The sequence below is a fragment of the Salminus brasiliensis genome, chromosome 14 (assembly GCF_030463535.1).
Source record: "Salminus brasiliensis chromosome 14, fSalBra1.hap2, whole genome shotgun sequence".
Taxonomy (NCBI): domain Eukaryota; kingdom Metazoa; phylum Chordata; class Actinopteri; order Characiformes; family Bryconidae; genus Salminus; species Salminus brasiliensis.
This window is the reverse complement of record NC_132891.1, coordinates 30977413-31121591: the sequence shown is the minus strand read 5'-3', so window position 1 is coordinate 31121591 and position 144179 is coordinate 30977413. Positions and strand designations below refer to the sequence as shown.

General features: G+C 42.3%; 2 protein-coding genes across 3 annotated transcripts; one reads left to right on the top strand and one right to left on the bottom strand.

Moving 5' to 3' along the window:
• The first annotated feature begins 46506 nt into the window (after positions 1–46506).
• Positions 46507–70701, top strand: calcoco1a (calcium binding and coiled-coil domain 1a). The gene is made up of 15 exons (XM_072696524.1): positions 46507–46683; positions 49860–50027; positions 50113–50215; positions 52988–53190; positions 54347–54559; positions 55449–55597; positions 56470–56539; positions 56942–57097; positions 58112–58366; positions 59406–59531; positions 60143–60238; positions 61377–61464; positions 61897–62147; positions 63727–63818; positions 68343–70701. Exons 2-15 carry the CDS (start codon positions 49896–49898, stop codon positions 68368–68370), a joined length of 1962 nt encoding a protein of 653 aa, XP_072552625.1. The 5' UTR covers positions 46507–46683; positions 49860–49895; the 3' UTR covers positions 68371–70701.
• Positions 70702–82141: 11440 nt separating this feature from the next.
• rarga (retinoic acid receptor gamma a) lies at positions 82142–125824 on the bottom strand. Of its 2 annotated transcripts, none has more exons than XM_072696612.1 (8): positions 125587–125824; positions 92184–92332; positions 90296–90437; positions 86997–87160; positions 86448–86624; positions 85416–85620; positions 85019–85177; positions 82142–84845 (listed from the first exon to the last, which is right to left on the bottom strand). In XM_072696612.1, the coding sequence occupies exons 1-8, from the start codon at positions 125741–125743 to the stop codon at positions 84493–84495; spliced, it is 1506 nt and encodes a 501-aa protein (XP_072552713.1). In that variant the 5' UTR covers positions 125744–125824; the 3' UTR covers positions 82142–84492. The 2 variants fall into 2 exon arrangements, with proteins under 2 accessions (XP_072552713.1, XP_072552716.1); XM_072696615.1 differs by lacking the exon at positions 125587–125824 and adding an exon at positions 105890–106422.
• Between the last annotated feature and the right edge of the window lie 18355 nt (positions 125825–144179).

Here is a 144179-nt window from a genome sequence, read left to right as displayed (position 1 = left end):
CTAATAAGATTAGACCCTTCCAGTTTAGAATTTCAACAATTTATATCCTACGAAAGACAGGAAGAAAAAACAACGTTAATATTTCCGTCGATTGTTTAAAAGGACTAGGTATTACCTTCAATTTACCAGTGTAAGTGCGAATAGCCCAATCTTTATGAATAATTAATACACTGTGGTATAAACTGCGGTATATAGGTCAGCTATAACTATAGCTATATTGTCATTATTATCCAGAGACAGTACATTATTTGTTTTAGTGTTGACAAAATGAGAAAAAAAGAGACTGCTGACAGACCCTTTGACTGGCCCTTTTTTGTTTGGGATGCTTGCGCTCACTCATGCCCAGAGCTTCCAGACTTTCGAATTTCCCATATCTCCAAAGTCAACTCTTAAAGCATTAGCGTACACATAAGTAAAATAGCAAATGCTATTTTTTAATACTACACCAAAGGAGACAAAAGCGCACATTCACATGGGATCCAGCAAAACAGTAAAGCGGTTTTTACTCAGCTGATCAGTTTAGCTTTTGCTCAGAAAGCTTTATCTTGCAATTTCATGGAAAAAGAACCATCTAGAGTGAAAGTCTCAGTCATGTAGTTGCAAGACAAGGATGAGTGCTAGAGTTCAAGTTCAAAGTCCTCTCCCCCAGACAAGCGGAATGAACACGCCAAAGAACCCTTTAACCTTTTAAATAGAAAATTCGCTGCCCTCAGATCTGTCACACGTGTAAAGAAAATATTTCGTCCTGAATAGCTCTGTCTGGCTCAATATATCTACACATCCTTACTGTCACACACAAAAAACTTGTTCCTTTTTGGCGTTTTGACTCTTAAATAATTTGAATCTGACTGACCTGTTGTTCTTTACATTGTTATCAAATTCCTGTCAAATCACTGACCTTCTCCTTCTCCTGTAAAGTTGTCAATTTGGAAATACAAAGTTTTTGCATGACAGCGACGATGTTGATCATCAAGTCCAGATATTTTAAATTCAAATTGTAGTTAAACCACAATCACGAGATCGAGCAATATTGGAAAATGAATATAAAAATAACTCTTCAAAATAGGTAAACAAACAAGCATATCTAATTACGACGGAGAACACAGTATAGCAATAAAGGCCTACCATCGTGAAATCCGTACAGATCCTATTCAAACATTGTTATAATCATATTTTTATCCCAGTTACAGCGTGATCTCGTCTCACTTTCTCCGCCGTGTATTTTGGAACAATATTACAATAAGCCTAACGCTACCGCCAATTTCCTCAAACCAACCTTAAAATAGTGTGCGATACTCTTTGCATTTTCATTTTTACAACATTTGTAGTATTCATACTTTTGCATTTAAGTGTTCCCTTTTTGCTCATTTTATGACCAGTATTTTCAAATGATACAGACCTGTAAAACCATATCTCAATAAACTGGACGTGTTTTCCTTTTGTATCCGCAGGTTACACCGAGCTTCAGAGTGTATGGGCTAGTTGGAGATTAATGAAGTAGCAGGAAACCAGAGTACAATCTGATATCTGAGGTGAAAAAAAAACATCTAGAAAAAATATCAGTAGCCTTTTAAAACAGCTTGAAATCGGTATAGTTGAAATCTTAATCATAAGTCACAAGATCCTTTCAATTTAATTCAAATCCGCAAAAACCAAAAAGGGAAATTTGTAAACACTTTAAAATGCCAACATAGGTGCCAAAAATCTCCAACATAGGTGCCGTTAAGAATTGAGATTTTTGAACGCAAGGAACCTTCGTGAAGATTTATATATCGTTGCATGCAAACACATTATTTCAAATCCTTTATCTGTCCGATGATAGTATTTTCCTTCACACCAGAACATATGTACATTAACATAAAAATACATTAAAAATATATAATGAACGCCCCAGTCAGCGCGTGAATTTGTTCAATCGTATCAGCAGCTCATCTAATTTAACATCATTAAATGAACAAACCAGGTATTGTATCGCATAGATTTCTAAACGTTCGCACAGTACTGTACATGCGCTTAAAATGCAGCGAATTAATTATAGCGAAAAGTAAATTAAACCTGGAACCTAGTAAACACAACTATTTACCACCTTCCTCCGCATACCACCTTATTGAATGTATTTACTTTAAGCCCAATCACTCATTACCGAATAAAGTATGTATTAGTTTAATATGTTATGAACAGAAAATCACTTTAAAGCGATGCCATCGAATAATCACCTTGCTTCTATAAAAAACGTCATCAACAGGCACGTTGTCGTTAACGTTTGTTTTTGTTGCTTTTTGGACAGTACAGGGTGATCAATACAGTATAAAGTATACATACAGAAGTAGATGTACAAATTATTTTGATATACCATCATCAGATCAGCTTTAACCACGTTAGCATGCAAGAACACAATAACACAGATTGTTCGGTTGCTCGGCAATGAAAAATATGGGAGCACGTGGTATTGCACAAAACGCAGTGCAATCACGTGGGCGAGTTAACCCATCGTCCCATCCGTCTGGACCCGTATCGAGGGTTGGACTGGCCATCAGATAGACGCAGTTCACCCTGAACTTCAACCGAACGTTTAACTACGCTTAATGTGTGTACCACGAGTCCTCTGACTGGGTTTTTACTGATTTAATTGGTGAGTTTAAAGACCCATTCTTGTTTGGATAAAAGTTGTTTTTCTCAGTCAATCCCTCTATAAAGGCAAAATAAATACAAACCAAATGTAATTTGAAATTGCAGCTTTTTTATTAACATATCCAGAGAGGTTATGGGGCGATGAAAAACCTCATTTTGTAACATTTCATCCTGCGTGGGATTTTATAGAGATCCCTGCAGAAGTGGGCAGTGTGTGATTTGAAATTTCTTTTTTTCCCAAAAGAACGCACTACCCAGGGTTCTTAATTAATGTTGCTTTTAATTGGATAATTAACGCATCCATGAGGTCGTAAAATAATTTGCATGACCGAGATATTAAATGCTTGAGAGGAGTTTACATGACTGTTCACTGAAGTAATTCAGATACTCTGAAAGCTGGACAAGACAGTAAGTGAATGTTTAGGAATGATGCGCTCTGTGGACCCCTTGGGAGTGTGGAGGTTAAACATTGTTGTGTGACCTCGGTTTCCTTGAAGGTTTTTATGCCATTCATTTCTTTTTCCCAGTAAAACATTCAAAAATCCTCTAGTGAAAGTCATGGAATGCAAGGCAAGTTTTTTCTAGTGATGCCATCAAAGAACAGTAGATATGAGAAAGTGAAGGACACCTTAATAATCATTTCATAATGTAGGCTAAAAGTTCTTTACCAAATTAAAATCTTACCAGAATGTTACACTAAAGCGAAAAACTATTTAGAAACCTTTATATTAAAAGAGTGTAAGAAAAATAAATTCTTTCCAAAGAAGAAGCAGGACTATTACACACAACTGAATGCTAGTATAGTTTATAGATGGAGCCACAAGGTAAACATTAGCATTTGCCCTTAAGGCCAGAATGAAGAGCTGAGTGGTGACATCAATGTGTAATTTGTTAATGTGTGGTGACTGTAGAAGATCTGAAGCAGCAACCTTAAAACTACTTGGGTATTTGAGCAGTGTAGACATGATTATGTTGCTTTAAGAAAGTATACAAAAACCATTACATATCATGAATGAGGAAGTGAAACATATAAAAAAAGTCTCTTTCATAATTACATCACTGTCACAATTAACATCAGTTTCATAGGCCCTTAAATAGAATCAGAAGGGACTCCAATAGATGCAACAACAAATGGTTACAAAATAAATAGAATTAGTTCAAATAAAAAAATTATACACCTAGGCATCAAGATGTTTAATCAATCAGTTTCTGTTCTATAACATGCACAACCAAGACTGAAATAAAGTGGCCAAAGCATTTTTTCCCTACAAATTTCAATAACTGACTTACATGTCCTTAGTACAGTCATAATAATATGCATTTGTATTTCCATACTAATTTATGAACACACCTGGAAAATAGTAGAAGAGGACATAATTCAAAGTAACATGAATTGGTAATGCTCACTGTTAATCTGTTACTGTTACTGTTTGAGAAGTTTCTTGTTAATCAAGATGAATAAATACAGGTGTTTTGCTGTATTTAGGAAGTCCAGAACAACCCGAGAAGACTGTTCTACAGAGGGACACACTAATTTAAGTCATTAGGTGATAAGGTCATTTCTATGTTTAACATATATTTATAAATAACTTTGTAACTATTGTAACTAGAAATTATAATAATGATTTTATGTATGCAGAAAGGTCTGTTATAGTGTGCTAAGTGTAATGTACCATCAAACCTGTAATATATGCAAAGAGAGAAAACAGGACAGCTGTAAAGTATTTAACATTTATTTATGTACTTACTATTAGAGTTTTGCTTGTTTATTGTCTGTGAAACATTAAAATGAAACTAAGATTCAATAAGATATTCTTCAGAGATATGAACACAGAAAAACTGAAGGTAGCCAGATTAACTGCTGGACATAAGAAGGATAATAATAATAAATGACACGAGCATAGTTGGGTGGGCAATGGTGACATTTTAGAGGGAGAATGGGGGATATGTCTCTATGTTTTTGATTTTATGTAAGACTGTATTGGTGGTTGTGATGGTTTATTATAGTCACATTTTTTTTGTTATTGTGGAATTGTGGCTAAAAGGTTGCATAGTAAAAGTTCCAGTGGCATCACTGGAAATGTATCAGAAAATACAAGTTTTAGATTCTGATAATAACATTGCTTGATTTTGTGTTTTACTATGGTCATATAAATTTATGAGAAGATGATAAATCTTAATTGTAATTCAAGGTCAAGTCTTTTGCAGTCTTCTTAAGCACAAACCTAAATCAGTCCTAGCAATTTCTGTAAAGAATGTAAAGAAAGTATTGATACACCCCTGGTAGTGTGTGTATGATTCCATAGATATGGTTTTAAAAATAAAAGACCCCTTAAATGTTATTCTGGGAGGCTGGGAGGTTCAGAGAAGAGCCTTTAACCCTAACAGGAATAATGGTAAAAATAAGAGTAATCTATAATCCCTTGAATTGATTAACAAACAATTTGCAAAAGAGAAAATCTTTACTAAAATAAGGGACTTTGTTATAGTTTGTGTTCTCTCCCCCAGTCCATGCAGTCTATATGTGTGAACTTTGCTGTGAAAACAAAAGAATTGTTTCTCTGGCATGAGGAGAACCAGCTCATTTCATTTCTCTGCCAATTCTACAGCAGCTTAGCCCCGCTCATTAATATTGGAGTTCTCAGGTGTGTTTCAGCTCACACTTGAGAACAGAAATTGGGCATTCTTGATTGAGTCACTAGATAGTCAATCAAAATAGAGCTCATTTATATTATGCCAAATGCACCGTAACAGAAACAGAGTGTTTAATTGAAAGAAATGAAGACAGAATTGAAAATTTGTATATGGTATGATAGATTCAAGCCCTGTGTTTTTCACATTAAATTCTGCAACTTTTTTAAGCATACCAAAAACGCCTTTTTTAACTTTATCAATCCACATGGCCTGTTTTTCAAAATGCTTCAAGCTTGTTAAGATGTTTCTATGATGCTGAATTTTGTGATACAAAGGAAAGGTTTGATCCGAAGACTTCAGAGGTTTTATTTGTGCAGGTGTTTCTGCACAGTAGAACAGTGCATCACCACTCCAGAATCTGATAAACCGCCCTGAATGTATTTGTATTTCTAGCAATCCTACAAGCAGTTCTCTCTGAAGGTTTTCTTGGTCTTAACTTGACCTACACCATCCTTGTTAAATGCCAAACGCTATTGCTAGGTAACTGCTTAATGGAGCCCAGCTGATTGTTGAGAGAAGGTACGAAAAGACTAAGAGTATTTATAATGCTTTAAATTTAAATCACTTAGCATTTCCGAAATACGATTGTGACCAATCCTTAGCCCTTGCTTCTTTTTTGTGATTTGAGGTTCAATGAAGCCAGTGTGAACTGTTACACTAAGACATTGGTAAAAGTTACCTGAGAGCTCAAATCTTGAGAGCTCGTTCCTTGGCAAACTGAACACAATAAAAAAAACTCTCTGTTAGTTCATGCTAAACTGGCAGTTGCCCACAGTTTTTAGCTATTTTTAATGGAGCAAAACAAGTTCTATAAAAAAATATATAGGTGATTTTTATAATTACAGGAAAATATATTGATGTATTCTTATCTCTGCATTCCAAATTAAGATCAAATGGTTAAAGTGATTATAGTATGCATATTGCAACAATGCAATGGAATATTTAAGTAATAAGATGACCAAGAAAAGCAGCAAAGCCATTGTAACTCAGCAAAATAAATCTGCTTAGTTAAAATGGATGTCTTTTGATTTTATTACAAAACAGCCAGTGTTTGATTTCCTTTTGAAACTAGGGAACTAAAGTTATGGCATATAAGTTATACCTAGAAGGTGAATCTGCTATGAAAAATGAGCTTCTCTGGGTCACACTTGGAAGGCTTTAGCATTGTAAAAGCAGAAATGTCCAAAAGACTCATAATAGAAATTAACTGTTCATTTTTCTGTGCTGATTATTTTTTAGAGAATATGACTATGACACATAGAGAATATGACTAAAATGGGTTCTTTCTCCTTGTTCAGCAATAGAATCCCTAGACAACATTCAGACCTGTTAAATTTACAAGAACTATTTATAAAGCAAGAAAATGTATGTGAATTGAGTGTGAGTGTTTAAGAATGTAAACTGTTCAGTGTATTCATTGTTGTCATGTGCCACTCTTTTTAAATGTCTTTGAGACTGTATGATTATTGTGGAAAATAACTGCTATAGAGACAGCAGATGGCTTGTGATGTAACAGGGTTGTCTTAGTTCTCAGATTTTAAGTTGGTAGTCGCCCCAAATGCCATAAGTATGTGCCCAGCACTCAAAATGTAACATTTTCATTTGTCCCCTGGAAGCTAAATGAAGTTTCAATAATTTACTGAAAACATCTGTAAAGCATGGTGGGTGCTCTGTGATGCTCTGAGGTTGATTTGCTTCATCTGGCACATCTGTATACGCACACCATATTTGTATATTGTTTGTTGAATTATAAACATCAGTTATATTACCTGGATCAAAATATAGTTAGCCAGTACCACATGTAGGTGTTATAGAGTCTGACCCTACAACTCACATTTTCCAGATGGTGATATAACAACCAATTGCCAACTGAGCTAGTGCCTAATATTACTTAATAATTAATAATGATATCTATTTAATGATTACTATATTTTGCACAGACAGAATGAACACTCTTAATACCCAGTGGTTCTTTAAAACTGCTTCAGCATTCTTAATAGAGTGAAAATCTACATTATGATTTTGTATACATTATGAAGTATGTATATAGAAAATTAGTATATAGTAAATTGTGTTCTTAATGTATAGTCAATAATTCAGTGATTTCCTTATACTGAATTATTTAAACACTTTGAAATGATGATAGATTAGAATAATTGCATAATCAAAAGTTATCGACACTATTTGATAATATCTATTATCACTGAACTGATAATAGGCTAAAACAGACTGAAGGCTGAAAAATTTTGTTACTGTTTTACTTCAGGACTTCAATAAACAGCATACAAATAACAAAACATGTTACTTAAACAAAATCTGTTAGAAATAATGCAAGTATAATTTCAACACTGTGCCAATGTCTGCATCTATGATAATACTACTACTACTGCTACTACTACTACTAATAATAATAATAATAATAATAATAATAATCATCATTTTAAAAATCTATATTTAAACGCAAATGTAATGTGATAAAACAGTGCAGTATCTCAGTGAATTGGCATATGGCTATTTCATCAGCTTTTATTATGCAATATGCATTCACCGCAGACAAATGGCAACCCATTGTTTGCAGTGTTAATTTGTTTGGTTGTCATCATTATCTTGCTTAGTAACCTTCAGTGGTCTCCACTATGCACGCATCCTTAGCCCACACCCCGTCTGGCCTTGTCGTTTATAGTTCCCTGACTTGACAGAGTAAAAAAGTCTACAACATGTCTAAACTGTTAATCCACCCTTGGCACACACTCTCAAACACACACACTTAAAAAGGTTCTTGGTTTGGAAGTATGGTTCTAAGAAAAGTCTTTCATTGGTAGAAGCTTCAAGTTCTTTAAACATTAAAAACGCTCACAAAAAAATGTTTCTTGAAGGATCCATTGGAACCCTTGGAAGGTTCTTCTAATGGAATTCTAGAATAGTTTTTTAAGTCTAAACATACACAGAATGTCCCTGTGAACAATGAAACATGTTGTGGCCTTTACGTCCAGGACTTGTGAGTAAGCTTTTGGAAAATCAAGCTTCCCTTGTGTCCCAAGTGGTGGAGCCAAGCCTCAAGCCTCAAGCCTGAGCCACACTGGGTGGTGCACTCCGACACTGGTCTCTAGTTATGACCAAATGCCTCTTTAAAGCCAGTTTTGTCAGGGACAGCATGGTGCTCCTCACTCTCTGAGCACCATCCTCTTCCTTTCTTTCCAAAACCATTATTTGCTCATTGTTCCTCTGTATTCTTTGACACCTGTGTAGAAGTGCAGGCTCAGTTTCCATTACGGCATTACCCCTCAACTTAATTAGCCTCCATCTGCTTAGAGTTAAGGCACACTGATGTCACAGCCACAACCCCCCCCCCCCCCCCCCCCGCGCAGTAACCTTGCCACTGCATCTACAGCAACATGGAAGCCATTAAGGCTGCCTCTAATTAAATAAACAGGGAGCGTTTGTCACTATTTGTGTCTTTTGGCGGAGTCTCGACTGGCACATTGAGTCAAACATTTGTTTTTCCAAAGTGCCTGTAACAATGCCACATGCAATGGGTCAGAAATGAAGAGAAAGCTCTGAGAAAGAGCACAGGCTATAAATCAGCATCTTACCAGAAGGTTTGTCAATACTGTCTCAGGATAGTTAGATCTATGCCAATCTCAGTCTTGACAAAAGGTTTGGAGCAATGCTATAGAAGATCTCTACTCTTAGTAACCTAAGTAACCCTTAAGTTTAGTGATTTCAATTGAGTCTCTGCTGAAAAGTTATTTAGGGTAGTGAATCTCAAAGCACTCCTCAAGGATCCCTACACATTCTAGAATATCTTACGTAGTAGAACAGGACTTTTGGGTGTGGGGGTGGATTGAGGTTTGAGAACCACTTTAGGGAACCAAAAGCTGTTCTCCTATGGCAACCCCAAATGGCTCTTTTTGGCAGCTGTATGCAGAATGTGGACCTGGTGGAAACATGGTGACCCAAAATGATGCCAATTTTGTCTACCATATATCCAAATCACTTTTTGTCCCAGTTCTATTAACATGTATTATCTAGTCCAGACAGATGGAGGATGTTCAGGGTGTTCTCCAACTCTCCAGCTTGACATCTTTCTGCTAGGAGAGTGAAGCCAAAGCAGTTCCTTTGCTTTGCCTTAATGTCTTTACCTCACGGTGAAAGCAGTGCTCAGGTAATGATGCCTGGGTGTGGACTGCTCCAGCAGTGTGTGTGTGTGAGTGTATGTATGGAACTAAAAGCTTAGAGCAGTGTGTCATGGTGCACCATTTTTACAGGGAGGGATAGTAAACACACAGAACATGAGGCAGGATCAAGGTCTTGCCCTTTGGATTTGTTTCCAGTTTTTTTTATTTTGGTTCCTTGAACAAGTTTGAGTCCATGATTGCAGGGTTGATACTGAAAACTGTTCATTACCATCTTGTAGTGGCTAATATTGATAATTCACAGCTAATATTGTTGATGTTGTAACAAAGCCTCATATATCTGGAATATTAACATTATAGGGGGAAGAAACTATTTTCCTAATTTCCTAATAAATTTTAATTTAACCACAATGCATTAATATTCTATTGAACTTGGGCCATTACACTTGTTACATATTCTGTAAAATGATCACACAAGGCACCGGGAGGTAAGTGATTAATTAACAAAGATTATATTTGAGGTTAAGGAAGTGTACAATGAGCTGCATAGCCTACATTGCCATAACACCAATAGTGGTGGGTGTAGCACAGCGAGTAAAAGACCCCCTTGGAAGATTAGGGTTTGATTCCCTGTGGATGTAAGCCCACCAAGATAGCAAGACTCCTTAATAAAGTAAATATTACAATGACAGTTGTATGACAAAATGTATGAAATTTTATGCAAAATTGACTTTCTTGTATGCAAAAGTATAGACTGGGCTATAATTGTTGGTTAGTATTAGGCTGTTGCAATTTACTTGTGCATGATAAATTGGTCAGTGATTTGCACTGCTAACACACTGTGTGCCGAAATGAAACGATCTGTACTCTCTGTGGTGTTGCTTGCAATAGTATGCTATGGCTTGATTTTGTCTAAAAACTTCCTATGCACCCCAATCCAGGATGAAACTCAGTGCTGCTGCAAACTCCACTTCTTATCCTCTCTTGTTCTGCCTCCGTAATCACTATCCCACAGTTGTCAGGGTTCTTTTATCAATAAACAGTTTTATGAGAAGACATAACGCTTGACTGTAAACATGTCTCGAACAACATGTTGCTACATTTTTACAGCTATATAGGCCCTACTCCACATGAAAATAATTACATCCTTCACCGATGCTTCGTCTCTATGCTCAGAGAGAGAGCGAGAGAGAGAAAGAGAGAGGTAAAGAAAAAAAAAACAGTGAGATGAGGGAAAGAAAGAAAGGCAGCTTTGCGATGTGGGCTGTGCTCCTGCGTTGCTTCTGGTTGTGGCCTATTCTCCTTAGCACTAAAAGTCATAAAAGGGCCTTCTCTTTTTACAATGTCATGTTCAAACGTTGTACCCCCCTCACCTTCTTTCTCTCTCTCGTTTTTTCTTTCCTTCACCTCCCCCACTCTATCACTCTATCTCACACTGTTCTCCTTACTACCAGAACAGTTGTTTACCACCATGCAGCAAGTTTAGAACTTCTTACAAGAGGAAAAAAAGAAGGAATCCTTCAAACAGTAAGTGACTGCAAGAAATGTTTGCGACCTACTTCTCTGAAGAAGATTTCAGAGCTCTGCTATGATCCCAGCTATTCCGAACACGAGTGGTGGAGAACATTTTTAAAACAGCCTGTCCTACTGAAAGCATTCCAAGGACACATCATAAGGCAGCTCTGGGAATCGATGCCAACACAAACCCTCAGATGTTTTTCTAGCAGTTTTTAAAGGGCATTTCACTCTTCAATAATGCATGCAGTATGGATCAAGACTTTCCAACCATGCTGTTTAACAATGAATAAAGAAATAAATTCTGCTATGAATTACTTGGCCGTGCATAAAACGACTCATCTTTGTGGTGAATAAATGAAGCCGTAACTTAGCAAATCCATTCTCAGAAGCTGGTGCTTTAAGTTATTTTTGCCATTTCAAAAACAAACTTGTCTAGGCTAAACAATAAATCTGTCTGTACTTTCTTTCCTGCAGCTATTTGTCCACTCAAGGTGTAAAACATACCAAGGAAAGCCCTACTTGAACTAGAGCTGTGAACATTGACTGTCCACCAATTATCCCGTCCATCTGCTCCCTAGCTAATGATTGCATGCCTGCTGTGTGTGTGTGTGTGTGTGTGTGTGTGTGTGAGTGTGTGTTTGTGTCTCCTGTGGACAGACAGATGCTAATAACACCATATTTCCAACAAAGACAGACGGCCCCTGGCCATCCCTTTCAACACGCATGCCACACAGCCAGCACCACCCACAGCACTCAGACCTGTCATTGATGACCATTCCATCTCCACTCTTAGGCCTGCAGCAGCTGGAGGCCTCCATGACAGAAAAGTGCAACAAAAAGCTCTTGGCTGCAGCGTCTGAGGGCAAATGTCAAACATCCCTCCCTGTTTTCCAGTTTTCCAGAATGCAGCCAAGCCAACAGCCCTTATTTTACCCAGGCTGTAAAAAATCACATTTTGCATTTGTTGTTCATCATTTTTCATTGAATCTCTACACAAACCTTTCTCAATGTTTTGTTTGATGTAGTGCATAAACATTGTTAAAGTTTCAACACATGCCGCTCACATACACAGTAGAAAACATTGGTCGGATCAACCTAAAAAAGTTCTTCATGTGGTAGAAAGCACTTCAAATTATCTTCAACTCAAATAAATGCTTTAAATGAGAGCTCGGTTCGAGTCGAATGAAGCCAGGCGAAAAGTAATAAAACCAGTTAAAAGTTCAAATAATTGACGTGTAGGGTCCTGCCAAAAACAGTCCAATTTGAAATTAATGTTTTTGTGATGTCAAAAAAACCAAGACATATACATATAGGCCTATTCAGCCTACAGCAGTTTAGCTCCGCCCATTCACGCTGAAGTCAGTCTAGACTGCTTTCTAAAAGATGTACGCTACAATGCAGTCCATCTGAAGAGAAATGGAAAAACCTTCAAAGTCAACCTTCATTCATCAAAATGGAAAAAAAAACTTTCAATGGAAATCAGTGTAAAAAGATTTTCTATTTGTCCATTCATCATGAATTTTTTACACATTGTAAAGATCAACTGTCAATATCATGAATAGAGATACAAAATGTTTGCAAGACAGCAATGATCTGCCAGTCTTAAAGGCACAGTAGCAAAATTAGCCTGTTCAATTGTAAAGGATAAGAAGGTAAAAAGGGTCATGAGAAAATGTACAGCTGTTTATAATCCGCAAACCAACAAAACATCATGCAGAATACAAAAATAAAACAAAAAGAAAAATACAACAAAGACATTTTAGCTATTAGCATTTTAATCAACTATTAAAATTATTTAAACTTTTGTACAAGCATAAAATATTTCCTTTGTGATATAAAACCACATGTAAAATTGTGATTTTGTCTTATTAGCTCATGTTAGTTGGATAACCCTAGCTTTTAACTGAGTAGTTTACTGTTATACTGGTGATAACACAATGCTCATTATCGCCAATATAACAGTAAAGCTTGTGTTATTAATGCCCCTGTTACTAGCTAGCATAAATAAGTCCTATGCTAATTTAATGATGTTTTTGCTAGTTTATTTCATGCCGTTGTTCTAGGGGTCAAATATGTGTTTTGGTAAGTTATATGGTTTAAAGTGGCCTTAGCCAAAACATATAGTTATGAGATATCATTACCTTGTCTGTTTCAGTTTCTGACTTTCTTTTAAGTATTTATAAATGTCCATAAAACCCTCAAATAAACTACCTCTGACTGAAAGTGTTAGCCACTCACTTTGGGAAAGACGCTGGGGCATTATGGGAAATGTAGTAAATTTGTGTGGCATGTCACGTAGTTCTGCTTAGCAATCTAGGATAAAATGGATTGTTTCACCGCTGTGATTTGAGTGGGGCTAAGCAGCATTTACAACAGAATCTCTTCTTAAATCTGGTCATTATATTTGTACAGTACAGCAAAAGGATCTCTTTACATGTCCATAAACTGTGGTCGAAGTCCAGGGTCTGCCCACGCTACAGCAGACAGAGTGGGTTTAGTACTTACTCAAGGGTGCGACACTAGCAGCTTTGCAGATCTGGGTATCCACCCACAACCATGTGAAAATGATCCCACCAATCTACTGCCTCTCACTTATGATGGCGTAGTTATTGAACTCTAGAAGAGCTTAATGTTTAGATGGAGCTGGAATACAGTGCTAAAATATCTGCATTGCACACATTTTTCAATGTTGCTTTTTTTAACTTTCCCATTTTCTATATTCTATAAATATTTCAGCATTAGAAGATATTTACACATGATTATATATATATATATAATATAATAACATAATATAAATATATATATATATATATATATATCATTAAACTATACAATAATCTTTCATTATACTTTGAAAAGTGCTTTGCTCAAAGAACCAACAGTAGCAGCTTAGCAGACTTGGGAATCAAACATGCAATCCTGTGAACGAAGTGCCTTGCTCAAGAGCCCAACAGTAGCAGAGCCACAAACCTGTGAAGAATAGCCAGACTCACTACTGCCCCTTACTTATGACGATGTAGTTACTGATCTCTGGAAGAGCAGGATGTGTATGTGATGCTGAGCTACTGCACAGAATCTGTTTTTATTTTATTTTTATTTTATTCATTTTATTCATTATTGTACTGTATTAGTAAATAATAAATACAATATTTCCAATATATTTTCTTGTTTGTCTTGTTCTTGTTGGTATTGGATGATATGCACGCCACAAATATAAAAATAAAAATGACTATGTTCAAAAAGGCATTAAAACATTTTCATCAGTTTTTGGTTTCCAGTGCAAGAAATTGTTAGGAGTGAACTTTGATTACTGTTTTGCCATTATTTACCATTATTACAAAAAGAAAATGTGATTTTCATCATTAAATTGATCATTTATTATGTGCAATTATTTAAGCACCTTCCACACCTGCCAGTTATTTTTATCTGTAAATAATTATTTATATTATTTTTGGAATTGTTGATGAATTTGCACTGATTTTGATGATTTAACCACAAATCAAATATATACATATATAAATGTTGTAGTGTTGTGATCATAACAAAAACACCAAAGATGAAAGTAGTGAGTAATAGTCAATGCAGTTTGTTAGGATGCAACTTCGCTGAATATGTGTGTTTAAACGCTATGAGAACAAGAAGAGAAGAAAGATCTGTTGTATCCAGCATGTCAGCAAGGGTCATTTATTCTGCTGGATGTGATCTGCTTGTGCACACAGTACCAAGGCAGCTGTCTGTGCGATTGATGAGTCCAGCTGGTGAAGATGTGTTGGGTGTCAGCAGGCCTTCAGACCTGAGCAGTGTCTGGGACGTGAAGAGTTGAGATTTTAAAGCGTGCACAATTTTCTCTGTACCCCAATTTTACCCCAATATTAATCGATTAGTCAAGACATCTGATGTTTGAAGTTAGATTCTTTAGTTTTGCACTATTATGAGCAATTGGGCTAATGTAGCTAGAAATGAATGGAAGCTCAGGGCCATGCTGTTTGCATTGTGTGAACAGCATGGCTAAATCATCACAGACCATGTTGAGATGTGGAGGAACCTCGAGTAAAATGCTTTTGTGGTTTCTGACACTAAATGACATCTATATGATCTATAAAAATGGGCTAAAGCAGGGGCAATCCAGGGGCTTTGAGATGGCTAATACTATAGGCTTCACTATAGAAGCTACTTGTGTTAATTTAGTTGTGTTAACACAGTGTCAGAAACCACTTACACAAGTCTATTTGAGATTATTTAACCACTCAAGGCAAGTGTGGGTGTGATTTAAGCATGTGGTTTGCATAATGCTAGCTGCATCTTTAAACTTGTATTACTTGTTAGCAATGTTAGCCTTGTAGCTAAACCACAAAAAAAACAAACAAAAAAAACATTTCCTGGATGACAGACTGGATTTCAGATAATTAGGGAAATTAAAATTATGTACAATTCATAAATTTTGCTTGCTAAAGGGTGCTAAAACCAGGGGGGGTTGGGGGTATTTTGGTGGTAAATCAATTCTGAAAGTCTAAAAAAGACATGAGGGGAGAATATGTGCTTGTGGCAGAGAGATGAGAGAAAGACAAAATGTCTGAGAGAGAAAAAAGGGAGAGCAAGAGCAAGAGAGAGAAATGCTAGAGGTGCAGAAGCTCTCTGCAGATGTCCAAATAAGCAGTAAATCACAGTGAGGACCTGAGGGTGCTTGAATGCTTTTTGACTGAATGTGTCTGCCAGCCCAGGGGCTGCAGAATGACTAAAACATTAGCAGGAGTCCTCAGGGCAGCCGCACCCCCATCTCATCACCCCCTCCCCCCTCCCCACCCCCCATTTCATGACCAACCACAGCCTGTGCAAACACACACCCACACAGAGCCAAAATGGTGCCCATTCACATGATTCAAAGATGGCCTCTCTCTCTCAGGCCTTGGAATGCTAAGCTGCATTCTGCGTTGGTCGTGTACACAAAGTGCCTATTTAGGTGTGCGTCCTCATTCCTGAGAGCCGTAAAGCTGCCATTGGCATCTAAGCCCAAAGCACTGAATCGAGTTACAGGTGTTGCTTTTAACACAGTCGCCTGGCGAAAGAAAAGCGAGCCTGTTTTATGATCCTTCTTGTACAGAAGCCTAGGGAACCAGAAGTGACACAAAGCTACAAAACAAGTTAAAACCACGTACCCATCACAAACACACACACGCCACACACACCACACACAGACACGAGAGCTGACTAAGCAAGAGAAAATCACTCTTCATGTTCAGCGCATACTTTCAGCCAGCATTTCGGGTGTCGTTTTCTTGTAGCTCTTGCACAACGGCATTAGCTTGCAGGGGCCTAGCGCCTTGCCTTGTTGCGTGTGGCTCACCTTTCCCATTACCCCAGTGGTTCTTACTACTGCACAAAGAATGCAGCCGTACCCTTCGTTTTACTGCACGGCTAGCAAGTGAAAACGAAGCCACAATTGCCTCTGTTTTTAACACGCAGCCATTTGCATATTTAAAGGCTAACTTTATATTTCTTATGTACAGTAACATTATTGCCTCTAATAATTATCAGCGATAAACTGTCACGAGCATTATAAGAAGGAATAAGATCCATTCACTTTTGTTTTATGGCTGGAAAAATTATAGCTTGACATTTGAAAGTCATTGAGCTGAAGCTTATGGGTTTATTTTGGAACGGCGAAGGGATCTCAAACACTGCGACCGTCAGTGTTTCGGCCACATTTTTAGGGGCAGCTTGAGTAAAAGCATTAGATATGAACACTTAAAAGTCTTTTAAAAGTAGCATAAAGCTAAAACCACAACAGTGGGCTAATGTCAGGATAAAACTAAATGGGTAGACGTGAACCACGGAATATGATTATATAAATATAAAAAGGCCTATGAAAGAGGAAAAGAGAAAATTTGAAGTCCAGGCCTTCTTCACTAGGCCTGATTCGTTTTCCTCACTCTGCATTGCAAGACTGCAAGACAAGGTCAGAATGTCAGCCCAGATCAGTGCTAGCATTGAGGCTGGTTCACAATGACTCATGCACTTATACCAATAGGCACTACCTTTGCCCTATATAAATATACAGAGCATAGCCTATACCATGGACTAGGCCTTTTACTACTGCGGCTGTGCAGTTTCTGAAGCTAAGCTGCAACCCTTGGTGCCGTTTATGAGTGTATCACTGCCCCCTAGCTGCCCATGTTCACTATTGCAGAGCCTTTTTCTCTGCCTTCCACCCCTCCCCCATGGTGTCCTCATCCTCAATCCTGCAACTGCACCATCTTAGCTGTGAAGATAGCATTTTCTATGACACTGCTTTGTTTACAGTCATCATAATCTTGCCTAACAAGAAGATACATGCAGCACTTATTAACTCTTTACAGATTTTAACCCATGGATCCCAAAAAATGGCCTTCAGCTTAAATGCAGACTTAGAATGTGGCCTGTACTTACGAATAGCTTCCTCTTTGGTCTGCATTTCATAGGCTTTTTGCTAATAATACAACAGAATACATGTAAAATGTAGTGTTTTAATAGATAATATATACACCACTTGCTCTGTGCATAGGGTTGTGCCTCATGAACCATTGTCTCATACACATTAGTGTGTTATGGCTCCAATGTTGTTGAAATATGCCTATATGGAAATCTGCCATATTGCAATACATTAATGACATATACATAGAATTTCCTTATCTCTAACATATATTTTGATATCATATATATTATAATATATGTGACATATCTGCCAACCTATTTGAAATTGGTAATTTTCTAATATGGCACATGTGTTTCAGCCATATATCAACATATACATATATGTGATGAGTAACACATACCTTTTACAATATATATCTGCAATAATGGATATTTATAAGTATGATACTTATAAGCTCACTAAATACATAATGTATATCTACACATATGTATTTACACACAAATCATAAATATATGTATGATCCGTACATTATGCATATGTGCCCAATATATAATTCTTACGTATATGTGTGTGTAAAATGTGTTTGTAAAATGTGTACGTATATTTTTAAATAAATGCAAAATCCTTAATGTGAATATAGAGCCATATAAACTACATTCGATTTTAAGCTGGGTTTGTATGTTTTTACTCACCAGCAGAAATTACATTAAGCAGATGTTTTTATCCAGAGCGACTTACAGGAAAATACCCTTAGCTAGTTTATATAGACTAGGATTCAAAGAGCCCTCTAAGCTTAGATACAAACAAACACAAAAGTCAGTATGGAGACCATAATACTTGAGACTACACTTCGCCCAATTACTCTCGGAAGAGGTGTGTCTTCAGTCAACGTTTGAAGACAGTGAAGGACTCTGCCGTTCGGACACCCAGGGGAAGTTTGTTCCACCACTTCGGTGCAGGACAGAAAAAGCTTGGATGCTTGTCTTCCGTGTATCTTATAGAAATGCTCCAACGTGACTTGGACTAATATCTTTTTACACTGACACTCCCTCTGAAACACGAGCTGTGTCTATAATTGTGCCCTATTCACCTCTCCTATCTCCTGAATGCGCAAATCCAGATCACTATATAGAGCACTATTATAGATAACAGAATTTGCAAGTCTGTAGTCACATAAACAGTGTGAATGTCAGTGTTCCTCAGAGAAGCTGTGCACCAATCTTTAACCCAAACAACATGATGGATTATTGGATGGATTCTTCCATGTGCGTTTAACGTAGTTTGTACGCTATATATCACGGTGCATTGTGGGATTGTTACAGTGCACTATATAGTGAATAGGGCACAGATTCAGACACAGCTATAGAGACGATTAGAGGCCCTGGAGCACATAATTATTCATGCATCCATCCACCTTCTTTTTTCGGACAGGCCACCAGTCCATCACAGGGTACTATGCACACCCCTATTTCCTCACACACTCACACCTAAAGGCAAATTAGAATATCCAATTCACCTACCATGCACCCAGTACCCAGAGGAAACCCACATGGACACAGGGAGAACACACATTTATTTATTTATTTTAATATTTTAATATTATTATATCAATTGTTTATTGGATATTATATATGTTCAGAAATTGCCCTGATCACGTTATGAAATTCACAACGAATCTTCTCATTATCCAGAGAGGCTGAACTACGATATGTAAGAAATCTGATTAAACACAACTGAACCACTTTAATGTCAGTCATGGCTTCAATGTCTTCCCTCTGGCCAGCCAGGCTGAGCCCGACTAACTGGGTTTAAGCTGTGAAGCCTTGGCCTTGGCCTGCTGCAGTACCACAGACTCGCTGTAGGTGGCAGTGCAGCACCTTTCACGTCCAGTTGCCTATGTTAACCTAGCTCCGGCCTTCCTCCCACCCCAGCACACCTCAGGATCAGCCAGAACCTTCACATAAAATAGTACCGGGCTCATCCAATCGTGCAGCGTGCTGTTACGCCACACTAATGTGGTTCTGCTGAGCAGAATTTATTTAGGAAGCCATAAAATGTGTCCAAATCCGATGCCTTGTGGGATTTGTAGTTGTTGTTTTTGTTGTTGTTGTTGTTGCTCCACATCCTTCAGTAGTGTGTAAGCCTGAGCAATGTCATAGAAGAACAGCCGTTGGTTTCCTAATTACCTGTTTTTGTTCTGCTCTAAACTGGTGAAGAACCTTTACATGAAGGGAAGGTTCATTAGGTCCTTCAAAGGGTTAGGTTCTTCATTAGGTCCTTCAAAGGGTTAGGTTCTTCACACTCCTACTTCTCTATCTTTTTACCAAAACGTTTTTTTTTTTTTTTTTATAGAACCAAAGGTGGTTCTTCTCGAGTTTCACTGCATTGCTCAAAGAACCCCTGTGTAGCATCTTTATTTTTAAGAGTCTGGAGTCAATAGAAGTGAGTGATAGCTTTTATTTCCCAGCTCCAATCAAGACCTGCTTTATCAGTCCTGTGTTAATTAGCACAGTGCTAGGCTACACGCATTAGGTCGACTGGTCATGGCTTTGAACTCGGCCTACTTGTTGTGGCTCTGAACTTGTACCTTTATTGTTGTTCAACTGCATTGTTGCAGTGCTCTCTGGGGTTTTAACCTCATGTAGCCTGGGTGTGTGTGTTCGTGCCCTGGTACAGATCTCCCAATGACATCACTGCGATAGTGAGTGCTCTGGAGCAGAACCAGAGGCAGAGAGGCTATTCAAATTAATTAACAAATGACCTCAAATTAAAAGGGGAAGTCACAGATCACACTGTCGGGCAATTCATCAAGCCCGCAGCAAGCGGCGGTCCTACAAGAACGTGGCTCCTCTCCATCCTGCACTGAGTGCTTTATAAACATGCTCTGAATGCAAATACAGCAGGGAGACTGCTGGTGAGGGAGAGCAGGGCAAAAAAAAGGAAAAAAGAAAGCCAGGGCTTTATGCTTCTATATCAATTACACTGCATCTATAAAAACGGCCTTTTCACTAAATCCGATCTATTTACGTCCAAAGTACAGCGGCAGTAAACACGCAGGCAATCCTGAGCGCTGTCACGGGACACCATGTTACTAGGCTAGGGGGGCAATAAATTGTATATGAGGGGGCCACGTGCTCATCTTCTCCACCCATCCCTCAGTCAGGATCGTCTGAATCCAGTGTATATGCTTAGAAATAAAGGTTACTATATGGTTCTTGGCTTGGACGTGCAGTTGTAGCATAAACTCACATAAATTCATTGGAATGGGATGTTTCCTTTGAGTGAAGATGAAAATGGAAATGGACATTCCACTGATTGTTCAACATTTTGGCTTAATTTATCAAATCAGGATCTAAAGAAAATCTGACTGGTTCAATCAGAATGGTTTGATGTAAAATAGTGCATTGTAGAGAAACATACTAGCTTGGAGTTCTTCACAGTGGAGGTGACCGAAACCACAAATATAAATGTCTAAAATGACCAGAGAATGGTATGGTAAAATAGTAGTACAACCCAAAACTAGTGGGTTTTGTTTTTTTGGCTATTGTTTTACAGCTGTGACATAATGCGTTATACAGTATTTTAAGGTCAGAAATAGCGAGTATGTGACTTTGATTGGGGTACAAATGCAAAAATTTACAACCATATATTTTTGGTCCTCCAATAAAACTATGCTATTTTTCCTTGTATGGTGGTCTCAGGAATAATTTGATTGGCTCACACAGAATCAACATGTCTAACCACAGAAAAGAAAAGTCCAACCAGTGCAGGTCTTACCAGATAGTGTTGCAATTCTGTCGACGTAGCATGTGGCTAGCCAGGCTAGCTGAATGACCTCATTTGGAATGCTGCTAGGCTAGGGTTAGCTTTTAGCCTAGCATGGATACCTGCATTCTTCCTGTGCTTATGACATCCCTTTCCTGGCTAGTGGCCTTTAGCAAAGCCACGTTTGAGGCCTGGTTTGCACAGCAACCAGATGTCGCATACTTTCCAGTATCACAAGTAACTCTTGTGGTGATGTTCATGCTTCTCAGCATTACTGATGGACAGCCTTGGAAAGAATGTCTCAGAAAACGGACTACAAAAGTAACAAAAGCAGCTCATTCTCAAATTCTGTGTTATTCCTGCCACCATCTTTAACTGGTGTATGTAAATTTTGGAGTCAAGACTCATTGTGAAACTCAGATTCTGAAGAATTGGCCCATTTTACTTATCTCTTTCGCTTATAGGGGACTTGAGTTTGAATGAGGAGACAGTGTGAAACAGTGTGCGAGATTCCATGTATAAAACTCTCAAAGAGGCAGTGGCTATCTTTAGACGCCAGAGAAGACAATAATGTGCTAGTCTTCAACCTTCTAGTGTTGGGGGCATTGCTAGTGATGGGGGTAGTTCACAAAAACAGGGATTGGGTAATTGGCCTTCCAAATTGGGTAGAAAATGGGGCCAAATTGGAAATAAATTATTAACAAAAAAGGTAAATACAGTAGTTTCCCATTGTAGGGCACATTTGATGTATCAAGAAATATGTTATTAGGCCAAAAAACTATGTATCAGACACCAGACATCTTATTTAGTGTTATTCTATGGTAATAGCTTTTTGTGATGTGGCTTTTGGAGGTATTAAACACTTCAGACGTCTGATTCCAATCATTACCACTGTGAACCAGAATGGAGCATTTCACATAAAACCACTCTGAATGATGTTGTGTAATTAAAAACTCCCATTCCATTTAGAGCAATATTCAATTTAAAGCCCAGCTATATTATACACTAAGGCACTAATCTTTCCATAACTACAGTGAGTACACTAAAAACACTATACACACTTACACTATATAAATGTATAATAAATATTGGGACCCACCGGAGGGTCCTGGGATCATTGATGAGTAAAATAACCATCCAATTAACTATCCATTGAAAAGGAAATTGCTCTTCTATGACATCACATGCAAGAACCTCTGTTCATTGGAGCAATGCCATTGATTAATCACCCTTTCAACAGAGTAACTATCTTTTGGATCTCTTTGCAGAATCAAATTTGCAGCTTCTTTAACAAAGAAACAATCCGTAAGAATCTTATATATCTATATTTTACATGGTGTGCAGCTGGCACACGCAAGAGGAAGGCAAAGATGGCCAGTCCACCGAGCCAAGCATGTAAACAAACCACAGCCGGCCTGAAGAGGATGGATGGACGGAGAGAACGAGGGAGGGAGGGATGAGATGTTCCACGCTGGCTCGAGCAAAAAGGGGAGAGAAAAACATGGCAAAGGAAAAGGAAAGCAGAAGGGAGAGTGCAAATGAGGAGACAGTGAGAGAGGAAGACGTGATCAAGCAAGAGATAGAGGGAGGATGAAGAGAAAGAGCATGCAGGGGGAAGATGGAGAAAAACAGGAGTGTGGAAGAGATTTATGTTGGTTGTAGAATTTCTTACACCACCGCCACCCCACCCCACACATACACACACACACACACCACCATCCCCCCAAGTCCAGCTCACTCCAGCCCACCCTCCCTGGATTTCTGAATCTCACCCCAGACACTCGCTCGCTCTCACACACACACACACACCCGCCCGCACCAGAGCCCGTGATTAAGATTCTGGTGGGATGCGACTGCAGCACTTTTGCAAATGGAAGACTAGACATAATTTCCCTAAAATGCTGTTTTTTATCACCTATTTCCCCTCCATCAGCCGCCCAGTGCACGATTGATAGCTGATGGCACCTCTGACAACTTAACGGGTTTATGGCCAGATTTATGGGCTATCTGCTCCAGGCTTTTTACAGCTAAAACTCTGTAAAAAATGCTTATTTCTCTGATAAGGGAAGGGAGGGTGAGGGTAGGTGTGTATATATATATATATATATATGTGTGTGGGTGTGTGTGTGGGTCTGTGTGTGTGGTGTGAAGAGGAGGCGACAGGCAGGAAAAGCTGCACAGCCAGTAGAAGAGAAGTGCCTCTGCATTGCAGTGTGAGAAGCAGGGTCGTTTTCATCCTCCTCGTTCCTTCTGTCTTCCAGAACGCTCCCTCCTCCAGTAGTGGGGTGGGGTCCAACCACCCAAGAGCAGCAGAGCTACCTTGATTTAAAGCAGGAGCACTTTCTGACTATAAATCATTCACACCGTGAGCTCTCTCAGGTGTTCAGTGGTGGAGAAAGGTCTCAAATGCTTCAATTACGCCCCCAAATATGAAGCTTTTTGGCTTAGTTGGGCAAATATAGGGGAAAAAACCCTTCAAAGAATTTTCCAGTAAAAGATGTGAACCAAAAGTGGTTCTTCTATGGCCTGACTGCAAAGGACCTTTTGGTACCTTTTCTTGAGTACTAGTATAGGTGCCAGATCTACAGAGTCTATCATCATCTATCATCATATTTGCAGCTGTAGTAGGAAGTTTACATACACTCATCATGGGCAGAATGAGTGAATGATATGAGTCTTTAACACAGTCAAAAATCTACATAGAGGGCCCTATCTTACACCCTGTGCAAGGTGCGTCACAATGCTCATTGCTATCTTACACCCCGCCAACAGTCTATTTTCACACCTTCCGTCTGCGTTGTTTAAATAGCAACGGTGCTTGCGAATATATCTATGCAGAGGTTGTGGTGGTCCCGAAATTAGGTATGTTCAGGTAAAATTCTGGCATATTGCAATCTTGGAAAGGAAACAACACAGGTGCACATTTGGCAGGTCACCTAAGATCGCTAAAATAGGGCCCAGACTGTTAATTCTGTGATGCTGAAAGACTTCCCAATTCCAAGGCCTCTGAACTTCCTGTTAGTGATCATGATTGACTACAGCTGGTAGCCTCTCTGTGTCCACATAAAGAGTTTGTTTAACAGCACTAATTACATTGACCAATCAGCTAGACTTGGAGACAATCGGGTGTTGCAACAGGACAATGACCCAAAACACACATCAAAGGTGGTAGCGGAATGGATAAAGCTGGCCAACATTAAGCTTTTGTAATGGCCTTCTTGATTATTCCATCCATAATAATGTATGTAAATGTAATATAGTTATTGTAGAGAACCTTAATGACTTGTAGCCATTTAGTTTAATTACTAATAAAAGTTCCCCAATCATTGTATACTCTAACAGTGTATAGTGCTGAAGTATTGGTAGTTGCAGTACTATACTTGGAGACTATACTTGTTTGTTCCTTCACTTGATAGTTTCACTTTCATAGATCAGTAAGAGTATTTTTAGAGCCTTTTAAATGCATTTCAGATTTGATATCACTCAACCACTGTTCCTTGCATAGGCCTGAGCTCATCTCAGTCATCATCTCAGTCTTCTAAATTAGCTTATTCAGTTTTTCACAATTAAAAGGAAATTTACCTATTTTAAATCCAGAGTAGTTTGGTGTGAGATGGTTCATTGTAGAGAATGTTAATGACTTTAACGTTAATTACCATTTTATTTACTATCCAAAAGCACTAGTGAACCTACTGGGGTTTATATGTAATGTTAAGAACTATTGTACATTGCAAAAACATTTTTTGGACAAACCAGCAAGTTCTCAGGCTGTGCATTAATTTTGTAAACATAAAAAGACTGAAATTCCCCTAAACTAGGAAGTACTGTATGTTCCTACACTTGGAAATATTTGACTGCGTTCTAGAGTATTTTAAATGCCTTTCAGATTTGGCTCATATTATGGCTCAACCACTGCTCCTTGCATAGACCTGAGCCAAGACTTTGCCTTCATCATCATCTCAGTCCTCAAAAGTGTATTCATTTTCTTTCTTTCAAATAAAAAAATTCTACATTTTTTTCCAAGTCTTGTGCATAACTTAATCTTAAAAATTAAACAAAGTAATTCAGAGTAATTTGGTGGGAGATATTAATTGTAGAAAATGTTGACTTATGGCCATTTTATTTACCATCCAAAACCACTAGTGAACCTATATGAATTTTATATGTAATGTTAATATCTATTTTGCAAAAACCTACAAAAATACTTTTGGGCCAAAACAGCATATCAAAACTATTGTAAATCAATTTCTCAGGGTGGAATGTCACTTCACGTTTAGTACTAGTAGATCAGGCCTACAATTGGAAGTACTGTATGTTTCTACAGCATTTGACTTCCACAGTATTGAAATGTTCAATCTGAAATGGAGGCATTTGACTTCCATTTCAGATTGTATACTTTTACTCTATCACTGTTACTTGCTTAGACCTGACCTATGACTTTCCCTTCATCATCATCTGTGAGAAAATGCGAAAAACTACATCCATTGGATATGCCACCAGTTGTGTGAGTTGAACTGATCCAATAACTGATAAATATAAGCTCCTTATTCTTCTCAGTTTCTCCTTGGCCCGTAAATCTCTCACACTCAATAAGTCATTACCGTTACGGTACAGTAATCCTTTCACTCTCACTGTAAATCATAACAGCCGCTACATGTTGGAAAGTGTGTGTTTATGTGTTCTTAACCGCCCGAATGTCACCAGCACCAACCACAAATAAGCCGGACGGAGTCGTCTTCTCAGCTGCCTGGCTAATTGTGACAATGAGTTTTACGCGCCGCCGGCTGATTTATCTGTAAACATGGCCGACGTGGAGCACAGGCAGGAGTTTATGTGGCGAAAGTTTATGTGCTCAAAGTTTATGTGTTCGTCGAGGGCTCACTCGTTTTATGTGTGTTTGGAACAAACATTTCCTCCTGAATCGGTGAGGTATTGTTTATGTGTTGGCAGCTTCTTATGTAATGTGCTGCCGAACTATTTCCTTTCGGGCCACAAATCACACTTGTGAGCGACCTCCTGTGCTCCTGTGGCAGTTTTCTGTGTTTTTATCACCTCTAGGTTTTCACTACTACCACTTCAGAGTCCTGCTCTAGTGTGTATATGTGTGGTTGGGGGTTGGGGGTGGCGGTTGTTGCCAAAAAAATAAAGAATGACTGCAGGTTGTGTTTGCATGCTATATAATGCTGTAGTAGACACTGTTGATTGAGAGTAGTGTATATATGCTCCAGCATATCTTTTCCAAAGGTATTCCAAATGTGCATACAGAAATCCATGACCTCATCTGCCATATTTAAACTATGTAAAAAAGTGAAAGAAATATGCCTATTGGACTAAATAGACTAAAGTATTGGGACACCTGCTTGTTTTTTGCTACTTAAACTTTTCCTGCTTTTGTTGGAGTAACTGTCTCTATTGTCCAAGCAAGAAGGCTTTAAACTAGGTTTTGGAGAAGCATTGCTGTAAGGATTTGATTGCATTCAGCAACAAGAGCGTTGGTGAGGTCAGGATTTTGGATGATCACAACTCCACCTCATCCTTAACTCCTCAACTCTGCTCCAGAGAGTCCTATTCAATTGGCAGTGCTTCTCTACAGGGACTAGATGAGTATGTAAAGTAGCTGAATGCATTCATTAGATAGGGTATACACAAATATTTGGACATATAGTGTATAAGCCCATATGTACATTTACCCAACCTATTAAATTCATGATCCACATATTATACACATGTAGTATACATTCAGTGCTATATATATAAGTCCAATGCTTTGTGAGATATGTAGAATATGTCATTATATCAGATTTCTGTATGGGTGTGCTGTAATGCATTTTATAGTACATATATATTTGAATATTGCATATTTTTTGTATGAGCAGGCCCTGCTGAGCTTGAGTAGCTGTATGAGCATGAGTACTGTGTGCACATATCAGAGAGCCCCATTTCATTTATTTATAGTTTTGGTATTTAGTGAGTCCACCCTTTACTTTTACTACAGTTTCCATTCTCTTCAGAAGCCTCACTGTCATTGTTTTTGCAAAATTCTGCAGAGGGATTTTTTCATACAAGTTCAGTCTTAGAGCATTTTCTGCTTCCCATCATAATAAAAAGGATATAATTATACCCATCATCACCCAAGTCTCCCTACCGCACATGACGCTTACCACTAGAAGAAGGGTTAAGGCTAGCATGTGCATCCTCAGAGTATGGTTAAATAAGTAAATAAATTAATTAATTAAAACCACTGCTGCTAATGCAACATCGTTGGACAGCTGAACACGCTGGGGGAGAATGCTAACTGCCAATCCTGTTACATCAGCTAACAGACATCTGTGTTGGCTAGCATTATGCTGAATGATGTGGGCAAAGAGAGAGGCCAGTTATGTTCTCTTGGATATCCAGGCACAAATAGCTGTTTAATTACTGGGAATTTACATTTACAGCATTCTGGCTAGTACCTGTAGCATTAGGAGTCTGGCCCAAGGGTGGTTTTGGTATTGGTGCAGCTTGCCTGGCTGGAGAAGCAAACCATTATCTACCACCAGAAGGGTGGTTTTGTTATCCACAATGCTACACCAACCAACTGTATTTTCTGCTTCCAAAAGACATATGGAGAAAGGCAGAGTCTTCATTGGTCTTGGTTAACAAGCTGTAGTGTCTTAACAGACTAATAGATAACTTTTTTACTGTGATATTACAGTAGATTGTGAAGGCTTAATTATTAGTTTCATTTATATGCACATTCCTAGTGTGGCATGCCTTCAAAGTTAAAGCACATCTCATATGATGGGTCGGTTGGTACAAGCACTGTGTCTTTCCCAAAGGTAAAATAAAATCGATGGCATCATGTGTACAAAACTACACTTTGGAGCATAGTTAGCTAATAACTGTGCAATGTCAATGCACATAAGTGAAGTACTGGGTGTTGTGACACATTTCTCATGTTACCATACGTTAAAGCCCTTCTGTCTGTCAGACATGAACAGAAAACTGAGGCTGCAAAGGGCACGGTTTGACCAAAACTAGACAGCTGAGGACCGTCCAGCTTGGTTTGCAGAATTTGCCGCAGACAACATGAATCCATGGACTTAACCCACCTTACTTCAACATTTTCTTTAGTCCAGGCTGGTGGAGTTGGTGTAATGGTGTGGGGAATGCGTTTGTGGTAGATTGGGAGATTTGCAGTATGTATGTACTCCTGAAAAACCTACAGTAATTGTATAATGCAGTCCTACCAACATGGACCAGAATCGAAATGTTTCCAGATATATAATGGAATCCATGCCATGAAGAACTGAAGCTGTATTGAAAGCAAAAGAAGAAGAAATAGAAAAAGCATAGAGCTCATTTGCATTGTAAGTTTCTTATTATAGTATTATTGGACATCGCAATAGCAAGTTAGCAAGATAACACCGAAGGCTGCTGCTGAAGTAGTCAGGCTTGGAGAAGGTTTGTTATTGCGATCTCCAACATAAACCTTCTCTTTCTCCCTTTTGACAGAGGCCTCTTTCCATCTTGTATAATCATCTTTCAACATTTCTTCCCTACTTCTAATTTACTGACTCCCCTACTCACATCCTCTAGGTGATAGGGATTTGCTTGTGTTCCCTCACAGCTATGAATCAGGATCACATAGACAAAAAAAAAAACTGTACTTCAGCCATGCTGTTCCCATGTGGACCTCCTGAGCTTTCCCTCATTTTTCTGTCAGGTTCGCCTATACCTATAGGAAGCCTCTTGTAACGATATTTGCTCTTTCAGCTCTTAAAATATCAAACGATGTTCCAGCAGCAAGTTTAAAATGCATGGATTACGGCAAACACTGGACAAGATAGCAACTCCAGTGGTGCTCCATTATTGGAAATATCTTGTAGTCTTGGATTAGGTGCAGTCTGGGTCCGAGAAACAGGCCCAGCATGCTAAATTAGCAGACCTCACAGTGTGCTCACAGTGTAGGGCTAACCTACCAACTTTACCACTTGAGCATATTTAAAGCGCAACCCTTCAGGGCTAGCCTTGTTATTCACATTCAGCAATTACCACAACAACAGCTCTCTTTCTCCGTTCTCCAGACCCAAATGCCTTGGACGTTTCCATTACTCTTTTTTCCACCCTGGGTGTCTGGAGAGGTGGTGGAAATTTTACAAGAAGGAATCTGAAAAACGGAAAAAGTGTGCTTCTCATGCATTTTTTTCTTCTTAAACTCAGCCATCTTCCTAATGCCATAAACCCAATGTGCTAATGTCTTCCAGAACTAAAACGAAGCTTCTTTTCCAAAAGGTGAGGTACAAACAGCGTCCTGATCTTCTCTGAGCTTCGCATGTGAACAGACAGTAAGTCAGCGCACTATAATGCCTTTGTGTATTGTTAGGGCAACAGTATGGCCTTGTTTTATGGCTCTTTGTGCTTTACTCTGCAGCTCTAAATCCTTTTATGAAAGGCCTCTGCAGTAGCAAGGGTACAGTATCTCTGTAGAAGGGGCAGATATAAGACTAGAATTCATGAGCTCAATGCGCAGCTGAATTAGCGTGTACATGTGTATGTGCAAGGCCAAAAGTGGTGCATGTTTAAAAAAATAAAGGTCACTGAATGGTTCTTGGCTTGGATGTGTATATTTTATCGGATTAATAAAAGATTTATATTCCAACTTGCAAAAGTGTTAAAAAGGTTCTTCACACAATCATATCTTATTTATAAAAATGGTTCTTTAAACCATTAAAAATGTTCCGTATCATGAAAGGGTTGTGGTGTAAACAAAGTTATTTAGAGTGGCTTGGTGTGAAATGCTCTGTTCCTGGGAAACGTACAGAGTCAGAATTGTTCACCGTGGTGGTGAATGGAACCAGATGTATGAAGAATCTAATGTCTCTAAAAGCTACATCACAGAAAGCATTTACATAAATTGCCTGCAAATTTCATAACTTGTCACATTGCCTGACGCAAAGCCTGTCGCATTGTTGCAAGATAAAACAAACAAAACCTTTCAATATCACACACAAAACTCTGAAGACACATGTTAGTTATCCAACTATTTTGGATAGTAAATAGAATGGCTCCATTTGTGCTGCAGACATTATGACCCCTGGGTCTATTCGCCACCACAGAGAAATTAGAGCAAGTGAGTTCATGCACAATTAAATATCTCACATCAAATCTACTCTGTCTAACTTTGTTCACATGTCAACCACTGATTTATGTGGAATTAAAAAAAAAAAGTTGAAGCAGACATGCAAAAAACAATGACTGCAATAACAGTAATTGCTATACTACTATAAAACAGCACACCGGCGGTACAAGTCAACCTGAAGGCAGTTCACGCTTTTGTGCTTTATGAAATACACTGTGTCATATTTTTGTACGCAACTACTTGCAAAAGGCCAGAAATGCACTGAACGTACACAAATGCCATGGCAAACACAATCCTGCTATACAAGTATTCTATCTCGCGTTACTGGGGTGGTTAAAACACTCTCACTTAAAATTGATCCGCCATGACAGAAAAGAAACACTTGGCTGGGGGTGTAGTGCCCCTTGTGGCAACTCTCAGAATGTAGCTTGCACTTGCATTGCATTCCGAAATGCGTCCTGACACATTTTTGAACACACAAAACCCAGTCTGCATAGCTCGAAACTGTGTGAAGGGTGTTTTGAGCTTAATGGTGGACCACCAGAGTAGCTAGCTATTTACACATTTTAACATACTTTTACATTTTAGACGCCATAAGAACTCATCATTGCAGTGCTGCTAATCTTATATAACATGTAATATTAAGTAATATCAGTATATAATCAGGGGCAAAATTAACATTGGGCTGCACTGGGCTATGCTATGCTATGCTATGTAAGCCACATATCATAGCAGAGCATAGCTTGGTTTTTAGCACTGTATCAAGAACATGTTACAAAAAAGTATGGTTATCCTGTCCTGCGATGTGCGTGCAGTCAGCTAGCTAGGGTTAGCTTTTAGTCTCGCTTAGATACCTCCTCACCGTGTTGGAGTTTCATGAACAAATGAAATACGGCCTTGCTTAAATAAACCCTTTTTTGCATCTTTGTTTTTAAGAGTGCAGGGAGTATAAATAGCGATTTTATAAGTAGTTCAGCCTTGTGGTGTTCATGTGTGTGTGTGTTTTTGCTAAGTACCTGGCTTTCATTCAGAACCCTGCTGCTAGGCGGCTGGAGAACAGCGCGTCTCTACAGCTCTGGAGAACAGCCCAAGAGGCCCAAGAGTGTGTTCTGTCTGCATGATCTCTACAGGACCTAATTGTTCTAATTATCCCCCAACAATCGACCCTGCTTTCTCAGGCCAGTTTTTATAGCCCACTAATGAACAGGTATGTCAGGACTGTCCGTACTCTAAATGAACAGCACTTGTACGGCATCCATTAAGGCCTGGGAGTGTTCTGGGGTTTTTTTTCCTGTTGGGAGCAAAATTCGCCTCACTGAATCACCTCCAGATTTCCACTCTCTAGAACAAAGCCAGGAACATGCAGTACAGGCAGGAGGACACTGAGGCAACTGGAGAGTAGGAGTATGTACGTGTCAGTATAGATATCATTATTTCTTATGTGGAGGTTATTCCATGACCAGAGGGGCCTTGCTACTTTGTGCACTAATTCGAACCCAAACCAAATGGCTTGGATAAATTGATTCTTTGGGTTACTTTTTCCATTATGCCCGAGAAGTCTATTAAAACGAGAAATCTCAATGAAATGTGGGCTGCTTCTCGGAGAAGGCCACTTCTAAAAGGGTGAGGAAATGGAAAATGGTCAATTTTCTTGGCTAACATGCAATCAGGGTTGTCCCGCTTTCCATAAATCATTCGAAACATGTGTGGCTTTTGTTTGAACTTCCATCTGTAATGAACATCAGCGTATGTAGGCCTATGTGCGCGGCTGCATCCTTCTACACTGTATTATATTCCGTACACATGTGCGATTGCTTACTTGCTTGCTCCCCTCTCGCTCTCACGATGTGCTGTTCAAAGTTTGCTGTTCGGGGCCCTTCCTCATTAGCGTGAATATTAATGCGGCCAGGAGAAAGGAGGGGCGGAAAAGAGCACGGGCAGAGAAAATGGAGGAAGGAATTTGGAAGAGCTCTTTAAAGGGGGCCATTTCATCAGAATCGTTATTTTTTTGCGGTCCTCTGAAGGCTCGTAACCAGCGCTCTATGAAGAGACACGCGCCGCAGTGGGGCTTCATTTAAAACCTAAAGGTCATCGCGCAGAGAAAGGTCTCCAACTCAGCCAAAAATATAAAAAGGAGGCAGAGAAAAGAGAGATAGGGAGAGAGAGTGAGAGAGTGAGATGGGGGACGGCTGCACTATTTAGAACAGTAGCAGGGAGTGATAGAGAAGATGAATAAAATGGGAAACTATCTCAAAAAGAGGTCTAAGAAGGTCTAAGGAGAACACAGCTGTAGGGCAATGAAAAAAAGATGCCCAGTAAACAATTTAGGTCCAATAGCACTATTGGGTACTGGGTAGGGTGTCCATATTTTGTTTTTTTCATAAGAGGACACTGTGGACACATTGGTGTCCAATGTGGTTATGATGTTGTGGCTGGGGGGCTATGAGTAAGCCTTAGTTGTATAGGACCATAGCAGTGTGTATGTGTGCATCTGGGAGGGGCTGAAATACCTTTAAAAAATGCATTAGTACATTAACATATTAACGACAGGCTTTATGTGTGACATTGATCTGATCATTAATTTGGACATTTCGGAAAATTTGGTCCACTTGGTTCTATGACTGATTTGTGTATTTTCTCACTAATGTCTTGTGTAATGTATTTTTGCTGTTTCTCAAAATCATCTGAATCTGGCCGTTGCTCTTTATACTGTGATAAAGGTTCATGATGAATGTACTGCTTCAATAAAATCTGTATGCATTGAATTTTATTTCTCCGGTAAAGTTGCAAATTTGGAGATATGAGGTTTTTGCATAACATTGGTGTTTGACCAATGGCTGTGTATATGCAAGTACATGTGGAGAAAAGGGAGAAGGTGGGATTAAAAGAGAAAGCAAAGACTGAGGTAAAATCAAAGCAAATTCCCAGACATTTCATGAAGTTTAGGCCGGATGCATTGTTTAGATCTTGAAAGGAAGATGTGGAGCACTGAGATGTTGGCCTACAACAATTAGTCAACATAATCGGTCAGCCCAGACAACATTAACAACTGTAAAACATAATTATTGTTTATGTATAATTAACAAAAAAATAATACTATAATGCTCATATGATACACTTGCTCATTCCAACAGATTCCTATAGGATGCATTTCCAAGGACATGCCTAAGAAGTAGGGCTGGACGCTACGACTCAAAAACTGATGTTGTATATTTAAATAGCATCTAATGGTCTATTTAATGAATATTTATATTTAAAATAATAAACATAAGACAATTGTACTCTATGTGGTATTTTTACAGACTCAGCAAACTGTACTGGATTATATTGTTTGAGGCGGCAAAATAATATAATAATTTGATCACACACAGATGGTAATCTTTGTTGCAGGTGCGAGAATATGAATATGATCATTTTGAAATCTTGTATAAAACATAAATATAACTATTTACCTTTATAAATATTTCAGTATGTTTGACATATTGCCCAGCCTTGCTGAGAAGGCTGAGATAATGCTAACTAGGCCAGTGTTAAAGGTGCCATAGACTAGAACAGTGGGACTATAGGTCTGTATTTATCATGAGATAGTTGAAAAAGAAGGGTTTGGTAAATGGAAGTGACAAACTGTAAACAACAGTGTTTAAGGTTTACAGTTTGTCACTTCCATTTACCAAACCCTTCTTTTTCAACTATCTCATGACTCAATAATATTTACCCACCCATAACGTACAACACATACATACACCAGCACTCTTACCCTAGTCAGAGTTGCTGGCGTGGTAACAGAATAGGAGAATGGTGCTATTTTTTGTATTTGGTTTTTCTGAGACAATAGTTGCCAGTATGTTCATCAGTAACACTCTTGAGCATGCATACCACCGCTCGCCTATGCCACCGCCTGCGAAAGCTAAAACTGTGGAAAATAAAAGTGGGTATCTATGCTAGGCTGACTGACTTTACAATCTCTTAAGCTAGCTAACCGCACACCGCAGAGCAGGAATTTCATTTTAGGTAAGCAGCAGCACTATTGGGAACACTATACAGATGTTCTTGTTTCAGTGCTAAAAACAAAGCTATGCTATGCAGCTAACAGTGTAGCCCAGTGAAGCTCAATGTTTATTTAGGCCATGATTATATTACACGCTGTATAACTGTCCCTGCAATGAGGCGTTCTAATGGGAGCTAGATGTCTAGCTTAGAAGTCCATCATCACGTTCAGTAGGTAACTGTTATAGCAGTAACTGTTATTCACAGGTCTGATTCCACTGGTTAACACCTCAGTGGTTGAGGTGTAAACAACGTAATTCAGAGTTGGTTGTTCGGAAATAGTTAATTGTAGAGAAACTATGAGAATCTACTCCTTTTTTTGCAATAGTGGTAAATGGAGCCAGGGGTCAGTGTCTAAAACACAAATATATGAATTTCATTTACTATGCAAAACATCAGGTTGTGCCTTCAGAGTACCAACATCTGTGATGTTGGTAATGGTAAAAACAGTGGTAGTGGTAATGGAGACTCTAGGGCTCAAAACTGCCTTTCCACAACAAATGTGTCACATCAGAAAATGTCAAAACTATCCTAAAAAACAATGTCTCAGGCTTCGAACAGCGTATTCGTAACCATTTGGTGTAATGGCTTTCTGGGAGGGAGCTTTTAGAGGCATAAAACAATACAGGTCTCTAGCTCCATTCACCAAGGCCATGAACAATTCTGACTGACTGGGACATCTCATCCCAAACCACTCCATATGACATTGTTTGTGCATCTTAGCCATTTAATACTGCAATCTTTTATTGGTTGGTTTGGAGTTTTTAAAGAAGTAAGCGACCATATTTCATCCTAGTCCATTACTTTCTCATTTGACAGATGGCTTTCCTGGACATTACCAAACAACTGCGCAAAACAAAAAGTGTGTGCCTAGCAATCTGCCCTGGCACCGGCACTATGATGCAGGTGCTTGGCAAAGCTGGGCTCACTTGACGAACGTCCAGAGCCTTAGTCAGACGTGAAATTAATTTTTGCTGTGTCTCTTCCCAATGTACAAATTTTTTCCACTTGATCTAACAACTATAGCCCGAAAACGGCACTACCTCGCCAAGTCAAGAACACATGCTCACTCTGCAAATGGCAGAGTCAATGAGGCTGTGTTAGATAGCCACAGTTCCCAACCCTGTCCTCCCAGGCCCCGAGTCTCAACATGCACCCCTGCTCTGATTGCTCTTTATCAGTGGGGTTCGAACTGTCCCATCGCTTGTGGCTGGAAGCGTAAGTGTCTCATAAACCAGCAAAAATGCAGACCGTTAGCATTTGCAGAACCTTGGCAAACCCCACCCGTCCCCTTCCCGAGCGGTAAGGTGCTAATCCCCAGGCAGAGCAGTCGCTTGTTTATCTACAGAGTTCAGTTTAATTGCTCGGCGACTCTTTGATTGCCCCCGCATAGCATGGCGAGCCCAGAGGAGCTGTGGTGGAGGTGACAGGCCCTGATCTAGAGCCCAGCATGCCTCTCTGATAAGGCAGGGCTTCCACTTTACTGTCCCTAACACGCAGACACACACACCAAGCCCGCTAGTAAAAGGAATGCCCCAACTTGCTAGTAAAAGAGGGGGAGGAGAGCCCAGAGGTAGAGAGAGAGAGAGAGAGAGAGAGGAATAGAGCAAGAGGGAGGGAAAGAGAGTGAGAGAGTGGGGGATGGGTCCCGGATGGTTGTCTGGGGTGGGGCAGGAGCTGAGGGAGGAGAGGAATGTCACACACTCAGGAATAAACTCTCGCTATCATTCCCTGGGATCAATCTCTCCCATTGCAATTCCCAGTCCCTTCCCTCTACAGCTTTAAAAAACGGATGCCCAAATCCAATCAAGGCGGCAGTAAAGCAACTCTTGTAAAATACCATGGCGCAACAGCCCAACCTCATGCCTCAACCCCCCCTCAGCCCCATACGAGATGCCTGTTGGACCACTTTGCTTTGAAATATGGTGCGGGCTTGGCTAAGGCAGTATTAAAGCCGAGGATGGCCCCCGCGTCCGCCCAGGAGAGACATTCGGCTGCCATAACAGAGGATTTGTATGGACACTGGCATGCGTCCGTGCCCTCCCGAGGCCGCAACGCGCTGCCAGGCTTCATTACGGCGTGTGGAAAGCTTTAGCCTCAAACTGCGCACATGTTTGTGTTTTGCGTGTATGCGAGACAAGTCCCTGGCAAGAGGGTGTACCCTGCCATGCGTCACCGCCACGCTCGGTACAGGCACAGCGGCCGATCAGATGGACGATCAAACACTAATCATTCCCTCACGGCCCATTCCGAGTAAAGCTGTCATTAATTTTGCGGAATTACATCAAATCGGAGACATTCTTTATGCGACCCACGGCCTACCGACAGTTATACGACGGGTACTGCTGCGCTAAGCAGATGGGGCAGCTTGGCCCTGCATACTAAATACTCCACCCCCCCCACCCCCACCCCCCCCTTCAAACTCTCCCTCTCTCTCTCTTTCTCCTTCTGTACCCCTCCCTCCTTCTTCCCTCTCTCCTTCCATCTCTCCTCACATACGTCCTCGACTTCCTCTGTCTTTGTCTTCTACCCTTCCAGTGTCTTTCACTTTTTTATCTGTTCTTCACCCCCTATCGCCCCCCTCACCCCCCTCACCCTCCAATCATCATTCTCTTATCAGCACTACCTCACTGCTGCTTACACATTAGAGGTGCACCGATATTAGAACTGTGGGTTGATACTTAATATTTGTCATTTCCGCCAATGCCGGTACATGAAATTTTATGAAATGTAGATACTGGAACTAAGGATTACAGAAAAAACAATTATTTTGTAGGTTGGTAAGGCTAAAACTAAATTAAATAGAAATATAAAAGAATAAAATAAAATAAAATATTAAAAAATATATAAAATATAAAATCTGCTTCTCTGAAGTTCAATATGCAGTAAATACAGGTCAAATCCAACCACTCTGTTTCATACTGGCCATTTTTATATAATTTATAATATAATATATTATAATATATAATTTTCCTATAATTTCCTATACCATCCTAAGCCCTACTATACATATATAGTACCACCCATATTTGACTGGTGTCACTTCCAGTCACTGGAATCATTCTGACTAGGAAACTGACCTACCCAGGCTCTGCCTACAAATGTGTTGCATTTAATTATATAGCAATTATGCCAAGCGAGCTGATTGGTTGAGAAGCGTTTAGAGTTTTAAGAAAAAAAAGTAACGCTTTTTTTATCAAATTCTGTATCGCTCCACTGCACACTTTTCAACCAATCAGCTCACATGGCACGCTGAACGTAGCTTAATGCCCTGAGCAAAGCAAACGAAAACAAGAATGACCTAGAATGAGACTATTATGTGGGGAAAGGACATGCTAACATTAAAACATATTAAATGCTTCATTCACTGCTCAATTAGTTTATTTATTATTTTGTTTATTTTCCACACTGCTGTATAAAAGCAACAGAACACCTGAGGTTGTGTGTTATCGGAAATTTCTGTCGAGCCAAGATCATCAACGTGTCATGCTGTTATTTCACTATAACACACTCCCTTTCTCGTCCTGTTGTTCCAGACGCCATGTTGAGCGTTATGAGAACTCCCATTAATATTTCAACCAGTGGCTACTCTCATCGTTTCTAACGTCTCTGGCTGGCCCTGTGGCTCTACCCATACCAAAAAGAGTGAGCCTTGTAGTAATAGCGGTTAACATGTACTTTAACGAACATCTACTTAGTTGGTCCTGGTGTTTTGGGATTGTTGCCATTGCATAGAAATAACACATTTGTCGTGGAACTACTTTTTTGGTGGAAGGAATTAAAGCATATTCAGTATAAAATTCAGGGCTTTTTTTTTGCATTTTCACATTTTCACATTCTGTTGACTCTAATGAGAAATTCTAGCTGTAGTAGTAGTCGTAGTTGCAGGTGAAAGGTCACACTGTTGGGATGTAGAATTTTTGTCATGTAAACCATTCTCACCAAATCTGACGTTTTTTTTATGTGACCTATATCCAACATTCGTATGGACTTCATGTGAAGTTTCAGCTCCATCTTCGGCAGCATCACGGGAGCTATCAAGGAGTTCCAGTGGCTGACAGCTGGACGTATCACCTCATTTTTCGGAAAATGAGCAGCTTGACTGCGCATGCGTTGAAGGGGACATGTTTTGTTCCGCCCTCAGTGGTGTAGGTGGCATCACGTGCAATGGGGGGGTACCCGAGGGTTGAGTAATGGGCATCCAAATTTTTTCTCACATAAACAGTGACTTTCCACTGTCCCACTTCCACTCCTTGTCAGCTCCAGTTTCTTCCTGTGCCAGTCAACGTCGCTAACAGAAAGAAATGATGGCACCTGACCAGACCTCAGCCCTGTGAATGATGGCCTGCCAGCGTGGGGGATTCTGCTGTTTATGTGAAAGCACACTTTATCCCTCCTCCGTTCTGCTTAGCAACACATTAACCACCATGTGACTCTGTAAACAAAGACGTCATCACACCATGAAGCAGCCGGACACCTTTTATGACTCAAGCACAGTCACACTTTCATCCTGTGCTAGCATGAGGCTAGTCACGCCTGACATGCCACATTGACAAATACATACACTGTTTACTCTACTCGTAAATCACTAGGATGTCCTGCCAGTTCTGCGGCAACCGCCGTAAATCAGCGATATAACGTCAATACCACTTCTGCGTTGGCACTGATCTGAAATGGCTTGTTATCACGAGGAGGAGCAAAGCTAGCAAGAGCTATTCCGCTCCGCACCGTACACCAGCAGACACAGCAAAATCGCTAATTCCAGCATTTGCAGTGTTAACTGGTCTCCAGTGTCTAATTTGTAGTTATATTGGTCTCCAACGTTGACTATAGGTGTTAATATTATAACACTGTTGCTTTTTTACTATGCGCCATCTGCGAGAGTTTTTTAGCTCTGCAGGAGACTGTGTTACCTATCTAATGCATAGGTATTAGGAACAGCGCTAACCTGAGGCTGAGCTAGCATTCCAGACATGAGCTCACCATCTGATAGACTTTCATCGCTGCAGCAGACGTGTTGTTATTTACTCACACGTACTTACCCACCTAGCAGGATCCTTTGATGTAATTAGTGAACCCCAGAAACAGCACATGCTAATGCTAGGTGTCATGAATGTAGTTTTGCAGTTCCACTGTCTTAATGTGTTTGTTTTTCCTTTGGGAAGACAGTTAAGAAGGATAGTCACAGCATTTCAGAGAGACTACGCATTTAAACTGGGATTAATTACCTTGGCCGTTTACCACTAAACCCTAAATGTGACTGATTTATAGGTAAAGTACATTATTCAATCAAATGAGGCCTGTAGGCCTTGTACTGGAAATTGTCCACAAATATGCTCCGCAGTCAAACCGGGGTAACACATCATAAAAAGACAAGTTGATCTGAAAAGGGATCGATTGTGGAAATTGAGAGTCAACAAAGATAATAGGCCCTATCTTACACCCTGCGCAAGGCACGTTGAGATGCTTATTGCTATCTTACACCCCGCCAACAGCAACGGTGCTTGTGAAAATATATCTACGCCGATGGGCGTGGTGGTCTCTAAATGAGGTGTGTTCAGGTCAATTTCTGGTGTATTGCTATCTTGGCAACAGAAAGCACAGATATGCAGACCCTCACTCCACAACAGGCAATCACTGTGCCTGCCGCATGCCGCCCTCAGGGTCAAAAGAGCTTCAGTCATCTGACCTTAAGCAAACTGAGCTTTTCACTTACCCAATTTAGTGCTGATTTTAGCATTTAAATGCCAGTTTCTGAAAGAAGCTAATTGTGACTAACTTAATTGTGAATGGGTGTGGTTACAGTGCTGTAGGCTGAATAGATGAACATGTCTTGGTTTTGTGACCTTACAAAAACAATAAATTGCAATCCTGTTGCTTATGCAGTTTAATGTCCATATATGGGCTGTATGAAATAAGAAGAATGGTTATAATTAGAGGCCTGGCCATTTAAACTGTGGAATAAAATACATACATGGTTCTAAAGGTATACCATTTTTTGTTCTATCTTTCAAAATGCACATATACAGGGAAGCCAGACACCCCTACTGTGCACATTTTGCTTATGCCCCAATTCTAGAGAGCAACTGTAAGAAATGTCTTTAGTTTAAGTTTAGGCCTCCAACTTATTAATAAGCAAGCTCTTTGTGAGCTGGGATCAGGTGTGTTGGAGCAGGGTAAACACTAAACTTGACAGGGCTGTAATGTAAGCCAGATCACAGCATACTTCGGCAGTACAATGGCTAGACCACAGTGTAGGCTATTCACTTTGTACTCACATTCCTCAGTAATTAGGTTGCTCCTCTTTATTCAACTATGGTGGTCCCCCATTTAACCATCACAGTAAACATCCGGTTCCTTGCACCTTGGGAGAGTGCTTAATAAGTTTGTGTAGGAATTACATCATCATGGCATGACAACATCGTCTCCTTGTTGTTCAGGCTGAAATGATATTAACAGGCCCAGATCATGGAAAATCAAACTTCCACACTTTTCTAAAAAAAAAAATAATAATAAAAGACCCATATGTATTATACATTTTTATTGTATTTTATATTTATATTTATGCAACATTTCTGTTCTGTATTGATCGGCTGCCTTCAATTGTGCCTTCATTAAAATGAACAAATAACAAAAAACACTCCTGAGAACTGCTGTTGCTACCCGATATATACCCAATATATGCTGTCCACAGACCTCCTTGATGAATTTTTCACAACACAGTGTTTTTCAAAGGTCTGAAAGGACTGAGAGAGATATGGATATGTAACAAAATAACAAAATATACAATATACTTGAGGAAAGTGCTCAGGAATAGCCCAAATGTGAGAAATACTATATTTCCCAACATACTCTCACAAGTTCTCAATTGTATTCAAATCTGGTGGTTCTGTTGCAGAAGGGGTGAGATTTAAAATAATGATTACAATATTTCCTCCTTAAAATCATTTTTAGCAATAATCTCCCTCCCAGAGTCACACCCACACTTTGCAGCTTAGACACACTTGTACTTGACGGATTGTCATCACGTTACAAGGCCGTCATTGCCAATATCTGATTACATCATCCTATCACTCTGGCCTATGATGTTGTTCATGGCCTCCTTTGAACTCCTGCCCCTATCAATCACTTGATGAGTGGTATGGTGTCTTGCATTGTCTTGTTGGAAGATCAGGTCTTTTTTTTTTTTGTGGTTCTCCACCAAACAGGAATAGGTAGAGTGGAAGGTCCCTTCCAACACGCCAGCGTAGGATAACTGTAAATTGATGTTATTGGTGTTATTTCAATCCAGTTCCTCAATTTTGCTACCAAGTAACAAGTCCAATGAGCTTCTAATTGAAGAACCCCCAAGCAATTTAACAACACCAGTGGCCACCATCCCTGAGGTTGTAAAGCAGCTAAAAAAGACAGCAGCCTCCTGACCAGCTCGGTACTTATATGGGGCAAAATGGAATCCCAACCCAGGCCGTAATTCTGGACATTGCCAATTCCCCTTATAGATCTTGAAAAGAGTAAAAACAACAACCCACAGGTAACAACAGGGAGGGGAAACTGGGAGTGCTCCCCTGAGAAGCACGAGCCCCAGGGCAATTCGTCATCCAACAAGGTCGAGAGCGCTCTGTCTCGCTGCCATCAATCAAGCCCATCCCCCTCTGACCAAGGCTTCCAGCTTTCCAGTACCTTCCACCCAGACTCTCTCTGTTAAAACCATCTCACTGGCTTTATTGGGCTGCCTCATTTACTGCCTGCATACAATTAGAGACCGGCAGGCCGGCCATCTTGTCTGCAGCGGCCGCTGTCCGTGGCCTGCTTTGCAGAGTGTGGCACAGTAGCCTTGATCCCGTCTCACAGGCAGGATGTTGAGGTGTTTAGCCAGTAGTAAAACATCGGGGGAACTCATGCTGGTGCATTATGAGGACGATTAGGAGTTGTAGGGGATATAAAACCCTTTTGTGGACAGTGGACAGTCTTCCAAGGTCTGGGTAAAAAAAGAAAAAAGACAAAGTGAAATGTCCACATATATACTATAATCTTTACCCTGGGTGGTTGAGTGTTAAATCAACACTTATGCTTTAATTAGCCTATATATCACTTTGACTTATGACCTCCCGATAGCAGAGAACCTCGGTGCGTAGTGTGCCAAATTCAACAAGCTTCTTCCCTCCAGTATAACCGTTCATCCATCTCACTCGCTCCACGAATATGAAAGATAATATGGCTGAGTAGTATTTTACTGCAGCCCAGAGTATTCCTTTTACTTTGCGTGTAGCCAATAAACATCTCATTACGCAATTACAGCTTGGAATGTTTTCAAGCCTGTATTGCAAAGCTTCAATACACTTTTGAATTATAAAACCACGTGCAATATACTGATTGGGGCGCAACCAAAAAGTGCTACAGTTCAAATAAACAAAAACACAGTCCAAGGCGGTCAGTGGAGCTGCACCTGGAAATCTGTGCATTTCAATAAATGGTCATCCGCAGTTAATGAGTAGGTAGTCTATATACCTTTCCACCACTGAATCTTTCCCATAAAGCTGAATATCAGACCCTACAGTAAGCAGGCAGAAGATCATCATACACCCCACCTCCACAGCCATTAAAGATCCTTCAAGCTTTAGTTAAAGTGCACTGCCACCTGGTGTCCGTACTGGACTTCTGTTGGGAATTTTGGGATCTCTGCTGAGAATGCAGCGCCACTGTGGCAAAACGCTGCCAGGATGTGACACATTCCCGTGAGGGGGAAAGCGGGGAAAACCAGACTAATTTTAACTCTGCCTAATTGGGGAAGTCAAACAGTAGGAGGAATGAATGTAATGTTAGACCTCCATCTGCTGTGCTGGGCTCAGATGGCTCAGATGATTTCCAGTGTGGTGTTTACACCGCAGTGTTTGTAATGAGGGGAATGGCTTCTTCAATCACTGTTGAGGCCCAGTGCAGCCTTTTGGTGGTGGAACAAAAAAAAAAACCCTGTGTTTTTATACTGTGTATACCACATTGACCTAGTATGACATAATTAAGACCCGTTCTTTCAAAATTGTGATTTATGCTTAAATAATGAAGTGTACTGACTACTGTATTGAATGAATGGCTTATTGTTTTCAATATCATGATATTCTATGTTGAATTCATGAGAAATTCTCAAAATAATGATAAGGCATCGTATAAATTAGTCAAAATTGCAAGTATGTTTCTCTAAAGAATGGCTTAGCATGGACTTCGCAAATAAACCACTGATTCTCACAATAATGAGTGAGTATCTTATGGTAATAACTTCAATAACAAGATTTTTTGTGAGCAATAATAATGTTTGGTGTTGTTTTTTTTACACCCTGCATACATGGTGCTAAAGTGTGAATGTGGGAATTCTGAAATATAAATGCTGTAAATTCTGGAGTCTCTTCTGGAGAATTGACCCTCTCTTGAAAATATTATACTAATATTTGTATATTAGCAATGTGATGAGGTAAAGCAGTGGGACTGGATAGCTTTCCTGTTACCAACTTTCTCAATGAACCTTATTTTGCTAGCTAGCATCAGACTATATGCTACACTATTGGGACATCTGCTCATTCATTGCTTTTTCCTAAATTAAGGATATTAAAAAAGAACTGTATCCTGCCTTAGTTGGCGTAACTGTCTCTACTGTCCAGGGAGCGTTAGGTCGCTAGTGAAGTCAGATAGAGCACCAGTCCTATTTTATTGATAATACTTCTTTACAGGGACTAGACAAGCTGCATGTGTGCATCTGCACCTCTGTGTCAGCAACGGGTGCAATGGGTCGAAGTAGATCAATGCATTCGTTTGTTTCCACAAACATTTGGACATATTGTGTATACTGATTCTATGTACTTTCTCCCAAATGTGGAACAAATGTGCACATTTTAGTGCGAGACACTATTGATGCACATGTTTATCACTAATGGATGTGCAAGCTTTCCCTGTGTCTGTCTAACTCAAGGCCACAGCCATGAATTGAACATTGGGGGAGACCAAATCAGCTGCTGGGGGGATATGCTTAACATGCTTTTGTTTGCATTGAAATATATATATATATATATATATATATATATATATATATATATATATATATATATATATATAAACTTGAGCATGTATAAATATTAGGGGGGACATATCCATCCCAATTTGTATTGTGACTAGTTATAATGTATAGTAGTAGTATAGGGTATAGGGTAGTTGGGTTATATTGGTAAAGGTAAAGGTAAAGGTGCACGTATTTGTCACTGTACACTGTACAGCGATATGGAGTAGTTGGGTTATATTGGAGTAGTTGGGTTATATTGGAGTAGTTGGGTTAGATAGAGTTCAGTATTAGTACTTTGTATCTGCAGACACTTGAGGATTAGGTTTCACAATCTGATTCTCAAGATAACAATTGACATTGTTAATTAATTAAATTAAATTAAATTAAATTCCAATTTATTCATTTAGCCATTTTCACAACAAATGTTGTCACAAAGCAGCTTTACAGAGATCCGGGTCTGAGCCTCTTTTGAATAAGCCAGTGGCGACAGTGGCAAGGTTGCTTCCCTCAGATGGAAAGGAAGAAACCTTGAGAGGAACCAAGACTCAAAAGGGGAACCCGTCCTCCTCTGGATGACACTGGATAATAACAATAAAAAGCAAAACAGGAAAAAAACAACAATAAAACAAAACTGAATCAAGAAAAAAAATTGAGCCATAAAAGATGGAAATGTGGGTGAAAAAGCACAAGTAGGCCTCAAACAGCACAACGGCACAACTAGTTGATACAGAGACAAGGGACAACGGGGGCCCCTCTCACTCTTTCTAAAAAAAAAAAAAGTTCTTTATTCACGTAACACATTAAAATGGTTTGGCCCACATGGCCTTTACCAGATGATTAGGGGGACGCGTTCTTACTTGTATTGTGGCTATGGTTTTGATCTGAACTTCAAACTTCAAACATAGCGGTCTTATCCCCAAGGGCAGCTCTGAAACACATGACACCAAATGATTTACAGATAAATTTGCATCTTATGGAAAACATTTGCATGTAGTAATAGATGTTGAATAATATTGCCCCTGTAACCATATGCGTACATTTTTTATACAAATTCCTCTCAATCATCTGATGATGGCCATGTAGGCCAAACCGTGGTGACCGCTTTAATATATTAGGTGAATTAAGAACCTTTTTTAAAAGAGTGAGATTTCCCACACCATGTGGGCATGACTGGGGTTTGATTCCTGGTCTGGGTGACTGTGCTGCGCTACACCAATAAGATTCCTTGGGCAAGACTCCTAACACTGCATTGGCCCACCTCTGAAATACGAGTAGTCAAGTCAAGTCAAGTGGGGTTTTATTGTAATTTCAACTACATACAGAGTACACAGTGAAACGAAACAACGTTCCTCCAGGACCATGGTGCAACATAGACACAGTGCATACAGAACACAAGTGCAACACAGTACAGACAGAGGATAATTAATAGTTAGGGGCAGTCTCTGGAGTTGAGAGGTCTGATGGCTTGGGGGAAGAAGCTGTTGCAGAGTCTGGTCGTGTTGGACCGGATGCTGCGGTACCTTCTTCCTGATGGCAGGAGGGAGAACAGTCTGTGTGAAGGGTGGGTGGAGTCATCCACAATGCTGGTTGCTTTGCGGATGCAGCGGGCAGTGTAAATGTCCATGACACTGGGAAGAGAGACTCCGATGATCCTCTCAGCTGTCCTGGAGAGGGTCTTGTGGTCAGAGTAACCTTGTAAATCGCTTTGGATAAGAGCGTCAGCTAAATGCCGGAAATGTAAATGCAAAACCAAGTGATACTGAGTAGGGGTATGTTGTAAAGCATAGGAGACATAGAAAAGTACAGGAAAATGATTTCCTTGGTGTGTGTGTGTGTGTGTGTGTGTGTGTGTGTGTGTGTGTGTTTCTTTTTTTCTCGGTGTGACGTAGACGCTTTAAATTGGTCGAAAATGGATGGAAACGAAAGCTCCACCAATGAGAAAAGGTCTACTGAGGCGTCTGTCAAGTAACAGCCAATCACAACAGGATCCGCTGCACATGCGTGTGACGTTTCGCGTTGCCGACTGAACGGAGCTCGTCCTCTCGACCTTTGGGGATTGTAGTGTTTTCAAGGTGAGTCTGTATCGCCGCCTGCCGCGTTAGTCCTACACTTCCCACAATTCCACGGGGTCGTCTCCAAACAGCCATGCTTCTGTTTTTGTTATTGTTGTTAAAGGCTTGAGGCATTGCTGCGAACGAATAAAGATTTTCATCAAATAGCGAGACTTTGGACTTTTGGATGAGTTTAATCAGAGCTGACCGCTCGTAATCGTGGAAAGATTGGGCTCGGAGCAGCTACAAGTAAACCGGTGAGTTATTCGAGATTAAACAGCTGCGTAGCCGCTACAGAAAGTCTGAGCGCACGTTTGCACGCAGACAAAAAGAAACGGTGTCGACCAAAGGATTGATCGTCTGGACGAGCTGCGCGTTCAAATCCTAATTTTGCAGATTATTTCAGATAATATTCATATTTATTGCAGCTCCACGATCCGCGTGTTCACCAGCTGTGTGCACGTTGTGTTCAACCGTGCTGCCTGCCTCCCTGCCTGCCTGCCTGCCTGCGTTTGGGCCTTGCATGACTAGCCAGCCTCATTTGCCTCTGTAAACTGGCAGCTGTGTGAAGAGTGTGGCTGGGGCCATTATGTAGCCTGGCTATTACAGGCAGTGTGGGGGTGTGTTTGAAGAAGAGCAGGTGTAAAGGAGGATTTATCAACGAGCCAGATTAAGATTAATACAAAAATTAAGCCCTCCAGGCCCCTTATTATAAGGAAAATAATGAAGCCACACTAATGATGGATGGTCTTTCAGAAATTCTGCCTTATGAACTAGCCCATGATTGGTTCTGTTTTAATGTCTAAGTTCAATCAGTTTAATAATAAAGATAAAGAGAAGCTTATGAAACACTGTTTCCTTGCTGTCAGCATCTCTTGTAAATATTGTAGTAAATGGCCCATTATCCAGAACAGGCCCTCAATACACAGCAGAGTTCTCCTCCGCTGCCTGTAATACAATATGTCCAGTTTCCTGTTGCTAATTAAAGCCCGTCCTGTAGTATTGTACTGCTTCCATTCTGGCACCTGTTGCTCTTAAGCACCATGCTTTTTGCATTGCTGGCCAAAAGTTCATGGTCAGTTTCAAAATCTGTATCTGTCAATAGCAAATAAACAAACAAACAAAAAAAAACAGAAAAGTGCTAAGTTCTAATTTAGTAATTATCGGGGATGCACTGTATCAGTATCAGTAGAAAATCGCTTTAAATTGATCAACATTAGACATAGATGATTAGATTTTTCTGATAATCAAAATCAGTATTTTTTTTTTTTTGATTATGTATTTTTTGTACTTTGGAAGGGCAGAATGTGTAGGTGATACTGCATCACTGTTAAAATATATAATATATTTATATATTATTTTTTTTCTTCACTTGCAATGTATTATGTAATTCACTGAATTTTTGTAATCGGCTTGGCCTGTGGTCAACAAAGTCAATGTTCTGAGTTGGATACACTTTGTTTTGTGTACGCTTTTTCCTCTAAGTGGTCCTTGAGAGCGAGGTAGAAAAAAATATATATATATATATATTGCTGTCCAGTAAACAACATGTATGTCTAATTTTGGCAATTTTTACTTTTCTTCATTTTTTCATTCAGTAGCTGCTGGATGAATGGACCAATAGAAACGCTCCAAAATGAACTGGAATAAAATAATTTTAGATTGACTTCCAAGTAGAGAAGGTTTCCTTCTTCTGTAAAGGCATTTTTCATTGGACAGCAGGGGACAGACAGTGTGTGTGTGTGTGTGTGTGTATATATATATATATATATATATATGTGTGTGTGTGTGTGTGTGTGTGTATATATATATATATATATATATATATATATATATACACACATTATATATATATATATATATATATATATATATATATATATATATATATAAAATATGTATGTATATATGTGTGTGTGAGCATGCTGTACATGAGCCCTCCCCAGTTCTCAGAAGACCTATGCAGCCCGTCTCCAGTGGTGTTTCATAGCTGATTTGTGGTTTCACTAAGTGTGCTGTGATTTATGGTTTGATGCTTTTCTGATTGCTGAGCTGTCTGCGCGACAGGTTTGTCCTCAGCACTTGCCTTCAGGCGTGTTCTCTCGTGATTTTGTTTGCATGCACCTCCCTCACCCTCGCTCTCTCTCTCTTTGGTTTCCCGATATGAACTTTTACCTCCATTGCAAACCCTTTAGCTGCCAAATGGGAGCTGAACAAGTGTAGTTCTAGCAGTTCTGCTGGGTTTGGACTTAGAGCTGGCTATCTAGGCTTAGATAAGTCAGCACAGCATGGGCCGTGTTCCAGCTAACGGAGGCTTAAATCACACACGTTTAGAGGATAAAGCCCCATTTCTCATATCTTTCCAGGCATATTTAGTAGACTGGCTCATCCAGGTTTGCTTGCTCTGTCCTTTTATCAAACTAAGTGTCGCTGCACTTACAACTACAGTGGGCTTTGCTATTTTCCCTCACCTGTTTATTTAGCGCTTGATGTAACCAATCAGTGAGTGCCCACAGCGCCCCCATCCTGTGGCTCTCTTAAATTCACATGGGGGTAACATGTACTAGATAGACACATCAGACATGTCGTGATTTTAAAATACTGTCATAATTTTTTTTAGAAACTGTCAGCATGTGGCCTCAGTGAAAGGCCTATAAGTTTGGATTCATGGTCGGGAGTCTGTATTGGAAGGCCTCCGCGCATTTGAATGGGGGGAGCCCTAATGCTGCATTTAAGTGGGGCCAGTTTTATCCAAAAACAGAGTTCCTCACAGGAAAGCTCCACGTGAACACCCTCGGACACAATGAAATCTTCAATGCAGCGTGAACTTACAGAGTTGTGACGTAAACGCTATTTCCAACATGGCCGAGCAATTCATCAACTTTTTAAATATTAAAAAAAATTTTACAATTTGTCTCTAAATGTACGAATTATCTCTCCAGTTTGGATAGATGGCGCTCTCTCCCCACATCGCATTGCTGCAGTGCTGACAGTCACTGGCGTCTGCGGGCTGGTCGGAGGGGGCGTGGGTGTAATTGGTGGTCCAATTTGGGGGGGCGGGGGTAATTGGCAGTCCAAAATTGTGGAAGAAATGTGTGAAAAAACAGTAATTTTATCATTTTAGGTTGACCTGACTTTAATTTTTGCATGATTAATGCATGTCCAGGAGATATAAAGGTAGACAAAACAGGATTTTCACAAATTTGACTTTAAAATAGAAATGCTGAAAATGAAAATGTGACCACTAACAATCATGCAAAACCTGGTAGACCACCAGGCCCCTCAGATAAACAGCTCTTAAAGCTTCCATCTTTCAGCGAGAGGAGAAAATCAAGCTTTTGTTATTGATCTTATTTATGTTGAACTTGACAAACACACACTGAAATTAATTTTAAAAAATGGCTTCATTGCTTGTTGATTGTCTGTGTTACAGGTACTGCACATAGCGCATAGAGCTTTAGTTTTGGCCATGGACAAGACATGGAAGGTGGAGTTTCGAAATGTGGGCAGTAGCTACTTCCCACAGAGCCGAGTGGAATGCCACTACAGCATCAGCTGTCAGCACAGCTGGGCCAGCAACGACTGGGTTGGCCTGTTCAAGGTAAGTTGTAGACTGGCTGTAATGTTCTACAGGTGTTATCTACATTATCACAGTGGACATCTTACTGTTGTTCCTGTTTCTCCAGGTTGGATGGTCATCAGTAAAGGACTACCATACATTTGTGTGGGCTCTGGCGCCCTCCAGCTACAAAGAAGGGACCGATGTCAACTGCTGCGTTCATTTCCAAGGTTTCTTTAAACAGCACCTATTCAGTTTGTTAATAGGATGAATATGCATCATATCTAAGGGCTGCCTCTTTAGTTTAAAACTAGACGACCAAGGATATTGTACCATTATGGAACCCTCTGCGTAATTACAAATGTGTAAACTACATATTAAAAACTACTGAATTGAGTAGAATTCAATGGAAATGAATGGTTAATGTGAAATTTAAAAAACTGACAAAAAAGCCTTCCATAAACACCATATGCTCTCCGCAAAAAGAAATTGGCTTCTTTTCCTAAGCAGTATGGTACTAGAGTACCATAAATACACTCCCACATTTTTCACTTACTTTAACTGAAAGCTTGACTATAAGAACAGCAGAAGTTAAAAAATTACTCAACGTTTCCTGTAATGTATTCACTTAAGTTCACACCCAAGTGCTCCCACTAGGGAATTGTATCTGGTCTCTTAAATAATCTTCAATGTAATTAATTTATCGAATATCTCTCATATTAAGAAGGTCTGGTCACAGCATTCCAGTTGGGTCAAAGTCACCTTGATTTGCTTGATGTGCTTGGGATCATTGTCCTGTTGCATGACCCAATTTCTGCCAAGCGTTAGCTGTTGGATAGATGGCGGGAGCGTTTAAGAGAAGTTCATGGTCGACTCAATAACTGCAATGTGCCCCTGTCCTGTGACTGCAAAACAAGCCTAAATCATGACCCCTCTAACACTGTGCTTGACCGTTGGTATCGGGTGTTTGTGCGGCCATACTGCACCAAACATGATGCTGTGCTGACATCTCATTGAACATCTCTACTTTGGTCTCACTTTGGTCTTGTCTGTCCAACTGCAATTATGATGTAGTTTCATCACAAAATAATCTCAAATAATATCAAATTAATAAACAACAATCTCAAAATAAAATGTATGAGATATAATTGTCTAAATGATTTTAATTTGATGATTTAACCCCTTCCTGTAAAATTTCCATGTAAAATTGCATGTGTGTACAGGGCACTATAGTGTTTGAAACCACACATAGAAATTTTCGAAAGAGTTGTGACGTGAATATTATTTCCAACATGGCCAAACAGTTAATCAACGGCAAAATATCAAATAATGTACACAATATTTGTTTGTTAATTATAATAGGAACATCATTTTGATAATCACTGCATGTTAATAATAAAAATAAATAAATTAATAAAATAATACATTAATAAATAAATATATAGCATAACATAGCTTTCTAACACTCTAACACAAGTAGAAGATTATAGCCAGGTTAGCTGACTTTTAGCCTAGCACCCACCTAGCTCTCGCTCACTTCCCCAGGTTTGGCTTCAAATAGCAGAGGGGGAGGTAACGGTACAGGCACTCATCAACCTGTCATTGTTCTCATCCTATTGAACGGCAGTGTAGCCAGAGCTGCAGTCCGAGCAATAGATTAGACTGCAGGGTCCTGATCAGATACGGTGTGTTTTCAAAAGGCTGTGTATTTGTGTGTGTATGAGTGAGTGACAGGGTTAAGATCTTAACTTGCAGAGTCCAGAATGGCTTTGTTGAAAGGGGGGCTTGAGTCATGAAGATGGGAGACAATGGCACAAAGGGCTGAATGAGGGAGTGCTTTGGAAGGCACAGCAAAACTCCTTCAGTCACTGACAGAGCTCAATGAGGTCATCGATGAGCTCATCAGCAGCGGAAGATTGGCCAGGTTTCAGGAAATCTGAAATCTCTACCTCAGTCAGGATGATGGAGCGTTAGCTGGAGGAGCTAGCGTGTCGATGTGTTTGGGTATTTAATTAATGCGAATGGCTTTTTGTTTATGGCGGTGTTTCTCAGCCCAGTCTTTCAGGCCTACCAGGCAGTTCCACGTTTTTGCTCTGTGCCAAATTCCAACACACTTGAGAAACACTAGTATACGGTGCAGTATGACTTACTGTGAGCTATTAAAACTGAAGACAACTGCGAATATGCAAAGCACGCTGCCTCTAGTACCCTAGAACCCTAGAACAGTCAATAGGTACTTGGGGGCTTCAGCTCCGAGTGGTCCAGTCGGCGCTGATTCGAGGATTGCTGGTTTGAATCCCAGGTCCTGCTGCTTGCCATCTGCAGCCAGAGTCTTCAAGAGCACAGTTGACCTTGCTCTCTCAGTTGTGGGTGGGTTGATGACACTTCCTCCTCACATCACTCCTAGTGTGATGTTGGTCAGGACCGGCGTCTCTTAGCTGTTGTATCTGAGCTGGGGAGCTGTGCTTTCCTCAGAGCGCTGTGGCTATCTAGTGATGCTGCATCAGCGGGAGTTAGAAAAGAGGCAGTGGCTGGTTTCACATGTGTCAGAGCAGAAGTGCTAGTCTTCACCCTCCTGGCGTTAGGGGCATTGCTGGTGATGGAGGGAGTTCACATGAACGAGGTTTGGGTAATTGGGCTTCTGAATTGGGTAGCACATGGGGTAAAATTAGAATTAAAAAAGAAGAGAGAGAGACTGCATTTACAGCTCTAGATCACTCTAGATTAGCAAATTTCAACAAGATGTCTGACATGGGAATCATTTCCATCCGGTCTTTACAAGCAGAAAATACAGAAAAAACAGGTGTGATGTAAATTTGCGAGAAATTTTGATCGAGAAATATTGTATTATCAACAGCTTAGTTCTTTTATAGAGGGAAAATGACATGAAAACAGTATTACCAAGCCACCCCTAGTATCTGCACTTGGAATGTATCAATTTAATCAGATTTTTATTTTTACTTTTAATCATACTTTCTTTCTTTTTCTTCCCTCCCATGCAGCCTCCTACCTGCCGAGCCCCAGTGCTGAGCAGTATCAGTTTGTGTATGTAGACGGAAAGGGTGAGGTGTGCTCTCGCAGCACTGCTTTCACCTTCTCTGCTCCCAAGCCTCTGGAGGAGCTGGTGACGCTGGAGCAGGGCGAGCCAGGCGGTGAAGAGGGAGAGGACATGCTCCTGGTCATCCCTAGAGCCGAGCTGCTGCAGGTGAGAGCACCACTCAGTTTTAGAACTGGCCAAGACAGTGAGCAGAGCTGGACAAATCGTTCTGCCCAGCACTTCTTCCAACATTTTATAGTTTGGATGCTAGAAGTCCTCCTCCTGTAGTAACAGGATTTTGTGCCCTGGAATTGGTATTTCGCACTCAACTGGGCTCCAACTGCAGTTGAGAAGTGTAATTTTTCCTGTGTGCCACCCCTAAAGGATATGCTTTACACATGCATTTCTGGACAAGCTGACAGAAAGTGATGGAAGCATGGCCACTTCACCAAATTGGCAGTGTGTGAAGCCCGGAGTAGCAACGATAGAGGCACTAGCCTCCCGATTGTGAGGCGTTTCCACCAGTTCATTTATGGGCTCGCACCTTCCTTAGAGCTGCCCCTAGTGAGCCAAGTAATGTGATTGGCTGAGAAGATCTGTACAGTTGTGGCATTGATCGATATAGCTCCTTGAAAAATTGCGCACGCCTTTTCGTTTGCCCACATGCCTTCGCTACATGTAGCAGCGATTGACGTAGGTGGTTGCGCATTGCCTTGGGAAAATAGGGCCCTCATTGTGAAGCATCCCGGTTGTGTAATTGTACACTGTTGAACACAATTGTGGTGGGAGTCATCGGTATCACATGAAGCTGGTTAGATGCAAATTGGCCTGCGTTGAACTTTGAAAGCCAACCACAGAGACATCAGGGCTTCTGTGCTTCAGTACCCTGCAGCTCCAGAGGCTCTGATATAGTTGACAGCGGGATTCACGTTGGCGCCTCAGCTTCTTTTAGCTCATAGTGTGTATCAAGAGAAGAGAGCAGGGCATGATACTCCCCCAGTACCAGCGAATTCTCATTAATAGGTTTATTCATGTCCTTTTTTTGTAGAGCTGTGCTCAGAAAACAGGCTTTGATTGTTATTTTTTTCATGTGTTCATTTATTGAACATCATCAAATCAGTGCAGGCAGCTACTTCCATGCAGTAATTTAATGTGGAGTGAAATATAAAAGCATGCATGCTCTATCACAGTGTTGTAGGAGCTTGTGTTTATTTTCTCACCCCATGAACATTTTCTTAGAAATTCCAGCAGTTTAAACATATGTATTAATGCTAATGCAAACAATCCCCCACCCCCCTTCCTCCCTTCGCTCCGTGTTCCTCAGGGCCGGCTGCAGGAGTGTCTGAAGGAGAGGACAGAGCTGCTGCAGGCTCTGGAAACGGCAGAGAGGAGCCGAGGCCGGGAGCGGGAGCGCACAGAGTGGGCCAGGGAGGCCTGGGAGAAGAAGCAGAAGGAGCTGGAGCGGGAGATCTCCGAGCTGCAGGAGGAGCTCAGGCAGACCAGAGAGCAAGTAGAGGTGCTGAAGAAGAAGCAAGAGGTACAAGATTCTTAAGCAAAAATGATTAGTCGATGGTGGTAAATATGAAAAAATAGCTAAGTTTGCACCAATAAAGTGACTATTTCATTAAAAACATCCATTAATGTTGATTAATGATAAACATGATAATTTAGACAGCAGTACACCACAGTAGAGGTCATATATCGAGTGAAGTGCGTTCTTGTGTGCTGCACTACATGGTAAGCACAGACTACTGCGCATTCATTAGTGGGGTAAGTAAAGTAAAAAAACTATGTGGTTTGGCACACAGGCTGCAGAGATCGGCTATGGTTAAAATATTTTGCTGCAAAAGGAAATAGACCATGATTTTGGTGTTATAGGACTAAATCCTATGCAAAAATCAACCTAATTACTATGTAAGTGTCTTTATTCTAATTATACTTTTACAATGCAACATATCCAAGCTAAAGGCCAATTTATGCTTCTGTGGTAAGTTTATGTCGTAGCCGTGTATCCTATGTCGTACCCTACACCGTACCCAGGCGCCATAGCCTGACGCTGTCCACAGAAATGGAACTACGCTGATTTTGAGATAAATGGTTGCACATGACAAACCAAATCATCAGATCTACCTGCATTTGCTCTGAAAATTGTCAGTCAAGACTTTTTTCACGATACACAATATTTATCACCATACATGTTCTCATCAGTTTTTAGTCTGTGAGAACATGTATGGTGTTTTAAAACCTTAATGTTTTCTGGGTTTGTTTAATGGGCAAATTCCAATATCATCGCCTTAAGTGCAACACTACATTAATTATATTAATGTTACTTTGATGCTAGTGAAATATACTCCTCATACAGACTCTCTCTCTCTCTCTCTCTCTCTCTCTCTCTGTCTCTGTCTCTGTCTCTGTCTCTCTCTCAGGAGATGGAGGCTCTGACTGAAGCTTTGCAGGAGGAGAAGCAGGCCCTGGTGGTTAAGAAGGCGTCTGGAGAGGAGAGGATCAACCAGCTGGAAGAGGACATCAGGGTTCTGACCCAGCGAGGCCTGGAAAGAGAGACTGACCTTGAGAGGTCAGACATTTTAATACTAAAGTTGCTTCAAGTGTTTCATTGAGCGATGCCATAGTAGAACCACATTTACTTCTATAATGAACCATGTTAGCAATAGAGATGTCTTAATGTGAAGAACCTTTACATCAAGTGTAGGTGATTTCACTCACACATTTTTATTGCAAACATGGTCCTTTGTCTCTTTGACTGAAATGATCTCAGTCAAAAAATATATATTGTTTATTTTTTAATTTCTTGGCCACAGAACCACCCGGTTATGATTAATTGGTTGGTTTGTTTGTTTGTTTTTTTGTTTGTTGTTTGGCTTCCTTTCAATAGTAATGTAACACAGTTCACCATTTTTATAAGATCATACAGATATAAGGTGATGTGGTGCTGCAACCACCTAACTACCCCTTCTACCCACACATACAATAAATGCAGAGGAGTTAATAAGAAGTTTACTATGGTCATCTGCCAGTCTATCAAGAGAAAAATGATCCCACTCCTACATGCAGAATTCAGCTGTGTGACTCCCGTGCATTTCTTAAATGCACGGGTCATTGTCATGTTTCATGGTCCACCTCCGCTTCATCGCTCACTTCAAAACAAAATTAAATGCCTGAGGTTTAAAAAGACAGACTCTTCCAAAATCCTAACCATGTTCGAATGATCTGCAGCTGATATGCTGCACCTGATTCTAATTTTAGACAGTCGTGATAAATGATGTGGGGTTTTCTTTTCTTTTGGGAACTTTTTCCTCACAAGAAAATTGCATTTCAAGACATTTCATTACAAGACATTCTTCAGTTTTGTGTTTGAGTTATGTCCTAATTTTGTCCTTTGTTTTACCCATTAGCCAGTTTCGAATCTGATCATTTCTTCTTCTGCAGGTTGAAAGATCGAGCTAAGAAGGTAGCAGCTCAAAAGAAGGAAGAGGAGAGCGAACGCAAGACCCTTAAGGTATGTAATGCATGCACAGACGGTGAAGGCAAACAATGTTTCCATTTGGAGCCTTAGGGCACATAATATACACACTGGGATTTAACACATGATATATACTCAGAGCCTTATGATGCGTTAACCATTTATTTTCTCTTTATCGACATACAAAATGTGCAAACAATGGGAGCCAACATTCCCATGAAGATCTACTAGGTTTATCCCTCCAAAGACAGCAGTACCCTGAGCTTGTTTAATAAATACTAAGGTGTAGCTCAAGGACAAATAATAAATATATCATAGCTTTTTTATTTATGAAGACCCTGATTGTGTACACCTACATAAAACAGAAACACGCAAATGACTGAGAAGAGAAATCTCTTACTGAGCGTGAACATGCTGTTGCTGTGTGTTGTGTGTTAGCTGAAGTTGGAGCAGACGGAGAAGGAGCTGCACAGTCTGTCTACAGAGTTCCAGAGTCTGAGGAGTTCACTGGCCCAGAGGGACACACACGCACTGCAGCTCCGAGACACCATCACCACCCTCACGCACAAACTTAACAATGCTCACAGGAAGGAGGTGGGTCCCGCAGGCTCAGTTCTCACACACGTACACACACCATGACATAAAGCACACTTCACTTCACACACACACTTCTCTGAAACATCCTCCCAGTACGAATGTATTCATTCAGTCAGTCTTCTGAACAGTCCTTATAAATATAAAAAGCTAATATAATCACATTAATTTATGTAACTATGTCTAATGTTGAAAGTTTGTCTTATTTGCTCTCTAGTTTTATTAGAGCTAAATTATTGAGAAAATCATGGCCAAGGGTGCCCAAACTTTTGCATAAGATTGTGTCTGCGTAACAAATATACAGCTAAAGCCAATTTCCTAGCTTTAGCAATTGTCTGACGCTCCATGCCATGTGCTAACACATAGCGACAACAGGCTCCTCTAAGCATCTATAAAAATCAGGAAGCCAGAGCCCACAAGTCCGAGCTATAAGCCGAAGCCAAGCGATTTCAGCCTGCGATTTCTACAGCGTGGAAGGTTTTTAAGAAATGAGCGTTCAGGGGAACTGCAGAGGTCTAGGTGAGATCTGCAAGATTACCGAAGAAATCTGAGAGAACTGCTCATCAGCACCCCCATATGACTGCCAAGAACCTGCATGTAAGTGTAGCTAAGTCATGAGGGTGGTGCACCAGTCTACTGTGCAGCATTGCTTGCACAAACACAGGCTGCATCCCGATTGCATAATTGGTACATATACTAGGGGTGGGCAGTTCTGGTCCTGGAGGGCCAGATTCCAGCACAGTTCTGTGCTTTTCCTGCTCAAGCACACCTGGATCAACTTACCTATGAATTGCCAGGTTTAGAAGTTCTGTCAGAGCTCGGAAATCAGCAAACTGTGCTGGACTCCAACCCCTGTAGTCCACCCATGGACTGTTTCAGAATCTAAAGAATGCAAGTTCAGCATTCATAGGTATCACCTTGATTTGGGGTTGTATCACTTCCAGTGGCATGGCATACACTTTAGCAGATCATGTGTGTGTGTGGTTGTTGTTGTATGTGTGTACCTTGCTGCAGGCAGCAAGCGAGGCGGCTCTGGCAGACCTGCGAGGTGTGCAGGAGCGACTGGGTGCTAGCGAGCGCTGCATGGAGACTCTGCGTGGGGAGCTGCGAGACATGGCTGCTCAGAGAGACACCGCTCAGGCTGAGCTGCACCAGGCTAGGCTTCAGGCGGCTCAGCTCACCCTGCAGCTCGCAGACACCAGCCTGGCCCTGCGGGAGGGACGTGCCAGCTGGGCTCAGGAGAGAGAGAGCCTGCAGCACAGCGCTGAGGTGAGGATGGGGTGGAGTTAAGGGGGGGGGGGTGGCGGGGTGGGACAAGGGCTGTTTTAATGTTGATTGATATTTTCCTTAATAGCCTTTAATGTACTGGTTTTATCTACTGACTTTTAAAATGCAATGTTAGTGTGTCAGTGGTCTGCCGTAAGCATTTGCCAGGCTTTTTTAGGTATATTATAATCGTTAAACGCAGCGTTTTTTATTAGCTCCTACTGCTAATGTTTAAAAGACAACATCGTTAATGATTTTATTACTACACTGTAAAAAAAATGTGAAGTCAGGCCAACAAAAAAATAATGAAGTAACTGATTACCAAGCGGTTTTGCTGGAGTTAACTCAACTCAACTTAGTTTAGTCACTAGTTTTTCTAACTCAGTTTTTCGTTTGGTCAGCAGTACATATTGGCCTCATTTCCACTACAGGGTCTGAGCTCAGAGGGTAACCGGTTTAGTGGGTTTTCCACACGGACGCTGGCTCGGCATGGATCGCTTACGCCACCTCAGAAGGGTTAGCAATCCGTACTTGAGGCCAAAGACTGTTCAGTTGGGAAGGCTTAGGGTCATTAGTAGATCCTCCAGTACACTTTAATGAAGTTAGATCACGTAAGGCCTCATGCGACGTTGCTAGCACAGCATTAGCACAGCCCGGCTGTCAGGCTTGGACAGCATTGCTAGCACAGCATTGGCACAGCCAGCCACCAGACTCATCAATCAATCCTAGCTCTTCTAACATCGCTAGCACCCGGCTTTTTTGGTAGAAACTAGCATTACCTACACGATGCAAACAATGAAAAGTGAACTGCAGGGTTTCTGTATTAAAAGTTGGTGTGGAACAGCTGTGCTGGACTATGTTCATGATCTTGTAACTGCGTATCATCTTTTATGCCAGGACCACGGCTATAGCCATCCCATAGCATAGTGCTAACTGCATGCCGAAGTCGTCACACACTCACGTCAAACCTCTTTGAGTTAGTTTCAAACAGAGACTTGTTGAAGTGGATCCCAACGTTATTTGTATTGTGTTCTCTGAATAGATGGACAGGTTGCGCTTGGACAGGCTGAATGATGAGATCCAGCAGAAGGAGGAGCTGCTACAGGAGGAAAGGATGGAGAGGGAGAAAGCAGAGGTGGAGCTTGGGCGAGAGAAAGACTGCAACCGGGTAAGTGTGAGCATGTGGCACCGACTTTGGGTCTCAAGCCACACTGCTGCACTGCTCGTTTGAAGTCAGGGGTGTGTATACTAATCCTCAAAGGGCAGGTGTGGCTGCGGGTTCTCATTTCTGACCAAGCAGAAGCTTGTGTGATCAGCTATTTGAAGGCTGAGACCATCAGGTTTGCTTTGGACATAAGCATATTGGATATCGACACTGGCCTAGAATTACCATATGCATCCATATGGACACTACGTGTCCAAATATTTGTGGACACCCCTTCTAATGAATGCATTTGGCTACTTTAAGATGCACCCATTGGCACACGCGCAGCTTGTCTCGTCTCTGTAGAGAAATACTGCCAGTAAAATAGGACTCTCTGGAACAGATGAACATGATTGTATTGGCACCATGCCTAATGCCAGACATGGGCTAGAGGGATATAAAGCCCATAGCATTATATATATGTGTATATATATATATATATATATATATATATATATATATTCTTGATTTTGGAAGAAACGGTGAATAAGCAGGTGTCCCAATACTTTTGACCAAATAATGTACATTGGGATCATGCCTTAATTCTGTGTGTGTGCTTGCTTGGATGTCTGCAGGTGCAGCTGGGCGAGACTCGGCGGGAGCTGCAGGAGCTGAAGGCCAGTCTCAGGGTGGCTCAGAAGGAAAAGGAGCAGCTGCAGACTGAGAAACAGGCAAACTGCTGCACTCAGTACACACAATCTGCCACATTAAAAATGTCTTCTAAATGATGAAGTATTTGAACTATTTGTATCAGTAACAGCTTCCTCGTACAATAACTCAAACTACATCAGGCTGTATGAAGGTAAAACCAACACAGAGCTTCTGGTAGGTAGCCAGAGCAGTCAGATGAACAGAACTTGGCTCCTCTAGGTAAAAGTAGGTCAGACTGGTGCTGCGCTTCTTGGTTTGAGAAAACCATAAAGGTTTCTGCACACGCAGTGTACTAATATCTCTGGTTATGATTGGTGTGGTTGGCGCAACAGATAACACCACTACCTGCTAGTGAGCTACCATACCATGTTGGAGACTGGGGTTCAATTCCTGGTCTGGGTGACTATGCTGTGCTACACCAATAAGAGTCCTTGGGCAAGACTCCTAACACTACGTTGGCCAAACCTCTGCAATACGAGTTACCTTGTCAGTCACTCTGGATAAGAGCGTCAGCTAAATGCTGTAAATGTAAATGTTATGGATCATTGAGCGCAGCATTAGCCTAAACAAGCTAATTCACCAAAAAAAATTGGTACATTTCAGGTTATGGACATTTTGATGAAACTCGCTCACCTTGAATTCAGATCTGTGTACAGATCTGGATGTCTCTGTGACACCGTTTGCATACATTCCACATGTTGGAGTGGTTGTTGTTGTTATGGTTACCTATGGTTACCTGGTTGAGGGCCTTGCTCAAGGGCCCAACAGAGGCAGCTTGCCGAGCCTGGGTATCAAACCCGCTCTTACCGCGGTGCTCTAACTGCTGATTGCTGATCCAGACTTTTAGCGACTGTTACAGCTTGCCACTCCGCATGCTACAGGTAACCTCGCCTGTATGGGGTAAGGGGCAAGGGTTGCACTCGGATTGCTTTCAGCTGAATTGTTAAGAAAAACGGTCGGTGCTGAAAAAAAAGTGGACATTGTGCCCCATTGTCCCCTAGATAAGGACACTTGATAGGCACACAATATGCATTTTTATCAGAAAAGGAGGACAAGCATTAGCTAATCAAAACTTCTGCTGCAGAGCACAGTGCTGACAGCTAGTTAACGTCACGTGCATCTCCTTGACCTTGTGTGTGTGTTTGTGTGCTTGTGTAGGAGGTGATTGAGTACATCCGGCAGCTGGAGCAGAGGCTGGAGGCACTGAGTGAATCCAAATGGAGCGCAACTGCCTTACTGCAGAGCAGTGAGTAACTGTTCACCCTGTATTATTATTATTGTGACATACAGCATGATGCTACGCAGGCTCATAAAGGACACTCAGTGTCAGGACACACAGGATCAGTGTGATACAGCACAGGCTTAAGCAACTTTCAAGTCAGTCCAGCACAGAGCAAGACCATACAGTGTTTGTTGTCTGCCGTATCTGGTCAGTGTCCAGTCTGATCAATCTGGTCAAAAATCAATGTACACACTGCATCTAAAAAAAAATGCCTGGCAGATGCTCCGAAGTAAACAATTCCAGATGTTTTCTAAAACAGTGAGATGAGTCACTGTGAAATATTTCATTTTATTAACATTACACAGTTCTACGTACAATCCCACAACCCTGCTCATAAAATATTGGCACCTGGAAGACCATAAATCCCACATGGCTTTCTGTGTGTTTGGCACGCAGGTCGTCCGGACAGCCCATTGTCGGACTCGGAGGATGAGAATCCAGAGGCTCTGCAGGAGGCACGATCCTCCAGGGCTCTGAGCCACTATGGCCTGTGTGAGCAGCCCCAGCCTGACCTCCTCCTGCCCGCCACTCCTCCTCCCTCTCCCAGACACCTGCACACCTCCCATGCGGTGGTCATCAGCCAGCCAGCTCCATACTGCTGTCCACCACAGCCAAGCAGCGACACACATGCGCACAGCTCTGAGTCGGTGAGTCAGAATGTGGACACAGATGGGTTGCTCATATAATGGCGCTAAGGTGTGAACAAGTCAGTAAGTTTCAAGGAACAGAGTCAAGTCCCAAGTCTCAAGTCGAATTCAGTAAAGACAAGTCTGAAGTGGAGTCCTAAGTTAATAAACCTTTATTGACTTGGGACTCCACTTCAGTATGAAGTATGAAGTGTAGTCCTGAGTCAATAAAGGCAAGTCTAAAGTTGGATCCAGAGTCAGTGCAGGCAAGTCATCAAGTCCAAGTCCATACATACATACATACATACATGCATACATACATGTCAAGTCATAAGTCAGTGCAGGCCAATCACATGTTGAGTCCCAAGTCAGTAGACAAGTCTTAAGTTGAGTCCCAAGTTGCTTCACAGGCAAGTCTCAATTTTAATGTCTAAAAATGAATCCCAACCCAGGGGACAGATCTCAAGTTGAGTCAGACAGTGCAGGCAAGTCTAAAGTCGAGTCCCAAGTCAAAAAAGGTAAGTCCACTAGTCGAGTCCCAAGTCCATACAGACAAGTCTCAAGTTATTTCACGAGTCAGTGCAGACAAGTCTCAGATAGAGTCCAGATTCAATAAGGTAAGTCTTAAGCCAAGTCTCAAGTCAATAAAGACAATTCTTAAGTCAAGTCCCGAATCCCTAAAGTCCCAAGTAAAAAAAATCAGGTCTACAGCTGGATCCTGAGTTAGTAAAGGTAAGTCTTAAGTGGAGTCTCGAATCATTACAGATAAGTCCACTAGTCGAGTCCCAAGTCCATACAGACAAGTCTCAAGTTAAGTCACGAGAATCCCAAGTTTAATCCCTGGTCATTGCAGGCAAGTCCTAGGTAGAGTCTAAAGACAGTTCTTAAGTCGAGTCCCAAATCAATGCAGTCACCTTCCAAATCCCTAAAGACTATCTTACAAGTTGAGTCCTGAGTCATTGGAGGCAAGTCTCAGATGGAGTCACGAGACCGTACAGGCAAGTCTAAAAATCAAGTCCCAGGTTTTTACAAACAAGCTTGAAGTTGAGTCCCAAGTTAAAGATCAAAATCCATCCTCTGTGGTTCTGAGTTCTGAGCACATAGACCAGGAGACAGCACCTCTGCCAAGTTTGGGCCTGGAAATTGTATTTTTAGAGATCCTAACCTCTAAACATTGCTTGCCGAATCAGACGTTCTAATTAGTAAACATTATTTTTCAGGAGAGTGAAAAAAAATTACAGACTAGAAGAAATTACAGACTTCGGTTTAGCAAACGCTAAAATAGGATGAACAGAATCTGAGACCTGCAGCAACACGTCTCCAGGATTCTGCCAGATTAGACATGGAATAACCTTGGCTTCCATTACTTTGTAGTTGCAGTGTTCAGACTGCAGGTGCAGGTGACCCTCAGATCGGCTCTTTTTTTTTCTTTCAAGTGACAGATTTAATTTTGGGGGATGAAGTGAAACAGTAACAGGTTTGTTTTTGTTGTTTGTTTAAACTTCTGCTTTGTTCCACATTCATTTGGTGCAGAAATCTGATCTGTATCTGTATCAGATAAACCTCTGCCTGAACAGTTCGATCTGTGTTTCTAATGCAGGAAGAGGAGTATGAGGTGGCTCACTCAGGTGGGAACAGCTCTGGAGAGGAGACAGCCCTGCTTTTGCCTGACCATAGAGACTCTGCTCTCAGGTATACACACACACACACACGTATACACACAGATCCTATAAAATTCCTGTCATACTGTCACACTGAAGATGAGTCCCCGTCACCTCTCCTCATGGATGTTTATACTCGTGTCATGTTTGTGCACTCTGTCCACACAGGCATCCACGTCACTGTCAAGTGCACACTGCCCTCACAAGTCCTCTGTATATCTCCTCCTCAAACAGTCCGACATACACACGCACACACACACACACACACACGCACACACACTCAGGAGCAGATTTACGGTGACAGACTGAATATGGCTCGGAGATGGAAGTTTTGAATACCACCTCATAAAATTAGTGAGGGAGAGGGACGAGAAAGAGAGAGAGAGAGAGAGAGATGGAAGGAATATGGATAGAGAGAGGTGGACTGAGAGAGAGAAGGAGACTGGAGAAGAAAGAGAGAGAGAGAGAGAGCGATGAATAGGGTGGGGGAGGGGGTGCCTGTGATGGGAGGACAGAAGGACAGATAAGTTGACAGCAAGCCATAGCAATGATTTACCGAAAGGGTAGTCAGCGCTCACCGCCCAATTTTCAGCATCATTAAAACCATCTCTCTCCCACTTCATTCTCTCGCTCGCTCACTCGCTCGCTCCCTCGCTCGTCCTCTCCTGTTTCCTCCATATCTCTCCTCTCACCTCCCCTCCCTAATGTTCTCTTCTTCTCCACTTCATATTACACACACCACTGTGGGTCTCACAAGACCAAAAAATCTGTTGGGCCCAACCAGCATGCTCATGTGGGCTAGAACGTGGGCTAGGAGGGTTCCAGATAGGGTGTGGGCTCTAAGGGGGCTTGTACATGTGTTGTTACTGGGACCCAGTTGGGCTTCTCAAATAAGCCGCATCGTTGTAGCCCACCTTATTCTCACAATGGTCCTATCTAGGGCCCATGTAAAGTGTACAGATGTACCAGATGGGTCCCTATTTGGGCATCCATATGTGGAGCCAACAGTGGAACCCATGGACTTTCTGGTTTCCAGTTGGGCAAACCATACAGGTCCCATATGGACATGTCATCTGGGTAAGCACCGCCTACTTTGACAGGAATGTGACATTTGAGTGACTTGCAGAATGGCGAATCACAAAGATGGCAGCACATGCCTGCGACGTAACGGTGCATGTGATAACGTGATTGCTGCATACAGTCAAGGGGTTTAAAGCTTTATTGCTTCCTGCTGGATAGGTTTTGTTGGCCCTCTTTCAGCTCTATATGGCTGTAGCCATACCAGTTTACAGACGCTGGGCACAGTGGGCAGACGCCCATTTAATAAGGGCAGAATAAGGGACCACCCAACCACTGCTTTCCATCACTGTTTGTTGCATATCTGCTCCATTGATAAACCAGAGTCGCCATTTTTTGTTGTTGTTGTTTACGTCACTATACCCCTGACCAGTCACAAGGCTCATGCCCTCTCTTTGAGTCTGAGAAACCTGAAGAGCTTAAGCTTGAGCCGTGACTGGGTGAGGGGCTACCCTACGTGACCCATCGTCCCTCACGTCTGGCGCCTCTCTTCTTCAGTGTGGAATTTAGCGGCTGGGTGCCAAAATGGACGGGTGGTCCTGACACAGCTCTGTGTACAGGGAGACCGGGATCTCCACAGACTGACGCTGTGTGGGAGTGGTGATGAGCGCAAGACGACGGGAGGGACGACCGGGGTTAGCCGGGCTCGAGCTTGTGACTATATCTGGGCTGGTAACTCCAGTTCCAGTTCCAGATATCAGAGTCTCAGTAAACCTGTAAAAGATCTGTAAAATCACAAACAAAAGCTGAAAAAAAAAAAAGACACAATTTCTCTGTCTCAGGGCTGTGTGCGTTGCCATGGTAACATTAACAAATCTTGTTCGCCAGTGATGGAGGGCTGTCAGTCAGGTATGTGTATTAGAATGTTAGGACCACTCCCAGACCGTTCTCAGAGAGGTGTGAGGAGTGCATTTTGAAGGTGATTTTTGAGGAGCATCATATTTCTGCTTTGTGCTTACTGTTGAAACCCAAGTTTAGTATCATACAAAAAATGTACATGTCAAAATGTGTTCCCAGGGACTTTATTAAATAATGAAATACATGAATTTAATTAAAAACCTAACAATCCTATCATGTTTTAATGCACATCAATGCCAGCCGTTTTCAGAGTTTCATACTGTGTGTCATACACCGACGTATAGCAACTGTTCTGGATGAGTTTGAAGGATCTGCCGCATTCTTTCTGAGTGCCACATTACTGATTATCAAGTGATAGAGTGGGATGAAGAGTGAAAAACATTAGGTGCCAACATGGCCAACACGATCTTATGGTTTCGAAACAGAGAAACCAGAGAAAGTGTGGGACTGTGGTGGGACATGTGTTAGGGGGTGTGTGGGACAATTAATTGAGACCATTTTTTAGAAACCCTTGACAATACTATGACAAAGAGTGAGTCACTAATCAAGACCAGAGGCCAGAGGAGGACCTACAGAGCACTGGTTTTATGACGTGTCAGTGACCATTACCACAGTAGCATTTGAGCAGATGTCTGTGTGTATTATGTACACTGTATGTTATTATATAGTGCATTATATATATTAATGTCAGTTGGAGTGACCTGCTTAACTCAACAAGCCTCACAAGCCAAGCAGCTCTCGGGGGCAGTGATGCTAATGCCACTCTGTGCTCTTACTATCCATATCTATGTAAAATGTCCTTCTACTGTCTGAAAAGTGATTCATGAATGACTCGAAAACATATGCACTTACCATTTCTTTATCTGTATAGCTTCATTCACTCCCACTCTCATGTATTTAAGACTCTCAAGTGCACCCTCTAGCGTTTTGCAGCCATGCCTCTGTTATAATGGGATGAATAGGAAGTGATCAGACTCCACTTAAGCTCAATCTGAAATAAACCAGAGCCAGTTTATGAGGAGCCTTGCCACTTCATGTCCATCCCATTATACCCAACACGTGGTTGATGAATGCTGTAGGGCGTGTGCGAGCAAATCCATTTTCCACCAATGAATGTATGACTAAACCATTTAAGCAGGTGCCTCCTCCTTTCATTTTGGAAAGTGTGTGAATGCATCATATACAAAAATCAATCAGTTAAGCTTAGTATCTCTCCATTGATCTCTAGAGCACACAGGTTTTACAGCTAGTGGGTGCGAAATGGTTGGCAAGCTCATCTGCATATTAGTTGATTAAGGCCGATTGTCCACATAAGACACTCTTAGGAAGTCCCAGAACTGGATCAGTACTTAAATCTGAGGCAGACAGTTGTCTAAAAAGCTGAAGCTGCATTTTAATAAAAATAAAATCTTGGCTATATTTGTGTAACCCTTCCTCTGAAGCAGTATATTACATTTTAAACCACGTTGCCAGTGGTGATCTGCTGTAGTCGGTCAGTTTGCATTGTAATGGTTTGTAATCACGGATACTTGACTTCCAGCTGTCCTAAACAATGGACAGTAGGCTTGGGGTGATGGTGAATAGCGTATTGGTGCCATCTACAGGGCAGAGCGTGGAAAGCACTTAAATGTTCCTCCTCAAGATAATTATCTCAAGATAATTATCCTGAGTTAATTATAAGTATCACAGGATACTTGTCTCAAGATAAATAGTATTTATCTTAAGATAAATACCCTGAGATTTTACACTTAACACAGAATTAGCAGGCCGGGACATTAACTACCTGCCATATTTACCACCAAACAAAGCTTCTTGTAATTGGCTGAAACTCCAGCATCAGCTCGCCAACTAATCAGCACTCAGTAGCAATAATGCCATTGTTGTTATTGCCTGAAAACCTGTTTGCTGTAGAAAAATGGAAATATTTAGGTACGATGTCTTTGCTTTTTTAGTGAAATACAATATTCTACTTTCCAGAATTAAAGGAAGGTCCTGAACACATGAGTGGGCTGTATTTCAACTTTATTTTATTTATTTTTTTGCATTTTAGACGTTTTGCTCTATTCACCCCCCTATTCATTCATTGAGGACTTGCTCATGGGCTCCCTCTGGTGTTTCCCAGTAATTCTTTGAGAAACAGGGGAAATAGGAAGTGGCTAGGCTCACCATGAAACAAAGTTCTCTTTGTTGCTACCGGATTCACATCCCGGCCCTTTTGGACCTTGGACTGGGTAGCTAGTAGCAACCTGTGCTGCCGTTAGTTATGCATCTGACTGTGACAATCGTGTCCCATTAGGCAGAAGGGTGGATCAGTGGAGATTAGCTTACATTAGCTTGCCAGCACAGCAGACATCTGCTCCACTATGTCCATTATAGCTAAATATAAATTATAATATAAACATAAATATAATATAAACTAATATAATCGTTAAGACGGAAAAGCTCTGGATCGCCTTAACGCTGCTTGATTCCGCTGGCTCTCGTTTTGAGGCAGATAAACAAGCAGTCGAGGCTAGCCACCCAAAGTTAGCCACACTTTAATGGAAACAGGTAGCGACATTAGAAAATTCTCTGGGCAAAACCCACTCCTCACTGACTCGTCTCGTCTGCTTCCCTACAGTGACCTGGTGGAGAGCCCCCTGTGGTGAGGAGAGGAACGGCAGGAGCTGCTTTGCATTGCACCAGGATGAAGCGTGTTTGTGCAGTAACACATTCGCCCTCAACGACATACTGACAAACTATCTGAATATGCAATTTGCTTTACACTTTATATGCACTTTCTGTTTGTATGCACAAGCTACTAGACCAGTCAGTCGCGCCCACACGTTGACCTGCTTCAGTACGTAACACATATCAAAAGACAAGCTTAGGAGGAGCTCTCTAAAGAGAGGGAATGAGGAAACCATTCAGAGAAGATTGTATGTGTGTGTATGAGTGTGTGTGAGTGCTCACCATTGGAACTATTGTTATTTCTTTTTTTTTGTATTTAGATGTGTTATGCGTCACAGCTATTTACCCAAGTACTACCATGATGCTTAGGTTGTTACATCGGTTGCTTTAAGTGCAAGATCCGTTGCAGTTGTTCTAAGCAGGTTAATCTAGGTTTGAGAGTGCTGTAAGTTAGCTTTTCCTCTTCTTTAAGGCGTTATAATATAAATATAAGTTAACATCAACAACTTAAGCCAGTTGCATGAGTCAGAAAGGAAATTGCATGAATGTATTAATGAATAAATGGCGAGTGAGGTGGATCCTTAGAATGATAATGGAAGGAGGCTATGAAGAGACTCACATGGCACTTTAGATTCCTGAACTCTTGCCATTTTGTCCTATAATAATGAGATTTCCTTCGTTTATGCAAGGCTTTGCGCTTTACAGGCTTTATAGTTTATGTTTTTTTTAGAGTGTGAAACTGAAACCTGGGTCAATGTCAATGACGTGCATTTCTTGTGCCCAAGTCCATTATTTCCTATTTAATGAACTGACATAAATACACAACATGCACCGATCAGCATAACTGTAAAACCACTGCAGAAGAACGTTGATTAACTATGGCTACAGTGTGCATGGGTGGGATCTACTAGATACTAGGCAGCAAGTGAACAGTCAGTTCTTGAAGATGCTGTTTTGGTTTTAGGCAAGCGTGACATGGTCCAAGGTGTGATGTCTAGACGACTGAGTGGTCAGAACATCTCCCTAAAACATCAGACAGGTCTTGTTTTGGTATGCAGTGTTCAGTACCTACCAAAAGTGCTCCAAGAAAGGACAACCGGTGACCCCTTCAGAGGTTGTGTGCATGGATACCATGCCTGGAAGGGTCAGAGCTGACCTACCTACACAATATTGGGCAAGTGGTTTTAATGTTATGCTGGTCGGTGTTCATCATATTATTGTACAATAACAATTATAACAATATAAAAAGGGTTCTGTGCTAAAGGCTGTAATGGTTCTATATATGGTTCATTTAGATGCTCAAATGGTTCTTCACCTTTGGACTTTTTTTAGATGGTTCTATACCAAAAATAGTTCTATATAGTACTGAAAATGGGTTCCCTGACTATTTTTCCTGAGGGTATGGGCAAGATGTCCATAAATAAGACCCCATTTGACCTTCACGTGTCCATGCCAAGGTCAGTAGCCCTTGCCCAAATAGTCCAAAAATGGTCATTTTTGCATCATGGGTTATGGTTTGCCAGGTCAGGTGGTCTGAAGCCAGGAATGAGTGTCAGTGGAGGTTTTTATAATATAATAATGCTTGTTTCATTCAGTAAGTAAACGTATACAATCAAGGACTGAGGTTTTTATGAGTGTCCCAGTATACAACAGCTTGTTTATACACATCCACGGTACTGGTAAATACCTTTAAAATAGAATGTTTTTAGTCGTGTGTGTGTGTGTGTGCTTGCACCATTTTCTGGGTGGCTACAAATTCACACATTCATACCATTATAAAAGCAACGAAAGTGGGGGAAGAAAGCTTTGTAGGTACAGAAATATATGTCATATTCCTAATTAATAGGACATTAAGAATAACTAAGAATGATTAATAGATCATTGTTTAAAGGCCTTAATTGTTATTGACCCGTTAATTAATTCTATTTTATTTGTTATTTATTGTTTTGCCATCTTCTCAGTGGATGTAAGGTAAAACCCAAAATCGGTCTAACTGTTAAGTCAAGTAAGTAAAGTGTTGGATGAGTTCTCATCTGCTTGTGAAAAGCCTGCACATGTTTTCAGACTGATCTGGGAATCAGAGTCACCGTTTATTTATTTTATTGCAAAAATAACTGAATTAAAGGAATTAGAAACGTTAACATTGGAATGCCCAGCTGCTCTCCCTGAGTGCCTCAATCAGCAGCCCAGCTGGGACTTAAAAAGCATCTCATTCATTTAAATCAGATTTTTGCTATTAGTGATTTGATGAAATGCCCGTGGCTGTTGTGCCTCCCTTCTCTTTTTTTTTTTTTTTTTTTTGTGGGGGGGGGGGGGGGGGGGTATTTTTAGACTTCATAAACTAGTCTGCGAAGACGACGGCACACTTTCAGTCCGTTATTTTTAACGAACTTTACAGCCTCTGCAACAGATGATGATCTGCAGCTGTTTTCTGGCATTAGAGAAGGTTTTAGACTGTCTCTCACTGGCAGTACTTATGATTATCATGATTTTTTCCTTGGCTGATTTGACATTAGTGGTGTTTCCGTTCTCCGTTCTCTTTTACTTTTTAGTGGGTTTAGCCTTTGAATTATATGTATTCTATAACTCTAGCTTTTTTATACAGGATGTTTCATAATCTGCTTTCTGTATGATTTCATATACTGGTTATCACTTATATTTTACTGTATGTTTACTCCAGTTACGCAGAGCTTTCATGTAGGAGATTTACATAAGTAAGGCCGAACATTCATACCCAATAATAGTGCAATAACACTAAGGTTAAAGTCGTCGTGCCGCTAAAATGTAAGATACAGTAGAGGTTTCTTCACAGGTTCCTTTAAATACAAGGTCTCGATGTCCCTACATAAGCTTCAGTGTATTAAGTGTGTGCTATCCAATCACTGAACATGTGTGTGTTGGACTAGGTGGTCAGCATCCGGACGACGAAGGCACAAAAACCTGTCATCTTGTGGTGGTTTGTACCTTTTACCGCTTGTAAGATAACCACTGGTCAGATCGTCTGCTGTGCCATGTCCATTTCATCCAAGAGATCCTCCTGAGCTTTAACCCTTTCTAGAACTGTATCTAGAACATCTGAGAGAGCTGCGGTGGAGCTCTTCTTTTCAGGGCAGCTGTGTTCATGGCAATAAGTCCCTTACTTTGTTTTCAGTACTTTCACGTTTGGGTATGTGTTTGCTTTTTCTTTCTCTCGTTATTTTTGTGTGCGATTAATCTTATATTCACATATCCGGTATGTATTTTCTAGACTGTGCAGTACTGTAAGGGTTTGGGTGGGTTTCAGTAATAAAATCCTAATGTAATCATTTGGTGTGTGTCCAGTCATTATAAAGGTCACATAATTATGGTTGAATTTGTATATAATAATAATAATAATAATCTCATGTGCTTGTCTTTAGTTAAGACAGATGCAATGGCTGAGGTAGAACATTTATGTATGCAAAGAACATAAATTACCTGATTCATTAAAAACAGGTGGGGGGAAAAAAACAGTCCTCCGCTTAAAAACAGTGCTGAGCTTAATTATAAAAGGGAGTGCAAGCAAACCTGGATGAACCAGTCTAATAAATGTGGTGCAGTGGGCACATGCTCACCAACACTGGACACAGGTAAAGGCTGGAGAAACTGAGCCTGGCCTGGTGAATCTTAGTTTCTGCTAAGGCACATAGACAGCACGAATCCATGGGCACAACTGGCCTGGTGTGAACAGCCCAGGCTGGTGAAGGTGGTGGTGTAGTGATGTGGGGAATGTTTAACGGGCACACTTTAGACATGTTAATACCAATTAATCACCACCTGAAGGCCACAGCCAATTTGTGTATTGTTGCTGACCAGGTGCATCCCTTCATGACCACTATTTGCCATCTAACAGCCACTCCGAGCATGATAACGCACCAGGTCACAAAGCAACAGTGTTGAGCTTAATTATAAAAGGCAGAGCAAGCAAACCTGGATGAACCAGTCTAATAAACGTGCCTGAAAACAGTGGAAAACACTCGTAAGAACCATTCACTCTGCTTTGAGCTCTCGGAGTTGAGGCTTTATCTTCTAAACCTGTGTTAGCTGGAACACGGCGTGTGGTGTTTAGCCTGCTAGCTAACTTATCTAAGCCTACATAAGCATATGAACTTCCCCTCGCTGACGCTCGCTGTCTTCAAATGCCGACTGAAGACCCACCTCCTCCAAGAGTACTTTGGGGAGGACCAGAGTATAGACTCAAGGATTGTGGTCTCCATGCTGACCATGCTCTCCAAGCTAAGTACTTTCTGAGTAAACACTGAAGCACTGCTAAGTCTGCTAAATGCCTCGGAATAGCTTTGCTTACACGTCAGTGGTTGAATTCTGTACAATTTTGTAAAAAAGAAAAGAAAAAAAGCAGTGGAATTGCTCTTTAGCGTTTACTTTTGTCCCATTTGAGCCCTATCTTAGGGTTTAAAGGGTTTATAGGGTTGTAGGGAGGTGTCCTCAGAAATATCATGCCACTCCACTAGTCAGAGTGAACCTCTTCATAGAATTTTAGCACACTGCTGGCTTTTCTCTAAACAATGTAGCCAGTGTTAATGATTTACCAAAGGAGCTATTCCACGTGTCCCTGCCATGCGGAGCTACAGAACTGGACAGTTGCCCTCTTGTTATCCTCTTTTGCCTCTTAACCACTTTTTGCTGACCTTCACCCCATTTTTCTCTCTGGCTTTTTTATACCACCTCTCCCTCTCTCCAGCCCTCTATCTCTGTATTCTCTCTATTCCCCCTGTGCGGGCTGACGGGGGCTAATTATAAAATCAATGGAGCTGGGCTGCCTGCTTTATAGCCTCCTCTAAAACCTTAACAGGGAAATCACTGTAGGATTGATGACTCCCTCACTCTTTATCTCTTTTAATTAGAAATGTAAAAGATATGAAGAGCCAGGGGCCAAAGCAGTGCATCCAGGTTTTTATGACTTTCTACCCCTCCTCCTTTGCCCTGCTCTCTGCCCCCCACCCACCCCCCACCTTGCCCCCGAGTTTGGGGTTGGACGTAGCTTATCCACCAGCACCTTCACCTGCAGAGGCCTCCAGGATTTCTCCAGTGACATCTTAATCAACCATCCACTTTGTGGGTGGTCTGCTGCTCTCTTCGTCCAACCCTTCTCTCACTCAGGCCTAGAACTGCTGATCTCCAGGGATTTTCAGCACAATGGTCTCTAGACGTTACTCAGAACGGTATAATAAAGAAAGCACATCCAGTGAGAAGCAGTTCTGCAAAGCTGACGGAAAGGCTGCAGTAACTCAAGTAAGTAAGCAGAAAAGGGTGAGGTGGATGGGCTACAACATCAGAAGACCATGTCGGGTTCCACCACTGTCAGCCAAGAACAGAAAGCTGAGGCTGCAGTGGGCACAGGCTCACCAACACTGGACAGGTGAAGGCTGGTGAAACTGAGCCTGGCCTGGCCACATTTTAGACATGTTAATACCAATCAATCACCACCTGAAGGCCACAGCCAATTTGAGTATTGTTGCTGACCACGTGCATCCCTTCTTGACCACTATTTACCATCTAACAGCCACTCCAAGCATGATAACGCACCAGGTCACAAAGCAAAAGTCATCTCAAACTGCTTTAATGAGCATAACAATCAGTTCAGTGTTCTTCAGTGGCTTTCCCGGTCTCTCTTCTTTTATGCAGAGCTCCTCTGGTGGCCAATCATTGACTAGCACCTACAGAAACAGACTTAATAAAAAAACAGCTGATTGAGAAGCAGGCACATGTTATTATGTAAGATGCTATATTTTCAGCAAATTTATTTTTTTTACGCACATACACAAATGCAAATTGCAAGTTGCAATCAAAATTATTTACCCCATTGCAAATTAGGTTCATTAGCAACATGTACAAACTCTCTCAAAACTCTTATAAACAGCTGTTTAACAATAAATCAATCAAACAACAACCTAAACAGCTTAATATAACAATAGAAAGAAAATATAAACATTTATATAATGTTAGAATATACAATTTTAAAATAGACATGAAATACAAAACATTACAATGTATCATAATTGGGGTGTTCGCTTGTGGCGAGTGTTAGCTTAACATTCCCACAGCTTAACATCTCACATGCTAAACATTATTTTTCTTAATAAAATAAATATATTAAAATAAACATATTTATACAATACAATCATGAGAAAAACAAAGTAACTGGTCTTTGGAAGCTCTTAAAATTGAGGTAAATACAATCTGAACAACACCACAGATTCTACTGTCATTTTAATTGAACAAAAACTAGACCCAAATTAAACATCCAATAATTCAACAGCCTGTAGCAGCAATAACTTGAGGTAATGGTTTTCTGTATGAAATTTGAGTCTCTCAAATCATTTTGTAGGGGCCAACTCTTCTTTATTTTTTTATTTAAAAAAATATTTTATTTTTTTAAGCAAATAATCAAATGCAATGCATTAGTTTTTTAAAACAAATAAAAAAAAAAAAAGCTTTTATAACCACAACCACAAAAAAAATCTGTATCCGTTTCTTCCAGATCTCTGCAACAGACTGAGCTTGGAAACCTCTGCAGATGCTACGAGGCTACTTTGTAACGAAAGGCCAAGAGGGAAGGTACAAAAAAAACATGCACTGCCCCTTTAAATCCCTCAGCCTCACGTTCCCATAGCAACATATTATTGGGCTGAATATATGAGGCCCTTTAGAGGCTCCCTGTAAACCAGAGTATAATGTATGGGCCTTGCTTTAATCCGAGGCCTAGTTTATTGATTTCTGTTTCATGAAGTTTAATTATATAGCAGTCGCTTAATTAATAGTACCATATCCCGCTTTATCACTACCCTTAATCTCTGAATAAAAATAATTGTATATTGTAGGCCTTGGGCATGGGGAAAGTCTGTTTGTGTATGCTAATGAGAGAAAGCCCATTGCAGTCCTTGCTCCAGTGTTTGTTCCCCTTCTTCTTTCAGGGACGTTTCTTATAAAGACAGCGGAGAGGATTAGCCACAGTTTAACGCTAAACTCTACTGTAGCACGTATTTAATTATCTGGCAGATTTATGCTCACTTTTGTATTTTATTTATTGTGGTAATGAAATTAGCTAGCTAGTTAGCTAGCATGCTAGTCACTAAATTAGCACCTTGGCTGAGTGGAGCTGAGCTGTGACTGGCTGTGCAGCTCTGTGCTCAGCTTAGCTAATGCTAGTGTTAGCATGTTTTCCCCATATAGTAACATAGCTAATCACTATATACCAATTGGGCTAGCTAGCAATATGTTAATCATTTCTTAGTCAATTTTGGTTATTTACTTACACTGCTACACCTCCTTCTGGACAAGCTAGTCCATTTTACTCTCTACTGGAGTTTCTTTCTTTCATTTTCATTAACGTTATCATTGTTATTATATGTTATTATAATCTATAAGTCTTGTATAAAGTATATGTAAGTACTTATTATTATAGAATTCAATAATTGGTATTATGTTTGTGTATCCTTTGAATAGCTGCAGTGTTTTTATGTTATATCCTTTTCTATCCACAGATACAGCAATAGAGACGGATACAATATGAAGGTGATCGCTGCTGAAAAACAAACAAACAAACAAAAGACATTGCACACCAGTATGAATTCCATGCTGCTTTAAACTGGCCTAAACTGGTTTATGCTGGCGTGGCGCTCGTGTTGCAGAGCTGTTTTTCTTTTTTTTGCTTTTTTTATTTTTGCTGTATTTTACTAGACAGTAAAATATGAGCATCAGAACGTGCAGCCTGTGTTATAATTAACTAGCCCTGGGTTTCCCATTTCCATCGAGCCCCATTTCCATGCAGAATAGAGCTGACTGTGTGCATCCGCATGAGTCTGGCTAGTTATTGATTATCATGAAGGGGCGTGTGGACTACAGTAGCCTTTGTTGTCTGCACACTCTGCGAAGATTAATGAGAGTGTCTGAGGCTAAGCCATTAGTTCTGGACCCATATGCATCCATGCATAATGAGGGTTTATGTTCTTGCAGTTGAGGCATGAGGAAGCTTATCTGTGGAGCCTGGACGCCCCCTACTGGATGCATTTATCATTCAACTCTTCTACATGTTTTTTCCACTGTGGATGGATGGATGTGGCATCAATTTCAGGTCAGTTCTGTGTGGAGGCAAATGCAGTGGGACTAATGGGCCTTCTACTTTTGTCTTATGGTATTCTATATGGCCTTTTTTTGTTTGTTGTGTTAATTGATATTGTGTTCGTGTTCAGTTTGAAGTCCAAATGAATGTGTATAATGTTTTTTCATGAAACAATTGGGATATACAGAACTTTATGTTGGGCCCCTGTGTTTCACTGTCTAAATAGTGAATGTTCAATGCTAGCCGTTCTCTCTTCACTATATTCATATTCTGCAGATCCTACACAGCACATCTGTGTAATTAGCATTCTGCAGTGGAGCACGCCATGGTTATGTGCTTGGAGCAGGACAAAATATGGAAGGTCTTGTGGTCATCTTCTGCTGTTCGACAAGGCATGCAATGAACATAACAGTGTAACAGAGTTTGGTAAGGCAAAAAGGTGCTTCCTGTTTGAAGATTGTTCCACCCTAATCTAAGCTCGGTCATTTGAAATCATGTGATTTTTGATCTCAGGCCATCTTAGCTTGTGTTCACTCATAGCATTATTGACTGTTATTTATTTGAAGAAGAACCTACACCAAAATAAGCTTCCGTGTCCCACATAAGGGCAGTTCACCCTATACTAACAGATAGAATTTGACCAAGGCATATGAAGGCCTCAGTTCTGAGTCTAAACAATTAGTAACCATTTATTTTTTTGGTACTGTTTAGTGTTTGGCGTCTGTGTACAGACCTTCTGAATCATCCCTGTTGGATTAAACAGCCTGAGTGAGCAGCTTAAACCAGCATAAGGTATGTTTTCATCTGATGATTTAGCAGGTCTACAAGCATGATCAGCCTGACCAAGCTAGACCAAGCTTCACCCCGTTAGTAAAGCAGCATGAACATCATGACTAAGCAAGACGAGCAGCACGACCAACATCAAATGCAGCATTAACTACGCTGGTTAATAGCTGGTTAACCTACCTAGCTAGCTAACAACCATCTGGATGGCCAGCTTTCAACCACTTTGACCATTAGAGATCGGTTCAGACCGTCTGAAACCAGCTACCAGCAAAAGCTGGTCTTGAGCTGGATTGCTCAGCAGGGATGCAGCAGTTAAAGTGTCAAAATAATGAATGTTAGAACCTTACAATTCTCTCCACAGTGTTCATATTGATGTTCTGGTGCTGATCCTACACACAGCATGCTAATTAGTATTCTACAGCGGTGGATGGCGTATTTAACAGTGTTAGAAGCTGGACTACAACAAAAATGAAAAATGTGTCTGGAGGTCACCTTCTGCTGTTCAGTAAGGTGGCCAGTGAGACCTAACAGAGTCTATTTGACCAAGACACACAAAGGCCACGTCCAGGAAACCAGACCTTAAGTCTACATTGGTGACCTTAATAGGGACCTATGTCCAATAACTGTGGTGACACAATGGTGGTTGAACATCTAATATATAGGTTTCATCTAAAGTTACTAGTTATGAGTGACTGTCGCCTGATAATTAGCTACTATGTAAGATCATTTGGGGGTGGTTTTGGTATGGCATTGCAAAGCATAATTGACTGATAACAGGAAAAGGTCTGCCATCTAACGTTCATTTAGTTCATTTCGTTCATTTATTTAGTTACCTAATAGGCATTCATTACTGTTAATTCCTGTACAGAAGGCTGCATAAGGCTGGGAACACGTAGCCTCGTCCAATGGTTTCTCAATTTCTTCTGAGAAACACAGATGGTACTTTCAGAACCTGCCCTGGGTCAACAGTCCAAGCTGGTGGAGGTGGTGTTATGGTGTGGGGAATGTTTGCTCTGTACACTTTGGGCCTGTTAATACCGATCCACCATCACTTGGATGCCACAGCCTATTTGACTGTTGCAGCTGACCACATGGGCCATGACCCCTCATGATCACGACTACTTTCAGCATAATTATGCATGAAGAGTTGAGGCACTTGTAAGCGCTTTTAAAGGAGGCCCAACCTAGTGTTAGTATAGTCTCTCTGTTAGTGTATATATTTTACATTCAATAATGTGAAAAAATGAGGAAACTCCCATTAAAGCCTTTGTCTTCTTTGATGTATTTAAACATCTGGACATTTGATCTTCGCTTAAACAATACTGAGAGATGGAAAATGTGTGTTATAAATTTGTAGAATTAGAATCAGGTGCAGAAGCTTTGCACAGCTGCAGATGATTAGAACATGGTTAGAGATGGTCTTGATTGTCGGTTGAAGTGAGATTCAAAGAGCTCTCTGAGGCCTTCAGAAAGAAGGTTGTAGAAGCTGAGTCTGGGAAATGGTTTAAAACATCTCAGAACACCTAGAAATGAGCTGTTCCACTGTCCGCTAAATCATTTACAGTTTAGAACAATTGCCAACATGGCCAGATCAGACTGTCCTAGCAAGGTTAGCCTTGATGAGCAGACCTCAAGATGATGTTAAGAAGTCTTCCAACATCTACCTTTAGAAAGAGAAAAACTGCTGATTGATTTTCATGGGAGGTGAGCGAGGAGAAAACCCTTGCTGTAAAAAGACAAACACCAGGACTTCTGGAACAGTGTCCCTTTCTGCTTCGGACAGATGAATCTTGACCGATGGTTTATTTTTGTCCCGTAACAAGAAAACTTCTCAAAACTATAAGAAAATATAGCATCAAAAAAGAACAGTCTCACAAACAGTCATTTTTTTATTGTGCCTCTGAATGTTTATATGGCTTTTCTTTATATAACAGAACTGGCTGAACATGAACAGAGGGATTGAGAAAACCTCAGCCGAACCGAGGAGAAGAAAAAGAGCAAATGAGACAACGTAATCTCAACATTCTGTCTGAACAAAGCACCGTGCTGCTGAGGGGTGCAACACTGCAGAAGGCGCCCAGGAGATCAGGAGGTTTCTGTGTGCGTATATATGTGTATGTGTATGCATTTGTTGGTGTATGTGTGTTGCAGAGCACAGTTTCCCAATCCAGAGGTCAAGGACCCAGATATTCAGTCCAGGTGTTTTTATTTGTTTGCTGTACACTAAAAAAATTGCATTGTTTTTTCTTGATTGACATGTATCACGCCAACACAGCGATTGCCTAAAGTGAGTCAAGTGAAGGACAAAGCTGTGCTGATGTGATGCATTTGATCCATGTGGAACTAATCCATACAATCCAATCAAGTCAATTCATCAGTGTCGTTTTTTTAAGTGCATGCCAGCTCCCAGCACAACTGCATCAGGTGTGATTAATGTGAGTAAGGCCTGGTTAAGGCGTAGTGGGAGCCGTACTCCGCCCACATTTTTTATTTTTATTTTTTTGGGTGGAAACTATTGCATGACTGGACAAGGTTTTTTTTTTTTTTTTACACAGAATTCTGGCAGAAGTTGTAGCACACAATATACGTATAACAGCTAAACCCTAGTTTTTATAGTACTAAGTGGTGCTGTTAAAAAAAACACTCAAACAACAACAAAATTTTCATCTAATTTTGGTTAGTTGCAACGACACCAAAGAGTCCAGCTCAGTCGTGTTGTATTTTAACCTGGCGCTGCAGTGCTATTTCATGTTACACCACAATGTCACTGAGCAGTAACACAATTTATCATTCGTTTCTGTCTGTAAAGCTTCAAGTCCAAGTCCAAGTCCAATTACGCAATAGTCGCTACATAAGAACATGTTTATAGGTAGAGGCGTGGCTACGTCAATTCAGTGGCATACCCCAGATCTTACAGGCCGAAGTGCAAACCCAGCGCACTCAGTACAATCTAACACAGTCGGTAGTGCTGTAGTGGAGCTACTAGATTTGGTTAGCAAGCAGCCGTAACTACGATTGAGTTGCATCTGTAGGAACCACAAACTGCAGGCCTTGGTGCAGGTGCCTTACTTGCAGTGCCAGTACACTCTTTCAAATGGTTCTTGGAGCGATGCCTTAGAGATGTGTGAGTATGAAGTATGAACTTTGCCATCAAGTATAGGGTCTTAAGACCTTTCAAAGTTGCTACAGACACAGAAATCTGTTACAAACGTTTCTTTTTGGAGGCAAAAGTGTCTCTTCAACAGCATCCCTCAAGGACCAATCAGAGGCACTAGAGATTTGTGAATGAGATGTGTGAGCGTGAAGAAGCTTTCCTTTAAATAAATGAGCAAAGCTGTATTACAAGCACAACAGTGGTTCTGCAATGGCTTCGCTCAAAGAACCATTTGAAGCACTTTTACCTGCACCTGCACCGCGAGTGGGCAGACAAATGCCTAGAACATGATCAATAGAACATGATCAGCATCGGACATTTAGATTTTACATTACAGACTGATTTTTGATGATTTACAGAAGATCATTTGATAAATCCAGAAGATCAGAATGTTTAGGTAATGATGGGCTTGATTTGTAAGCCTACAGATAAAGACCGTGCAGACTAGGTAGATGTAATCCCACATTCAACATTTTTTAGATGTTTATGGATCGGCATTGGCAGATATGTACAGCACAGGAACCGTATGGGATATTTGCATCGGCACACAGTTCCTATGCATTCCTATTGGATGCTGGGTTAAGGCACTGAGAACTGGGCCAGGGCAAAGGTGTGGACTATGTACGAGGCAGATCCAGGCAATGGATTGGGAAACAGCAGGAGAGCAATGAGTGTATGCAAATGTACTTACATCTATATGTATAGTATGTATGTATATATATATGTGCCACTGCCACATAAAAACACTTGAACACGGATTTGATAGAATATCAATAGAAATCCTACAAAATGAGATCACTACAAAAGTGATCCTTTACAGTGTTTTAATGCGACAGCGACAATGTCCAAACAAAAAAAGACAGATGAAGGTATCTGTGTGTATGCATGAATTGAGAAGTGTGTGTGTGTGATGTGTGTGTGTAGACGTGAGCTCACATTGTCAGTGTTACAGCACCACACAAATGACATTCATCTGATGACCTGCTACGCTACAGGCTGCTCAACAACAGATACAACCATACAGTCCCAGGGTCGCCCAAACACACACACACACACACACACACACACACACACACACACACACACACACACACAGCTGGTTTCTGTTTTGCATAACTGAAGAAACGGTACTTGATCAATTACACACTGTCACCTAATGGCATGCTGTGTTTTTTGTTTGTTTAGGGGTTTTCCCCATCTTTTTCTCTTTTTTGGCAGTTGAGTTGATCAAAAATATTACAAAAAAACAACAACAACAAATTCCTATAATGAAGAGAACATAGAAAAGTTTAACAATGGCTTTTAGTAAAGTCTGTAGACGTCGCCACTTCCGAGTGGGAAATCTGAACTGAGCCGACGTTTGAAACCACACTCACAAGTATTGCTGTTTTGTAGCATGCCTGCAGGCAGCTAGTGTTTGGTCCTCACCGAAATGCCCTGAGTCTCCATGTTATATATATTTATAAGTATATATGTATGTATGTCAGTGTGTGTGTGTATATGTGTGTAGAACTCATATATATATATATATATATATATATATATATATATATATATATATATATATATATATATATATATATATATATACACACACATACATATAGAAATATATAGAGTTCTGCAGGATATGTGCTTTCCAAGTATGGGAATAAGATGTGGCTATGTCTGTATGAAAAATTTCTGTATGTTTTTTTTTATGTGTGTGTGTGTGTGTGTGTGTGTGTGTGTATGGGTGAGCGCAAGAGTCACTAAACCACCCCCTTCTTGGCTAAGCTAAGCTAAGCACTTGATCTGAAGGGTGCTGTTCCGCTATGCTGGAGTCTCCAAGCTCCGTATGAGAGAAGCGCACAGTCAGCACCAAGCTCGCCGTGTTTTACAATGGCTTAATTGAAGTGCTACATATATGGCCGATAGCAGACCTCCCCCTGAGCACTCCAAATGAAGCTGGATCAGTCGCTGCAATTGACCCTTGCATGCTCCACCCACAAATACGCTCCTTTGTAGCCACTCTTGGGAGGCTGGACAAGCTTTACAGAGTTCAAGAGGTCTCACAAAAATCCCACTCAGGCCCAATGAGGAACCGTTAGCCCACTTGCAGAAAATTCACCCTACAAAGGAGCTACAAAAGGGTTCTTTAAGTGATGCCACAGAAGTTTTGGGTTTGTAAAGAACCGTTTTTGCAAAACGGCTGTGTATGAAGACGAGCTATGTAAGTCGCTGTAGGTTCTTTCCCAATTTGAATCAAAAATACTTCTTCTATGGCATCGCTCCAAGAGCCACCTGTAAGTTTGTAGATTATAAATAGCAAGGTTACTACAAGTCTACACTACCATAGAAGAGATTAGCATTTGTAGGCATGCTCGTGTGCACCACTTCCTCACCTTTACGTGACTTTAAGACTTTACGAACAGTGTCCTATTTAAAAAAACATCCATGTTGACTTACACCTTCACACTTGTAATAGGTTGGGGTGGGGGGGGGTAACAACCCATCAGGCTGAATGGGTGGACGTATAGAAATGCATTGGTTTTAGTGACATCACAAGGCTTGAATATTTTGAACTGCTGAATTGTATGTTTGGAAATTTGAACAATGTTTACATATTATGAACATTTGAACCCTTCATGCTTTATATATCTATATAAGTTCAATGCTTTTTCAATACTGCAATACTAGCTAGCACCAAGTTGACACTGCTTTGGAATTGGTATAGAAATCATGTAGCAGGTGATCCTGATTTTCCTTGTCTCCTTATATGCAGACATTTTACCAAAACCCAAAGTGCAACAATAGCAAATGTTCAACAATGAAGGTCCTCTACAATTAGGCTATGATTAAATACTGGACGTTTTTCCATATCCGTAAGGTAGCGAGATTTGTAAAATACAAAAAGTCCTGTAATTAGTGAGTTGTAGTACACTACCATTTCTCATTACCTTGAGCGAGACCTTCACTAACGTTCCTCAAAGCTTGTTCAACCTAGAAACAGTTGCTGTGAAAAGCGTTTTTGTGGGCGGAGCATGGCTCGGTGAATTCCGCATTCTGAACCTTGAAGCTTAGGGGCCTGCATCATGTGTGAACTGAGACTTTTCCTGTCTAGAGTTTGGCTTCAGAGCTTGAACTCCTCTGTTCCCACTTTACAAACTGCATGCTTTGGCACAAAACACACTACTCGATTGGCAACAAAAGACACTGTGTATTTCACAACCAGAACTAATACCCATAATGCCAATCCTGAAAACACGTGGATCAGCCAACTAGGGAGTTATTGAAGAGACGCTGCTGTCAAATTGATTATCATCGACGTCTACGATGAGCCAAAGTGCCCAAGAGACCCAGCCAAATGACCGGGTATAGACTCAGTAGAGGTCTGCCAGTTTGTAGTCATTCGATTATCTCTCTTTCTCTTTCTCTCACTCTCTGTTTCTCCTCGGGAAAGCTATCCAAAACAAAGCATAACTGAAGAAACAGTATACAAAGGCAAAAAAAATATAAAGGTATATAGATATGTATGGGCTTATTCATAAAATGTAAAAGTAAAGAGAACTATATCAAGGCTGAAAAAGTCAAAACAATATTTAAATGCGTCAAGAACAACAAAAAAAACAGGATTAGCTTTTCATTCTTTTTGCTTTTTTCTTGCAGTTTTCTGAAGAAATGTGACTGTGAACCCGTTGGTAGTTCGATGACTGTTTCATGCTGGCTTCTGTAGGTTTGGCTGCTCCTTTATTTTCAATACAAACGCGATAGTATAAAAAAGCGACTGCTGTTTTTTTTTTTCTGCAAAGTCAGTTTGTTAAGTGTCTTCGCGTCTTCCCTCTTTGCCCTTTGAAGACAGTTCCTGAGAAGAGGCGTGCATCATTTTAAAGTCTTTGACTGAGTGCGTCTCTCACCACTGACCGTGAGGCCTGAGTTGGAGGTGGTTGAACTGATAAGGCTCTATGTTTGCCCCTGCAGGGGGCAGATTGCTGTGATTGGGGGGCAAAAAAGGGGAGGGCAGGGCCGGAGGGGTTGGCATGAGGCATGTGTGAGTGTGTTTATGGGCTGAAAGCCTGCTCACTGGGCCCTCCCCCCATGGCTCTTTCTGGACATGTCCTGGACATTGGGTTCCTGACCGCTCCAGGCCTCTCCGTCACTGTCCGTCCCCCTCTCCTCCTCCACGTCGTCGTCATCGTCGTCCTCCTCTTCTGGTGACGGTTCGCTGCCGTTCTCATTAGCCCAGCTGTCGTCCTCGTCCTCACGCTCGGTCTTCATGGTCAGCGGCGGGGCTGGTGGGGTAGGGGGCTCAGGTTTGCTCTCGCCAGACTCTGGCTGCTCCTCGAACGCCTCCGGATTCTCCAGCATCTCTCGGATGAGAGGAGGCATGGGGCCTGGAATCTCCATCTTCAGAGTGACTGCCCTCTCAGCTCCTAAAACGAAGCCAATAAAACCATTTAAGTCGGGAGGCTCTAATCTACAGATGCAGTTAAAACCATCTAAAAGATCAATATTTGAGTCGCTCAAGGCATACGTTATTAGATCGGTAATGGTACATGAAGTTTGATGGCCGGGACAACTGTGTGAACGTTGCAGGTGGACTGACCTTTGGTGCTGATGCCCCGCAAATCAGTTATCTTCATCAGCATGCGGGGGAACATGTGGGGCTTGTTGGGCCGGCGACGGCGAGCGTAAATTTTTAGTGCCTCCAGCAAGGGCTCCTGCAGACGGTCTACACGCTGAGGCTCCTCCAGATCCATGCGGTCTGAACAAAGACAGGGACGGAATTAGCGTTAATTAACTGTAGGGCAGTCATTTTTGCATAATTAATCTATAAAATAAATGGATTCATTTTTATATTATATTTTCTACTGGTATTTGAGAAAACCTTGCCTTCTTTTGAGATTTCTAATGTAATGGTTAGATTTCCACTGTTACTTTTGAAACTAGCTCCTTCCAACAGAGGGCAGCAGTAGTATATCTATAAAGGTATGGTGCAGTACCTCCACAGATCAGACAGATGGCACTGAGGAGCCCTGTCTCTGTGTCATCCATCTCCAGTGGCAGCAGCTGCCCAGCAAAGGCGAACACCAGGTCGGTGAGCGGGCCAAAGCCAGCGTTATGCATCTGCGTGCGGTTCAGAGTGAGCCCGTCTGAGAATGTCATGGTGTCCTGCTCTGGTGTGTAGCGCGTGCAGATCCGCAACATCTGACAGGGAAATGACAGTCCACAGTTAGGAACTGTTGCACCACACAAACTCACACATTACATACATATATATATATATATATATCCGACATACAGTATATACAGTATAACTTCATACATATATATATGTATGTGACAGTATAGTCTTGCCCAGGGAATTGAACCTAGTCTGCCACAGGAAAGGCAGTGTCATTACCCACTACACCACATCAAGCACTGCTCTTTACTAGACAGGTGCTACAATCAATTTAGCCACGGCACCACACGTGCTAGTAGTTATGATATAGGCATTTAAAATCTCACTTTAAAACTTAAATTCAAATGCCACCCATTGCTGACACAGACGTGCAAATGCACATGCACAGCTTGTATAATCCCGTTTGAAAAGTACTGCATATATAGTAGGACACTCTGGAGTAGAGAAACTTGAACCTGTTGGCACCATGCCAAATGCCAGGCGTTAGCTAGAAGGGTATAAAGCCCCCCTGCATTGAGCTGTGGAGCTGTGGAAGAACCATGCTCTCTAGAATGATGAATGGTGCTTCATCCAAAACTTTTGGGAAGAGGTAGCCGACCTCACCAACACTCTTATTTCTGAATGCAATCAAATTCTCGCAGCAACGCTCCAGAATCTAGTGGAAAGTTTTCCCTGGACAGTAGAGACAGTTACTCCAACAAAAGCAGTATAAACCCTTTTTTAAACCACCTTGAGCAGGTGTCCCAATACTTTTATCCATGTAGTGTAGTTGTAAACAGTTGTTTTGGCTGGTCTTTTACTTCCGTGTTTTTATTAGTTAACAGCTACAACCATACAAAGGTGAAGTTACCAGGATGTCCAGGCAGGCAGATTTGAGGAGAGTGATCTGGTCAGCGATGGTGAGGGTTGTGAAGCCCGGGAGGCGCTTGGCAAACTCAACAATCTTGATGATGCACTTGGTGGAGAGCTCACTGAACTTATCCCACAAACCCAGATCCAGCTGTACGCGGTGATCCGAGCTGGAATTCTGACACAGGAGAGGGGGGAGGGGGAGCAGAGTGAGGCATGTTCAAAAGCTCAAGAGACACATTTGTATGCACGTCCCATAAATTGTAATGAAGTTTAATTTAGGTCCTAGATAAGGACGGCTAAATTTAGGGCCTATGAAGTACTAATATTACTGCATGCACAAAGCTATAAGGCTTATCTCCCTGCACTACAAAAGGGCTATTATTCAGGCCTGGTTAAAGATGGCATGAGCCTCCTTTTTCTTTTCCAGTACAGATGCTGAAACTTCTACAGAGGGTAATTGGGGAGGGGATGTACCCGGACTTATAGAAAGACCTATATGTGTATATAGAAGTGCTCATGTGACTATTTGCTGTGGGGTTTAACTCACTGTGGTGTATTTTCCCAGCTGGCACAGCGAGGGGCAGGTCTCCTGGTGGGCTTTGCTCACTTTGTTCACCAGCTCCTCCAGTTCTCCGCTCAGCTCATAGCTCTCCACCGGAACCACCTCCTCCTTCACGTCTTTCTTCTTCTTGTTGCGGTCGTTCCGCACAGCTGAGGGTTATACGGACAGACGAGTCAAAACCTCTGGCATGAATCAGGCCCACCGCACCGTTGCCAAGCTATGATCTTAGCGCTTGGAAGTGTTCTCCGATGAATCTTTGCTAAACGTCAAGCCAGAGAAATGTCCTAATACTGCTCAGTCTTGACGGGATGGCTTGGCGAAAAATCTAACATACAGCATTTTCCCTTACCTCAAGTGCAGTCGATCAGCCAAGACACACTTTGGTGTCCGCAGTATAGTCTTTCAGTTCTATTCTGGAGCTAAGAGGCTAATGTAGCTAACACTTAAAGCTTGTCCTAGTAATTAGCACTGTGTCAACTGACCTAAGGTGTTTAGTAACCTTAAGTGGTGTCTGACGCTGTATCACACAATGTTAAATATTAGAAAAGATGAAAATTTATTTTGATTTATTTTGATATTATGATTGTTACCATTACTATTATTTTAAAGGGGCCTGTTTTTTACCTGGCATAGTTAAATAATGAGAGTTCAGTACATGGAAGTGACAAACCGTGAACCTCAAACATTCTCCTTCAAAGAACATCCAGCACAACCAAAACAGGCCTGGAAAACACACGATGCCAAAATGCCAAAACAGTCTTTACGGATTATATTAACGCTCCCAAAATTGACACAAACCAAGCCCACTAGCCGAAGCCCTACTCAAAGCTGGAGAGCAGCACATCACCTCCAGACTCTGCTAGTTATGGGAATACGGGTTGCTCCTGATCCAGTTTCCGCAGAAGGAGAGCTCAAACTCTGCAAGCACAGAGACGGAAACTGGGAAGGAAAACTAGGCTAAAAGCTAAAGCTAGCCAACATGAGCTACCATGGACTACCTCAGCTGAACCGAACTAAAACTAAACACACATCGGAAGGGAAATTGCGGCATATTTGTTAAGACTCAAGAAAAACAAACCCAGACAAGCTTGTGACAGGCAAGGCTAAGAGCTAACCGGCTACAATCTCTTCAGCTGAGAGGACAGCAACACCATCCGGTATCTTGGGAATAATTACACTGTTCAAACCATGCCATAATATGCGAGTTCTGTGAGCCATCCCAGGAGCCGAAAACCAACAGGGTGGTAAAGAGGCTTCTGAAGCTGCATTAGTACCTTTAAGTACATTTAAGAGCTGATGTAGGGTCAGCTACAGAAAGACAGGACCTAATCTTGCAGCACAGGTGGACACTGGTCTGAGAACAGCTCGTCAGATTATACATCCAACCCGTCGGATCACATCTCCACATTGCCAGGCCTGACTCTCTCTCTACCACCACCGCCCCCTCCTCCCTCCTCCCTCCCTTTCTTTCCTTCCTCTCAGGATATCCAGTAATAGCAAAGGCACAATGTGATCCCGGTCTCTACACACATCCCGCACATATAAACACACACATACATGTCCCCGCGGACACATAGAGGGCCAATGTGCCACTCTCCTGGTGAGATCACTGCTGTGACCCTGGCAAGTGAACAAACACACGACTAGCCCGCAGCCTTTCAACTTGGCACTATTGTCTTTGGCATTACACAAATCTGTTAATGCCAGGGTCATAAAGACGCTTTAGGAAGGGCTACCAATGCAGAAAGCACAAAAAAAAAGCACACATCACTCCTATTGCTGACAGATTGATGTACAGCGGGTAGGGACTGGTTTCTGAAGTGAAAAGAGCTTGAATAATGCCACCATTGACTTTGTTGACTTTCCCATGCTTTCTCTATTTCCACTGCATGTGAAATAAATACTGACAGAAGAAAGAGAAGTACTAAATTAGTGCTGAAACCTGTGTCCATGTTCCCATTAGTTCCCATTTCTGAGTTCTTTTGTAGTAACTGGACAAACTTTACCCAATGAGAAATTGTAGAGCTCATCTCTGACTTTGGTTAGGGCTCGGATATGGTTTTATAAGCCTATTTACCACCCTGTTATTTGCCGCAGAATAAAAAACACTAGGTCCAGTAGACTAAGGAGCTGCCACAATGACCCAGGGATCGCTGGTTCAAATCCAAGGTTGCTTGCTTTCTGCCATCAGTGGCCCGGGCCATGAGAGAGCCCAACTGGCCTTGCATTCTCCTGGTGGGTAGATGGCTCACCTGAGATCTCACATGAGATGAGGCTGTCCTCAGCCTCCCAGTGTTGGCAGCATTACACGTCACAAGTGCAAGGGGACTAATGGTGGGTTGGGTTATTGGGGAGGAAAATTGGATTTGAAAAAAAAAACACCATTTTTATGGCTTAGGGGATGCTAAAAAAAAAAAACTCTGCCCTAATTGTCTGGTGTACGTCACATGTCACATGTAGCGCAGTATAGCATAGCTGTCTCAAGAATATTGTAAATATTCTTTGAAGTTATTCCCACGTTTCCCTGCATAGTGTTGTCCCCCCTGGGTGCTATTAGAGCGGTGTGCAGTTAGCTAGCTGGAGAGATTATAGTAGGGCTTGCTAATACTGATATCCGCTCACTTCACGGGGCTTCCCTGGCCTTCATATGCATACTCGCAGAGGTGCTTTCATTGGTTGGGTTTTCTCAGAGTGGTGCTTCACCCAGTCAGCTGGTATTATCTCATAGCCTTTTTACACTTGCTTCCATATTCTCCCGAAACAGCTGTAGCATTTAGCCTCGAAAGGCTTTCGCTAATGGCCCAGGTGTATGTAACTATTGGAGGCCTGAGTCAATTTCACTTAGGTGAATTGGAGGACACAGCACGGAGGTTCACTTCCATGTACCGAACTCTCATTATTCAATAAAGCCAAGGTATACCCAGCTTTCCTTTCTAGTGGCACTTTAAAAACAATAAACGGTGGCATGCGGCTGATGCTCTAATCCACAACGACTTGCATTTAAATCATGTTTACAACGTTAGACGAATGTCTAGGACTTGTGCCCAAGTATTCTCACTGGTGTAAGCGTGGTGGTCTTGAAAGCAATGTTAACTGGCGTTAGATATTTCTGTCCTAGCTAAAGTGCTTTAGGTCCGCTTATCCTATCGGCGACTTGCTTGTTGACTCTATATCTGTTTGGATCTACGCTCTGGTCTCCATGGCTCGATGTCAGTGTGTATGTGTCAGTATGTCCGTCTCTGGGTGCTGTGCCAGAGGGCCCACATGCCAGCCGGCCGCCTCACCTTCCTTGGACATGCCAACCTCGAAGCACTTCTGCAGGCGGCAGTACTGGCAGCGGTTGCGTGTGACCTTGTTGATCTGGCAGTTCTTGTCGCGGTGGCAGGTGTACACCATGTTCTTCTGGATGCTGCGCCGAAAGAAGCCCTGTGGCCAGGCAGAGAGAGAGAGAGAGAGAGAGAGAGAGAGAGAGAGAGAAAGGGTGAGTCTTATCTACACTAGCCTTGTCTCTTTTCAGCGGTTGCTTCATCAACAGAAGAAAGCTTGTCCCTTTGTTGTCAGTAGACGTCTGTTCAAACCTGTTCAACCACAACATACCATCCTAGGCCTACAGTCACTCCATAGGATGACGCATTAATAGTGTAACCATAAATGATACTGATGTTTTTTTTAGTTTTAACAAAAGACTTAAAAAGACTTGCATTTAGTGCCACCACTACAGAACTGACCATTCGAGGCATGCACTCCACAACAGCTGTGAAGGGGTCCTGTGGTATCTGGTACCAAGACATTAGCAGTAGGTCCTTTAAGTCCTGTAAGTTGTGAGGTGGGGCAGCAATGAGCCTCAGTTGCCCATGACCCTGTAGCCAGTTCAAAACTTTCTGACTTTCTGTCGTCTAGCCATCCCAATTTGGCTCAGATTGGCCTTTTTAAGATCTGGTTTTTAAGATTTGGTTTTTAAGATCTGCCCCTGCTGGTGCAATACATAACTTCTCCAGGAATGCACGATAATAACTGTTTACCAAAATGATCGCCACTGGACAAATATCTGACTGATGGTTGACTTTGATATCGGTAGCAGTATTGTGCCAAAATCAGCAGAAAGTGCTGGAAATGAATGAATTTGATCCAGTCCTGTAACAAGTCTAGCCTGAAACAGCAACCACTCACACGGTGTGATGTGATGCTGTTGGCTGCATGTTTCTTTCTGTGGGTTTGGAAAGTGTTTGAGTAGTTTAGACATGAAAGAGGACTTTCAGATGTTGAACTCAGGCTAAGCGTTAACTGTACAGCTCTGAACAGACCCAAAAAATCAGATTTTTTTAACATATAGACATTTCAATATTGTTATCTGTGTTAGAACGGAGACGTGTTATTGTGTCTTCTGTTGATTCCTATGAGAGGTGAGAGGTTGTGATGTCATATTTTTGCCATATCGTCCACCCTTATTAAAGCCATGTCCAATACTCTACACCAGGGGTGTCCAGCTCCGTACCTGGCACAGGCGATTTCCCTACTCGAGCACACCTGACTCACCTCAGCAGTTAAGCACTACTAGGTTTGGTAGATTGGCCTGTCAGAGCAGGAAAATCGCCGAACCACACTTGACTAAGTCCTCTTGGACCGGAACTGAATAGCTGAACATCACTCATTGTTTTTGTGTTTTGTGATACTTTGTATTGGGCAGCGTTTTCTGAAACCTGGATCTCTAGCTGGAAGCTTCACATTGTATCTGTATTCTGGCCTTTTGATATCCAGGAAATCAGTATTTGGACTGGTAACACTCCAGAGGAATGTGCGCATAAGTACTTATATTGGGTCAGGCTGTTCTCTCTCACTTGTGCCAGACCAACACAGACTGAGTGGCTGCAATCACCTCAGAGGTTTGAAGGAGCATAAATCCAATTTCTTTTGCCTGAACATAGCACAGATCTGATATAGTGGAATCAGGGCTGATATAAAGTGATATGAAGCGATGCAAAGGTAACGAGAACAGTCTTTCGGTTATCTATTTTCAGACCAGATAATAATGACAGATGTGGGTCACTTAAAAACTTAAATGTGGACCGTCAATGCAGAACGTTCTAAGGTTCTAATCTGAGCAGCAAAGAAACTGAATGTGAGCATGTGTGATATGTAGGTAGAAGTGCTAGTGAAGGTTGGGGTCCATACCTTGCATCCCTCGCAGGAGCTGACCCCGTAGTGATACCCTGAGGACTTGTCCTGGCACACGAAGCAGGGCTTATAGACACGAGGCGGCGGAGGTGGAGAAGGAGAGCTGGGAACCATCTCCTCTGAGCTGGTGCTCTGGGTCTCCACCGCTAAAATGAGACAATAGGACAAAGAGAGGCATACATTAGGGCACACTGTGTAACAATCTCTAAATACTGACGAAGCAGTAGATGTTCAGTGGAAGGCTGATTTCTAGAAGCTGATTACGTGGAATGAAACTTAGAAGAAACATAGAAGCTGGAAGTCTCTAGATTGGTAATAGCTGCATTGGTAGATTAGTACATCAGTACAAAACTAATAGCAAGCCGACAGGTAATAGAGGTAACTAGATTAGCACTGTGCATTTACCATACTTTTGTCCATTACTAGAGACAACAGGATGTCAAACGAGCCCGTTTATTTGAGATGACCTAACAACTCAAAGGGGTGTGAGGCAAGTGTGTAATGATTTTGCAGTTTCCACAATGCTAACTGGGTGGGATACGAGGTACCATTACTTGTTAAACTACAGAAGCAAACCAATCAACAAGATTTGCAGAAAGGGGGAAACTGTATGAGCTGATTTTTTGGGTGCCAATTGATCATTTTGCACGGTAGACCCAAGCCTGCATAGGTGTTTGTTGGTTTACATCTCCATTTTGTGTAAATGGTGACAGATTGGTGGGGGTTAAGTGGGGGTGACATGTCTGTAGAATTCATTTCCCCCTACACCTCCCCCTGGCCAGCCCTCTCATCAGGGGGTGGGATTGCAGGAGGATTAGTCTGGCTTGATTGACAGAAAGAGAGAGAGAAAACAAACAGTTTAACACTGAGACAGATAAGCAGTAGTCCTGATAGATGTTCTGATAAGGCATGTAGCTCAACTCTGCAACAGGCCGTGAGCCGGGCCTGGGGCTTCCTCGTTCTTACCCAGCCGGCTGCCCGGCTCCTGTGTTACTCCGCTTTGTAGAGGTGAATACCTTTCCCTTCAGGACATACTTGGAATTGCTAACTCACTCACTCGCTACAGGTGATATCTGTCTCTTGCAAGACAGTAAGACAGATTACGAAGCCTTTAAACCCACTGAACCACTGAATCAGTTATTAGTTCTGAGTAATTACTGTGAAACTCAAAGTTATAAGAATGAGGAATTGAAGTGTTGGCAACACTTGTAAAAATACAATTGCATTTTTTTCGAGTCATGCCATAGATGAACCACTTTTACTTCCCCTAAAGAATGGATGATGCAATGGATGGTTCTTAAAAGAGCCTTTTTTGTAGAAGACATATGAGTGGAAGGGACAATCCACGTAGAACCTACATGGGATAGATGTAGATAAAGAACCATTAACTGAAAGTTTTTCTCACTGGTTCTTCTAATAGTATCACTCCACCGAAGACGGCACGGGTCGAGCTACATGTCCATCCTTGTGTCCTAACCAACATGTTCATGAAACACGTGTGTAAACTCTAACAGGTACTTTGTCCTCCTCTGTGTGCACAGACCCCAGAGTAACACTTCTTTCAACTTTCACCCTGCAATCACCCTCAAACTTCACCCTCTCCACCCTCCCGCCCTGACACATAAACCCTATTTCTTCTCTTGTTTCCTGGCCCTAAATTCCACAGTATGGCCCTGGCGGTTTTTACTGGAGGCCCAAGCTCGTAAGCCTGGCCTATAAAGGTGCTCTCAGGGCCGGGGCGGAGGCCACAGCCCGGCTGCAGGGGGCTTTACTGGGTCTCAGTCACCTCGGGCGGCCATTCACACCACCAGCTGTAGCCCTGGCTAGTAAAAAAAAGGCCCAATCATAAAACGAGAAACAGGGAGGCTCTAAAATTCTAACTTTTTACTGCACTCCCATCCCCCCGGCCATGGTCAATGGAAAGCACAGAGGCTAGCCTAAACTTAACCTACCCCCCCCCTCCTTTCTCTCGTCACACACAGACACACACCCCACAGGGTCCAGCCCAAGCACCAGCTTGGCTTTTTTTACAAGAGCTGGGAGACTTCAAAAAGAAGAAAAGGGGGCATAAAAAGAGGAATTTGATAGAAAACAGAAAAAAAGGGACAGATGAGGGAAGGGGGCAGGGAGAGGCAAATGCTTAGAGGTTACGTACAACGCACTACTGTTCATGGTCATGGTTATCCCAAAGACCTTACCATCTGTTACGTAAACATTCTCAGGAGATTGGTGTACTATGTGCTTGTACCGGACAGAGTCCCCAAGTAACCCAGCACCTGAAACCAAACACCTTATTACAGCATCATTACAGCTGAAACCTATACAGCACAATGCTAATACTAAAATCAAAAAGAGGAACAGTCCAATCAGTAGCATCCCTACTAAGACCTTGTAAGTGTCAAAGGGGATGTCACAGTACTATCACTATGGGGTCACATCAAGCTCAGATCAAAAAACATGCCTGCTATCAAAACCGCGTTGTGAATTTCTTCATTGTAACAAGAGACAGAGAACGACTGCGACTGTGGGCTGAACCGAGTGTGAACCCATTTGTTTATGTTGTAATGGAGGCAATATGGTGGCTGCAGGGACAGGTGCTGACAGCTGCTTTGAAAAGGCCAAATCGTGGGTGGCGTCGAGAAATGACTTCTGACTGGCACCGTCTGACAAGCCAGGGAGAGAAACAGAGATAGAGGCAGAGAGAGGCGAGCGAGGGAGGGAAAACAGTACGGGAGGGGTAGAGGGCAGAAAATCCATCAGTGTCCATCAACAGCCCAAACTGGTTCCTGCCGTAAAAAAAGAAAAAAGAAAGGGCTTCTCTTACACCTCATTCACACACCCTTTCCAAAGCTCGCTCAACACTTCTCCCAGGGCACACAATGGGATGGGCCGTCTTCAACAGGACACCCCCAACCCCACACACACATATACACATTTGCAAAAACATCAGGCCTTCCTTATCAGGGCCTAAGCCTGGGACCCCATTTGCATGACAATCTCCAGGCCAAGCACAGCTAGCTGCTAGCTGACCGATGGACAGGTTGGGGCGGGACTCAGGGGGGTAGGTAGGCAGGCCGCGGAGGAGGGATCGGCAGTTATCAGCAGCCACTGCTCATTTCCTGTTGAGTATCATTTTACTCCTAATCCCGTCTCTCAAAGGCCTTTGTACACAATGGCCGCAGCTAAACGGGTCCAGGCTAATGCCACTGTCAACCACATTTGGCCCATTTGGCCACCCCCCAGACACACCGAATGCAGCAGCATGCTGGGAAAAGGGATACACACAAACACATACACACTGACTGCCTTTCTACTTCTGACCGTGGTGTTTCCCTCCCATAGCGTTTCAGTTCCATAAGGTCCACCCCCAGCAGCATAAAATCACAGTAAGGGCTGCAAATGCAAGAAATGCATGACCATTAGCTTTGAGCACTCCGATAAAACAGATGGAGGCACAAGACCAACAGGATGTGCTACTGTGGCTACTGGTGCCGCCCTTATTTTTGTGGGAATAAATATAGGCCTGCTGCATGTGTGAAGGAAAAAAGCTTGGTGTGTTTCGTATTGCAAAACTACTTTTAGCTGAGCAGCATATGACGCATTGGCTGTGGAACAAATATTCTTTCACAATAGAACAGCAGATTTTGTGTACGTGACTGTGGGTGTGATTGAATCTTCAGTGGAACACTGTTCCCAGATCTAGTCTTGGCATGTGTGTGTGAGCGCGTGCATGTATGTGTGTGTGTGCGTTTGTGTATATGCAGTTGTCTGTGCGGGCACTCGCGCAGCTAGAGCCTCTACGCCATCTCCAGGGCACCCAATTTGATTTGCAAATCTAGTCCTGTACTCCACTCTCAATTCCTTTTTTTAAGCGTTTCAGTGTGCTCGGCATGTGCTTTTGGCCTTAGTGGCTTTGCAGTTTCTCGCCGTCCCCAATCCCTGGTCTTCAAAGCTGTCAAGAAGGCTTCCTTTTTTTTTTTTTACACGTAAAGACCCTGTAGAAGTGTGTTGTTTAGCAGCCCGAAGATTCCCCAGAAAGTGGTGCCATCAGCACTCACCTTTATGTGCATTATTGAAAGGGAGAAAGCTGGGGGTTGAGGTTCCTCCCTTTTAATAATGCGAGGAGAATCTGGAGGTAACAACTGCAAGCAAGTTTATGTATACAGGAGCAATTGGGTCATTGACGGCTGCTACCACTGCAGTAAGACATCACATGTTCACATTTATGTTTACTGATATCATAAATGTTCACTCAATTAAAATAGCAATGTTCTGTTGTCTCTATAAGCCCCCTCCCACCACTTTGTGCTGATCCAGGGTATTGAACCAGCAACTTTCTGGAGCTCTATATTGTCACCGTCAGACAAAAAAACTATGTTTTTCCAACACTGCAACTTTACAGGAGAAAGGAAACCCTACTTTTAATAGAAGTCAAGGTAAAAACGGTTTGTTCCAGGTCATTGTGGACCTCTTGTGTTGGATCAGCATTAAATTTTGACACAGTTTACAGTAGGGCTGCAATATCATACATATATCACACCGTACATACTGCCATATACAAGAAATTTCACCAGAATTCCACAGAAGTCAATGATATTGATATTAATAGTGCACTCCATGTATCCAAGATTGGAGTACTCTACCTCTGGTAGATATCACCTGACATTGCCCCAGTGTACAGTACATCTACAAGGCTTTTGCGGGACAGCAACGATATGCCATATATGATGGGTAAGGCAGCGAGAATGACTCACCGACACCATTGATTATAGAAATAGGTCAAGGCGTCACTGGTAATGCTTCTGTATTATTCATATGATATGTGCAGTTATTTTAATAGACTGCAATATGGCTTCAATTTTGTCTTACACCATAAAAAAGAAGGAACTGCTTGTGAGAATGTGATGGCAGCCTGTGACGGGCAAAGTGAAAGCAAACTGCGAAAGAAATAATGACTCAATTAGTGTATATTAGTCAGTGAATCAGAAGAATGCTTTGGTCAACAGATTAATCAGTTCTAGAAATAACTGTCAGTCGCAGCCCTAAGGAGCGATGCTTTGCACCAATGACAAAGTGTGTCCGGGCTCGGAAGGCAGGCTGATTTGTGCCGGTGATGAGCAGCGTGGCGACGGGCAGCGCGGCAGACGGCGCACAGATTGGACAGGTCGTCTGGAACAGCATGATTGATGGGCCGGCTGGCACAAGCTGCGTGAGCAGGAGGCCCCACTCGGAGCCGTGCCCGATGGGCAAGGACATGCAGTTTCCTGATGGGGGGACCAGGTGGGGCTTTTTCTCTCTCCTACTCACTCACTCACTCTCTCTCTCTCTCGCTCATGCATTCTCTCTCTCTCTTTCTGTCACTGCCCACAGTTTCCTGCCATCTCCAGCACATGGCTGTCATCACCACACTTCACTACAGCACAACCACGCTTCCTTCCTCCTCTCTGCTTCACCACTCTGCTTATTTTCCACTGGATGTGTATTCTGATTGCACGCTATCAGAGTGGCATTTCCACTATTAGTCAACCTAAGAGAGATGTGGTGCAGTGCACTTCTTAATTAAGCTAGATAAAAATGTCTTCCTGCTTCACACCCCTGAGTGTTAAACTAAGACTCCAGAGGTAGTCACAGATTTGTCGAATGCCTCAACCGCACACATGTTCAAATTACGTCCAACTCGTCTTTTTGGTCCAAAGTGATTTCCTCAAAAAAATGCCTGTGCTTGCAGATACTGAGTAGTAGCGGTTTCTGTCAACAGCTGTCTGAGAGTTACCTGAACCCCCAACCCAGCTTTCTCCCCACTATTCCTCCTACTCCCCTCCACAGCGTCGGCCTGTTAAGAGGAGGAGCTCTCCTGTCCCAGTGAAGCACTCTGAAAGGAAGCCCTGTGATAAAACTGGGCCCCAGCCAGGAGGTGGCTTGGAGGGAAAGAGAATGAAGGAAAGAGGGAGAGAGATAGGGGTTGAGAATTTGAGATTGGACAAGACCAGAGGAAGGATGAGCTTAGAGGAATGTTGTAACCAGTGCAAAGCAGAAATACATGCATACGCATATTAACATTCCTCACTGGACGGTCACTGGTTGGCTGTTGAGTTCTACAGCGTGTGGCACCAGAACAGGACCTGTTTCTAGCCGCCATTGCTTTCCACAGGAGGGCAGTCAGCAGGTTACACAGATCCATGTCCTGTCCTCAGGGATTGGCTTCCCTTGGTGACAGCCATGTACATTCAGCCTTTTGTCTTTCACAGTACCTCATAAACCACCTTCAGGCCTTTTTCTTTATTGTGACATTTGGTCACAAGAACCTCTCCTCATCGAACCCAGACCCTTCAAAGAACTGTGGAGGCTCAAACAAGCATCACGCCCTCCTAGGCCGTAAGCAAGCAAAAAAAAAATATCCTTCAGAATCCCAGACAGCAGGGTCACCCTTCACCTCTGACCTAAGCCTTACATGAGCTTTGCTATGGCTTGTGGTGAAAACGACCTTGCAAGCAAAGCACTGGGACCTATCCTGGCAATACAACAAAAGCAAGCCATTGCGACACAGTGGACGGAGATCTGGTCCAAAAGAGACAGATCTCTGGCACCGGGAACCGCACCATCCGCCAGGCCTCATATGTGCACTCAGAGTCTAGGGGAGACTGTCTCCTTCAATTCCTCTCCACTCCAGTGGCTGGATCACTCCTCCACGGTCACAGACGTTCGCTGTTGATCCGTTATCTGCAAGCACCAGAGCCAACTGGTCAAGGCTCAGCCTGGGCTGCTACCCATCCTCACACACTTCCTTCCTCCATCTGTCTAGCTGCTTGCCCTCACCTGCCAGTAGAGGGAGGCCCCTTTTTTGTGTGCCCCAGTGTCTCACGTGGACCTACACAATTCGAGGCAGAGGAACTCCTTGTTTGGTTCATATTGCTTCCTTCCCCAAACAATAGAAACCGCAAAAGTAGAAGTGGCAGGTTGGTTGACGCCTTGGTGGTGGAAACAAACAGAGCAAACAACTCAAAGATTTTTCCCCCTTTAGCCGCTAGAGTAAAGAAACGACGCTAATTGTTTAACAACACCGATGGTTCATTAGCATCCAAGGGCACTCCAGGACCAAGATTACAAAAGGTACGTACAGGTTACATTAGACAAATCCTAACAGCAACAACAGACATCACTCACACTCGAAGTAAATTACTCAGGCGATGTGAAGAGTCATATACCTGCTACTGTCGTATTACGTAGACGACTTACAACAAATGGGAGGTTCAAGGAGTGTCAAGCAGGCCCAAGTGTGCTGCAATTGGCACTCTCCACGTCACGTTTCGTTTCTGCCCGTCCTCTGTCTCACTGGCTAATTCGGTTGCTCGAGGTTGAGACCATGCCTTGCTGAAGTGCCCCTTTGTTTGGGCCCAGTTTCCTGCAGCACTTGCAAGCTCCCAGACTAAGCCTCCACCACTCGACAGAGCAAGAGGAGCCAGCCAGACTGTGGCTTCCTGTTGTCTGTGTGATTTGTGGTCGAGGAGAACTGCATCTGGGCACACAACATGATGAACAAAGATATTAAGCTTTTCAGTGTCACACTTTATGCCCTGGCACAGCCTGGTTCACTTTAATGACACTCTGGGGAAGTGTGAGAAACTTCTGCTTTGACTGAATGAAATCAAGAAATGATGCAGGGTTACGAGAGTGGAATTTTTTTTTCTGTAGGGCAGCAAGCTCTGAGAAGAGATTGCCCAACAGTGAAGGGTGTGGACTGGCAGCCTTCAAAGCACCACGTGTCAAGTGATATCCTGTTGATGAATTTCGCAGAAAAGAAAAGGGCTCTTCATTTGAAAAGTACGTCTAATTCACCTTGCAGAGGGGAAAATCCTCCCTGCGGTAGAGTTGCCACAGAGCTATTTTTTCACAGCTTTTTAAAACAGGGCATAGGTCGTGAGAGTCGCAGGCACTTCGTACCCACTAGCTTGACTGACTCATTTCTGCTCCTCATGAAAGCCATGCAAATCTGTTTCTGTTGACAAGAATGGTAAACCACATGTGACTAAAAAGCTGAAATTTTAACAGTTACGTAAAGATGGTTTGCCCCATCAGGGCTCTTGGGTTCCTTCATTCATTTTAACAGTTAACTGGAAGGGTGTAGTGTGACAAGTCTCTGACTTGGCTCAGATCAGGCCAGAGGTAAAAATAGCCAAGAAACATCAACTACATTAGAACACGTCTACTGTCCAAAACACTGGAACATTGCAGAGGCAGAAACAGGTGCCATTCAAACATGTATTTGCATGGCCTAGGATGGCCCAACTGTAATATTTCACCATGCCAAACCAGCATGAGGTGAGGTTTGCATGGGGGTGCCTGTGCAACTTCACTTTGCTAAATGGGACTTTGAATGTACTGCAGTTCTCCTGTTGACATGAGGTTTGATTTCACGTCAAATATTGAAACCTGGTTGCCCTGGTTGGACTTTTGGAGCCATTACATCTTCACTGCCCTAAAATGACCCGGAAATAAAGTGCTGTCTGCCATGCTATGTCTTTATCAGGGGCCTAATGATGCCGGTAACCAGTTTGACTTCTGTCCGAGTGACTGACAGCCTCTTTTTCTCAAGTTTAGCTCATTCATGTGGTCTGGAGGTGTTTGCGGTGTGCACAGGGGGTGGCTGTGCTCCCTTTCACACAACAGTGAGCACTAGCAGCGCTCCAGCCAAACCGTCAGTCAACAACACTGCAGTAACAGAACCTCTCCCCTTGCACAGAGCTCACACATGATTTGAGACTGACATAGATCCTGCCAACGCCTTGCCTCCAGAGGGAAACAGGCAGGCGCTGAGCCTCTCGGTAAACAGTCAACAGAGCCAGGGACAGGGCGAACATGCTGGCCAAGCTGGGAGAACCGAGGAGCCTCGCCCAAAGATCCCTAGAGCGTGACGCACGGCCCAGTTCGCATCTTGCAGAGATGTGAGACACGGAAGAAGAGAGACAGGCGGTTGATTAGAACACACCTCGGGAAAGAGTGCAGGTAGAAGCCCATGACGGACAGTGGCTGCTTGCATTCAAGACAGAACTGTCCGTCACTGGGAGCAACAAGCTTGTTTCATCAGTTCCTGTTAACTGAAATGTAGTTGACAAGAGGTGTGACATTTGTTACCAGGCTAAAGCTGCTAAAACGGAGTTAAAAACCATCGCTCACCACAACTGTTGCTTTAATAGCTTAGTTAATACTCAGCAAGTATGGCCTCATGTTTTATGTATATAAGCTTTGGCTAAGCAAGGGGAAGGAGAAAAGGGGCGGGGGGGGGGGGGGTCTGGTCAGTGTTCTGCACACGGCAGCATTTCTTTTATGAAGCACTGAATCCAAGTGTTAGATTAATCTTGTCATATTATACTGCAGAGTCGAGACCATGGGGTCGTCCAGAATAGTGCTGTGTTTTCAGCGAGGCAAGATCCCTTTTATTTACAGTTCCCCGACCCCAGCGAGACTCTCACAGAACTGCTCACTGTGCAATCTCAGCGGCCACGTCGGGCCTCTGTTCCTGAGACTGACGGCGCGGTGAACTCCTTCTCCAGCAGGGATCAACAGCCATCAACACACACACCGGCAGGTAGTGATTCGTATGCGTGTAGCCAATGACATAAGCGCAATGATAAAGGAAGGCTGATAAAGAGGCCTGCTCTGAGGCAAATGCTGATATAAAATATGCTAAATGTGCTTACTCAGAGATGGGGAATAGAGTTATTAGTGACTTTAAGGTCGGAACTGATTCACCCCTAATCAACGACAATAACTGCAAAAACAATCCCTCCGAGACTCCATAAAGCCGCACAGTAGAAATGTGCGCGCTGATGTGCAAGGCCGTATTCAAAGCAAAGAAGGCGGATGGCCAGAGCTAATCTAGACATCAGTGATGAATATAGCAGGTAAACAGGCTGATAAACAAATAGAACATTTAATGGGTATGTATATGTAAGTATTACAAACATGCTAAAGCATACGAGCAAGTGAGAACATCATTGACCTGTCCTGTCCTTTCTCTGTCCTTCTTTCTCGTGTGGCCTACCACTTTTTCCTCATTTCTGGCTTAACCCCCCACCACCACCACCACACACTCTTATGTCTCCTTCAAATTAGCCTTCTATCCAATTCATACACCAACCCCCTCAGGCACTGTAATCATTTAATTGAATCTTTTGTAATTATAATGAAATAATTGAAGACTTCCATTAAAGGGAGAAAAGAAAAATGAGAGGGTGTGAGCGGGAGGGTAAATATGACAGCGGGCACAGGAAGCTCTCATTTCCCTGTCTGTCATACACACACAGCCCTAGTCCATGTATCTTATCAGGCTCAGATGTGGACAGCACATTTAGGCCAAGACAATGGCATGTGTGTGTGTGTGTGTGTAAGTGAGAGAATGAGTGAGAGAGGGTAGGAAGGCGGCAACACAATCAGGAATTCCAGCCGTGGAAGTTGAGGGGGTGGGAAAAAAAGCTGTCTCAGGAAAAACAGAGGAAATAAACAACCAAAAACGAAAAAGTGAAAAGGCCAATACGCGACCCAATAGCGGTTTTTAATGATTACAGGAGGGCGGAGCTCCAGATGTGCTCTGATGAACTATGCTAATTTCGACGCTTTCCACCAAACGGTCTCTCGTAGTGATTCATGCTTAATTTGCTTTGCCAACTTTGATGCCAGTGTCTGGACGGTAATACATGTTGGCCCGATAACCAGCTTGAAATACTGTCCTTGGCCTTGCCATGTCGCAGCGAGAGGAAATGTGACGTCTAGTTGCTACCCAATGTGTTAGCAAATTACTGGCGCATTTCCTTGACGCTCGTGGCTAAAGTGCAATACCAGCTCCCTCCCCAAAGCCCTCGACACTCTTCAGGGTGTTACACAATACAACCAAAAAATGGGCCTTTGACTCCTCTTCCTTTTCTGAGCCCCAACAAGAGCAGCACACACAGTGCAGGAGAGCTGATGCTGCGCAGTGTGTCAGCCCCTCTCTCACCTTTGACTCTGGGGGGGTAGCTTTCCTCCAAAAGTAGGAAAGTGCCCTGTAATGCTTCTGCTGTCCACATAGAGCAGGCGGCTGTGGTTGTGGCTCTCTCAACGACACCAAGACAGTGGCCCTTCATTGTCAAGTGACTTGTAGTCCAGGTTCCCTCGAATGCCATTAAGGAACAGTAAGGGGGACCATGTAAACAATTGAGAAAAGCCTGCGTGCTCGCGTGTACGAAAGTAAACCCCAAAGGTACCAAGCAAAACGGAATGTCTGAGTCTTGCTGGCAAACCAGACCTTTTTTACGAGGGGAAACTTCCTTCCTGTAGATTACAAAGGCAACGTTTGAGAGTGTAAAGCTCACAGACAGCAGCAATCAGCCAGCAGCAGCAGCAGCATAAGTCAATCAGCTGGAGCCCCCTGAATGGGCCATGGGCTCAGCAGCTGGTTTAGCCCTAATGAGATATCATTGGGCTTGAACGTCAATTCATCTGCCTCATTGAGGGGGGACAATGAGGCGGAGGGGGTGCGGCGACAAGGCCGTGGCCGCCGAGGAGAGGACAGGCTGGCCTTGTTTACAGGGGCTTGAGTAGGCACGGAGGGCTGAAACGGGATACCGCTCCGGTTCTTCCCTCGGGCCGCCCTGTGCTTTTCCCACTGCATTTCTACCCCCCCCCCCTCCTCCTTCCCTCCTCCACTCTGTTTCCTGGAACCCAAGTGGGGAAAAAGAACTTGTACAGCGAGGAGCAGATGGATACTTTTTCCGACGCGTGCGCATGTTTGTTTTTCGGACGTTTTCAAGACTTTTAGAGACTTCTAGGAAAGCCCAAGGAAAGCTGGAGTAACCTACCTTCGTAAGGACCAGCAAAAGGGGTCCTGATGTTGTGAGAGCTTTGTAGAAGGAGGTTAGGTTTAGGCTCAGGCCTCAGAACATTCTTTTTACATATAGCTGATTTCATAAGGATGGCTAGCATTTTGTAATAGTCCAAAAAAGTTTAAATAAACGAGTTTTTCAATATGACAGAACATGGGACACATACAGAGACCCTACAAGGTCCCCACAAGGTCTGAAAACAAACATTTTGTGCCTGTGTGTGTGTGTGCCTGTGTGTGTGTGTGAGTGCATGCTTGCTTGGGGGCTGAGATCTGATTGATTAAATAAACAGATCTCGTGGTGATGCGGGCTGTGGCGGTGCAGGGGGAGGGCCTCGGCCAGGACCCTGACAGGGCATCTGTCTTCATTAAAAGCGGCCCAGTGTGGCTGACAGCCACTGAAACGTTGATGTCTTCAGGATTAATGAAGACAGATGACTCTCCCTAGAGAGAGGCCAGCACCAAGGAACAAAAAAGCAGAAGGTTGAACAAATAAAAAAAAGAGAGAAAAAGAAAAGAAGAAAAATAGAACAGTGCATCATCAAGCGACTCCCGTCCAATAAGCCGGAGCGACCAGAGGCGGATTTTGCCGCTGCTTTCGGGGGGATTTGTTGGTGGGTTGATTCGGGGGATTGATTCGGGGGCGACTGTTCTTCCAAAAGACAAGGCCGTTTCTTCTTTCTTCTCACATGCACACATATGCTAACCCCCCTGCTAGCCTATGGAAATAGACCCCGGTTTTGTCTGTGCTGAGACAGGGCCTTCAGTGGAGCCAGAAGACTGTCAAAAGTCTGGAACAGAAGGAGGGGAGGGGGGAAAGAAAGGAAGAAAGAAAGGAGAGGGAGATGAAGGCCTAGCCAGGCCCTTTGGCAATCTCACACACTTCTGCTGCTTTTGACTCCGGTCTGGACATTCCACTTAATTCACTTATCCCATTTCCCTGCTCTCATTTCTTAATTTATTTATTTACTAAACTCCGCGCCAGGCCGCTCGCGGTTTCCCAGGATAGAGGCGTTTCATCTATCCTAAGGACGTGGGCTGCTCTTTTTTTTAATATAATTTTTTTTCTCCGGGACAGAATCTTTCTAAACATCTCTTTCCTCTACAATTTTTTTTTTGAGGTCCTGTGATGCCAAAAAAAAAAAAAAAACACACCACACACACACACACACACACACACACACACACACACATACACACACAGACAGACAGACTGGACCTGTCCACGGCAATAGTGAGCTGAGGAAGACAAATGCAGCCTGCATGACTGGAATTATAGCAAAGTGTCAGATTGCCCACCCACCCCACCTTCTACACTCATCTCTAACTCTTATTCTGCCTCTCCCAAACACTTGGTCACTTTCCCTTGTTCAGGTTTCGGCCCAGTTTCCCTTTTCGCTCAGAAGCTGATGAGGTCAGAGACTGCCGTTACCTGCACTGTTGCTGAAACTAGACGCTGCCTGTTCGCATATGAATAACTGAATGAAGTGCCCCCCCCCCCCACACACACACACACACATACACACAAAAACACACCCTTCCGACTGCTCTTGTGTCCCCACACATGCCTTAGCAGAATGCTGTGCCTCATGTATATCAATCAATGCGCATACGATGAATGTACCCAGCTTAAGCACTCTCGACAAACGTCCAAACAGCCAAGCAGGCCCTTGTGTTCTGCTGGGGCCAGTGTGGAGCTGAAGTTGTGAAAGCCGTAAACAAGCCACAGCCTGAGTGAGTTGCAGCACAACAGTGTGACACACACACACACAGAGTGTGAGAGAGAGCATGAGAGTAAGCTTGAGAGAGAGGGAGAGCGCGAGTGAGAAAAACAGTGTTCACTTACACTGGACGCTGGCCGTCCCGGTCCAGGCGAAGGGGTCCAGTCCCGCAAAGAAGGGGCTCGCCTTCCTCAGCATGCATGCCCCCGGGTTTGTGACATCATACAACTGGCGGGGTCCCATCCCCAGAGCCTCCATGCAGTCAAACATGCTGCTGCACCCACCAACAAGCCCAGACTGTCCTAGAAATGCCTCAGCCTGCCTCTTGTTTACTTCCCCTCAAATCAACAACAACAGCAACAACGGCCCCCTCTAAATCCCCAGCTGGAGAGCAGCGCTGTGCTCCAGCTCCTGCAGTCGCTTTCCCTGTTTTCTTTTCCTCGCTGTTCCTCTATCAGCTGCTGCTGCTTGCTTGCTTCTGTCTCTTTCCCCAGGGCTGGAATGTGGAGTTGGCTCCTGGTTGGCTCTCTGTCTCACTCTTGCTGTTCCCCTCTGTCTCTCAGTCGCTCTTTTTTTTTGCCCTCTCTCCCCCGATGCCCTTGGGCAAGCTGCTCTTAGTCTGCTGTAACAGACCTAAATAAGCGCTCAACATAGCACTCAGTGAAGTCCCTGCCACAGCGGAGCGAACCAACTGCTTCTGCGCCCACAGAGAGGGGGGTGGAGAGGCACAGAGAGAGAGAGAGAGAGAGAGAGAGAGAGAGATAGAATGGGAGGGAGGGAGACGGAGAGAGTTAGAGGGGAGGAGAGAAAGAAGGAAGAAGGCAGGGGGTAGGGTAGGAGGAGGAGTTAAAGCCAGAATGTTTGTGTCCATGCAGAGTGTGTGTGTGTGTGTGTGTGTGTGTGTGTGTGTGTTGGCCAGCCCTGATCTGGTTAGAGGACAAACTTTTATTTGATTCTCGTTGGCTTCGGTTGGGTTTCTTTTGTGCTTCATACTCAGCAAGCATTACACACACACACACACACACACACTCGCACATACGCATACACACACTGCTCAACAGAGTCTGTGACTCTGCACCTCCCCCATTTTCCCTGCAGTAAATATGAGACCCCCCCAACTCCGTCTCTAATCATAACCATATTAAAGTCCAGAGCGAGTGAGGGAGAGAGATAGACAGAGAGAGAGAGATAGACAGAGAGTGTGAGAGAGAGAGAGAGTATTGTGCATGGAGCAGATGCCAAGGCAAGGGAGGGGAAAAACCCCTCTCCTCTTTTGTCTCTACAGAAGACAGAGAAAATGACTGATGGCCACTTCTGCGGTTACTTCATTAAATATGTGGGGAAGATTCGGAACAGCCCCCCCAAAGCTTTCATCTGACTTCTCCCGAGTCAGAATAGATCAGCAACCAAATCCACGCGCCCCAGGACAGCGGGCCATTAGGGATGAACGCGAAAGAGAAACTTGGCTCCCGTACAACCGTTTGACCGAGAACAAACTGGAGAGCAAAAATAACTTGTAGCAGCAGAGTCACCCCAACGCACCTCGACCCAGAGTTCACCTGAAGGCTGAGGCGGCGGGCTGTCCGGACGATCCTCAATCCCCCCTCAACCCCCCCCCCCCACACACACACACACACACACTCTTGATGAAAAATAAAATAAATTTCAGCTAGAAATATCACTGAAAAACATATATACACAATATAAACTATACGGACAAAAGTATTGGGACACTTGCTTCTTCCAAAATCAAGGGTAGTTAAAACAAGCGTTTTCCTGCTTTTGTTGGATCAGTTGGCTCCACTGTCCAGGATTCAGCATTCAGCAGCAAGAGCACTAGTTAGTGAGGCCAGGACGTTGGATGTTCACCACCCCACCTCATTCCCAACACTCCAACTAATTCGAAAAGTATTGAATGGAGCACCAACCATCATTCCGGACAAAACTGTCCACTGCACCACAGCTCAAGGTTCATGTTTATCTGCTCCAGAGAGTCCTATTCTATTGGCAGTAGTTCTTTACAGGGACTAGACAGCTGTGTAACCCGCTGCGTATTCATCATTTCACCCATCCTGCTACGGCCTGACCCTATGACCCTAGGTCGTAACAAAATTTGGGGGCTCGTCCGGGATTATCATGATGCTAAAATTCCACTATCGTCCCATTGCTCCCCTCTGGTCTGGCCTGCCCTGCCCTGTCCTGCCCGAGCCCTCCTACCCCATTCCAGCCCTAAATACCCCCACCATCAAACTCCCTCATATAACTCTGGCAACACACAGGCCATCAGTACCGCATTAAGTGAGGTGGGGGACGGGACACTCCGAAATAAATAGCTCTGCTAGCATCGATGCCAATGGCTGTCAGTGGCGGAACAGCTGAGGGACGGCCGGGCCTACAGCCGGGTTCAAATGCACCAAACAGCTGAACTCCATGCCAGAGGTGGCTGAGAATATTACCCTGGCCCACACAGACACATACACACACAGGCACCAGCACTACCCCCCTCGGCTCACTGGAAGTGGTATGGCCCACTTCGACTGCCACAGAAAAAGGCACCATTTCCTGTCAATCTGTGCTGCTGGTTAGACCCTGTAAACACACACACTGCCTTTTCTCCTCTTTCACACTCACAAGCTCTTTTTTTAAACCCTCCTTCCAATTTGATTTTTTTTGTAGATCGGCCTCTTTTCAGATGAACAAAAGGAAGCACCCCCCATACCCCCCACCCTTGCCGTGTTCAGGCCTGCACCAAGACTGGTGCTCATTAGGCTTGTTTATTGATCCTGTAGCTTTTGACTTTGTTATGGTTTTCATCTATTTTCTTTAGGTGACCCTCATACAGAGAGAGAGAGAGAGAGAGAGAGATAGAGAGAGAGAATAAGGGAGAAGGAGAGTAAGAAAGGAAGAGTGTGAGAGAGAGAATGAGAGGATAAAAGAGAGAGAGAAGGCAGGGTATGAGTGAGAGAGTGAGAGAGTGAGAGAGTGGGGAGTGAGAGAGGCAGAGTATGAGAGAGTAAGAGAGTAAGGAAAAAAGAGGTGGGGAGAGGGAGAAGGAGAGAGAGTAAAAGAGAGAGAGAGAGAGAGAGAGAGAGAGAGAGAGAGAGAGAGGAATGGAAGGGGAGAGATTGAGTAACAGGCAGATGGAGAGAGAGAGAGAGAGAGAGAGAGAGAGAGAGAGAGAGAGAGACAATAAAGGAAAAAAGAAGGTGAGGTAAATAGAGAGAGAATATGGGAGAGGGAGAGTAAGAAAGGATAAAAGAGAGAGAGAATTGTAGGGAGTGAGAGAGGCAGAGTATGAGTGAGAGAGAGAGTAAGGGAAAAAGAGGTAGGGAAAGGGAGAAGGAGAGAGAGAGAGAGAGAGAGAGATGAGAAAGAGAGTCACAACGAGGAAAGGAGAGAGAGAATGAGGCAGAGAGAGAAAAGAGGGTAAAGGAGAGAGGCAGAAAAAGGAAGAGAGAAAGAGGAAGAGAGAGGAGATAGTGAGAGATAAGCGAGAGACAGACGGTGAGGAAGTGAGGAGAAAGTGTGAGCGAAGGAGAGACTGAAGGAGAGTTAGGAGGGGAGATAGAGATAGAGAGAGACAGATGGGGGTAGATGTTGAGAGAGCTTGGTAACAGCCCTGTTGTTGAAGCTGATACTGAACTACATCTGAAGTCTTGCTCTGCTGCCTCAGAAACAAGATGGTACAGCAACGGCACAAGCTCACCCTGGATCACAGATTTCTCACGTTCTCACGTCCCGTTTTCCGCCCCTCTGTTTCTAAATCAGGTGTAGAAACATGGTCCGAATCAACGTCATCATGCTGAAATAGAGAAACGACGTAGGACGCCTCTCTTTCCTCATTTCTGTTTTGTGAAGAAAGATGAGTGTAGAATTTCCCAACATCCCAGTTCCAGTCAGCAGTGATGGGAGTTGATGCATTTATCTTCATAGGCCTGACACTTCGCTACTACTGTTTTGCTCTTCTCCAGCTTTGTGGGCACAGGCACTTACACACAGGGGCGCTGTGAAAAGATATTACACTTGGCCCCACAACTCTAACAATTCTGTCAAAACACTCAATTCATACTTTTTAGGGCCCCTGTCATTCCCCCTCGTACCACAAAATACACCATTCACTCCCTATTCCAGAATTTCTCAACTCTGGTCCTGGAGACACCCAGCCTTCCCTGCTCCCAACACACCTGATTCATCTAATCAGCTCATTAGCAAGCCCATTCAGAGTTGCAGGGGGGTGGGGGTGTTGGGGGGTGTTAAAGCAGGGAGCCTGTGGTGCCTGGAACAGTTTAGTCCCACCCACACTATGCATTTCAACCCCTACTGCTTTTTGAATACGGGGGCAATACAGGACAGCCAATCAGAACAGAGCTCATTTACACACAGTAGCCTTGAAGACACATGGACAAGGGCAGCCCGTTAAATCACAGGGGATAAAGAGAGGTTATAAAATCCTGTGAGGATTGCTGTGAGGATTTCACTGCATTCAGCGACAAGAGCAAGTCAGTGAGAGTTGTTGAGGTTGAGATGTTGGATGCCCACCACCCCATCTCATTCCAGAGAGCACAGTTCCACTGCTCCAGAGCTCAATGCTGGTCAGTGCTGGCATTAGGCAGCATGGTGCCAATAGGCTCATGTTTATCTGCTCCAGAGAGTCCTATTCTACTGGCGATACTTCTTTCTACAGAGACTAGACAAGCTGTGTGTGTGTGTGTGTGTGTCAGCAGTGAGTGCAACTTAAAGTAGCTGAATGCATTCATTAGAAGGGGTGTCCACAAACATTTGGACATGTAATTGTAATTGTTAGAAACCCAAGTTACAGAGTCAGGGTCATGTTCCTGGCCCTTGAGGTGAACTCTTTCCGGACAGGATTATTTAGTCCAGAAAATGTCCAGAACACACACAAACACACACACTGCGACCACTGAGTGAGTCCTCGCTTGTCCTGCTCTCTGTCTTTTCTCTAATCATAGGGTTCTGCAGTTCTGAGTACCTGGAAGAAAAAAAGAAAAGAAAAAAGGCAGGAAAAAACCCTGACTCGACTTGACTCGGACATTTAATCCACACCAACTTCATCGTGTTGCTGACCCGAGCCCCCGCCCTCTCTTTCCTTCCCTGGCCAAGAGGAGTGAACTCCAGGAGAAACCCCCACTGGGCCACTAACTTTTCCCCCCCAACCTATCCTGCTCTCTCCTTCTCCCTCTCTCTCTCTCTCTCTCTCTCTCTACCTCTCTCTCTCTCTTTTGTTTTTTCTCCTTCACTTTGTTTCGCCTCGTTTCTGATTTTGAAAGGCGCTCCAACTCGGCTGTCTGCCGCCGTTTTTTCCAGCACTGCGAGAAGGCAAAAGTTTGTTCTTTCATCTGTCTCGAAGACCAGACTCTCCGAGTCTCTGTGCACTTACACTCCCTCGTTTTTTTCCCCTTCTCCCTTCCTCCCTCCCTCCCTCCCTCACTCTCGTGTGACAAAACTGCAATGACAAACAGGCCCTGAACTGCAGGAAATCCATCTCACTTAGCTGGCGCTCTGTCATCTGCCCTTAGCACGCCGAGCGCAGGCCCGGAGCTGAGGCTATCTGCAGAGCAGCGCTGCATTCCAGTCAGGTTGGACTACTGTGCGGCCCGCTGATAGAGAATAAAGATAACAGACGCAGTGCATTAAAGCTCCTCGCCATGTGGTTCTGAGCTCTGAGCTACAGAGGAGGGGGGTTAGCGTAAGACGCTCGGAGTTAGCCTTGAAAGCACGTTATAGCAGGGAGGCTGTGTTCAATTTCCAAACCCCTCTTTGTTCTTTAGAATTACCCAGATTGTTTCCGTCACTGTGACTTTACAGATTTATATGTAAATGAGCTCTGTTCTGATTGGGTGCCCTGTTTTGTGATTTAGTCAAAAAGCAGTCCTAGGAGTATGTTTAAAGAAATTTATTTTAAGGAAGTGAGGGTGGATTTTTTTTCTTTTTCTTTAAAAAATCACCCTGAATATAAAATGCTCTGCCTTAGAACTAAGCAGACTGTTTCTGTCACTGTGCCTTTAAGTTTCCTATGTAAATGAGCTCTGTCCTGAGTAGCTGTCCAGTTTTGTGAGTCAGAAAGCAGCAGTCCAGGCCGAAACACTACGTACAGCTTCAGTGCGAATGGGTGGAGCCAAACAGCTGAATAGGTGGGTAGATATGGGTCCTTTAAAATCACCCTGAATACAATGCTATCCCTTAGAACTAAAGAAACTGGTTTTGTCACTATGCCTTTAAGATTAACATGTAAATGAGCTCTGTCCTGATTGGCTGCCCTGTTTTGTGATTTAGTCAAAAAGCAGTCCTAGCAGTATATTTAGAAACTTCAGTAACATCAACTTTTTTTCTTTTAGGAAAGTGAGGATGGATATGGGTCCTTTAAAATGACCCTGTATGAATGTTGGTTAAATAGGTAGGTATATTTAAATGAGTTGGTTTTTATGTTTTTATGTAAAGCAAACCAATCCAAACACGTGATTCCTTAAGATGTATTTAATGTGTGTGTGTGTTTAAATATATATATATATATATATATATATATATATATATATATATATATATATAATGTGTGTGTGTGTGTGTGTAACAGGAAACTTGTTGCAGAAACACATTCCCACTGATGACAGAGATATAGACCACTTCTCTATAGCTCTCTCTCTCTCTCTCTCTCTCTTTCTCCCTCCCCTACACACACTTCACTCTCATAGCTCTGGCAGGGCAGGTCTCAACACATGTGCGCACACACACACACACACACGCGCGCGCGTGCGTGCGTGCAACATACTCAGTATACACCGTAACTCTCATGAAACACTGCATACACCAGCCTTGCTGTCACCAGCCCATTACACATAAAGGCATGCATGTCAAATACATTCCTCAAGCTTTTGTGTGTGTGTGTGTGTGTGTGTGTGTGTGTGTGTGAGTCCTAAACATACAGCCCAGTTAAAGGGGAACCCCTGTAATCGTTTCATTAAAGTTTTAAATATTACTGCTCAATTTTAAAAGGCTGAGATGTAACAAAATCAGTGGTTCTGGTATATAATCTTTCCTAGTAGAATTACTGACTCAGTGTTTCATGACAGTGAACCAGGTGCTGTGATGTCAACAACCACTAATGTAGCCATCTGAACATCCAGTGAACCTACGTTTGTTAAAACATCCCGTCCATGCCGCTTTGCCATCAGCATCCGGAGTCCACAAGAGCACAACTGGCCACGCTCTCCCCTACCACTCATACACCTTTAGATGGTGCTGGACAGATGGCGCTCTCCCTCCTCATCACTCTTGAAGGAATGTTGGCCGGCACAGACATCTGTTAGCTGGTGTGGTGGAGCCGGGGACATGGTGCTTTCCTCCGAACATGCCGGCTGCCCGGTGGTTGGCTTTGCGAGTATTGCAGGAGACGTGGTTGAGGCTTATTGATGCTTATTGAGGCCCCACCTCACAACTTGCAGGATTTGAAGGGTCTGCTGCTAACATCTTGGTTCCAGATACCACGGGACACCTTCAAAGGCCATGCCTCGAATAGGAACACCAAGGGGACCTACTCAATATTAGGCGGACGTGATGTTAGCTGTGTGTCCCCTCCTATGGGGATTACTGGGGCGATCAATTATCTTAAGTACGATGGCCTACTTTTTGGCATATTCCAGAACGTGACAGAAATATCAGATACGTATCGGACGATACTCAGGTTTCGACATCAGTGTTACAAATAATAAAAGGGATCCCACTTAATGTCTAAGAGTCTAAAGAGTGCCTTATCATTATGATATAACAATACAACAACAACAACAACACATCATCATACTGCCCATTCGCAAGTCCTGTGCTTAGAGCCGGCAATTACCCTGCCACTCTTCCATCTCCGGACAGCATTTCCTCGGCAGCCTTCTCTCATCAATCACCTCATACACACACACACACACACACACACACAACACCAGCAGACACATGTTCAAGCTCTGAGAGGACAAGTAATCGCATGCTGCCATCTGACTCCTGTTAACAGTAGATCTGCATGAGAGCCTTCAGGTGTCACCGCGAAGAGAAGCTGCGAGGACGCAAGGCATTCTGGGATGCTCTCAGCATGCACGAGGAGCCAGGCGTCACATGCTCGTCCCTCAAATACCAAATAAAAGAGAAAGCACCCAGTTAAACTTCTCCCAGCTTAATCAGCACTGGCCATCTTTCAAGCGAGATCGCACTGAAGCTTTTCTCTGTAATGCTTGGCCTCGCTTTCTGTCTCTCGAAAACACGTGATTTAAAGTGAAGGTTTGGCAAAAACACTTGAAGAGGATCCTGTCATCAGAAACAATGCGTTATTTTGCTGGAGAAATGGAAATAGAACTTGACTTATAAAGTTAAGTAACTGTAGTAACCTCTGTAGGAAATTGTGATTATACATGTACACATGTATAATACAAGAAAGCCAGGGAAAGTCAGACAAGCTATGGCACCCCTGGAGCAGAGATGTTAAGGGCTCGCTCAAGGGCCGAACCATGGCAGATTAGCAGATTCAGGCAAACCCTGTGATCAGTAACCCAGTTCTCTAACCACTGTGGCATGTATTCAAGCGGTTTCTTGTTCTAAGAAACAAAATAAAAATGAAAAATGAAATCCTCAGCTTTGTTAGTCCAGAACGGAGCCAATCAGGCATATTTTAATGGATCGGGTCTTGGCTAATTTAATTCTAATCCAGTTCTGAATCTTTGTTTTTACCACAGTGTCCACAGAGCTTGTGTCCTCACGACGCTATTAACAGATATTACTGCTCAGTCTGTGAGAAGAGTGCATGCTACTGCAGTCGGCAGCAGTGCTGTTGTTCTCAAAAGGTAAATAAAAGAGTTGAGAGTCTGCAGCGTGGAGCTATTTTACACTCGCCTTTGTTTTTAAACTAACACTGAAGAACTTATTCAGATCTGAGTGGAAGCTAACACTAATGCTAACACACACATGCTAGCTATACAAACCCAGACAGCACATTCACCCACTATAAAGCAGTTATTACACACCAGCAGATCAACAACCACAACGGATATCAGTCCAGAGTGTGTACCAGGGTCAGACTGGATTATAAGATTGTAGTCTCTAGTAAAAGTCTCTACTAAACTAAATCAATCAGTCCAGAATGTCTCATTATAGAAATTGCAACTAAAAATAAAGGGATTTTACTGACTGCATTAATTAGCAGTTCATGGCTGATTCTCAGCATTGAGAAACTTGGGTTCTGCTCTGGAGGCGAAATAACCTGATTGGGACATCCCTATTTATTACATATGAAGTAAATGCAGCAACAGTAAAGAATAGAGAACAGTGGATTACACATCTGAGTAAACAAAAATGGCAGCCATTTGTAGGCCTATGAAAAGAGGATAGAGTAAATAGAGGATATACCACGTACAATAGGTTCAAAAAGTCACATTTAAATGTTGAAAATTTTTATTATTATTATTATTATTATTAATAATAAGAAGAAGAAGAATACAGTATAAAGTGCTTTCTTACCCAAAGACAGAACAGAACACAGCAATAATAATAACTATTATTGTTTCATTATATTTTACTATTATTATTTTACTAGTATATTATAATATTAGAATACATTATAAAAATTTGTATTACAATAATGATAATAATAATAATAATACACATAGTGTATAAAGCCCTTTTCAACCCAAAGATGATGTTGGATATAACAGAACACAGCAATTAAAAAAAAATAATAATATATATATATATATATATAGTAATAATAATAATAATAATAATACACAGAGTGTATATAGCCCTTTTCGAGAACCCAAAGATGCTGTTCGATAGAACGGAACTCAGCAATAATAATAATAATAATAATAATAATAATAATAATAATGTGGGTTTCTTTGACTGTTTGGACGCAATTGTTGTGAATAGAGCGTGATCAACAATGATTAGATGTGGTGCAAAGTTTTGGGTACTAGAAACTCAGTCGTCCCGTGCTGGTTTTGTTGCTGTCCAGATGCGAGAGTTTTAGCACTGAGGAGATGTGTCAAATGTTTATCACAGATGCTCCCCTGATGAACTAATCCAATCCCAATAGGCCTTTAGGTTACATTTACACTGCAGGTAAAAGTGTCCTAAATAATCCAAATTACAGCCCAAATATCTGTCCTTTGCCTTTTAATATAGCTCTTTCATGCAACATCAAAATGACCAGAGCGAAGAGTGTCTGTAAAGTTCAAGGACTAAACAATCTGATTTAGGGCTTGAATCAGATTTGAGCCACTTAAACCTGAAGCGAAAGTATAAACGTAGCCCAAGCAAATGAAAGAAGACCACCTTGGACACTGCATGTCTTGCTAATCGTGGCTAATCTAAAACTATTAGGGGTAAGAAGAAAACTATTTAAAATAAAGCCTTCAAAATTACATGGAAACAACAAGTCTGGCTGGTCGAAGTCCCCCTCCTTTGCTTTTTAGACCACCCTTCCAAAACAGTCCCATCCTTCTTTAAGCACGAAGGCCTGCTCTGCTCCAGTGGCCATGGTTTGGTCTTTGTCCTGCACGTGCCCGATCCTGTCTGTTGGAAACTCAAACACTCCTCCCACACTCAGCGCTAGCCTCTTTATCTTCATCTGTCATCGTTTTAAGACACCAGTGGCCTAGTGTACTCATTGCCTTCCAATGCTCAACCACATCCTATTGCTCCCTCTCTTTCTCTCCCTGGAATGGCGAGACTGGATAGGATATCCCCAGAGGACTCGAGGAGGGTGGAAAGGGTGGAAAAGAGTAGCTTAAGCCACAGGATTTGAGGGATAGCGACAGAGGAGCCCAGATTCCATTCGCTAATAACTCGCAAAATTCCCTCTCTTGAGCTCTTAATTGCCTGGCAGTGAGAACACGCGCTTGTGTGTCTGCTTTTCGCTTTTCCATCGCTTTCCTCTCCTCACTCACGCTCAGGCCATGCCAAGTATCTTAAAAACGGACGCATGTAGGAGATAGCCCAGGCCAAAGTAGAACAAAGCCGACGAAGAAACCTCCAGCACTGTGGGGGCCTGTGGGTACAAAATGTAACATATATCAGCCAGCAAACCAAGAAGCAACCTCTGGCCAAGACTAGGGTCACTAATTATCCCAATTAGGAAGTAGGTTAGAAATCTGATCCCTGCGTCAGTACTTCCCACCATAATGGTGGCAGTTGTGGCTCAGTGGTTAGAGAGCTGGGTTATTAATCACAGGGCCGTGGGTTCAAAACCCAGGTCCACTAAGCCGCCACTATTGGGCTACCCTTGAGCAAGGTCTTTAACCCCTCTGCTCCTCTGCTGTGGCTAACCCTGTGATCTGACCCTGGCTTTCTAAGCTGTCCAGTGCTCATATTATTTATACTTTTATTATTACAACAACAGCACTGGACTATTAATCACAGGGTTGTGGGTTCGATACTCAGGTCCTCAAAGTTTCACACATATATTTTTTAAATAATGTATATATATTATATTTTATAATATATATATATATTAAAAATTATAATGATTTATTTTTTCTTTCATTTTTAAATATAGAAACATACATTATGATATCATTATGATGAAAAGTTGGATAGGTCACATCTGGTTGAATGTGTGCGCTGATCTGATCATCCTGAAAACATCTGATCCAAATGCCAGGGTGACCATATTTTTGTTGTCAAAAAAGAAGGTATCCACAGTAATTAGCATACCATGGCTGGACGGTTTCAAGTAGGCCTAAGTTTTAATGTTGAACTGAAAGCAGAAGGTTTGGTCATTTAGGTTATCGTTGCTATTTAATGGTCTTGCTAAATGAGTCAGTATCTATGTAGAAATCTACATTAACTTACCGTAACTGCATGATTTAAGAGGTATTTCCACCTTCCACTTACAGCCAAGGCCTACTTAACACCCCCCCCCCCCCCCTCCTCCCCAAACCATGATGTCCTAACTACGGTGGATCAAATAATTTCAAGTTGATCATCAGCACACAATGTTTAACTGGTATATTTGCTATTTTCCATCCTTACATACTTAATTAGTAAATATCTGCACATGTATAGTTTTCTATGGCTTCCTGGACTCCAGGTCTTTTGGCTGGTCATACCCTAACGGGCGATTTCACCAACTGCAAACATTCTGCATTGGTTGAGATGTAAACACCATTCACCATTCACCATTCAGAGGTTTGATGTGACATCCGAGTCGGTTTCATTGTAAAGAAACTGGCTCAGATTTCCTTCGACTGGTGCTGATAGGAACCAGGTGTTGTCTACAAAACACAAAGATAGCTACTTTATATGCTACCCAAAACAACCACAGAACCTAGTCACACACCTCTGAGTGGTTATTGTAATTTTAATGATGGTTTTTCATTTTAGGCCAACATCCTACCTCAGAACTACTCTAAAACATTAGAGTAACAGCACTGCACTGTTAAGGATTGTCTTTGTAAACTAGCTTTTTGAGGTATTTTCAGAGAAACACTTCTCAGACGTCTCATTCCTAACACGTTCCACCTTGAACGATTCAGGCCCTGGTTTCTCTAGTACATAGCGTTTCACACCACACCGCTCGGAATGACTCTGTTTACATCGTAACCATTTAATTCGGAAAAATCTGTGCAAATCCGGCCTTGGATGGTCCCCAGATGAGGGCGAGCTGAAAGGGCATTCGTTTCCGGCCACCAACAAAGAGGATGAATCATCTCCAGCGTCACGTCTTGATTGCATTGTTTCCTGCGGTAACAAGTTATTAGCCAAGATTTCAAAGAACGGCAAACGGATTGGCAAACGCATCAAGGGCCTGCGAGCCTGATTCATTCAGTATGAGGGCGAACAGAGCTGTTTACAATAGAAGCTTTTAGCACAACCTGAATTGAGTGCAATTCCTGGCTTGGGGCTGAGGCCGCCAGAATAAAAGTGAAGGTGGAAACAGGAAATGATGGACTGTCTTCAGGCCTATGAGGAAGTGTCCGGAGCTCAAGCACATGCATTGCTTTCATTCCAGTTCTCTCGTTCTCCCTCTCTCTCTCTCTCTATTTCTCTGTCTCTTATACACACACACACACTCGCGGGCCAGCGCTGGCCCTGAAACCCAATACTTCAACTCAAATTTTTCAGAGGATAAATAATCATGGCCGGCAAGCTGTTTGCACTCAGGCCCTTAACCGCCACTCTCCTCTTGATTTTCCCTCTCCCCCACTTTTTAAACACTCGTTTCTCTGTCCGCTACACCCCCCCCCCTCTCTTCTTCTTGCCTGAGACCGATTCCCACCAAAACAAAAAAGGCAGCTCAGCATATGTGGGCGTGTGAGCATGTGGCATTGTGGGAAGAGCGAGCGAGGCGACGCTACTCATCACTGGCTCGCCGTGTTTTTAATTATCTAACTGCGGATTTGAGCTGTTGATGCATATGAGGTGTCTTGAAGTCTTGGCTTTGCGGTCCGTATGCGGTGTATGATAAATGCGTGTGTGTGTGTGTGTGTGTGAGTGTGCATGAGAGTGAGTGTGAAAATGTGTCCATGCATGCAGATTTTTATGCATAGCAAAGCAATTATACCACTTCATTCCTGTGGGGGCAGCCTTCCACAAAATGTAAGCATTTTGCTTTTTTCTCTCCTTCTTCTTCTTTTTTTCTGGGCAACAAGCTGGAACAAGTGTGTCATTCCTTCAGCACACAGCACATCACCACACACACTCCAAGGAACACATCCAAGATAGGTTCTAAGCGGTTCTTGGCTTGAACATACGCTTGTAGGACAGCTCTGGTTGGTGTAGGTGCTCTGCATTACGTAGAACTCCTTTCCCAGGACGTCCGTGTATGACCACACACACATGTAAGCAGGTCATCGCGGGTATTTGTTCCCCAAAATGTTAAATTAAGCTCATTTACATCTCATGCCTATTAACATATAAATAAGTGGTGCGTCCTGCAGACGATATGTTCGATATTATCTTCACAGTCCAAAACAGCCTCCTGTAGTTCTAGAAACCTTAACAGCTGAAAAATAAATGCAACTTCAATAGCGAAACATGCGCTATTCCCTGAACGCATCCCAGATATTTTCTCTTTTACAGAGTAAACTGCGAAACCAGCCTATCAAACTCCTAGGTTTTCCTAGAATTCCCAGAAATGGTCAAGTCCAGCTTCTATCTACAGTAAGGACGCAGGGCCTTGAAGAAAGGAGCTGTTATGAGCAGATCTTTAGCACTGGCTTATCCCTAGATCCTTAGCGTTAGTGCTAGTTAGGCCCACGGGTCTCGGTACACATGAAGGAAATGAGGGAACAGCTTTTCAAAACACGGCCATGTCGGGCCTCCTCCACGACTGGCGCAACTTTGCAGGAGTGTTTCAGGGCTCAGTGCAGATGTTATCACCCGGTAAGTGCTGTTAATGGGCTTCTAGCCCTTTGGTGGAAGGCCTCTGGTTAATGACGGGGATCAGCTGATAACTGGTTGGGCATATTGAGGGTATTTGAAGGGCTCACACACAGGCAGGGATGAGTCTGCCATGCAGAACCTGTATGCAGAACTGAGGAGACTGGTTAAACTATTGTTGTAGAATTACAGCCTGTACAACTAACCCCTCAGCGTTTTGGAGACTCACAGTCCAGCCGCGACCAGCAATGAATTCTGTCATTAAAATTTGCACTTATGTGGCAATTCTCTCCTTTTATGGTACAATGAAACAACAGAAGCCATATAGCCCCAAGTGCTTCCTGTAGTGCACTGCAATCTGTAGTATTCTAAATATTTAGGAAATGTTAGTTCAATTACGAGTTGTACGCTTGTACAATTTATTTGAACGGGGAAATAAATGCATCAGTTGAATCATGAACTCTTAATTACACAAGAAACCCTGCTAAAAATGTATTGCATAACAGTGGCAGTATATTACTTAAAGCATTACTGCTGAAAGCAGTGTGTGATTTGTGTTACGTGGTGTTACTACTAAAGCTAACCTGTTATGTAGTTTAACAACTACTAATGTAACAACGTTACTCAAGGTAATGTGTTACGTGGTGTGTTACTGTTCAAAGCAATGTGTTATTTAGTGTGACACAATTCAAGGTAGTGCGTTATTTGGTGTGTTACTACTCAAGGTAGTGTTATAGTGTGATACTACTCAAGGCAATGTGTAACTAAGTGTTACTACTCAAGGTAATGTGTTAGGGTATTACTAATTAAGGTAATGCATTACTTGGTGTGTTACTACTCAGTGTATGGTTATAGTGTGTTACAACTTAAGGTAATGCATTAAAGCACTCAAGGTAGTGTTATAGTGTATTAATACATAAGGTAGTGTATTACTTGCTATGTTACTACTTAAGGTAATGTGTTAGTGTATTACTACATAAGGTAGTGTATTACTTGGTATGTTACTACTCAAGGTAATGCATTAATTGGTGTGTTGCCACTCAAGGTAGTGTTAAGATAAGATAGGATAAGATAATCCTTTATTAGTCCCACAGTTAGTGTGTTACTACATAAGGTAGTGTTACAGTGTGTTACTACTTAAGGTAATGTGGAACTTAGGTTTACTACTTAAGGTAGTGTTACAGTGTGTTACTACTCAAGGTAATGTGTTAGTGTAATACTAATGAAGGTAATGCATTACTGAGTGTGTTGCTGCTCAGGGTAGTGGGTTATCTGTTGTTTTACTACCTAAACTAGTGAATTAGTCCACTGCTATTCAAGGTATTGTGTTACAACTTAAAGTAGTGTGCTATTTGTTACTACGTTGTGTACACTATGTGTTTGTGCATTACCATTTAAGGTGGTACTACTTAAGCTAGTGCATTTGCACATTACTACTCATGGAAGTGTGTAACCTGGAGTTACTACATAAGCTAGTGCATCAGTGTGGTACTACTCATGGAAGTGAGTTACGTGGTGTGTTACTAGTGAAGTTAGTACATCCTTTACTGTGTTACTACAAAGGGTAGCATGTAGTGACTTTGCTGACTAATTCTTGCGGGCTTAATTCACATATCATTTATATATCATCTTCATCTCAGTCCCTCTGTCCTTCTCCCATCCTGCCTCCCGTCCGTCCCTGCGGGTTTAAAACAAGTAGGCATGTGTGCCAATACTGCGGATGGGTGGAAGGTGCTCAAACCTGTCGGCACAGCTGCACACTGCACGCCCAACAAAGGCGAGAGCATGTCTCTGCTCTGCAGGCAATTACACACAAGCCTGGGGAAGAATGCAGAACACAGAGACATACAAACACACACACACACATTTAGAAACAGGCTCCTCTTTGCAGTGGGCCTATTATGAAGCGGGGATTTTTGCAGTCTGGCCAACAGACAGCTTTGACAACAATGAAGAGGCCTGTTAAGCTCAAGTCCTTCAAAAGCGGAAAGGATCGGCAAGGCCAGGACACCGCAATGGCAACGTGTCAGTAAAACAACTTGTGACATGTCCGTGTTAAAAGAATGTCAAACGTCACCCCAGTCCGCCTCCACACCCCCCCCCCCCCCCCCCCAACACCAGTCCTCCTCCTAAGAAACCAAGCGGCAGCCTCCAGTGGCTTGGACTGCCTAGCAGAAACCCCTGGGGGGCAGCCTGGTAGAAGTTGTTCTCTCAGCTTCAGAAAAAAAGAACCAGAAATGTGCCTTTTTTCCTTTCTTTTTTTTTTTTTTTAAAGGAGCTGAAAAACATGAGCCTGTGCCAGAGTCGAAAATTCAAATTTGCATTTGGCACATCAGCCCGCTCGTGATGGATTCACCCGCTTCCCCGCACTCATAAGGACATTTCTTAGTGTTTTTTTTTCCGCCTCGCTTTAGCGCTTTTTGGCCGCACCGAAAAAAAAAAGAAGAAGTGAAGTATGTTTTTAATTTTCAAGAGAGGGAGACAGAGAGGCTCTGTTGGTTGTGTGATTGTGTGTGTGTGTGTGTATGTATTAGTGTGTTTTCATTGCAGGGTGTGTTCTTGGATTCCGCCATACTAGGACGTCACCCCCAGGTGCTCACACACACACATACACACATATACACACACATACACCCTCACACCTACCCCTCCTGGGCCCACCTCTCTCCTTCTCCCTCTCTATCTCTCTCTCTCTCTCTTTTACTCAGTCTCACTATGTCTCTTGCTCTCTGTAAATAAATACCGACAGGATTAGGTTGGCAGGAGTGGTGTTGGGGTGGGGGGTGGGGGGGTTGTATTGATTGACATCTGAAAGGCTGAAGAGTGCTGTTCAGGCATGCTGTAGACAGAGAGACACCACAGAAGAATCAGTGTGTGTGTCTGTGTGTGTGTTTTAAGTGTGTGTGTGGAGGGAGGTGTGTGTGGGGGGGTCATTGTCTTTTACACATTTGTTGCCACCCACACCCATAAACTCCCCCAGCAGCCAGATAGGATTTCAAATGACTGTGGCTGACTTGACTTTTTTTTTGGCCCCCCCTCCTCCTCTCCTCCAACCACCACCCCACCACTACCACCTGAAGCGACAGTGTCTCAATGAGCAGATTTTGAGACCCTCCACCCCTCCCCACCTCCTCGCTCACACACTCATACCTCAAACCACACACACACTCCAAATCTGAAATACCTTCAAGGGTTCACTACACCTGTGCAGGTAAACCCAGTTATTTCCCATCGACCAACCAACCCCCCCCCCCCCCCACACCACCACCACCACCATCACCCAATCACGTGGGAGAAGATAATAATTGGTTGGAGAGACCATGTTATTATTCAGGAATGCTTTCAAACTATGAAATGAGGTGGTGATTAAAACAAAAAAAAAACACCAGTTGGAGTGAAACCATTTCCTTCTGTTTTCCCTCAGCACTCCTAACAGAGGCTCACAAGCATGATCCAGTGTGCAACAGCGCCCCCTAGGACCTCCCAGCCATGCTGCATTCATTAAAAACTGCTTTCGTTTCCATTCCCTACACAAGTACAGCCTAAAAACCTTCTCAGGCAAGTGTTAAGAGTGTATGCTGCTGCACCAGGCACATGAGCGACGTTCCCTCTCGTCCAGAGGCCTCACACACAGCCCCGTATGACCTCAACACTCAAGGCCTAATGATCTGCTCAGGCTGGTTTACTCAAACAGCCCCACTGATACGAAATCGCCTCACATATAGCCCCCTCTCCTGCATTTAACCCATCTGTGGCAGTGACACACACACTAAGTGAATGGGGATCAGTAAACACACTCATCCAGAGCGGTGGGCTGCTACTTCAGCGCCCATCTGGGGAGCAATTGGGGGTCAGGTACTTTGCTCAAGACACCCAGGCAGACCTGGGACCAGAGGGTTGTTGGTTCGATGCCCTGGACCAGTAGGATGAGAGGCACGGGGGAACAAAGGAACAGCTGCTGTGTCCACTTTTTTTCGCTCCTTCCACTTTTTGCTGGTCCAGGTAATCGAACCAGCAACCCTCTGGTAGAGTTCAATTAAAGTCGACATACAAAGATTTTATTCCAGGTCATTTTAAAGTATTTCTATTGGTTCATTCATCATGAAACTTTGACACAACATAAAGAACAACTGCCTGACTCTATGACTTCAAAATATTAAAAAGTCATAAACAGCAAAAATGGAGATACAAGGTTTTAGCGTGACAGCAATGATAGGGTAGCTACACCAAAAAGTTACTAATATTTATTATTTATTTTTATGAACTATAAACAAGGCCTTCCTGGGCTGAACTGAGTGGGTTAAAGCAGTGGCTCCAGTCTTGGGAACCAGCTGTCTAACACATCTCAGAAATCCATCTTGAGAATTACCGGATGGGCTGGATTAGGTGTGTTTTCAGGGCTGGGAATAGTTGAAACTATGCAAGGTAGTGGGTACCCAGGACTGCTGTCGTAAAGCTGGGATAAAATGAGCAAGTATGTAAGGCCGGGGTCCCGGACCAAGAAACCAGCTACACAAAGGGAGTTACGGAATGGGATAATCTACTGTGAAGTTGTTTACAGGAATTCATCCACCAAGAAGAGCTCCAGCACAAAGAAGAACAAAGACGTTTCATGTGTTTTGGAAGAATGAGTAAAAACTACAGCAACAGTGTTTAAAACCGGGTTCCCCCTGAACAACACAGCTAAGCAAATACACTAAACACTAAAAAGAAGAACTGCAAATGAAAAAGCTTTCTTTTTTCAATGGGGTCTAAAAATCAGGAATGCACAGTACTGAAATTGGGGGCTCAGATGCTGATGCCAATACGTATTTATATAACACAGAAATCTGGGCTAAATCTATCTTAAGTTTTCTAAGATAAAAATGAGTAATTTCTAACTTTTTGTAGAGCTAGAAATGCAGTACAATAAATAGAAATATAGATGTTTTAATACAGCAGTGCAGCATCACCTAGAGCTGTAAAAACATCAAATATCGGTTTCAAATATCAGTAAAATCTGAACATCTGTCTAATACTAAGCTAACACCTAATCTAATCATTTTTTAAAGAAATTATCATCCCGATATGACTTGAGTCTTTAAGTCACTCCAGCATTGCACACCAAATCAATGTTCACGGCTTGGCTTATATGTTAACCGTAGATTTATTTATTTTATTTATTTTTTTGGTTGTTAGTTATTACACTAACAGTAAATTAGCACATCCTGTGGCATCCCTCTGGGTTCTATTTTAGGGCATATGAACCTGATGGTTTATAGGGGTCAATAAATTAAATATGCAAAAAATTTGAAACGTCGATGGAGCATCCTTTTAATAATTCAGCTCTGGAGCTGGTGGTTTCCCAGGTTCCTGGGAAAGAGGGCATGGATGAGCAAGAGGGGGGGGGGGGAGTAAGTGAGAGAGCACCAGAGAGCAAGAGAGTACAAGAGAGGGAGAGAGTACTCACACAAGGCCGCCATCTCTTTGGGAAGGTCCGCCCCGAAGCGGCCGAACAGGCTGCTGTTGGCCATCAGGTCGAAGGGGGAGTGGCTGCGCATGGAGTTGAAGGCGAAGGGGTAGACGGCGGGCGGGAAGCCGGGCATGTGGCTGCGGTTGGTTGCCATGGCGACGGCGCAGGCCGAAGCTCTGGTCGGCTGGCCCTGCGGTCCCGGCCAAGCAGCCAGGGTGGGTGATGGGAGGGGCGGGGCTAGACTACGGCGATGCTATTCCAAACTAGCCTCCCGGTCCAGTTACGACTTGGAGCCTGAGGACCTGGAAAAAAAAGAAAGAGAGAGAGAAATAAGCAGGGCTCTCATTAGCAAATGAAGAGCACTTGCATGGCCAAAAGCTCACAAATGCGAGTGTAGTAAGGCACCTCGCTCGACAGTCGCAGTTCACAGCGTGTGTGGGGATGAGGGCATGAGGTACAGAAAGTGCCAGAGAAAGAAGACGAAGTTGAGGAGTGATGAAAATGAAAGAGGCAGAGCGAGGAAAAAAGGATAGAGGGAGGGGAAAGGAAAATAAGAGAGTGGTTAGGAAAGAGAGAGAGAGAGAGAGAGAGAGAGAGAGAGAGAGAGAGAGAAAGAGAGAGCTGCTCTTGTTTCTGCAGTTTTGAAAGGCGTCCAGACTTTTGCAGCGCTTCCAGGCTATGCCATATGATTTAAATCACCAGAAACTCCACAAGAAAGGGCCCCTCTGTTCGCGCTGCCAGGCTCAGCTCAGGCAGCCAGGCTCCAGGCTGCGGGCCCTGCGCTGCCCCACTCACCCCACTCCCCCTGGGGCCAGGGGCCCAGACACAGACCCCTCTGCAGGGGAGGGAGAGAGAGAAAGAGGCAGACAGAAAAAGAGAGAAAAGAAAGAACGAGAGGAGACACAGAGAGAGAGAGCGTAAGAGAGAGAGACAAGAGAAAGCAAGAGAGAGAAAGAAACAGACAGAGAAAGCGAGAGAGAGAGAGAAAAATGAGAGAGACAGACAGAAAGAAAGAGGAGACATCGGGAATGCACTCTTCTACTTCTACTTTCTCTTTATATATGTATATATATATATATATATATATATATATATATATATATATATATATATATATATATATATATATTGCACGGTTAAGGTAGTAGTAACTTCAGGCTCCTGCGGATGTGGGGTGTGTGATGGTACAGTGCAGTGAGTGTCTCGTAGGATGTGTGAAAAATGGGTCCCAAAGCAGGTGATAATGAAGAACGGAGTGATACCATTTGGACGTGCCAAAGACCATTGTGTGAAGGTAGTAGCTGAATCTGCAGGTGTATGAAAGCATACGGTCATAGGGGTCTACCAGCAGTGGCTGCATAGGTCCTGTGTGCAGATGGGAGAAGCTTCCAGAAGGTCAACCATCACTGCGGCCCTCCACCAATTTGGACATCATGGCAGAGAGGCCAGACAGAGGCTACTCCTCAGTAAAAAAGCACATGAAAGCTCAGTTGGAAAGCTAAAAGAAATGGCGTCTATAGTGATGGAGTTGTAGCGTGAGATCCCAGCTCTGCATGGGACTTCACGGGCTCTCTCAGCTGGTGCCCGGAGTTCCACAACGTTTTAAACGTGGTTGATTCCTAAAAGCAAAGTACTTTTTAAAATCACGGAAGCCCTGCGCGATGCTGCATTACCAAGTTAATGTAGCATCCAGTCCCACCCTCGATCGATAAGATTCAGGAGATCTGAGTAACGGAAAAGTTTACTGTTTATTTTTACATGCAAACTGTTATTAATATTCAATACTATCCTAAATATATTCAACATGATATTACTTGCCAATATCAATTATGTGATAGTAATGATTACAGGTCTAATATTCAGTAACAACTGCTAGTAATTATCCAATAACTGACAACAAATTATCCAGTCGCCACTACTAATTATTCAATACCTACTACTAATTATTCAGGAACTGCTACTAATTATCCAATAACTGACAACAAATTATCCAGTCGCCACTACTAATTATTTAGTACCTACTACTAATTATTCAGTAACTGCTACTAATTATTCAATACCTACTACTAATTATTCAGTAACTGCTACTAATTATTCAATACCTACTACTAATTATTCAGTACCTGCTACTAATTATTCAGCACCTACTACTAATTATTCAATAACTGCTACTAATTATTCAGTAACTGCTACTAATTATTCAATACCTACTACTAATTATTCAGTACCTGCTACTAATTATTCAGTACCTACTACTAATTATTCAATAACTGCTACTAATTATTCAGTAACTGCTACTAATTATTCAATACCTACTACTAATTATTCAGTAACTGCTACTAATTATTCAATACCTACTACTAATTATTCAATACCTACTACTAATTATTCAATACCTGCTACTAATTATTCAGTGACTGCTACTAATTATTCAATACCTACTACTAATTATTCAGTAACTGCTACTTATTATTCAATACCTGCTATTAATTATTCAGTAACTGCTACTAATTATTCAATACCTGCTATTAATTTTTCAGTAGCTGCTACTAATTATTTAATATGATTTTTTCAGTAGCTGTTACCAACTATTCAGTAGCTGCTAATAATTATTCAGTAACTATTCTTAATTACTCAGTAACTGCTACTAATTATTCAGTAACTATTGTTAATTATCCAGTAACTGCTATTAATTATTTAGTAGCTGCTACTAATAATGAAAAACTGCTACTAATTATTCAGTAACTGCTACTAATTATTCAATACCTACTACTAATTATTCAGTAGCTGTTACTAATAATTGTCTAACTGCTACTAATTATGCAATAACTGCTAATCATTGCATCACTTTTAGTAACTTTTAGTAGCTGCTAATAATTATTTAGTAATTATTGTTAATTATTCAGTAACTGCTACTAATTATCCAGTAACTGCTACTAATTATTCAGTAGCTGCTACTAATAATGAAAACTGCTACTAATTATTCAATGACTGGTACTAATTATTAAACAACTGCTACTAATTATTCAACAAATGTTACTAATTATTCAGTAGCTGCTACTAATACGTTTCTAACTGCTACTAATTATGCAATAACTGCTAATCATTGCATCACAACTTTTAGTAGCTGCTAATAATTATTTAGTAATTGTTAATTATTCAGTAACTGTTACTAATTATTCTGCAACTTCTACTAATTATTTAACATTTGCTACTAATAGTTTAAAAAGTGCTACTACTTATTTAACAAAAGTTACTTATTATCTATTAACTGTTACTAATTATTCAGTAAATGCTATTGATTATTCAGTAAATGCTACTTATTATTCAATAACTATTGTTCATTATTACGGAACTGCTACTAATTATTCAATAACTGCTACAAATCTGTCAGTAGCTGCTAATAATTATCCACTAACTGCTACTAATTATTCAATACGGCCTACTCCTTTTTCAATAAATCCTACTCATTATTATTCAGTAACCGCTATAATTATTATGTCAGAACAGTGGGATCTGAAGACACAATACAACACTGCCATCTTGTGGTTGGGGCGTAAACACAACAGAAAATGAACCACTGTCTGTCGTCAGTCTTTAGCTGTGAACTATTAATTAATAATCAATACTGTGTGTTTGAGAATTAACCAGTATTGCAAAATGTAATATTGCGCTGCTTTGATATAGATATTTCTCACATCCCTACTGTGGGCAATATAATTAACCTAATGCAATTCTCTAACTTAGCATGATGTAATAAGCGCTCAGTCTTTGCACATACACACACACGCACACACACACACACATACCCAGCATATACCCAGGGACCTCTACCTCCCCCTAACTCCTGTCCATTTTTGACTTCCCGGGAGCAATTTTAGGAACCGGCGGCCTGTTTTTTACATGTGGGGTTTTTTCAACATGCTGAGCCAAAGAATTCTGAGTTTTCTGGAAGTGCTGTGGCTTTTGCATTTGGGGGTGATAGGGGGGTAAAGGGGGAGGGTAGCAGCAAACAGGGGAAAAATCCCACCAACAAATCAGACATAAACAAAGCCCTGAACTTACGGATCGGCCGGAGGGAGCAGCACACACTCTGGAGCACTGGGGGGCACCAGGGGTGGCCAATTGCCCAGCAAAGCAGCTACAGCTTTTCAGTATACACACGCTCACACACACAAACACATACACACACACACACACACACACACACACACACACACACACATAAAACCATGCACACAAACATAAATGCCACTCTTCTCTCTCTCTCGCTCACACACAGACACACACACACACACACACACAATCACATGATGTTAAAAGATGCATGAACTGCAAAAATATCCACATGTTAAAACAACAGGCTTTAAACTTTCCTCTCACTGAATCTTTCTTCTCATAGCTACACTCACACACACACATACACACAAAATGGTACCCTGCTCTTGTGTTAACTATATATAAATGATTATAATTGATTCAGTAACTTTTAGAAATGATTCAGTAAATGCTATTAATGATTCAGTAACTTCTATGAATTGTTTAGTAACTTTTATAAATGATTCAGTAACTTTTATAAAGGATTCAGTAACCTTCATAAATGATTCAGTAACTTCAATTAATTATTTAGTAGCTTTTATAAATAATTCAGTAACTTTTATAAATGATTTAGTAACTGCTATGAATCATTCAGTAACTACTATAAATGATTCAGTAACTTCTTTAAATGATTCAGTAACTGCTATAAATGATTCAGTAACTGCTATGAATTATTCAGTAACTGCTATTAATGATTCAGTAACTGCTATAAATGATTCAGTAACTGCTTTAAATGATTCAGTAACTACTATGAATTATTCAGTAACTACTATAAATGATTCAGTAACTGCTATGAATTGTTTAGTAACTTTTATAAATGATTCAGTAACTTTTATAAATGATTCAGTAACCTTCATAAATGATTCAGTAACCTTCATAAATGGTTCAGTAACTTCAATTAATTACTTAGTAACTTTTACAAATGATTCAGTAACTTTTATAAATGATTCAGTAACTGCTATAAATGATTCAGTAACTGCTATGAATCATTCAGTAACTGCTATAAATGATTCAGTAACTTCTTTAAATGATTCAGTAACTGCTATAAATGATTCAGTAACTGCTATGAATGATTCAGTAACTACTATGAATTATTCAGTAACTACTATAAATGATTCAGTAACTTCTTTAAATGATTCAGTAACTACTATGAAATATTCAGTAACTCCTAAGGATTATTCAGTAACTGCTATTAATTGTTCAGTATCTACTATGAACTATGGATATTTCAGCATCTGTAATTAATATTTAGCATCTACTATAAATTATTAGGTAACTAAGCATTCAGTAACTACTGCAAAACTATTACGCAGTTGTATCAATCATGTAGTCCGGGGAGTGAAGAACTGAAGTGTGGGTCCTTGGAGTTTAAGGGATTAAATGACTAGTAAAACGTCTCAAAAAAAAACAAAAAAAAAACTATTTAACACACGACGTGGTCAAAAAATTCCAAAGAATAAAGCTGAGCCTTAGGCCGCCTCCAGCCTCCTAAAAGACTGCAAAAGCTTTAGGAGTGTGCATGTTAAAAACAACAGGCTTCAAACTTTTCCCTCGCTGCTTGACTTCTTTCTTTTCATGGCTATATATACGTATGTCTCCCAAAAGCACACACACACACACACACACACACACACACATATATACCCTCTCTGCATGTCTTTCTGGCTCTTTCTCTTTCAACAGAGCCAGTTAATTACAGCCTACTGCTGCAGGCAGCTTCAAACCACCACTAATTTAGAGTTCCATTACAGTAAACTGTTCCACATGTGCATCCCCCAGCTCGGGCAGGCTCGGGTGGCCACGTCTCAGGAAGGAGAGGAGCCCGCCCCCAGCCAGCCAGCCACAGGGCCCTGCCATCTCTTTCTCTCTCTCTCTCTCTCCCTGGCTTTGCTCATGCCCTTAAACTCTGGAACAGTCCTCTCCCTTAAAGTGATATTTCGGCAGAAAGATCTACCAATTTACACAATTTTACGCTCATGCTGTGTTCAGTTGCAAAAGAAACAGTATTCCGTGTCTCTTGGAGGTGCGTGACTGATGGCGGCATGCGGCCTTGCAAACGTAACGGAACAGAATGTTCTTAAAGACTTTTTTGATGCTTGATGCTTCATTTAATAACATGGAGTATCCGATTTACTGGCATCCATCCTACGGTCATCATGTGAACGCTACAATCCTACAGTACTTGAGCAGACAAGACAAATGTGGTGTATGAGCTCCGCTTCTTCAGCTAATGTAGCTAGCTTAGCTGAGAAGTAATGGAGGTTACAGCCATTAGCATTGTGTAAACTGCATGTAAACACCCAAACTTGCATATCTACAGCAATGATTGAAAGTGCATACAAATTCAGGCTTTATGATATATAATATCAAGCTTAAGACGCTCAATTTCGTCTGCCACTCGCCTTTGCCCTTAGATTTTGACTCTTTATCCCCTTAATGTGTATAATAATTTCAGCTTCGGTTAGCTGGAGCCGAGCCTGTACTGCGGCGTGTGGCAGTTAGCTATATCCTGCTAACTAAGCTAAGACAACTGAGCTTAGCAGTTAGCAGTAAGCCAGGTATAGCCTTAGACACTTCATAGCAGATTGAATTTGGACTTTTTGTCACTTTTACACTTTTTAACTCAACTTTGTTTACTGTGGTAATCAAATCTGTACTGTGGTGTGGGATTGCACATGTAGCCAGTTAGCACAGTACAGCTAACACTAGCAGGCCCAAGACTGAACACAACAGGACAGGTCTCGTTTCGGCCTTTTGTCGACTGTTGTTTAGTACTGGAAAGTCAGATTTTCCAAGTTCTAAGTAGGAAATTTCAACTGGAACACCCCCTCATAAGTGGGACTTCATACTAAGTAGATTCCCAAGTCGGGAAAGCCTCAGCTACCCAGAGCTCAAAATCCAAGATGGCTGTCCCACACATTAACAGCATCAATGGCAGTAGGCCTATACGGTTTATTAGCAAGTCCACCTGTTTGTGTCTCATTATATCAGTCCTTAACTGTCTAAGGACTGTCTAACTTCTTCCTGTGGACGTTTGCATCTGCAAAATAAATCATTATGCTTTGTTAACTTGTAGCGCTACAGGGCTAACCTGGGACCGTGCTAACAATACCTAGCCTGGGACACAAAATGTGGGACATGTTTTAATTAGATTTGCTATAAAACAATGCTAAAGGACTGTCAAACCAGTTGTGGTAAACTTTGAAGTTATAGCTAAATATGGATAAAAATGGATGTGTAATCTTTAGGTCGGATGTTTTGTAGATTGCTGATTAAAAAAAATGTTGGCTAAAGGACTTAATTGCCGAGGCTGAACATTGTGTGGTAACCATGTCTAATGTTTGTTCGCTACATTAGCCTCGTAGCTTCAGTGCAAAACACAAAAAAGCAAATTTCAGGCAAACTTTAGTCCAAACATGACTGTTAAGTAAGAAACTGTATGAAGAACATTGTGTACATGACTCGTTTCTTATTTGGGTTGAAGTTGTGACCATATCTACCATGGTTTGCGATATTTATTTATTTTTACATATATTTAATTGTGGGCTCACATGATTTCTGATTTTTTTTATAGTTATATGTTTCTATAATGTAAACAAATGCCTTGTATTATCTAGCATTACATGAAAACATTACATTTATTTATGTAGGGTTAAAATAAGTATAAGCAGTTCCTTTAACACATCTGCCATTTATATTTATACTATAATTTTCTTATTTTTTTTATTTTTAATTCATGTTTTTTAATCTGTGTAGATTTTGCCTTGTAATAAATTCGATTTCTCTATAGTTAAACACTATGTAGAAAAGTGCTACATAAATAAAGACTACTTCCAGTGTTCTTCTCTTCGCTTTTCTTGCTGGGCCTCTATTATTCTCTCTCTTTTCCTCCGGGTCTGTTTTCCATCCACTCAGTTCTCCTAAGCGCTCCCCGATTTTTTTGTCCAGCGAAGAACGTACCCTCACCCCCTTTTTTTTAATGCCCACACTCACCCCCCTCCTCCTCACCTCGTCTCTCCTTCACCGCTTATACAACGACGCCCGTGACCCCACAGAACTGTTCCATATGTAACAGATATCATTTGGAAGTCAGCGCTCAAAGAAAGCACACATGGGCTATAGTTCACGCAGGTGCTTCGGAGACTCGGGCCGCTGTAGCAGAACAAACAGTCTCGAGCAGATACGAGGAGAAGGAAGCGGTCCTGAGGCCGAATCCACAGCCATTACAGAGTCATTAAAAACAGACAATACCATAATTGTGTTTTCCTCACTTCTCAGACAAGGCCAGGAAACGCCTGTTCCAAATCGAATACAGACGTCTGACAACTGCAGCGTGCTTGGGGAATGGAGGTAAAGCAGAAGATGAAGAAGTAGCTCTTAAACTCTTAATACAACAACAAGCTTATATATAAGTAATTAACAAGTTCCTACATTCACAATATTAATTTTTCTATTATTTTCAACTGAGCGCACACTTATCATGTTGTAAGGGGCTTATGTACTAACAAATCAGCCCTCCTTCTTCTAAATTGACCATTTTCCATTAAGATGAAAATATGGAAATGACCTCTGTTCTTATTGGCTGCCATACATTCACCCAACAGCAAGCCCTGGCCATGGGCCCTGCCCATTAAGGTTTAAGATATAACAAGTATGTTTCCACATGGACTTCTTTTTGGATGAGGCACAACACAGGGCAGCCAATAAGAACAGAGCTCATTTCCATATATGTTTACATACATACCAAGTCAACCATAACATTACCACCACTAGCAAATGAAGTAAAAAAAAAACATTATCTGATGGCTAGTGATGGCTAGATGACTGGGTCAGAACCCTTGTGGGGGTTTTTTTGGTACGCAGTGGTCAGTACCTACCAAAAGTGGCCCAGAAAAGGTCATGTCTCACTGATTCGATCCATGGAGGCCCTGCATCACAACTTACAGGACTCAAAAGATCTGCCTGCTAGCGTCTTGGTGCCAGATACCACAGGACACTTTCAGAGGTCTTGTGGAGTCCATGCCTGGAATGGTCAGATCTGTTGTGGCAGCCCAAGACGGACTTACTCAATATTAGTCATTGGTGTTAATGTTATTGCTAACATTTTCACAATAAAGGCTAACATAGCATTGCGCCAGCTGTGGACAAATATTCGGACAAGGTCCACACTTCTAGTCTGACTTCTAGTCATGTTTGAGATTGTTTCCACACCAATTCAGCAAAAAAAGACTGTATAATACTTATAATACTAGCCACATTAGCCTCTTAGCTGCTGTGAAAACTAAACAAGCAAGCTTCAACCATGTTCAAACATGTCCACTACATTTGGGATACGGAGAAAATAAGGCCTGTTATTTAAGTGTGAGCAGAGTGTAGCATCAGCCTCTGATTAGTAACTGGGCTAGCACATACACAGTCACACATGTGCACATTTACTAAACATATACCTGTAATTTATACCCAGGAAGGATGAGGCACAATCAAATTCCCAGTAAAGCTGACACTGCAATTTACCTGCACGTGTAATTACCAGAAGGACTTGTGAGAAGACAAGCCGATACAGTACTGGGAAATATAGTGAGGGCTAGATTACAGCCGTCAAAGTGTATGATATGATAAAATAGTCATATCACCCATCTCTAGTTCATATTACCATACGTATTTTCCCTGTATATGAATTTTACACAGACAAATAATATAAAAAGTCTAAAGTAAAGGCAGGGGCTCTCAGAAGAACCAGTTTTGGTTCCATAAAGAACTACAGAACAAAGATATCTGAGTGTGAAGACGGTCTAAAGAACCTTTACCATCTTCAATTAATCATATCAAATCAAATTGATTTGTATAGCACTTTTTGCAACTGTTTTTGACACAAAGCAGTTTTATAAAATCAGTTATTAGTAAAAGACAAGAAATCACCGACCCCCATAGAGCAGCCAACGATGACAGTGGCAAGAAAAAAAACTAACTCAGAGCTGGAGGAAGAAACCTTGGGAGGAACCAAGACTCAAGGGGGGACCCATCTATCCTCCTCTGATCAGAACTATTGAGAAAAGTTAGCAAATTGTCTATACTGTTGTACTGCTCAGGTGTGCAGCATATTGATAATCATAATATAATAATCCTGGTGTAGTATAACTTAATATAGTCATGGCAGTGATGGTCAGAGTAATGAGAGTAATGGTGGTTAATAGTGCTTTATAATAATAGTGCATTATAAACATGGTTCTTTATGGAACCAAAACTGGTACTTCTAGGAAATCACTTGGAACCATTTGAAGCACGTTTATCTGTGGAAGTGCATAAGGAGGCCAAGCAAACAGAACCAGAGACATTAGCTATTTCTCACACCAACCTCAGACCAGTATACTTGGTAGTACAGACTTGGCAAGTCTGACTTGCTAATACAAAATCCCGAGGACAAGAGGGCACTGTGCGGTCATTCTGCGACTGGTATATATTGGACTGCCCCACGTCCACACAAGTCACCTCTTGATGCATCTTCATTAACATGGGCGGAGCAAGAACACATTCAGGCATTTGGACTTGGCACTTGGCTAGATGCTGGACCTGGGTTTCACTGATGACGTTTTACAAGTACTGACTACGAGGCAGGTTGGAAATCGCTCAATTGCTTTTTTTGAGTACGTAGCCTTGGCGGGATCACCTCAGCGGCATCAGAGGTACTACGGTAGTGACCGTTTGACGAGTGGGTATTTTTGCACATGACTCCGGAAGGAAGGGACTTTAGATTGTTGAGTGTTTGCCGGGAGTTTCAAGGCACAGGTACAAACAAGTGCATCGTGCTGAAGTGTGGTTTGATGGTTGCATGCAATTGACAGACAAAGCCTGAATGCTACTCGGTTTTCTAGGGTTTCTGAAGTGCCGACTTTTCTGCATTTCCCGTAGTAGGAGCAAAACAAAAGAGGTGGTGTGGGAGAGAAAGCGCGCGAGAGGGAGAGAGAGAGAGAGCGAAGACTGCATCCCAGAACTCTTGAAAGAGGGCAGACAAGATGCCGAGATAAACAGTGGAAAAGAAGGGAGAAAAGGGGAGAAAACAAATGGAGTCACGAGCAAGCCTTTATAAGGGGAGCCGATTGAAAAGGGATACGTGTTCCTAGAATTTTCCCCAAACACAATAATGAATTAATAAAAGACTTGGCGCCGGCGCTTTTTAATGAGTCACACCGGCCGAGCAGCTTTTACGCGGGCTGTGCTGGGTTTATGGGGCGCAGGCTCCACCGAGTGAGCTCATTCCACCCCTCCAACACACACAAACACACACACACACGCTCAGCTCTGTCTCTGGCACAGCCCCTTGGGCCCCGAGGGCACACACACACACACACTCATACATATACATACCATACCGCATACACCCATAAGTACATTCACATATGGTCTCTCATTACTGCTGTATCCTGGCTGACTCCAAGAAACACACACACACACACACACAGACACACAAACTCATACACCCTCTCTGGCAGCCTCGGTGGGCTCGGGGGGCACACAGCAGGCAGCCCACCGCAGGCCCAGTGTTTGCAAGGGATTAGGAGTCCGGGCTGGGACTTTCCGCCAACCTCTGCTTTCACCACTGACTCCGGCCTTTCTTTATCCTACGCAGAACAAACTTTTTCAACAGATCATTAGCAGAGCATGCCGAGGCCTATTAGCCCCAGAACAAGGCAGAGAAAGATGGAGGGCGATGGAGGGAGGGGAAGGCTGACGAAGGGAAGATGCGTTCCATACATCCCCAAAAAATGATGGACCCAGCTGGGAAACCCCTTGCCCTGCATGTGCTGGCGTATACCTTGCCGAGGTATAGCTAATTAACCCTCCTGACTTGTGAGTGGTGGGTGGGTTTACACAGTGGCCCGTTGCTAGGTTTCTACGGTCTTGCAAAGTGGACGCTATGGTATTCCAGGTAGTTGGAAAAGACTTTCCAGCAATGTTTGTTAGGTGGTTGCTAGATTGTTGACAGGGTATGGCTAGGTGGTTAATATGGTGTTGGAAAGTGATTTCTATGGTGGTTACCCTGGTGTGTATCTCTCAGGGCCATCAAGCTAATGGGCCATCAAGGCACTAATGAATAGGGCTGTTTGGCTCTCCTGTGCCAGTGAGAACAGACGTATTCAGACAGTTGATCCATTGATTAGAATAAATAAAAAAGGAAGATGAAATGAAAGGAAGATGAAACAGAAGACTGCTGGAGGCAAGATCCCAGCAAGGCCCTTGACACATTTTGTGGAAACCTCTTGCTTAGGCGTGGGTACCCACTGAAGACTAATGGGAAATGAACCAATGAGTCAATGCGCAAGCCACCAGGCTTGGAAAACCACGGATCTACAGAATTGTCAGGGGTACTTGATTGATGGACCTGATGACGCACCCTCTCCCGAGGCGCCGAAAGGTTGCCACAGCGAAAGGGTGAGTGGGTCGTGTTTGGGGTAGAGTATCCCAGGAGTAGTGTATCCTTTCCTTTCAAAAGTGAAAAGTACCTGGCAGGGATCAGGTGTCGCTACTCTCGCATTCTCCTGCGGCAAAAACAACCACTTGAGTCTTAACTGTTCAGCCATCAGACAATTGGCCACAGTCAAATGTGCCACAGCGAAAAGCAAACAAAAAAGAGACAAGAGACAGACGAAGAAGCTGGGCGAGGCATCATGGGAGGAAACAAGAGAAAGAGCCGAGGGCGAGGGTTTTTTCTCTGTCTCTCTCTCTCTCTTTCTCTAATACACTCAGACTCTCTCTCCCTCCTTGGTTCTAACCGCCAGCCATTCTTGCTCTGGTGCTGTGACGGATTTGGGATGGTACGGCGGTTTGGGTTCATTTCCTGCCTCCCTCTCTCGCTCCTCTCTCTCTCTCCCCGAAATATTTCCACCCTATAGTCTTAAATCTGCGCCTTAACCCCACTTCAAATTTCCACATTAGCTTTCCATCGCCTGCCGTTCCTATAAGACACCCCGGCTTTCAGAGGTGCCTAACCACAGCCTGCAGTCTTGGCACAGGACGGGTTGGGAGGGGGGCAAACCCAGGCACGGGATGTGCGGTCCAGTCGCAGATCAAACCCAGGACGGGGTAAGGCATTTTTAGGCCTGAGAAAGAAGCCCATCTCATTTATATTGCAAAACCACAACTGTTCCATTCCAAAAAAGGATGTTTTTCACAGAGGGCTTGAATGCATTCACGATGCGATGCTTCCACGGAAAAAGAGGGGAACGGGAGATAGAGAAAATGCAATGCTGTCATACCTTTCACCTGAGGATATTCCAGGTAACGAAGCGGAGTCTACGGTATTGGTAACTGCAGGGTAAGAGACCTCCTCTAAAACTTGCCTACTCCTGAAAACTTGCCTACTCCTGCTCCCTGTGCACACACATGCCTAACATCCTAATTGCACAAGATCTGCAGTGATTCAGACAGCAGAAAACACAGGCGTTGGCATCATTTAACCAGCCCGTATTCCACTGTGTTCTTGTATCTCATTCTTTTTTCATCAAGTCCACTATGATTGCACAGTGTACCAAAAACAGTCATTCATTTGTACATGACCAACCGCTCCGAATTCCCATGGAATTACGGGTGCTATTTTAGCTACTGTGCCTCAAAGAGCAAGAAATGCAAATGAGCTCAGTTGCGATTGGTCCCTGTGCGGTGTCGGCCTCATTCAAAATAGACGTCAGGAAACGAACCGGTGTTTTGATCTTCAGGAACGTTGGGAATAATTCAGCTTAAAAATAAGCCACTCCTTCCCGATAACTGGAGCCTTGGGCAGTTTGCTTCCCAAAAGCCAGGAAGAACGTGGTTAATCATTTTCCCATGTTTTCGTATATGGAATGGAGATGGAGACTGAATGTAGTATGTTTTGAAACCTGTGTATCAAAATTAGTTTTCCCGTTATCTGGGACCTTCCGTCAGATAATCAAAAGAGCGGCGTATAGTTGACGTTCCTGAACTGGACGAATGGTATTTATATCCTGCTTCAAAGTTGAAAGGAACACATGTGCACGAGGTGTGTTTACAGTTGGAGCTCTTGTTGGTGAAATAATTTGCATCTGTGTTTTGCCAGGGAGACATTAAAATAAGACGGTGGTGAAATCACAGCGGCGTTGTGTGCCATAAACTCCCATAAAAATGCATGTGGATCCAATTGAACAAAGATGTCTGAATGCGAAATGTGTTCTGTGAAACATTTGGCTTGGTGCAGGGACGCCTTGAGGCTAGGTAAGGTTCGAGCGGTCACGAGGTGGGTCAACACACACACACACACACCCACACACACACACCCCACTGCAGGCTGAGGACAGGGGGCTCCACAGGCCAGACGTCATTAACACACACACACACACACATTCATTCTTGTGGTGTTTTTTTTAGGTCTTCATTTTTACGCAAAGCTTCTTAATTTCTGTCTTCATTCCTTTCTGTTCTGTCCTCCTTTTGTTTGTCTGTGTTGCTCGCGGTCTCTCTCGTGTTTATAATACTTTCTCTGTCTGTCTGTATGTATGTCTGTCTGTCTTGCAGTATTTTTTTCCTTCATCGTTGTCTATATATTTCCCATCTCACCATTTGTTTCTTTCTACATTTCCTGCTGATTACTACCTTTGTTGCTCTCTGCGTGTCTCCGTCTGTCTTACTGTCATACTTCATACATGTCTTCTCGTCTGTGTCTTGTACAGACTGTCTTTCCTGCTTTTCTTTAGTACTGTTTTTCTGTCTGCTTTTGTATCTGTCTGGCTTTCTTTCTTCATGTATATCTTTTGTGCATTCTGTATGTCTCTCATTAAGTCTGTGGGTCTTTCTAGCTCAACGTCTTGCTTACCGCCTCCATGTCTCTCTTGCTGTCTGTATGTCTCTCTTACTGTCTGTGTGCCTCTCTTGCTGTCTGTGTGTCTCTCTTGCTGTCTGTGTGTCTCTCTTGCTGTCTGTATGCCTCTCTTGCTGTCTGTATGCCTCTCTTGCTGCCTGTGTGTCTCTCTTGCTGTCTGTGTGTCTCACTTACTGTCTGTATGCCTCTCCTGCTGTCTGTGTGTCTCTCTTGCTGTCTGTGTGTCTCTCTTGCTGTCTGTATGCCTCTCTTGCTGTCTGTATGTCTCTCTTACTGTCTGTATGCCTCTCTTGCTGTCTGTGTGTCTCTCTTGCTGTCTGTATGCCTCTATTGCTGTCTGTATGCCTCTATTGCTGTCTGTATGTCTTTCTTGCTGGCCTTTCATTCGGTTTGTATATCTTTCTTGCTGAAGGTCTCTTTTGCTGCCTGCGTGTCTCTCTTGCTATGTATATGCCTTTCTTGCTGTCTGTATGCCTCTTTTGCTGCCTGCGTGTCTCTCTTGTTATCTATATGTCTTTCTTGTTGTCTGTATGTCTCTCTTGTTCTCTGTGTGTCTTTCTTGCTGTCTGTGTGTCTTTCTTACCGCTGTGTCTCTCTTGCTGTAGGTCTTCCATTCTGTCTGTATATCTTTCTAGCTGTCTGCATGTTTCTTGTGCTCTCTGTATGTCTCTCTTGCCATCTGTATGTCTTTTATGTCTCTTGCTGTCTGTAATTACTGCTTTCTTTCTTACCTTCTTTCCCATCTTCTTTCTTTTACACTCTTCCTACCTATCTTTCTTTGTGGCATTATGTCTTACTGTCCATCCATCTTTTTCATTCAATCTGTTTCACAGCCTTTCAGTCTTACTGTGCATTAATTCTTTCTTAAGGTCTCTCTTTTTAGCGGACTGTCTGCTTTTCTTCCAGGCCGCTCATCTTCCATTCTTCCTTTATCTGTTTCTTGTCCCGCCACTGGTCAGGCAGGACATCAGGACCTGTCTCACAGCAGTAAGAAACGAAAAACTAAAATACTGCCTCGCTTAATTGGTCGGCCTCAAAGCGAAGCGAAGCAATCTATTGTCAACCGGCTGTCTTTTTCTGAGAAGGTCATCATAAACCTTTTTACTACGGAAGATAAAACTGACACATTAGAATTCCTCAGCCGTTGGTGAGCCATTCCGGCAGAGCCACGAATTCCATCAATTAAAACCAAGCTGACACCAGGTTTCTCCTGGCACCCAGCAAACATTCCTCACGCCCATGCATCCCGTAAAACCCGGCTCTGGCACAACAAACAGCTCCAGTGCCATTCGTCATCCGTCACTTGAGAATGGTTTGTCCTGAAGTCATAACTCAAAGTAGTTGAAGAATTAAATAAATTGTCCTGTAATCACATGCTTGCGTGAGAGCTTCTATTTCTAACTGTCTCTTGCTAATGCCAATAAGAGTGTCACAACAAGCACAGTGTATCACTTTTCGCTGGCATGGGGCGGGGCACGCTTTGTCACTACTGTACAACCTGTCCTTAAACGCTGCTGTCAATCACAGTGTTCACAAACAAAATAAACAGTCGCAACAGGAAGGCCTGATGTGCTCTATAAAAGAGAGAGAGAGAGAGAGAGAGAGAGAGAGAGAGATGCTTAGTGGCACCAGTGAAGCCATGGCAGCTCTGTTCCATAATGTGATCTACAGTGAGAGAGTGTGAGAGACAGAGAGAGAGAGAGAGAGAGACAGCAGCTTATGTGCACTGATTAGCATCATGCTAATTAACAGTATGCCTAAATAACCTTGTCAAATTGTCAAATAATCTCAAATAGACTTGCTCATGGCTTGCCAACATACCACTGCTAAACTGGTTTGGCCTTCAATAGCCCAATATGCAAAAAGAGAGAAGTTGGAACGCTAATACACTCAGCAATTGTTTGTACTGGTAAGGGACATGTCCACACAGGACACGGACACAGGCTGTTGAATTGGACTGTTTGTGAATCAGTAAACTGCTCCATCACTCAGCTATGAAAGAAATAACTGTTCCCATTTATCGTTGTTATGACTAAATTAAGTCCGAGTACAGTGCTACACACTGTCAACAGAGCAAGTTCTAGAGCTAGGTTCATCCGATTATTGATTTTCATTTTTTCCCTTGGATACAAACCCCAGACCACTGATTTCAGGAGGACCAGAGATTGGTGCTCTGGACTGTCCCCGGGCTCTACAAGACTTATCACACTTGACCAAACCTACCAAACCAGGCCTAGCTTCGGAAAAAAGCTCTGGTGTGAAATCACTCTACAAATGGCGGCGCAGCTGAGCATTCACAGAATGGTACACTGAATAGAAACATGCGAAACATTTGGGAGTTCGGAGGTAAGACATAGCCAGAACTCTAGCCAGGCTAGAACTCTAACCAGAACAGTAATGTAATATTGTCTTATAAGTCTAAGCCCACTAGCGAAAGCCTACCAAGTTCTAAAGCTGTGACAGGATTAGGGTTAAACAGGGGTGGTAAATTTCCAAAAAAAATTACAGTTAGTTACCAGTATCTTTCCATGGGAACTTAAGATCTGGAACTTTGGAAATATTCCAAAATGTAAACTATATATATATATACATATATATTTATAAATGAACTATATTATACACTATCAGCAATGTACCATTTTTTGTCAGACAGGAAGGCATAAAAATGAATCAATTATGGGAATTAACTGGAACTAATGGAATTACAATGGGAATATTCTAAGATAAAGGCGTAAAACTGTACATATACTTGGTAAAAAAACATACTGAAGCATTTTTACTCAAGTTTCTCACCTTAAGCTTCCAATATTCCCATTTTATTCCTGTTAATTCCCGTGGTAGATTTCCCAACTTTGAAAATTCCCTGGACAGGATACAATGCAACGGTCACTTCAGGAGAATGTGGTGTTGTTAATACCTTTAGGCAGCTTTCAGAGACAAGCTAAATGCTAACCCTAACCCACCGGCTTTCACCATCTTCTCTCCTGCGTCCGTTCCCTCAAAAAACAAACTGGAGTACCTCAGACTAGAGAAAACTCAAAAGTGCCACACAAGAAAGCAGAATCTGGGAAAGCTAGTGGGTATCCGTCCTAGGCTAAAAGCTGACACTAGCTGACCGGCTACAATCTCTTTAGCTAGCTAACCTCATTCCTCATTACCTTCATTCTGAGGTAAAATTACAGGGCTGTTAATAAGCATGTAAAACTGCAATTGGGTATTTTTCACACCCAAAGTCACATAGGAACAACCTGAAATTCTATTCTTCCATTCTTTAGCAGCTCTAAAAATACTTTAAACATTATTTACAACAAACGAAACATGTTAGCCTGTGTCTTGCCCTGCCCTACACACCAAACTATGGGCACTGGACAAGTCTTGGCTAACTGATTACATGTGGAACAAGTGTTAAATTGTGCAAATCTGATTTTTCTACTGCATTAAAAGTGAATTTAAAAAGTAGCTGACGGACGGAGCAGGTTGAGTTTAATTGAGACGACGTTTTTACTCCACATATAAATATCAGGGGACAGCGGTTGCTTGATGAACACAGCCCTTGCGCGATGGCCGCTCTGATTGCGGCTATGGTTCGTTACATAGAGTAATCGGACAAGAAATCAGATTTAGAAAAACAAATGAGAAGGCTGCTGAGCCGGGCCGGCCG

Coding starts and splice junctions, on each gene's coding strand:
- rarga (XM_072696612.1), bottom strand. CDS start 125,743: ATGGCAACCAACCGCAGCCACATGCCCGGCTTCCCGCCCGCCGTCTAC. Junction 86,625..86,996: donor AGCTGGGAAAATACACCACA/GTGAGTTAAACC, acceptor CTCCTGTGTCAG/AATTCCAGCTCGGATCACCG. Junction 84,846..85,018: donor GCGGGGCATCAGCACCAAAG/GTCAGTCCACCT, acceptor GCTTCGTTTTAG/GAGCTGAGAGGGCAGTCACT.
- calcoco1a (XM_072696524.1), top strand. CDS start 49,896: ATGGACAAGACATGGAAGGTGGAGTTTCGAAATGTGGGCAGTAGCTAC. Junction 50,216..52,987: donor CTGCTGCGTTCATTTCCAAG/GTTTCTTTAAAC, acceptor CCTCCCATGCAG/CCTCCTACCTGCCGAGCCCC. Junction 56,540..56,941: donor GCGAACGCAAGACCCTTAAG/GTATGTAATGCA, acceptor GTTGTGTGTTAG/CTGAAGTTGGAGCAGACGGA.